Source organism: Podarcis muralis, chromosome 12, assembly GCF_964188315.1.
Source record: "Podarcis muralis chromosome 12, rPodMur119.hap1.1, whole genome shotgun sequence".
Taxonomy (NCBI): Eukaryota; Metazoa; Chordata; class Lepidosauria; order Squamata; family Lacertidae; genus Podarcis; species Podarcis muralis.
The window spans coordinates 60,098,826-60,243,004 of NC_135666.1; the positions used below are offsets into that span (position 1 = coordinate 60,098,826).

A 144,179-nucleotide genomic window follows, 5' to 3' on the forward strand; every position below is an offset into this window, starting at 1 on the left:
ATTCCTGGAATGAGGCGGCTATCTCCTCCCCCGCCTGTCCGTTGAGGCTCGCGCAGCGCCAAGCCAAGCCTGCAGGTGGCGCTGCCCAACCGCCCAGCCCGGAACCCTTCCTCGTTTGCCTCTGGGCCTTTCGACCTTTACCCTCCGATAAGGCGCGGTTGGCTGGGCGGGCGCAGCGGGGCGGGGTTTGGCGTGGAGGGCGGGGCTTGCTCCCGCCACTCTTAAGCCGTCGGCCCAAAGGGCGCCTGCGACGGCGGTGGAGACTCCTCCCCTCCGTCCCTCCCCCGCGCAGGCGCAGTCCGCCTCCTCGCCGCTGCTTCGAGCTACCTCAGGCAAGAGCGAGCGGCAGAAGCCGGGCAGCGCCGCCTGCCTTCGCATCCCGGCGAGGGGCTGAGGAGGAGGAGGACGCCGCCTGCCCGCCCGCTCGCCTTCTTCCCTCTTCGGACTTCTCTCTCTCTCTCGCCATGAGTCCCGAGGAGAAGCCTCCGCCGCGCCGCTCCCGGGGCAGCCGGGCGCCCCCTCAGCCGCGGCGCGGGGGCCTCTTGACGGAGATCCGGACGCGCCTCCTCACCGAGCCCTTCCAGGAGCGATACTGCCTCAGCCCCGGCCGCGAGCTCGGCAGGTGAGCCGGGGGGGGGGCGCGGGGAGCCGCTGCCAGCCCGTGTCGGCAGCGCCGCGCTCAGCCGCAGGTGGGGACGGCGCCCTGCTTCTTGCGAGCCAAGGCTCTCGGAGCCCGTGGTGGGAGAAGCGGGGAGGCGGCAGGGCGGAGGAGGTTCCCCCGTCGCAGCGCCCTTCCGGGGCAGCTATGAGAGAGAGGCAGTGGGGCGCAGTGGGGAGGGAAGTGGCGCGACCTCTTACTCCGCGTTTGCAAGACCTCGGTCGCCGAGTGCGGCGGCGGCGGCGCCTCCCCTTCGGAACTCGCTGCCCTTCGCTGCGCTCCTTTCGGCTGAAAACGCCCCTGCCTAGACGAGCCTGCCCAGGTGCTTAGAAAGCGGAGGTAGTTTTAACCTGCATTATTAGTATTTTAACTTTCGCGTGTTTTTAAAATTCGTATCTGGTCCCCCGTCCCCGACTTCTCGTTTTACCTTTTTGTAAACGTCTTGAGACTTCTTGCAATCAAGCGGCGTACAAGTTTCATGAGATGAACAATTCCCCTTCCCTTTGCCGTAAAGCTGTGACTGGGGGCGGGGGGGGGGGCGACCCTGCCTCTCCGCCCTAACCCGCCTCACAGGGTTGTGGGAGTTGAGGGGAGAGCCATGCTGCTCCACATTGAACTCTTCGGAGAAAAAGGTGGGGTATAAATGCAATAAACAAACAAACAAGATCTGGTGGCTCTCCTGCTACTCTCCTTCTCCTAATCCTTGCCTGAGTGATTTCAAGGTGTAAAAGAAAGACTTGGTTTTTCATTGTTTGTGGGGATGGTGGGGGAGAACTGTTCCCACAAATTCCCCTTTGGCCTGTGTCTCTCCCTCGCCTCACCCCCACCCATTTGTGACTTGGCAAAATATATTTGATCCTATATGTGTGGAATCAGGTATCTTGGCTTTGTATGCCCACGGAGACATTGTGCTCTTCCCCCATACACACCCCTCTGCCCTACAAAAGCAGGTTTTTGCCCTTTTGGGGCAGAGTTGTTTCCAGGTTTAATGGTGCACATAGGAGTTGTTGGCAGTCTACTTCTATGAGCAAAAGTGGGTATTTTGTGCACTATTGGAAGTGTACTTTATTTTGTAGGGATCAGAGGTGTGAGTTTGCCCAAACTTTTTTTAAAGAGGGCCAGATTTGATGAAGTGAACATAATATGCATAAGGGCCAGCCAAACTTTAGGCCCCCTGCAACCAAAGATTAGGCCCCCAAAATGGACTTTGGACATGCCTGCTTTAAGGATACACCACTGGTTGATGTATACTTAACCTTGAAAAATTCAAGGTAACTGATGAGTGAAGGCTATATACTTCACCCTTGTTTAAAGTAGGTGAATTGTGAGTCTATCCAGTATGAAGGTATACATTTTTCATACTACAGTACAGGCACAGTACTGATCTTGTAGTCTTTGGTGTGTGTTTTTTAAATCTAAAAATGCATGTATGTTGTATATGCAGTTTCCTTGTAGAAATGCTTGTCATGTTTGAGTAGAGATTTATTCAACCTGTTCACAGTGAATATCGTATAAATTTAGCAAAACCTGAAAATATTTCAAAAGCAATAAAGGAAATTCAATAATACAGTCAAACCTCTGTTCTGCTTCCAAAATGTTTGACAGCTGTGGTGCGGCTTCCAATTGGTTGCAAGAGCTTCCTGCACGCAAGCAGAGGCTGTGTTGGACATGCGGCTTCTGAAAAACATTCGAAAACTGGAACATTTACTTCTGGTTTTTCGACGTTCAGGAGACAAAACGTTCCAAAATGGAGACATTCGGGGGATGAGGTTTGACTGTATTGGTCAAAAAATAAAGTACTATATCTGCTTTTTTCTGGTGCATTGCTGCAATACAATTTTGTATTGCAGATTTCTGGGCAGTTGATTTATTGGTGATAGCCCATTTTAAATGGTCAGGTGCAAGCCAGGTGAAGTTTAAACTTCTATTAAAATGTTTCTAAAATGCTTAACTTTGATTGTATCGTAACAATGGCCTACTGAGTTAAAGCTTCCAGTCCCAATTGTGTGGTTCTCTCTACCCCCCCACCCCGCCCCAGAATACAATGGTACCTTGGTTCTTGAACGGTTTAGTTGTCGAACAAATCGGCTCCCGAACGCTGCAAACCTGAAAGTAAGTGTTTGCAAATGTTTTTCGGGAGCTGAACGTCCGATGCGCCTTCTGCTTGAGTGCAGGAAGGTCCTGCAGCTAATTGGAAGTCGTGCCTTGGTTTTCGAACAGTTTCGGGAGTCCAAACGGGAGTTAAGAATCTCATCCTCTACTGACTGAGCTATCCCAGATCTTTTGGTTAGCTGATCCTACCATCTAATCCATTGACTTCCTTCCAAGTTAAGCAATAAAATAAAATAGAAATCCTTAGATTGATAATAATAATAATAATAATAATAATAATAATAATAATAATAATAAATAATTATACCCCACCCATTTAGCTGGGTTTCCCCAGCCACTCTGTGCGGCTCCCAACAGATTAAAAACAGAACAAAACCTCAAATGCAGCCATTCTTTCATTTACAAATCAAGCGCACATCTTTGTAAACAAGTGTGGGCCTGCATATATAAAAATGTAACATGAGTATCTGCTCTGAGACTCAAAATGAGTTGTGCATCTTATTGGAACATAGTATGATCATCAAGGGTGTAGACGTCCTGTCCTTACCAAAATCTTCAGGTTGCAACTAAATACAAAACAAAAAAGTTCAGTCAATGAAAAGTAGATGCAGGCTGCACCAATTCTATGTGTGTTTCATTGACAAATAGCAGACTGTGGCTAAACGTTAGGCAGGAGATCAGAGACAACTTTGGGCATTAAGTGTATCTGCATAAGGCTTAAATTGGGCTTAATAATAGTAATAATAATAATAATATGGCTGGGACTGTATGTTTGCTGTTCTGAGTCTTCTCCCATGTTAACAGAATTCATATGTGGATCTCTTTAATTTCATATATGAAAATATCCATGGAAATTATTTTTGTTGAATTACTGCGGGATGCTATTCCCTAATCCATAGTGCAGCGATAGTTCTTAACAAGGGTACTACAGCAAGAATCTGCGTATTAGTCAGTGTTCTGCATAGTGAAATATTTGTTTGTGTTTTTATTTAAATTACTTATAGCCTCCTCTTCATAGTTCATACAATTCCAGAGTGTGGAATGTTAAAATACAGTAAATCAATATGTCATTTAAATACAATTTAAAGTGAAAGCTGCCAGTATACTAATAACCTACACTTATTTATTTAAAAATATTTGGTCTTAATGTGCAAAACAAACCTATATTGGGGATCATGATATAACTAGCAGAATGAGAAGGCTTCCTAGCCTGTTGTAATTAGGGTAGGATAACATATCTATGGGTAGATGGCTGTACTGAAATATTGGTTCATTTATTGGTATTTTGCTCTTCTTACAGAGATTTGCACAAAATGTTAACCAACCTACTATTATTATATAATCCATGATGTTCAGCTGACTGTTGTGACTTTTCTCCTTGCAGACAAAATAAGCTGGTGATAGCAAAGCCCACAAAAGTTCTAGTGGCTGCTATTGAAAAAAGGCCTGAGGATTATACTCGGGTATTTTTGTATTGAAGCACTGATAGAAATTTATGAAAACTTGCAGGTGGAAGATAAAGAAATAATTTCTGTGACTTTGTGTGGTAGCTGAGTCCCTGCTTAGTGGTCATCAAGTCTTTTATTGGCAATTGTCCACAATGAAGAGATCAGAAGTAAACACAGTCTGAACCTAAATAGCATAAAAGTGTATTTTTACATGAAATTCTGTTTCCATGAAATTACATTGTTCACTGTTCTCTGAGGTTTGCATTCTATTTTGCCAGCAGGATAACGGTATCAAACTAAAAAATTGTGATAGATTTCTATATACTGTATTTTTCGCTCTATAAGACGCACCAGACCATAAGACGCACCTAGTTTTTGGAAGAGGAAAACAAGAAAAAAAATATTCTGAATCTCAGAAGCCAGGACAGCAAAAGGGATCTGGATTATGGGATAGTGGGATTATGGGATTATGGGATGAAGGCTCCCCCTGCCTGGAAGAGGCTGCGCGCAGCTAAGCAAGAAGCCAGGACAGTCAGCGGGATCGCAGCGCAGCGATCCTGCTGGCTGTCCTGGCTTATGGGATAGCCGCACGCAGCCTCTCCCAGGCAAGGGGAGCCTTCATCCCACTGCCCAGGGAGAGCCTGCGCGCAACTAAGGCTCCACCAAGAGCTGCGCTCCCTTTAAAGAGCGAGCGGAGTGTGTGTGTGGCGTTCCAACACACGCTCCACGCGGCTCTTTAAAGGGAGCGCTGAGCAGAGCTTCCCGCCTGCATTCACTCCATAAGACGCACACACATTTCCCCTTACTTTTTAGGAGGGGAAAAGTGCGTCTTATAGAGCAAAAAAATATGGTAATTAATTGATTGAGAAATCACTTTGGACAATAATGGGGAAGGGGTGATGAAGGGCAGCCTTCCACAATCTGGAAGGGCTATAACTCAGTGATTGACCATCTGCTTTGCATGTAAAAGGACCTAGGTTCAATCCCTGGCATGTCCCTGATTGGTCTGGAAAAGACTCCTTGTCAACAACCTGGATAGCTGCTGCCAGTTTGTGTTGACAGTATCGAGCTATAGGAACCAACAGTCTGACTCAATAGAGGTTCTGTGTACTTTGCCACACATAAGGATGTGTGTGTGTTTTGGTTTGTGAAGGTTCAGTAAAGCATAACAACACCTTTTATAAATGAAATCTCACTTGAGGTTCATAAAAGATTGCACCCTTGCCATTTGGTGGAGAGTAGCATGCTCGTACATATGAGCCTTGGGCATAGCCGGGGGGGCAGCTGCCCCCCTTAAATCAAGTAAATAAATTAAAATACTTAACTAACTGACCAATTTTGCTACAGATAACTCGGTTCTGTCTCCACCCCCAACATAAAGCCTGCCCCGCCCTAAAAGAAATCCTGGGTATGCCCATGATTATGAGCTAAATTGGGCTGACTTGTAGAAGACACTTCCTATGTTCCTAACCTGGTACCTTCCAGATGTGGGAGTAGCCCAAAACATCTGGAGGGCACCAGACTGGGGAGACCTGATCTAGAGTAACTGGATTTGCTAGAGAACATCAGGCTTAGGTCTGGATGGCTTTAATTTCTTAGAAAACTAAATGCCACTGTCCATTTATGCAAGTGACTGAAAATGTACTTTGTATTAGATTGGGTACCCTTCTGACCCATCCTAATACTCATAGTTTTCCCTTCCCCATTCCTTCCTTAGAAGATGGACAAGGTATGGCTCTCATCACTTATTTTCTGGGTAGCATTTAATGCATTGGTTGACTATAGGGAAAGAGTGGGAAATATTGAGGGTTATTGTGTATTTTCATGTTTGCATACCTTGCCAAAATCTGCTTTTCCCTCAACCCATGTTATTTCCTTGTATAAATTCCTGTACTTATTCAAGGGAAAAGGGAAATAGTAGAAAAGCCAGTCTTAGGTGCTGTACAGACATATATGTAGATTCTCCCAGAGTGATCACAAATAGATAAACCTATAATTCAACCCAAAATACAATTACTTGGAGTCTCATTGCCTTCAGATATTAAGATAATTGTTTTAGTTTTCCAAATCTGTCATAAATTCCATTTGCATCTGCTTAAATCTATGTTGGTAGTAGCTGGCATCTACATTAGGGATACTAATGTAGTATCTTTTCCTAATTTACAATGTAATATAAAATAACAGTAGTTTAGTTGCTAGAGCAATAGAGATGACACACGCAAATAGTATGATGCTTAAATATTGAGCAAGGTGAACTTGGTGATTTTTTAAAAGTAGCATTGCAGCTTTGCACTGTAGACAGAACTGAGTTAGGTGGGTCGGTAGTCTGACTTGGTATACGATAGCTTCATATGCTCATTATTTACTAATTACATTAAGCCTGAAACTTAAACACATTTAAATTGTGTGTATTGCTTCATGCAATTGGCAAAACACTAACTTTTTTTAACAGGCAGAAAGGGCATGGGGTTCCAGGTAAAATGACTTTGGCAATTCCACCCATCATTGGCTATATGTTATTTTGGCTTTAGGTGTGATCCTTGGATCATAACCCCCATGTAAGTTGCGGGCTTACTGTATGGCTAAATTGCATGCAACTTACAATAAGCTTCACAGAATATCAAAAAGCTGTAATATTTAAAATACAATGCAGTATGATAACTTTAATAAATGTTATTAATTGACTATACGTTCAATATTTTCATATTAAAATGCAAAAATGTGGATTTTGTTTCATAAATACAATGTTTGAGATAGACAAGAGAATTAAGGGAATGTATTCTTTGTTATGCATATTGAACCTAACTAGAGAATTCACTTCTCTCCTACATCTCATTCATCTTATAATTGCAGCCTCTTAATTCTGTAGTCTTGCTTCCTAGGGAGTATGTTCCATTGAATTGTTTAGGACTTGCTTTTGAGTAAACATGCTTAGAATTGCCCAGTAAAACAACACAAGTAATGAAACCTTTCATTGAAAAAGGAACTGCTGGCAGTAGAGTATGACTTTTACAATGTGCCCCCCCCAATCCAGAATGTATGGGAAAACTGAGAATATCCCTATATAAATAGTGTGGAATTCTGTAAATCAAATGCAGTTCCGTTACTTGCAAATCCTTTCTCACTTTCAAAACAATTAGTTTCTTTCCTGAAGTTACTATTAATATGTATAGCACCCACAATAGTGACATGATATTGTAGTTTATTTTAAGAAACTATTATTTGATGTCACATTCTTAGATGTTCACTAGTGGATCCATGACAACCAGAGAGTGGGTAAACATATGACGTAAAAGCATTTTGCTTATTGAGCTTGACTTGTGATCAGTAGGGCCTTTGTTTCTTTTCTTCAAGCCAGGAGGCATGCCAACTTAAACCATGCCTTTGAGGTTGGTAGTCTCAAGAAATGACATTGAGCTCTTTTTAATTCAACTCTGAGTTCCAGTGAAACCATTCAGATTTTTAGCCAATGCCATACTGCAGACATCAGATTTAGCTAATGAAACCATTTAACTTTACCCAGAATTTTCTTTCCCAATTAAAGTACATGTTTCATAGCCCATACCCAACCAAGAAACCTTCCTTTTCCTGGGGGAAATACATTTGTATTCCTGTAGTGCTCCAACTTCCTGGTTCCCCTTAGTTTGCCTCTTAAAGTAAATTCTCACGCCCTGCACTTAGCCACATTTACTTGAAACTAATTACCATTAATTTTAGTGGAGCTTGTATGTCCAAGTCTGTGTGTGTGCAGGGGATTTTTTTTAAAGCAAGCAGTTTTGATGAATGATGCTTTTAAAGACTAATTAATAAAACATGAATCTTAAATTTAGTATACATATTAAAAGCATAAGGATTTTTAATGAAAGTTACAAATTTAAATGGATCAGTACTTGTTCTGCTTATCAGCTCATGCGGACAAATTTGGTATTTCAGACTACGGAGAGTTAATAGGTTGACATTTTTTCAGTTTTTGTGGACTATAAATCTGAGAAGTCTTAATAGTATCCATATCCACATACAAGGCTTTTTCTCAGTTGGAGCTGTACTCCAGTACCTCACAGGTGCCAGGCGCCACTTCAGGTTGGCTTCCGGACACTGACCCGCTCTTTTAGCCAGTTGCCAGAGTGGGAAAGGAGAAGTGAACGGGATGGGAGTTGGAGGGTGAGGAGAGGTCAGTGCAAGCCTGAGCCACCAGGACAAACCCTTAAGGCCAACCGTGGCTCCACCTCAGGGAGGCCATGTGATGGCCTGGCTGTGTGTATGTTGCCTTTAACCGGGAATGTGCCTCTGGTTTGGACTCAGGCAGTGGCAATGCACGCATTCTCTCCCCCCCCCCCCTTTCTTTTCCTCATGGAGGGAGATTTGGGTGCCCCATTCAGCTTTGCTGCTGGGCTCCCTCCATCTATCACTCGCTCCCCCTTTCTCTCCCCATCTCTCTCTGCTTTTCTTTTTTTAAAACCCAATGTTTTGGTTAAGTTTTCGTTGCCTTGTTTAATGTACTTTTAATGTATGATATGCTTTTAATTTCATATAAACTAGCAGGTTAGTTTACGACAGTTTTAAGTAGTGCACTTTAAGGTGTTATCTACCTCAGACTCTCAACAGTGGTGCTTAAACTCTAAACGAACTTTGGAGTGGGGGCATTCAGGGACACTGAAGTCTTGTGCAAACTAAACTGGATGCTCAAGATGTGTGTGTCTGCTGTCAGTTCGGTAGGCCTATAATACGTGTTAGTTGTTGTGCCAGAAAGATATCTGTAATATGAAGGAAAGGGGTGGGGGTTAGGGAGAGTCCGAAGTTTGTATGCAGAGTGGAAGGAAAGGAGGACCTTTATCTGCCTCCCCACTTCTACCCACTCTCTGAAGACTGGAGAAGGGACCCACATACTGTAGGAATACTAAGTGGGCAGGCAGGGGAAGCTTTATTTTTTTCAGTCTTCAGGTGAGGACTGGACTATATGTAAAGTGAACGTAAGATTGTAGCTGGAGTTCATTCATTTTCTGCTTTGTAATCTTGTTATACAAAAAAAAAGAGGGCTCCCAGACATTCTGTTATTGCGCCCAGAACCTAGTTTTCAGGCTTCATGTGGTGCCTGAGTTTCTAATACTCTGCAGATTCACTTATCTGAAAATCTGACTTCCTTATTTTTTATGTGTGCTTTGTTGATCAGCGATAGCCATTTTTGTGAGCAAGATCAAACAAATCAATTTATTGATTACTATAGGGTGTAATGGAAATCGTCAACTCATTATGTAAACCCTTGCCTAATGAACAATTTCCAGGGAACACATTGTGTGTGTAATGTGGGGCCTGTGTGTAGTTGAAATTTGCATCCAACTTAACTTTTATTTCTTCTAGGGGAAAATTTGCAGTAGTAAAAAAGTGTGTAAAGAAAGAAACTGAAAAAGAATTTGCAGCAAAATTCATGAGGAAAAGAAGAAAGGGCCAAGATTGCCGGATGGAGATAATTCATGAGATTGCAGTTCTGGAACTGGCACAACGAAATCGTTGGGTTATTAACTTGCATGAAGTATATGAAACACCAACAGAAATTATTTTGGTTTTGGAATAGTAAGTATTAATTTCATTATAATCATGTGGTGGGTTTATAAAATGACAGGATTTATCATTAACATATTTTATTCAAAAGCAATGCCAAATTTTTGCCCCATTTTTGGAGCTCTTGTTAGTTTTCCAAAATGGTGCATAACTAGGTGTGTGGGTGTATTGTCTTAACATTTCATCCATAGCAACTTAATGCTACCAATGACACTGACTTTGCCAGGATTTCAGCAAAATGGAGTGTATAGCTTTAAGGTTCTAAACACTGGAAACCAGTCCATAGCATGGAAAGGATTGGTTGATACTGGTTGATAGCCCATTGACTTCAGTGGGAGTTTACTCTCTGTAGGACTGCAACCTCAGAGCTGAAACCTTGAAGGAAGTTGAAAGGAGAAGTTAGTGGGTCCTCAGTCTGATGAGGCTCCTAACTAGTGTTTGAAGATAACTCACCAAGTAAAGTGTCCTTGGGGTTCTAGAGGTATGAGGTTTACAGCAGTACTATTATCAAATATGTCTTTAAGGATGTTTTATTCTAAGAGAATAATTATAGGCTTCAAAAAGATTCGTCACTAACCAGCAGATTCCTAATGTTCCTGGAACATATTGTCTCATTGAAGCATAACTACTATGAATTGTAGAAAGTTCCTATTTTCATGCTTAGATATATGACTGAACTAAGAAAGCAATGCTTGTCTCTGTTTGGTGCAGTTTTTTAGTACAGTAACCATAAGTCCCTGAGAATTTGGAGACTAATATCACAGTGCTCTGCATTGTTTTGTTTGTTCTTTAATTACATCCTGCCTGTCTATGAAATGGTGCTCAAGAATGTTAACAGCAGTAAAATACATAGCAGAATGCACAATAAGACAGGTGCACATGAATAAAAACATCCAATTTCTTTTTAATTATTTATTTTTAGTAATCGTAATTGCTGGATAAATAAATGACTGGCTGCAGTATTTGCACACCCCAACTAGGGCTGAGCAATACCTGGTTTTCGACATTGTGATATATCAACCAACGTTCAAAATTAGCTGTGTGCTGTGCTGTTGGGTGAATCGGGTATTTGGCAGGGTAGCACAGTAGCAAAATATGTGGGGGGTTTTCCTGCAGGGCTGCTTGGTCTGGTGGTGTTGTTTAGTCGTATCCGACTCTTCGTGACCCCCTGGACCAGAGCACGCCAGGCACTCCTGTCTTCCACTGCCTCCCGCAGTTTGGTCAAACTCATGTTTCTATCTTCGAGAACACTATCCAACCATCTCGTCCTCTGTCGTCCCCTTCTCCTTGTGCCCTCCATCTTTCCCAACATCAGGGTCTTTTCCAGGGAGTCTTCTCTTCTCATGAGGTGGCCAAAGTATTGGAGCCTCAGCTTCAGGATCTGTCCTTCCAGTGAGCACTCAGGGCTGATTTCCTTAAGAATGGATAGGTTTGTTCTTCTTGCAGTCCATGGGACTCTCAAGAGTCTCCTCCAGCACCATAATTCAAAACATCAATTCTTCGGCGATCAGCCTTCTTTATGGTCCAGCCAGGTCTGGTAGCGGGCAGCAAATAATAATAATAATAATAATAATAATAGTGCCTAGACATTTTCTTTTGGCGCTCACAGTTTTGGGACTGGATCAGTAAAAGAGAAGCTAGTCCTGATGCTGTGGAATTATTTTTTTGATTTTGTCTATATTCAGATGACTTCCCAAAATCATAACACTAACTGAGCCAAGCCATGGATTAACCTTGGGGTAGCACAGCGGCAGAAAGAGTAGGGAAGGAGCAAAGCACCCATTATTTTTCATCTTGAGTACCAGTACACTTGCTCTTTCATGCTTAGTCATGGTTTTGCTTAGCAATTCATTTGGACTAGGTCACTGAATGGCTAGGTAGGTTACCAGAATACTGAAAAGCTGTTTATTTACCAGTTAGACCTATTTAAGGCAAGCATACACATTTCGCATACTCTGTGAGCAATAAGGCTATTGGAGTGAATTGTTGGGTATTATTTCTCTTCTCTAGAAAAGTTAAAATATATCTGTTTTTCCTCAGTGCTGCTGGAGGAGAAATATTTGACCAGTGTGTAGCTGAAAGAGATGATGCCTTCAAGGAAAAAGAGGTTAAGCGTCTCATGAGGCAAATTTTAGAAGGTGTTTCATTTTTGCATCGAAATAATGTAGTTCACCTTGACTTGAAGGTAAGATGTGGTTTAGAAGTATGGAGGCAATATGAAGAACCAAATTTGTAGTTCAGAGTGGGGGACCATTTCCAGAACCCGCCCCACCCTATGGACCATTTTAGACAGTTAGGTGGTCACCCAGCTATCAGTTTACATCGTGTCAGCTGCTCAAATCTAAATTTGGGCAGAGAATTAAAAGGCAGCAAGCAGCAAAGCCTACTGCAGTTCAAAGAGCAGACACAGGCTTACCTATTATCTTGGTGTTGTAGCAAATTTTAAGCCATTAGGACTGCTGTGGATTTCTTAATAGATTCTGCTAATACTACCTTTATTCATTTATTTTCAGCCCCAGAATATTCTGCTAACCAGTGAATCACCACTGGGAGATGTTAGAATAGTTGACTTTGGCCTCTCCAGAGTAATGAAGAATAGTGAAGAACTAAGAGAAATTATGGGAACACCTGAGTATGTGGGTAAGTTCTTAGCAAGTCACTAATGTGATAATGGGCAAGCAGTAATGGGGTAATCCAAATATTTGGATTAAAGTATCAGTCATAGTTTCAAAAATGCATGTTCTCTTCAAAGACCTGGTAATTAAGTTGTGGCAGTGATTCAGAATATCCAAGAACACACTTTAAGAAACATATACAGAATTAGTGCAAGCTACCTTTATTAGTTCTCAAGCTTCTGATACCATCATTGGTAAAAGTTACAGAAGTAGGTTGATGATTCTATACTACTGGCATCTGTATCTTAAATTGTTCACCTTTTTAGTAGAATGCATATCAACCAGCTCTATTTTCCCCCCTACAATAGCTCCAGAAATTCTGAGTTATGATCCAATCAGCACTGCAACAGATATGTGGTAAGGAGAGCTCTTTATTGAATAGTTGTTTTGTAAACTGCAAGTTTTCCTCTTTTAAGAAGCTTTTGTGTGTTATTTTTATTTTATTTTAGGAGCATTGGAGTGCTAGCATATGTTATGCTCACAGGAGTATCACCTTTCTTGGGAAATGATAAACAGGAAACATTCTTAAATATATCTCAGATGAATGTTAATTACTCTGAGGATTTTGACCTTATATCTGAATTTGCTGTGGATTTCATCAAATCTCTTCTGGTTAAAAAGCCTGAGTAAGTTATATTTAAAAGTTTTTTGCTTCATTGCTTTAAACCATACAAGGCACAAATAAAATTCAGTTCAGTTGAAACACTGCTGGTTTATGAAACCATGATTATGGAAGCCAGGTGTGTGCATTAGTCCCGTGGGCTACTTCCATAACATGCTGGCTTGTGCATGGTGATCTTGGCTTATTTTTAAATCTTGAGTTCTGAAATGGGGAACTCTGGTTTAATGGCAGCTAGCTAACTAGGGTATTAAACCAGGATCCTAATATTAATAAACCATGGTCTATGAAGGTGGCAGCATTAACATTCAAGCCAGGCCATTGACGGTGATTAATTTTTTTGCAGATTACCCACAGTAGCATGGGCCACATTGTTCCTGATACAGCACAGATCTCTATCATTTGACAATTTCTCACTTTTTAATGTACTATAAGGTCTGAGTTCTTCATAAAAGTATGCTTCCATAAATTTATAGAGGTGTTCTATGAATTTTAAACATTGTCTTTGAATGTTTCAATATCAATGTCTTTGAATTAAAGAAGTTTTCCCGCCTTTTAAAATCCCCCCCCCCGAAATAAACAAAATTTAATTACACATTACTCCATAAGTTCTTCTAGTAATGTTGCAGTATTTCTTGTACTGCAGGAGCTAATGCAGCATAGCAAGTGAAAAACATCCATTTACCGCTGACCTGCTAGCTATTTGAATAGTTAGTAAACGCTTGAATTTACAAGCAAGTTGGAGGCCCCACCTCTTCACATGCTTGGCTTTGAAAAGCCACTCAGGCATCCACAGGCTACTGTTCTAAACATGTTCTATAGGTTGCTGGCTAATTGCAGTTACAATGTATTTCAGGAAATTGTCTCTGATTTTTGCATCAGAAGTGAATTTAGCTATTCTTCAGTAGTTTTGAAGCCTAAACTAGAAAACTTGCTCAAAGGATATAACTGCTATGATATTGGTAAAGTAGCTGAACTCTTTGGAGAGGAACGTTCAAAATATTTAGAATTCTTGAAGATTGTACATTTCTACAGATTCATATACAGTACTACTTGTGGCTTCATGTGACCATTCCAAAGTGAACACTACTGAAAATCCATTTCAGCTTTTAAAACCCACTTGTGGACTGTATCTTAACATTAGGAAAATCCAAAATCTTCACATTGAAGTAGAAATATTCTGAAATTTGTGAAGGGGCTCTCAAGGTCCACTTGCTCTCTAGTGATCTGAAATGTGAGCCACATAAAACAGTTGTCAGATGGAGGCAACAAAATTGTATCTAGATGCAGTTGTCTACCGTTGCTGACCACGTAGCTTGGTAAAAGATTTTGTAAAAGATTTATGTGGAAGACTTGCAACAATTTGGCCAGTCCAACTGACAAGTTGCTGCACAAATACCCTTCTCTGCCTGATAGATGCAATTTTGAGCAGCCAGCTGCCTAACTATTTTGTATGAGGTGGACCTGAGCCTGCCCTCTGTACAAAACATACTATAAGCAAGTAATTAATGCAACATCTTTTTCACTGCATGGAGACTATTATGAAAAGGGTTAAACATGGCTTTGACAAGATGGAACTGCCAGATTTGCATCTGAATGCATGTTAAGCACAGATCAGTTTAATGATGAATCTCTAGTGGGAGGAAACTGTTGACATAATGGATAATGTGTTCTGAACTGGATTTTTAGCATTTCATCCTTTTGGCCAGTCTTTTTGAGCAAGTGTTCCCTCTTTTCTGTCTAGGGAACGGGCAACAGCAGATGAATGTTTGGTACATTCTTGGCTAGCACAAATGGATGTTCCTGATACTATATACTGGATAAAGAACACAGAGGAAGCGAACACTGTTGTTGTAAATGAAGAAGCTTTTACTTCTGAAAATTCTACAGATGAAGAAAAAACAGAAGAGTCATTAGTGTCAGAAGAGCTGATTGTAGTAGCTTCATATACACTGGGCCAATGTAGGCAATCGGAAAAAGATAAAATTGTTGAACAGAAGACCATTTCCAAGCGCTTTAAATTTGAAGAACCATTGCTGCAAGAAATACCTGGAGAATTTATTTACTGAATTGCAACTTGTTTCTGCTCTTTTGAGACCTTGAAACATTAACTTGGGAGACCAATTTATGTATTGCCAAATGTACATTTATATGCAAATACATTCCTTGATAAAGTAGGATTCAAAAGTCACATGAGAAAACTGTGCCAAACATCTTAATTTTTGTGGAAGTGGTTTGTGTATGCTTACCTTAATTGGTCAGGCAGCATTGCAGGATGACACCCACCCACCCCACCATGATCTGGCAGCGGACTGTGTCTCGAGGGGTTTTCTCCAACTAGCACGATGAAAATTGAGTCGTTGCACTGGCAGGGGAAGCAGATCACAGCCTTCCCAAAATTGGTCAGTCGTTGCAGGCTGCTTGGCTAGCTGGTCCACCTCTGGGGTACTTCACTTGGGCCAGTTTTCCACCTCCTTGTATGGCACCAAAAATAATTTGGATATGCAACCACAGAGTTGGGCATGTGTGCTTGCTTTTTCATCTTCCTGGGCTGCCGACTTGGTTTAACATCCAGTGTCCAGATTACGTGGCTGGGCCACAGGAGTATGTGTTGGGAACAACTTACGCCTTTCCCGTCCTCTAGAATGAAAGCCTGTTGTCTAGATCTGTTAGTCATCCAGCTGGGCAAAAATGACCTGTACCCATGGAAAGGCACATAGACCTGATTTTGGCCATCGTGGATAACCTCAAGGCTCTAAATGAACTATACCCTAAAATGGCCAATGGCTAGAGGCACGTCAGTGGTGGCATATTCTGAAACTCGCTAAGATTACCAAGGCAAGGAAGGTGGTAAACTGCAGTGGTGCACAGAATTGAGGCAACTGGCAGAAGGGTGATTTGGCACCCAGACATCACTTTTGACAAAGATGTGCTTTTCAGGCATGATGGTGTGTACCTGTCAGGCATGGGTAATGATGTCTCAAATGCTCTCAAAATATCATTGAGGGCCTTAGGTCCTGGTTGCAGATGTAGGGGGTTTTGTAACCAGCCAAGTTTGGCTTGAGTGGTGGTTTAGGCATTGGGGTAAGCCTTTGTCTTTGGTGGAGAGGGGGGTGTAGCCTCTGCCTGCTCCTCCAGTATTCAGGGGTGACCCCTTAAAGGGATCTGGTAGGAGTCGCATCTCTCCAGAAGCCCAGGCTGGGGCTAGGGCCATAGCATCCTCAAGGCGGCAGCCCTGCAGGGGATTCCTACTTGATGTGTGTGCCTAGGGTTGACCCCTAACAGGTATACCCCAGCAGGCATGCTGGTAGTTCAGTGGTTATACCCCATGCATATGCTAAACCTCTACATCTGTAACCAGTAAGGTTGTGGCCCAATTTTACCCTAAGCAATGTCCTGTTTATTCGGGTGATGGGTGTGCGGGGAGGGGTGCCTGTGCCATGCAAGTTAAATGCCCTTACAGAAAAAAACAGAAAGCAGTAGTTCTTTTTTCTTCTCCTGTTGGTATGTGTAAAGCTTTTGTACTATATCCTGTGTTTTAACTATTCATGGTTGGGGTTGCTGTCCCAGTGCACGTGACCATTGATAAGTATCCCACTTGTTTGGACAAGCTGATAAACATTGATTTTCACCAAGTGCAGCAAAGTACCAAAATATGGTTATGCCCAAATTCTAAGTTGCTATTAGACGTAGCTATAGACTAATCCAAAGTCCTGAACCACTGTGCTGGGCAGGATTTGGATGTGGCAGACGTCCCTCTGCTGGGCTTTGCTGGGCCTACTGAAATGGTGGGTGGTACAACTGCAGGCTGTAGCCAGTAGTAGAACCTCCAAAATGAGCTGGCTCTTGGGTAGGGAGGGAGTGGAGCTGGTGAAAATAAGCACTCCTCCCATTACTTCTCCCCTGGCCAGCATGAGCCGCAGTGCTTTGGATGCGGTGGTAGCCCCACTATTCCACTTAGCCTGCTCCTCCTGGCTGAGAGTTAGGATTGCTCCATAAGCTGGTTTCTTTTCTTTATGCTGGTTTAAGTCTTCTATCGCAGAGCATAAACTTTTATCATTGTTTCCAGCACAAATTAAAAAGGCAAATTTTCAAGTGCTGTGTGTGTCTGTCCCATTACCTTTCAGTTTGCATTGTACAGTAGTAAACTTGGTAAAATATTTGAGTTTTTAAATGTACTTCTAACAAGGCCAGCTTGATCTTGGTTGGCTGCTTGGAGACTTTGCTGTACTCTGTTATATTAACTTGCTGTGCCTTAAGGTTGGCTTTGTGCAGTTCACAAATCGTTGCAAGTTTGTATAATGATGTGGAAGTCTAATGTAAGTTATAAGCAAAATTTAAGTAACTCTGTATTGGAAAAAGTAGCTAATACGTAGGGATGCCGATTAATTCCACAAGCGTAATACTGTCAATCTGAAATGCTACAGTACAAAAATTAACCTTATGAAAAATGTAAATAAGTGCCTGTATAAAGTAGGAAGGGGAAATTCTCCAAATGTAGAAAAAGGGATTCTGGGCTCTGGTTCCTGTAGCTGCAGTTCATAATGTTCTGAAATGAGTTGTCCTTTCTCATAAGCTATGGTGCTTTTCTTACAGGAACTACTGAGTTTCTGAGAAGCAGCACATGGGTTTAGCTGGATCAATTGCAAATTACCACCTCTAGGTATCAGATACCTGGGATGGCAGAGTTAAATTAGATTATGATCAACTCCTTCTAAGTACTCTATAGTTATCTAAGGGAAAGATGAAATGAGATCCAAAGCAAAATTAGTCAGACCAGTTTTAAGTTATAGTAACGTAAAGAAGTGCTGTGCCTTTAAATATTTCTGAAAACTCCTGGCAGATGTATGCTTACTGTGTGCCTTTAAACACACAAGATCGGTTGGCAAATGTGAAACCATTTGCTTTAATGTAATAAACTGGTTTTTCCTGTTCTTTGATTATGTTTTTTAGCACTTACCTACTGTAACATTACATTTAAAAAAAATGTAATAAACTCCACAAGTCTTAGGGAGCCCTTAATTCAAGTGGTTTTCTGTTCCTCATAAGTGCTAAAGCGAAGTAGCTGGAATCCCAAAGCTTTGCCATCAAGTATTGTAACTGGAGCATTTAATGGCTTCATTGCCTGTTCTTTGCCTTTCGAAAACCATTGCCACCTTCTGATAGCTGACTGTAGCATTTGTTTCAGCAGTGTCCAGTGTCTACTAAAAAGCAAATGTTACACTGTGCAGGTAGGAGACAGCCCTTTATTTTCCATGAAGTTCAGTTGAAGTCTGAGAGTAGTCCAGAACAACTGTGAAACAGGTTGAGGATTGCAACTGCTGCCACAAGTCAATAGAGAAAACTGTTTTCATTTAGTGTGGTGCTATATCAGAAGAGGGTTACTTTGTCGTAATTGCTTTTCTTCTGTCAACACACCAGTAGGAATTAAGATAAAAGCTGCATTTCTTTCCTTGAACTGGCTAGAATTCAACTTGTTTCCCTGACTTCAGCATGTTATTTTAAATTCTGTTAGCATATTGAATATTCAACAGCTGAATCAGTTTATTTGCTCTACACTAGCACTGCCTTCTCTTTGTAGCTAGAAATTATTCTGTGACCATTGGGCTTAATCAGCTCATGATGCAAGGAATAACGCAATTGAAAAGTGCTGCTAATGGAAGTAGATGAATGACAGTGAAATGTCCACTTGCCATCCATTCCTTAAACATCAGTCTAATTAACAATGAGAGCAATATCTAGTCATTTGGAAAATGTATGTGACATCTTTAATTGTTCACACTCTGTAATATATTCAAATATTAAGATGGTTAATAAATGAGTTCACCTTTGTGAAACTTTTAAACTCCCCCCCCCCCAAGGCAGCATCTTTTGTTGGCAGCTTTTTTTCTAACAGTAAAGGGATAGTGGCATGTACTTTACGAAATAGCATGTGCTTTGTGAATTAGTGTAGGATTAAGGTGGCATGCACTCTTGAAGTAGCAATATGTTGGCAACAAATCAGCTAGCTTATTTTTTTGAGTTAGGCTTTGCTTCCAGGGGCCATTTGTATGGGATGGTGCTATACTGTCCTTAATGTTACTTATAAAGCAAGTGTGGGGAGCTTTTGGTCTTCCAAACCCAGAAAGCATGGCCTAATGGCCAGGGGTGATGAGAATTGAATGTTCTGTAACACCTGGAGAGCCAAAGGTGTATAACTCATCTGTTAAATGCACAGCAGCCTCCAGAACAGATATGAGTCTTATTCTGTCCTGTGATCAAAAGGCTTTTATTATGTAACCAGAACCTAAAAGGCCAGAACTGGTTGTGCACAGGGAAACCCCCTACTATGCTACCTTGATAAAGTTGAAGAAACCTGTTGCTACAGGAAGCCACCCAATATTTTTTGCAGAGGATAGCTTTTTTTCAAAAGGATGTTGAAAGCTAAAAGCTTTGGGTATGCCCTATGTGGTAGAATATCCTTCTACATAAGAGCAGACCCTTGTGGATGTCCAGACCAAGCCTTTTGGCTCCCAACTAGCATTTAAAACTTTTACTTGTGACAACACAAATCATCCCCCCCCCCCGAAGTCTTGAACTTTTTGATTTTTACATCTCCTGCTGAGAAGCATCCTTCTGTGACGATAGGTAGACTGGAACACTTTGGCCATTACGGAGCTGCAGTGTGACTTCTTGCAGACGCCAGCTATCCAACCACAGAAAGATGGGGGAAGAAATCCAGTAATTAGTATTTAATTAGAATAAGTTTGCTAATGTAGTATTTTCTTAACATCACAATGACATCAAAAGGCTTGGGAAATGCTACCATTAAGGAACTAGGGCTGGGCGATAACAGCTTTTCAACATCGTGATGTATCACCAGTCAAACATTGCGATATAGTGATACGTTGCAATGTTGAAAAGCAGAGGGAGGAACAAGTTTCATTGGCCCCAGCCCTGTGAAGCACCAGGCTGAAACACTGTAACGTTACCATATTATCCAGCCAGAATTTGCTTCCAAACTGATAGAAGAAATGATCTTGGTGGAAGCACCTAATAGCAATTCAGCTGACACCTTGGCTTAATTTATGCATGTAGATTGCATGTAGATTGCATGTAGATTGCATGTAGATTGCATGTAGATTGTTTACTGGCAATGCAACTGCATCCATGGCAGAACTGCAACCTGTTTCACAAAGGTAACTTTTTGTAAATGGCACTTAGTCCATACTTGATGCACTTAATAATCTCCTAGCACACACCTGTTAAGGGTGAAGTCCTTCTCTGAACAGACATGAAGATAACCAGCTGACTTTGTTCCAGATACTGGTATCCTTAACTGTAAATGCAAAAGTCAAATTCTTATGATTTTTTGTTAAATACATCCCCCACCCACAGAGAAGTAAGTCAAACAAAGCAAAATTCATATTTAATAACTTATAACTCAGAAAAGGATTTAAATTATCCATTTTCTTGAAGTTCCAAATTATATCAGGATGACAACCATGCAGGCATTTAACTAAGCACAACAAGCCATTTATCCTTTGCACATTCATACAAATAATTCCTTATTAGGTCACACATAAGCTTAAGTCTTTACTGCAAAAGAATGGGCGAATCCAGTCTAGGTTTTTAGTAGCTGTTGAAAGCTCTGCTTGTTCCATTAAGACAGTTTGGGAGACCTGTGACCTTCCAGAAATTAAGACTCCCAACTCCCATCATCCCCAGCCAACATGAGCAACAACCACTGATGATGGGAGTTGTAGTCTGGAAATATCTGAAGGGCCACTGATCCTCCCCCCCTTGGTGTAGTACAATCTGCACTCAATTTGGTTATTATTTTGCTGGACTGCTAGTTGTGCTTTCTTGTGTGTGACTAGGGAGTCCCTCTAAGGGTACTCATTCCCATTTGCGGACACATCCAACAGAGACTATATTAGCATAATACAAACTGCTTTGCCGGACCATTGGCCTGTCTAACCCAATACCATGTAAGTCAAATGGCACAGCTCTCCAAGACCTGCAGAAGATATTCTAATAATAGAAAGCCTGCTTCAACAACAACAAGAAGAAGATTATGTTGGAGATTGAATCTGGGACATTTTGCATGAAAAGTATATATTCTGGTACTAGGCTACAAACCAGTCCCCAGCACTGAAGCACTACTTCATCATATGCACATTCAGCTCTCTGCTGCTGGGCAAATTCTTTGATAAATCCAGACTTTTAAGTAAAGCTGATGTATAAGATCTGCACCAAGTTGATGTGGTTACTGTTTATTAGACAAGGCTGATTTAAAGCAGATAGGTTATGAGAAAATGTGTAGATTGAAATAGTAGTGTCTTAATGGTATATGGAATCCTAGCCTATTAACATTGCAGCATAATAATTTTATGCTGAGATAGCTGATGTCACGACAGACAACATCTTCAAACATATTCTAAGAAATCCTGTGGTCAAGCTATAATGTAGAGCACTCCTCCCCATTGCTTCTCTTCTCTCACATCAGGTCTTAATTCAGCCGGTATTACCTGAGCTCTTGACATGTCAACACAGTTGGTCTTGTCAGTCAGCCTGATGTAATGTACTTCAAGAGGAGGAGCACCAAGTGCCTCCAGGGCGGCTGAGTCTTTATGAAGCTGCTCAAGAGCCTGCTGATAGTACTGTGTTCTGGCAAAATTCTCTGGAGCAAGGAGGAAAGACACAAACAAGTTATTGTATCAATATTAAACAGAAATGGAATAGTGGTAAATATTAGTCAAAGAATGGTGTCTAATTGCCTTGACAGGTACCAAAGCCACAGTGGCCATGGCACTGTGCCCTTTCTACTTTTATCTACAGATAACCTAAATTTGAAGGTTTCCTTGTTATTTCAAAATATATAATCAAAGGCGACAGATGACTGCAGTTATACTTACTCATTCCAAATGTGTAAGGCCTGTTTAAAACGTATGTACATGGCCTACACAAGTAACATTGATACTGGGAGCTATGCCTGGAACAGCCAGCGTTATCCAAAAACCACTGGGGAGTCAGAAAACCAGCCTCTTGTGCAGGTGAAGATAATTCTGCTGGTACAAATCATGACTATATTCCACCCACTGCCAATAGCAGACCCAGCCACAAAGTGCATTAGACTTTTCTAATAATTTTTACAGACAGGTCTGTGTAATGTCACATTTCTAAGATACTGAAGAAAAGGTGTAAAATGTGACACTTGGTGCAAAATTAAGCTTCTCAAAAGTGTTTGCTTTCTTTTCTTTTTTTAGTACAAGTTTCTGGTTATAGCTGTGAATGATTCCTTGAAAGTGTGTGGCCAATGACTGTTGAAATTTCAGAAGCACAAATGAAAGCCAGTAGTTGAATAATATTTCCAGAGGATAAGAGCAGCATTTTAACACTGCATAAGATTGTCTGCTGCTCCCAGTGATGGGAAAATTCAATGAATTATACAAAATAGTAAACATTGCAGAATATGCAAAATAAGAGCAATTACATAAAGTTGCTTAATTTTTACAAGTTGAACTCAACATTTGGGGCACAAAATTTAGGTCGCATGGTTGTAGACTTTTGTTTGTTTTTAGCACTGTTACTGTATACAGAGCATAAAATTGACTTGAAAGTTTAAGGGGTCAAGTCATATTATTTCCACTACCACCCCTGTCTCTAAACAGTAACATAGGAAACCATCTTATACCAAATTAGACCTTAGTCCAACAAACTTAGTGTTGTCTACACTGGTTTGCAGAAGCTCTCCCAAGATTTCAGAAAGGAGTTTTTCCTGTCATTCCTGCAAGCGACAGGGATTGCATCTGGGTTGCTTTGCACTCCCCCACTCGGCCACACCCCTTCCTATTAATGATTATATATAGCAGGGAACCTGCAGCCCTCCAGATATTGTTGGACCACAACTCCCACCCCATACACCCCTGCCCACTGGCCATGCTGGCTAGACCTGATGGGAGTTGGAGTCCAACAACATCTGAAGGCCACAGATCCCTTACCCCTGTTTTAGATGTACTGAAGATGACAGACAGGGATACTACTTCAGAAGACTACTTTATGTACAATTGCCTTGCAAGCAGAAAACTAGCACTGAAGGGAGGAACGTTCTTCTCTAGTAACTACTGGTTTTCTATTCACAGAATTTTTAGCATGCTGGAAATTCAAAGATGTGATTTGCAACTTGCATTCTACCAACCCAATGCTCTTCCATCTCATTCTGCTGAACTTGATTCTGCTGATCAGGGTTAACTTACTAACTGTGATGAAACTTACTTTGTATGTAGTAATACATAAGAGCACTTCCTCCACCAGACACAACCGCCAGATAAAGAGCCATTTGATGAAGTTTTCTCAAGGATGCTGGCATGTTTTGTTCCCTAAGGGGAAAGAAGGATCAGAAATAGATTTATTGTATATTAGCAAAACAAGGGAATGTTGCCAAAGCCCTTTCAATATTCCAGCAAAATAGGCCTGAATGAAAGCCCTACATGCATCATTCAGCATTTTTGAGGGCCCCATGGTTCACTCAGATGATATCTAGAGGAGAATTGAGCAGGGGCTGCTCACCTCAGCCGGAATATGTTCATCTGTTTCTTTTAGGGATGCTGCTGCTTCACTAATTGCCAAGCAGAAAATAACTCGTTTGGTGCGGCCAGCAGCCAGAAAAGCAGCATATTGTTCTGCAGGTTCCCATAAGTGCTAAATAAAACACAGGGGAGTATTATTCAGGTTTTAGGGAGGCTAGTGAAATGTCACCCTGAAGTAAAGAAAGTAAACCTTATGAGTGAATTTCGCTACGAAGGTATGGGGAGGGATAAATAAGCCACGTGTCCAGTAACCCCACAGTTGCCACATTTTAGCAGCTTTCACTTGCGTGTTCACAAAGCAGAAGTGAAAAACAGGAAGGTTTTGCAATGGTCTCTCCCCTCATCCTTTTAGTCTTCTGTCCTGCCCTTTTCATGTGGACCACATATTTGTCATTTTGTTCTGTCATGCAGACAGATGACAAATACACAGTGAAAGTAAAAGGGCATGAGTGACTAGCAGAGAATACCATTAAACAGCTGAGTACAGGAGGTTACAGCTGTTCCTTTGTTTAACAGCTTACTGTGTTAATTGTATGACAGGCTCTTATCCACCTCTGTGCAGTATGTAAACAAGCAGGACTTGGATAACTATGAAAGTTGTAAATATTTTCAGTGATTTATGTGTATAAATCACAGGAATCCAAGTAGCAGAGTGAACAAGGCACACTGTCCTTTATCTAGGTCTCCTTTAAGCAGAGACCTGTGGCCCACCAGCTGCTGCTAGGCTGCATCTCCCATCAACCCCAGCCAACGTGGCCAATGGTCAGAGATGGGAGTTGTGATCCAGCAACATCTGGAGGGCCACAGGTTCTGCCAACCCCGCCTTTCAGAGTAAATGCATGCTGTTTATAAGTAATCATTTACCAAAAAAACCCCACCATAAGCACAGCATAATTGAAACAGATTTATAAACTACCATCTCTAGATGAATCATAGTACCATTCTGCATCTGAGGCTATGTGGACAATCCCAATTAAATCAGAAAGAGTCACAGGATCAGCCACATCTATGAGACTGCAATATTCAGGACACTCCACAGCAGAAGCTTTGTCTGCATAAACCACACTGATATGGAATTAACTGCAACTCTCATTAGCTTGGATGGGGCTTGTCTAAAAATATTCTCAATAGATCATGTCCCATGTTCCAAATAACAGTGACAGAAATGCACTGGTCTGTTGAAGGGGGACAGCTGTTTACAGGAAAGAAGTCCCTCAAGTCAGGTGTTTCTTCATCTGGTGAGTTCTACCTTATGTGAGTGGAATAAGAGGAAACACTAGTATATAAACATAGCAATCCTTTCTCCTTCAGAATATCTTGGGGGGAATGAAGGATACAAAAGCACCCCTAACTAGAATTTAACTTTCTTTTGTGTGCAGCAAGAGGCAGGGTGTACAAAAGGACAGAAGACTATCATCATGATGATGCGCATACCTTTTTACATTCCTCCTTTAGTTTGCTTGATCTTCTTAGTCAAAAACAGCTAATCTGAAATAAAAAACAGGATTTTTCAGCTCCTCTGCAACAGTAATATTTCTGTTTCCTATAGAAGAAGAAGTAGGAGCAGATGACAAGACCTAACTACTACTTTGGGAGACAGAAAACATCTCATGTGTATATTCTCAAACATCTGTGCCTCATTTTTTATTCTGGCTTATTCCCTCTTCCAGTCTACCTTCTCTATCTTGTCATTTTTTGTCTTAGAAAGTTATATCTTATTCATTCATAATTGACTCATGCAGGATGGAGTCGGCAAAACATTTTCTTGAAGGGGAACAGCCACAGAAGATTGAAACAATTGGAGAGCACAGAGAAAAGTAATGGTAGCTTTGTGTGATAAGGAACCAAGGCCTTATCCTTCCCTCAGAAGGTTGTGGACTCTTTTTAAAGCAGAGGCTGTATGGCTAGCTGTCATGGATGCTGAGATTCCTGTAATGCAGGGGGTTGGACTAGATGACCCTTGGGTTCCTTCCAACTCTACAATTCTTTGATTCTAAGTAGCCTTCCTCACACCCAAGAAGATTCTGGCGAAGTTGGAAACAAGACATGAACTTAAGGAATCCTAATGTCATCGTAACAACTACATGCTAAAAATATATATATTTGAACTGCCCTCTCTGTAAGTATCCTTTCCCTTGATGGAAACGGGTGCTTCCCACAGATTTTCCTGCAGCCTTTGTGGTACATCTACCTGAGTCTTTAACCCTTCTCCTCCTCATGCCTCTCTTCTCTACAGAAAGGCATCTGAGAAAAGAGTTCTTGCAGAGAAGTGCTAGAAATCCCTTAGGAAAGCAATCTCTGGAAAACACTCATTCAAGGGCCCAACTCCTTTTTTACTTGGTTCCACAAAAAAACAGAGAAACACCCACATCCAAAATATCCTGTTTGTGTTTTGGCGTCCTGACTTCCTTCAAGGATGCTGACTAAATTCTTGCCTTTCCTCAGGCTACCTCACCTCTTCAAATCAGCCCCACCCAGATTATTTTGGCATCTTTGAAAGCAGTGTCTCTAAAGTGGATTTCAGCCCACGTTGGGCTACTGGAAACCTTAGTGATAGCTTTCTTAGAAAGTAAGGCTTCAGCAGAACTGCTGTCAAACATCTTATTAAATGTCACAATGGAAACTAATGGCCACTGATGTAGAAAATGCAAAACCATTTCCTTTCTTTAGTCTATATTGGTATCTTTCTCAGGTGACACTATTTGCATGACTAACTTTGCTTGCTCATAAGAGAGTCATAAGAGAGTGCCTGAGACATCCTCACCTCCTAGTATGACGCCACATACTTGGTATGTTGCTTTCAGAAACAAGGCCTAGAAGTGCCATACAGTGGTGCCTCGCAAGACGAAATTAATTCGTTCCGCAAGTCTCTTCGTCTTGCGGTTTTTTCGTCTTGGAATGCACGGTTTCCCATAGGAATGCATTGAAAATCAATTAATGCGTTCCTAGGGAAACCGCCTTCAGACCAGGTCCGGGGACAGACTGTCCCCGGACCTCTTCTGAAGGCTGGGGGGGGGGGACAAGGGCTTTTCTTCCCACCCCCAGCATTTTAAAAAACCCTGGGACAGCGGAGGACTTCTCCGCTGTCCGGGCGATCTTAAAATGCTGGCGGGCGGCATTTTAAAATCGCCCCGGGACAGCGGAGGACTTCTCCGCTGTCCGGGGCGATTTAAAAGCCCCTGGGAAGGCAGGCAGGGGGGACAAAGACTTTCGCCCCCCGCCCGCCTTCAGAAGGTGTTCCTGCCCCCCACCCGGCTTCGCAGCAGCGCTACGAAGCCCGGCGGCTGGGGCAGGTGTTCCCGCCCCCCCACCCCGCTTCGGAGCAGCGTTCCGAAGCGGGGTGGCTGGGGCAGGTGTTCCCGCCCCCCGCCCGGCTTCGCAGCAGCGCTACGAAGCCCGGCGGCTGGGGCAGGTGTTCCCGCCCCCCCACCCCGCTTCGGAGCAGCGTTCCGAAGCGGGGTGGCTGGGGCAGGTGTTCCTGCCCCCCACCCGGCTTCGCAGCAGCGCTACGAAGCCCGGCGGCTGGGGCAGGTGTTCCCGCCCCCCCACCCCGCTTCGGAGCAGCGTTCCGAAGCGGGGTGGCTGGGGCAGGTGTTCCCGCCCCCCGCCCGGCTTCGCAGCAGCGCTACGAAGCCCGGCGGCTGGGGCAGGTGTTCCCGCCCCCCCCACCCCGCTTCGGAGCACCGGGAGAAGCGATCTCCCCGCAGCCCCTTGCTTCAAAAGAGGTCCGGGGGCAGACCTCTTTTGAAGCAAGGGGCGGTGGGGAGAAGCGATCTCCCCGCCGCCCCTTGCTTCAAAAGATAAGACCCGCTGTCCCCGGGGCAAGCTTCGTTTTGCGAAGCAAGCCCATAGGGAAATTCGTCTTGCGAGGCAACTCGAAAACGGAAAAACCTTTCGTTTTGCGAGTTTTTCGTCTCGCGAGGCGTTCGTCTTGCGGGGTACCACTGTACAACATTTGTTTCTGAGTAAAATCAAAGGTTAGGAGTTGATAAACATTACTTGCTGGGGACTATTGACAACTTTGCGAAAAACAATGAAATCTATTTTTGCCCATCTTACATATTGTTGCATGTCATCCCAATCTCTGCTTGGTGTGAGATTCCAGGGGTTCCAGACACCCAGGGTTTGTGTTTCCTTTGGAAATGAGGCACAGCAGAGACTGTGGTAGTTTTATGATATATGGTTTATTTACACATATATATTTATTTATTTACACCAGAGTCTAGGACGCGGGTGGCGCTGTGGGTTAAACCACAGAGCCTAGGACTTGCTGATTAGAAGGTCGCCGGTTCAAATCCCCATGACAGGGTGAGCTCCCGTTGTTCGAACCCTGCTCCTGCAGCAGTTCGAAAGCACGTCAAAGTGCAAGTAGATAAATAGGTACCACTCTGACGGGAAGGTAAACGGCGTTTCCGTGCGCTGCTCTGGTTCGCCAGAAGCGGCTTAGTCATGCTGGCCACATGACCCGGAAGCTGTACGCCGGCTCCCTCCGCCAGTAAAGCGAGATGAGCGCGCAACCCCAGAGTCGGCCACGACTGGACCTAATGGTCAGGGGTCCCTTTACCTTTACCACCAGAGTCTACAATGGAGGGGTTCACAGCATTAACACCCCCAAGAGGGCCTTGCCTGTCCCATAGCCACAGCCTTGGATTCCAGCAGAAATCAGGCATGGCTCTCTCTCAGCGGCCTAACCTGCAGCCTTGCTTCAACCTTCAACTACACACAACTCAACTCTCCAACTCTGGCCTTTCTGGTTCCCATTCTTTCCCCATTTAAAAGGCAGCTGCAGGAGAAAAGGATTTGGATCAGCGCCTGGAGGGAATTCTTTAAAAATCCTTTCTCCCCGTGCTGATTACTGGATTTGTGTGGAGGGAAATGTGCAGGTATTAAAAAGCAGCAACCAGATGCTTGAAGGGCCCCTCAGTATTTACTGTGATTGGGCCAAAGTCATGGGGTGGGTGGGGGCTATGATGGCTGCCCCTGCTAAGCAATATGCCATGCTAAGCACTACAGGGGATTGGAGTAGATCAGAGAAACAAAGAAGGTGCAAGCAGGCAGTGGAGAACATTCACAGGCTCCTCCTTGCAAGAGAGACGGCTCTTAAACCCTAGTCCTAGATTTAATTATTGTCTCGCTGCTCCCAAGGATCCTTAGCAGGTTCAGTGAAGCAGAATGGCCAACAACCAGAAGTGATAGCACACATTTCCGTGTGCTTGTTCTCTCACCTTCCCACCTTTCATTTGCCATTTCATGGCACCCTGTTTTTCAATTCCACTCGTTCACACCATGTTGGTGGTACCTTTTAGCATTTGGTTAAGATTAGCACTTACCCTTTCCGCCACACACGCATATAATGCTGCCCAAACATACTTCCCCAAGTAGAAAAAGAAACTGAATATATAAAGCTGGTTATTAATATTCACTCAGTCTATTTAGGTTTGTGCTGAATGTCCATCAGTTTTGATACTTGCGTAAGAATTAACCATTCAAAGCAGCCAAGCAAATTATCAGGCATGGTGGGTGGGAGGAGACTCTCACTATGTAAAACATTCACCTAGTTTTGATGCCCTTTCTGCCCCGTCAGCTGATCCTTCTTGATGCCATTTTTCCTCTTTCTTCGCCACACCATGATTTGATCCAAACGGGTTTTCTGTTCACTGACGGACTTATTGCATCATGCTGGCATCAACAAAAATCATGTGCATTGCCCTGGTGCTGAGGAAAAGCGGGAAGAAAAAGGTGACACCCAGGAGGATGTGTTTGCAAGCCTGATAAGACAGGAGGCACTTTTCAACTCTCGTCAAAACTAAAACAAAATGAGGCTGCATTGAAACATTTAGTCTTGTTCATTTATCTAGTTTCAGCTTCTGACTACATTAAAGTCCCGCAGGAATAATTTTTTAAAAAATGCAATAGATGTAACATGATGCTATTCAATCATTTAATAACAAATTCTACCATCTTGTGGTATTATTTTTCAGAATGGCACCTATGTTAACACAGCTGACCCTATGATTGCTCTTTGAGAACAATATTTCATCTACATCCACCTGGATCTTAGTTGTCATTCTGGGGTCTGTTTTGGGGGGCTGTTGCAGTTTGGTGCTGCTTTGTCTTTTTAATAATCAGCTGTTCAGAACACTTGGAGATAAACACTGTTCTATATATACACATTAAAACTTTCTCATTTTAAATGAAATCCTCATGTAAAGCGCTGGGCCTCTCACTTCTTTATTTCTCATAAAAGAAGCAACATTTCTAATGGTTCAGGGCTTGGTCACAGATGATCTGCTTAAGCCCAAATCCAACATAAAAAGATAAATCGGTAATTTCCTCAACGTGGGTGACTGCAGTTCTTATGAAGTGTTTTAGGTTCCTCATAAAATAAAAGTACTTTAAGTGCAGATGAGAAGCAAGGATGAGCAAAGGAATGCAAATTCCTGTTACATAATACTACCCTGAATTTTATTGCTGCTTGAAGGGGGAGGAAAATGAAAAGGTTAGACACTATAATAGTGGGGTGTGTTATAAAGAACAACAGTGCAATTATATCACTGTTGCTGCTTTAGAGCATTGAAGTGAATCAATCACCATCTTCATGCTTCTTCAGACAGGCAAAGTGAAGCAAGCAAGTCCATCCCAGCACTCTGGAAGGCTAACAGGTTTCTTTTATGTCCCTTGTCCCTGGTTACTTCTATTTCATACATTATCTCATTACCGGACCAGTTTATAAGAACTGCTTTATCTACTTATCAGCCTAACCACAAAAACACATATGTGCTGGTATTGGAAGGCTATATGGATCATGTGGTCACAATGGGAATTAGCACAAAACCAAGGATCTACATAGTTATTGGGGGCAACACATTATGTCTGAGGCAGAGATATTCATGTGACTGAACTCTATGACATACACAGGGAATGGCCAATATATGCAGGGATACAATGAATAAAACACATTATAGAAACTGGCTTTCACTACTTATTATCAATTCCCCAAACCATGCACTGATTCATCCAGTCTTCCATTTGTTGGGTGGAAATTCACCCATGGGATGAATAATAAAATAATCAGCTGGGTGCCTAAATTCAAAACGGGGAGCTAAACACATTCTCCAGCAGGAGAGAGTTCCCAGTAGCAGAGTTTAAACTCACAGAAGTTAAGCAGCAGCACAGGGTTAGGAATATAGGTTGTTAAAACTATTTTCGTACGTCATTTACTTGCATACAGCACTCCCTGTTTTCTACCCCTCTTGAAATGAGCAGAAGTATGTTTAAAATATTTTATTTACAAAACATTCCAAAGGTAAGATTCATGCATTTATTCAGCAGCAACAAGGAGAACACAGGCAAAATACTCTTGGGCAGTGCTTTTTTTCCTGGGGAGACGCAGGGGTACACATACCCCTAAAATTTTTGTGAATCTAAGTTTGGCCTCATTGAGGGGCAGTATTTCAATATGAGTAGGAAAATGAGAGTACCCCTAAACATTTTTTAAGAAACAAAGCACTGCTCTTGGGTATAAAATACAGAAAGATAACTTCAAACACGTTCTAAGCTTGGAGCAGGCTTAAGATACGTCCTCCCTGGCAGGTTACATGGCATGGAGAAACAGGAAACAGGAAGAGAAAAGCTTCACTTCCTCATATCAGAAAAAGGGTGGCATGACCTAGCTGAGTCTAGGAATCAATCTCTATTACCTTAACCCCCTCATGAACTAACTAGTGCTCATGCATGGTTGATTTTGACTGAACTTTCCCACACCATTGCTGCCAGATGTTTTCCAATTGAATTATGACCAGCAGGAGGACTACTGAGTTGCCAAAGGTCATCTGCTTAAGAGGACTGGCAATTTACATGAGAAGCATATAATAAAAAGTAATTATGCAACACGAAGAGACAGAAGCATATTAAAATGTTGTAGTGTTATATATTATCAAATTAGTCACACTCAGACCACATTATGACCAACACAACCAAAACCAAACAAAAAAAATCACTTTGCTACCTAATTTCTGATCTCCTACATATTTTCCCCTCAACATGAACTCAGTTACTTAAACTGAGGCCATAGTTCCTTTCCCAGTAATGGAAAAATTAACCTACCTCCCATATTTCCTATGCTTAACATATTAACATACATAATCAATTATAATCTTCCACTATCTGATTAAATCTTTGCTCTTTTCTCAAACTGAACAACTAGAATTCTAGCAGCAATTTAACAAATAGTTCCCTAATTTGGCATCGTGAACCCAGCTCCTCTAAATACACCAACATTACAAGCACAACAGGTAATGGGATCTACCCAAAAGGAATTCACCAACATCACAAAGATAAAACTCTGCCGTACCAAATTCAGGTACCTAGTGATTCAAATAACCAGAAACCTCAACAAAATATACCTCCACAATTACAAATCAACAGAGACTTGAGGAAATGGAACAACACCAACTTCACCCTCTCAGACAAAATAGCTATGATCAAAATGACCACCCTCCCAAAACTAACCTATTTATTCCAAACCCTCCCAATCTGGATTCCCCAACACTCGTTTATTTTCTCACACAAAAAGCGAAGAATAAGCCCCAAATACCTGTACCTCCCTTCCTCAGAAGTCCAACCCTTCTGGACAGCAGTCCTATAAGAGATATGCAAAATAATCAGTGCTTTCCCCCCTTAAAAGATGTTTAGGGGTATTCTCATTTTCTTTCTCATATTGAAATACTGCCCCTCAATGAGGCCAAACTTAGATTCACAAAATGTTTAGGGGTATGTGTCCCCCCAGAACAAAAGCACTGAAAATAACTAAACAGGTATTAGAACTCACCCCACAACTGGCCCTACTGAACATCTTCTAAGATCATAGCGACCACTCACATTATACAGAGCTCATAACCCACCTTCTCTCAGCAGCCGGACACTGGAGAGACCTGTCAGGAGTAAACTTGAACCAATGGCATTTATTGGTATGGGAAACGGCCTTGCTAGAAAAGCTAACCAATAAACTGAAACTGAGACGGGGACAAGAGGACGCCTTCGCCTGGCTTCCCTTTATCACATACACAGCCCAGCGAGACAACAAGAGGAATCCACCGACAACATACAAACATGCCTCCTCCTCACAAATGCAAACAAGCCCCACTGCAGACAACCACAGACAACCAACCACACCCTGCCCCCCAAGAAGATGCAATAATCGAACAGTGGTATCTTGGTTCTCGAGCTTAATCTGTTCTGGGAGTCCTGTTTGACTTCCGAAACCATTCAAAAACCAAGGCACAGCTTCCAATTCAAGCAGAAGCCACGTCAGATGTTCAGCTTCCAAAAAACACTTACTTCTGGGTTTGTGGCTTTCGGGAGCCGATTTGTTCGGGAGCCAAGCCATTCTAGAACCAAGGTACCACTGTAAATGAATAGAAAAAGAGCCTACCCAGCTGACACTGACACAAAACCCCACAGGTACACTATACAAAAGGATGCCTCACCAACCCACCCCTCCTCTCCCCCCTCTTCTTCCCCAACCTTATACAGTGGTACCTCGGGTTACATATGCTTCAGGTTACAGACTCCGCTAACCCAGAAATAGTGCTTCAGGTTAAGCACTTTGCTTCAGGATGAGAACAGAAATCGGGCTCCGGCGGCGCAGCAGCAGCAGGAGGCCCCATTAGCTAAAGTGGTGCTTCAGGTTAAGAACAGTTTCAGGTTAAGAACAGACCTCCGGAACGAATAAAGTACTTAACCTGAGGTACCTCTGTACTGTACTCAACAGTTAAGTTCTCACAACAAATGTAACTTATCTGTAAGAAAGACTGTACAAGCTTAAAAAAAGAGACAAGGCATGTACTTTTGTAAACCAACAAAATCATTCATAAAATTATTATTATTATTATTATTAATAATAATTAATGGGATCACCCCCAACATTAATTTCATTACCAGATAAAATTTCACTCCATTTTTTAAAAAATTTAAGATTGCATCTAGTCTTGTATGCCCCTAGACCACCAGCAGTCAGGAGACACTTTGAGATATATTTGTTTTAGCCTCAATATCACAATAATCCGTTCCAAAATCCCCGGAACACTGATCAGTCTTGCTCATTCTGTATTACAGACTGGATGGGTCTTTCAGCTGATGTTGAAGGACAGCACCTCACCTTAGCCTCCCTATGAGTTCATTGCTGAGCATTGATTTGAACTTGCCCCTTCCAGCTCCAAATCAGCTCTTCATCACCCTGTAAGACCTACTTAGCACTAAAACTACCTACCTTTGGCTGCAGATTAAAAGGTGTTGAAACACAGGCACACATCTGTCCATCATCAGTATTTGACCACTTTATAGGATTTTTAACTTCTTCTTAAGAGAGAATATTATGAAAATGATATACAGGTGGTACATGACCCCAGTCAAGCTAGCAAAAATTTACCACTTGCCCGATAATAAATGTTGGAAATGTAAAGAAACTGAAGGTACATTCTTTCACCTTTGGTGGACGTGCCCAAGGATTAAGGCTCTCTGGGAGACGATATATAATGAATTGAAAAAGGTATTTAAATATACCTTCTTGAAGAAACCAGAGGCCTTTCTCCTGGGCATAGTTGACCAATCGGTGTTAAAGAAGGATAGAACTTTCTTTATGTACGCTACAACAGCAGCAAGAATACTTATCGCAAAGTATTGGAAGACACAGGATTTACCCACTCTGGAGGAATGGCAGATGAAGGTGATGGATTACATGGAATTGGCGGAAATGACTGGTAGGATCCGAGGCCAGGGAGAAGAGTCAGTGGAAGAGGACTGGAAGAAATTTAAAGACTATCTACTGAGACATTGTAAAATTAATGAATGTTAGAATGATGTTGGATTGAAATTAAGTGGTTTCTAGCTGTAATGGTATAAAAGAATATGAAAAAATGGTTTTTTATAAGTAAAAATTCAAGGTTATAATAATTTAAGATTAAAGATTTGGGTAGAAGAAAGAGGGAAAGAAACTACTGAGCTAATAAATTGAACTGGAATACAAAAAAGGGAGGTATGAGGAGGTCCGAGAAACAAGTAAATGGAAAATAATGTGATGAAAAGATTGATTGTTTTTAAATATTTTTATTTTGTATTTTTTCTTTTTTCTTTTTCTATTTGGTAATGTAAAAGTCTTAATAAAAATTTTATTTTATAAAAAAAAAGGATTTTTAACTTCTTGAATGTGGTCCATGGTTAGTTATGCCCCCCTTTCCATCAAGGGGCTCAGGATAGGGTCCCTGGTTCTCTACTCACCCCATTTTACCCTTGCAGCAAGCCTGCCAGGGAGGTTAGACTGAGAGACAGGGACCATCCCAAGGCCACTGAGTGAGCTTTGAGGGCCCCAAATAATGTACACGTTGCTTTGAATCCATCATGTGAAGCGTGAGGGTGGTGGGGAGGCGGCCTGGATCTAAAGACATGATATGTTGATCTGATTTTTCTGCTGTGGGCTTAATTCACTCCAAGAGATTTACATTTTGGTTGTGTGCCTGCATTTAGATAGCTAAAGGGGCAAAGCAAATCTAGCAGCTTATTTGCTTTAAAAAAATAAAGAAAAGAACCGCATACTCTTAATTGCCTTCAAGTCAAACAATACAGGGCATCAGGACATCTCTTGGATTTAGCTGAAGCATAGAAAAGTCCTCCTTGGCTCTGCTCTAATTATTCCCAATACTGTCAAGGTCCCTGAAGTGAACTACAACCTTGTAACCAGCTTGACAGCAAATACTGTTCTACATTTATTAATACTCCACATTATTTGCAGAATGACTTGTTCCAAAGCAGGGACCTCACCTGCCCCTGTGAAAGGGTGTCAGATAGTTGCCCCGGCTCCCTGATGATAACACACAAATGTGTGTTTCCAACAAGCTGCTGTCATATCATTTTAGAATTCAATCTTCAATGTGCCACAGCTCCTGCCAAGTGGCTTGAAAACCCAAGGCTCTTCCTTGCTTTTTAATTTCCTCTCAAAGCAAAGGAGCTGTGTGTGTATCTCTGTGTTATTCTCATAATGGAAACCCTACTCTTACAGAAACTTACATCAACAAAATAGGTTAATCAAATTCAGAAACTGTTCCCCCTTGCTCCCCTCTTGGAATTGAGATGCTTCCCCCACCCTCTTCTCACACCTCTTCTCCTTCCTTCTGCTTTGTGGTCCTTGGGTTATTTTTAGCTATTAATAATGGGTCAACTATGTACATTATTCAACCCAAACAACATTTCGTTAAGCAAATAGAGGGAGAAAAATCAATAAAGGGAAGCATTTGGCAGCTCAGTGTACAGGAAATTATTTGCATTCTCAGCTTCAGATCAATAATCTTCTTTCCTCCACTGGTCCAACAGGAAATTATAACCTTTCTGAACATTATCTGGAAAGTTATCTTCAGCAGTAGTTTAGCACTTTTTTAACCTTGGAAAACGTAACAGAGTATTCTGGTGTTGACTTAGTTTAAATACCTTTCATTTTCTGTTCTACTGAGTATCTATTTCTGCCTTGTTGGCAGCAGGTCTGCACTTGTCATGCTGGCGGGTTTGCATATATTTGTTCTAAACAGGGATACCTCAAGGCTGCCCATCACTCCCTCCCCATAAACAGCACCTGGTATCTCCTGACTATGAAAAGTGGATCTCTCTCCCCCTCTGTAGAAGCTTTATAGTAAAATTGGCATAAATTATTTTTTCTAAGTAATATTTATTTCTAAAAAATAAAAATGCACACAAACAGGCATACATTGCTCAAGATTTGAAGAATGATTTAAACCAAGAACCCAAATAATACACTGGGCTGTTTTTCCACTTAAGACCCAGTCCTGATTTTTATCTTACTATGAGATTGTTTGAAGCTCCTCACTCTCCAAAGTAATATGGCGTTTCAGGGCAGTCTTTGAAAGGGTCAAGGTCCTTGTCAATTTGGCAGACTTACACTATTGTTACAAGGATGCAAATTTAGCATGAAGGAACATAGTTTCATGTTTCCAAGTTGGGGTGGGAGGAGATACTCCGCAGTCTAAACTGCACCGGGGGGGGGGGGGCTAAACTAAGTGTTAAATGTGTGATTGTGTGTGTGTGTAAAGATAACGGTAAAGGTAAAGGGACCCTTGACCATTAGGTCCAGTTGTGGTCGACTCTGGGGTTGTGGTGCTCATCTCGCTTTACTGGCCGAGGGAGCCGGCATACAGCTTGCGGGTCATGTGGCCAGCAAGACTAAGCCGCTTCTGGCAAACCAGAGCAGCACACGGAAACGCGGTTTACCTTCCCGCCAGAGTGGTACCTATTTATCTACTTGCGCTTGATGTGCTTTCGAACTGCTAGGTTGGCAGGAGCTGGGACAGAGCAACGGGAACTCACCCCGTCGTGGGGGTTCGAACCGCCAACCTTCTGATCAGCAAGTCCTAGGCTCTGTGGTTTAACCCACAGCGCCACCCGTGTCCCTGTGTGTGTAGAAGTATTCAAATCTGAGATTCCCCACCCGCAGACTGAAGTAGTACAGCCCAAGAAGAAATTGAGCACCTTAATCTCTTTTCATCTCTCTCTGTTATCTAAAACTGCCTTCACCCCATTTTTGCTGACCCAAGCCTGGGAGTCCTCCTAGGCCAGTGTCTGAGGAGCATCCCTGCAACAGGAAGGAAATGCCTTCTCATACTTCCAGGGCTGGGCTACCCCCCGATTGCTCCCAAGTAGAGCTTCTGCCTCTGAAAAACATGTTTATCGTTTGGGAAGCCTTTCCACTGCACAAATACCCTGCCAGAAGATTAGATGAATTAATTGTTCAGCATATGTGCGCCGGTCTCCTGTGTGCTGGGTTGGCTCTCTTACCACTCCAGGTGCGCTCCCTGGGTGAACGGTGCCAACTCCGAGAGCAGCTTGGGAGGGGCTGGGAAGGCGTTGCTGCAGCTCCCCTGCCTGCTCACAGGACGCAAGAGTAGGAGCTGACTTGCTTTGCAGCCACTGGCCCCAATCTAGGTCACTTCCTGTTGCCAGAAGTGTTGTCAGGATTTTTATCAGTCCTGATCCTGATCTTGACCCTTGTGCAGCATTAGCAAGTGAAGAAACATCTCCATCCTATGAGGAGCCTATCATTGTCGCTCCAGCTGCTTGTTAATTAGGCACAGAAGCAGGCCCAAGTAGGCCTTTGCTGGTCAGCAGACAGCCCCAGCTTGGTGGCCCAGCCACAGCCTTTAAGTTCCTTCTTTCATTTGGGACTTTCAGCCTGTAAGGCTTTAAAACTTCCTCTGGCACATTCCAGGGACTGCCCTGCCACATGCTTCCCGTGACTGGAGTGGAACATTTTTCACAGCTCCCTGTCACATGAAAACAGGTCTCAGCTACTTTTTCTTCTGGCATATCTGTTGTGCCTTTGACAGCTGTACAGGAGGCAAAGAAAGCTTTTCCTGCAATGCAGGTCAAAGTCATAGCATACCACCCATCAAGTTTTTGCTGCCTAACATACAGCTATTACATGGGGGGTGAGTAGGAAGTGCCAGTTGTATCCTGAAACAATCTACTTCAGAAGAGTGCCACTGTTGTAAATAAAACTCCGGGAAATGTCATTTGAGGACCATAGGTAAAACTTTTCTGAAAGGAGAGACACAACACAACTTATTCCTTTGCAATTGCAATGCATAAATAAGAGATTTCAAAAGCCACAAAATGATTGATCTAATATTGTTATGCACAGGAAACTCTGCTCCTGTCCCACCTAAGGCTGAGTAAACCTTGACTGGAGTCTTGAGGTGGTGAAGGGTGTGTAGAATCACAGAGCTGGAAGGGACCCAAGGGTCATCGAGCCCAATCCCCTGTATGAAGGAATCTCATGGGACTAATTCTCATCAGCTGGGCAGGAGAAGAACATTCAACACAGGCTGCTTGTTAGATGGCAACGTTCAAACTGTTGCCAGGGGTTAAAATGTAATTGCCTTTTTAAAGGCTCCCCAAACCCCACCCCTGGCATGTGTGAACTAGTAAAAGAACTGATCTTTTTCTTTTTTCCAAGTGCTGATAAGCCTAAAAGTTGTCTGTAGCTTCAAAACACAAACTGTGCCCTTTAACTTTCTTCTGAAAACTCATCCAGGGGAGCCCAACATTGGTCATGTTTATAAACAGGAAATACAATTGTGCATGGAAAAAATACAAAGTTAAGTTTCATCCCCAAAAATGATGCACAGTGCCCGCCTGGTGGCTGGATCTACTTCCCCATCCCTGGATTAGCAACACCATTTGAGGTGACCGGATCCATGGGCACAGCCACTACACACAACAGCTCACCAGCAGAATTGCTCACCAGCCAAAACTCTGCCAGTCTGACCGGGGACACAGTCTTTTGCCAGATAACCAATTTGGGGTTCTAAAATACTCAGAAGTTTCACCTTGATTCTTGACCCTCCAGTTTTGTTGTTCTTTTGGATCCATCCTCAATTCGACTGCAAGGTGTTGTTTTTTAACCCGATGCAGCACAGGATGATAACTGCCACTTGAAGCAATGTGCAGCTGGGTCCTGAGCAATTCTATTTGGAAGGGCCACCAAGCACAAAGGGGCTTGCTTCCAAGTAACTGGGAATAATGGGAAGGAGAAGTCAGACCATTAGACCAGGACAGACGACTCGTCCACCCAGCTCAGAGCTGCCTGCACCAACTGGCAGGTGCTGCTGGGGTCTCAGACAGAGGGCTTTTCCAGCCCCATCTGGAGATGCCAGGGACACAACCTGGGACCTTATTGCACGGAAAGCATGTGCTCTACTACTCAGCTAGAGTTGTTCCCCTAGTAAATTACACACACTGTAGCAATTGTTACCTTTGATGTCTCTAAACCCTTTTATTGCAGCACCAAAATACCTTTAACAGATTCACTATATAATGCATCGTACCAGATGGGCCTATCCATCGAGCAAAAACTTTGAGGGAAATTGCACTTGGGACCAGTTCTGATGTCTGATGCTCAAGAAATTGTAGATTTTATGAAGCAATCCTGTGACCATAGAAACAGATGGTCTATGTACCTTTTCCAAGAACATTTCTCTGGGTAGAATTTGGCACCTCACAGGACAGCTCCCCAGCAGACACGTGCATATGCTAAAGAGATCGCTTCAAAAAAAAAGCCACACTGCAGGTGCACATTAGCCCACTGACAGAATAGGCAAGTGAGCCATGAAATAACAAAGGAGGGAAATGAACCAGGAGCCATAAGTCAAATAGATCTGGGAGATACTTTCCTAACCACAAATTCAGTAATAAGTTAAAGTGGGCTGCAAGCTTTTGGCAGAGGCAAATATTGATTGGTGATGCTACAGGTTTAGAGCACAGACGTTGCTTTTTTAAAAGGAACTTTGGTTCTGATACATTATTATATTAGGAGATGTGTCTTTCTTTCCTTCTAAGAGTGAGAAGTATTTGCTTAGAATGAGTTCTCTTTTGCTATTTTCTACAGCCCTGTTCTGCTGTTTCTACCGGCTTAGAGTGTGGAAGAGGGCTGCACACATAGCCACTTCAGCCTCCTCTTCCACTGAATATTTAGGAACCTTCTCCACGCCTTTAGGCAAAGGGGGGGGGCGTTAAGGTTGGGCTTGCATGCACCCTCCTTCGCCACTTTAAGGTGGAAAATAAGTTTCTGAAAATTCCTTTATAGTTTCTCCTACATACGATCCGATCCCCACATGAAAAGGGCCAATATCCCATAATGTCAAACCTGCATTGAAGTCTTGGTAATAATATGCACATTTATTGAAATCTGATTCAGAAGATCAATAAAGTAAAAATGCTTTAAACCAGCTGACAACTGTAAAATGTATGACATAAAAACTAACCTATTGGTTCTCAGTGAAACAGCAGTGTAGCGTGGTTTGCTGGTGCCTGAGGCAGGCTGGCATGGGCACACGCCACAGGGGGCAGGACGCAGAGGGTGAAAGGAGCCCACCAAGCCGGCCACCAGAGCACACACGCCCAACTGTAGCCAAGCGGGGCCACGCTGCGCCACCTGCCTGCCAGTGCAGGGGGGAGCCCAGCCAGCCACCACCACCCCTGGACCACCCCAGCTCACAAAGCAGCTTGCGGCTGGCAGGGCAGCGTGAGAAGGAGGCAACAGCCACGCACCCTTCTAACCCAGCCTCGCAAAGCAAGGGAGAGTCTGGGATCAAAGGGCGCATGGCTGTTGTGTTCTTCTCACACTACCCTGCCACCCTTGTGTCGCTGTGTGAGGCTGGGATCTGATCTGAACAATTTGCCTGGTGAATCCTCTGGCAGGGCAAGGAGGAGCCGGGTGCACAGCAACCCCCCCCCCCAAGAAAAATGCACCCAGGACTGTCAACCCGGCAGCCCCCACCCCCCTGCTGTGAAATAAAACAAACATTTGCCTCACTTACTTGAAATTGTGATCTTCCACTGTGTTGAAGAGAGGAATAAACTTGAAACCTAAAGTTCTGAAGGGGTGGGACAGAATCTCTCACTAACAGTGAACCCCAATCTAGCCCATCTTAAGATCTTGGCAAATGTGCTGAATGATATGCTGATGTGCTGAAACATCTGTTTCTTCATCAGACAAAATGTTTAAAAGCAGCTTGTTTCCTAAATGGGGAATTTGAATGCCATCCTTTACAACTTGCTAGGCCACTTGGCACAACCAAGTGCAAATATTTAAACAGCACTGCAACTCCAGCCTTTAATCAGTAAGAGATAGCAATAGAGAAAGTAATACAAAAGTAAAAGAAGCAGAGATAATTGCTCCCATTTTAATCAGTTTTGCACTCCTTTGCAAAGAGGTGTGAATTCTCACTAATGAAGGACAAAAATGTTTATGACTAGCACAAGCTCCTTCATTTTGATTCAAGGTTAAATAGTACTGCTTATATGCAGAAAACAAAAAGGTTCAGTAAGCAGCTATCATGGAGAAGTAAAATATCTCAAGCTAGATCACTCGTCGTTAAGGGGATCTCTCCAAGAACAAAGATTAAAAATTAAAAATGAGTATTCTTAATGTTAACTCTGAGACGCTCACTCTGTTCTCTGTCATCAGATCAAGAACCACTTGGATGTGGTTCCTAAACCAGGAGGAGGAACTTCAGGGCAAGGGGAAAACCAACCTGGACCCATCCATCAGCCAGACAAGGAACAGCTTGAGGAATCTCCACAACCAGAAAGAACACTCAGCTCCAATCTCCAGTTAGTTCCCCTGTGGCTGCAGAGCAGAAGAGAAGCTCTCTCTGGCCCACTCCACAATCCAGGGGACCAAGAGCCACTGAGAGGTAGCACCTGCCCCCTGCCTCCCAGGAAAAACTTCGTGGCAAGGGGAAGACTAACCTGGCCCCATCCACAGGTCAACGAAGGAGCAGCTGCAGGAAGCTGGCCTCCTCTCCTGTCTGCTAGAAAGATTAGTCTGTCCCAATGACCAGTCACGCTGGGAGCGCAGAAGCCACGTGGGGGAAGGACACTCTGGTCCCATCCATTTCCTTAAGGAAGAAGAGCCATTCAAGTAGCAAGAGCAGCAAGTGAAGGTCAACCTGGCCAAAACATAGGTATAAATGGGTATCTGGCCATTTATTGTTTGTAAAGGCTGACAGCAAGGCAGTCTTCCATTTTTTTTCCCCAATTGATGGGAGTTGCTTTTGGAAACAGGACTTGTCTGAAATGTGCAATAAATATATACTAAATAAATTCTAAAATTACATATATACCAAGTCATTGTGTCCTGCTAATTATGAGTTTGCACTTAATACGTTTGTCCTGAGTAGGACTTAGGGTGCACTCAGATGTGGGGAGTATGGACCTCGTTTGCCTTATTATAATGCTGGAGTATCTGCTTTACTCCAAAGGAGATGTTAACATTTTGACTTGGTAGAGCTGCAATTTTGAACCTTGCTGTTTTCAAAACACTAGGACTTGTACAGCACTTAAAAAAGTATTCCATGCAAGCTTGGGTCAGCCCTCAAAATGTGATGGAAAGACTTCTGCTCATGTGCAGTTATGTTTGAGATTAGGCAGAATATTTTTCATGTTTCTGGAAGGAACTTGCCTAAACTTTTCATTACAGAAATTCACTGAGAAACTCACAAAAAAGCTATCTAGAAATAATAGTGGCAGCATTTCCCCCCATTCCTCTACATTTAAGACAATGCCAAGGAAGATAAAGTAGAGGGTGCCATATGTAGGAATTTTCAGAAACTTGTTGTTGTTGTTTAGTCGTTTAGTCGTGTCCGACTCTTCGTGACCCCATGGACCAGAGCACACCAGGCACTCCTGTCTTCAGAAACTTATTTCCCCCCTAACTTATTTAAGGTGTGTATCAATACAGAAGAATTGGAACTCATATAAATATCAAACTAACTTATTTTTTCTCCATTTAATCTACATGGAAAAATTTATAAGTACAATTGATTTAAAATATGCTTCCAAGATGGGGAAATAATGATCATACAATGCGATGCTAATTTATTTGTTGCACACAGCCTCACCTCTTCCAGACTGAATATGAGCTACATATTCACTCAAAAAAACCCCAAAATTTCAGCAGCTTCTTAGTGAATTCTGAACCAGATTTTTCTATACAGCTGGAGCTGTTTCATAAAGATGGTTTACAGGCATTAAGCAACTGAACCTGAAAATGGCTTGGGAATAATTACTATCAGCCAGAGGCACTTTCCATCAGCACTCCTGGAAACAGCTTATTTTAGCTCTGCGGCTTTGCTTCTCAAAACACCCATTGCAGGAGGGGTCTTCCAGCAGTTTACAGCTTTGAGGATCACGTGACATAAAGCAAGTACCTGCATCAATGGAACATTTCACAGCACATGGCAGTACATCAACAACTTGACAGACTTGCCTGAACGGTTCCCTTTCTTTGCCTCTGTGTTTTCACCTTTGTTGACTGCACTTTAGAAAAAAGGCTTTGAGCAGTTCTGGCACAGAAGAAACTCCACTGATCTGGACTGAAGTTGTCCCTACCCTTTGCCTGCGGTATGCAACTCTCCCCAGATTCTGAAGCTAAAAGGTTTGAAATTGTGGTTGCAAACCATGGTTAATATTATTAGCCATAATTAGCATGGTGCAGACCTAATATTTCCCTGTGATTAATGCTGACGAGAAACAAGGAGGGAATTTGCACAGGAAAGAAGAAGAGAGGAGGAAGCCCACCTCTGATTTGGTCATAAAATCAGCAGCCCTGTGATATCTGCACCAGGCAAGAGTTGGTGCTTCTTGCTGCTGTTCTCAGAGGATAAACGGCAGATAGAAAGGCAAAGAACAAAAATTAAAAAGTTATTCAGGCAGCTTAAAACTTCATCAAATATATAACTGGAATTTTAAAAACAGCAGCACTAAAAGATACTTCTGGTGGTTCCCTCGCTGCAAGGGCCTTCTCAGCCGTGGGGCCCACCCTGTGGAACGCCCTCCCACCAGATGTCAAGGAGATAAAGAAAAACACAGCCTTTAGAAGACTTTGAAGGCATCCCTGTATTGAGAAGTGTTTAATGTGCTGGAAGCTGCCCAGAGTGGCTGGGGCAACCCAGCCAGATGAGTGGGATATTATATTATTATTATTATTATTATTATTATTATTATTATTATTATTTCAACTAGTTCCTAGGAGCTTTCCATTTTACAACTATTTGGATTCATATGACTAGGAGATTGGACTCGAGGGCAAATAAACAGGGAAAGATGAAGAGGTGTTGGGCTCACACAGGGACACATATGACTCCCTTTATAGGGCCAGTTGTTCAGCCATCAGCTTTGGATGCAGCTTCAACATCCCCACTGTTAACGCTGTTCCCTTTCTCAGGCAGCTATTGAGTGCTTCTCAGAATAGGCTTCTCTGGGCTTTTGTTTCTGGAAGATCATAGAATCATAGAATCATAGAGTTGGAAGAGACCACAAGGGCCATCGAGTCCAACCCCCTGCCAAGCAGGAAACACCATCAGAGCACTCCTGACATATGGTTGTCAAGCCTCTGCTTAGACCTCCAAAGAAGGAGACTCCACCACACTCCTTGGCAGCAAATTCCACTGTCGAATAGCTCTTACTGTCAGGAAGTTCTTCCTAATGTTTAGGTGGAATCTTCTTTCTTGTATCCTGCTAGTCTCCCATTATGTATTGACCTGTCATTTTACCTGGACTTTATGCTAGCTGAGATCATTCTGCAAGTCAAGATGATCCCAATAAGCTTTCACCTGGAACACCCCTATTCTCCTCACAGAGCTAAAAGCTCTTTGCTGCTGAGGCCACTTGTCCCTCCAGTGAGGGTGCTGCATCTAGGAGCACCCCCAGACTTTCAAAGTCTGTACTTGCTCTTTCAAAGCAAGTGCAAGTGCAGTACAAGTACAACAGGCCAGCTACCTAATTCCCAGACAATGGGACCCAGCAACACACAGGATCTCTGTCTTGTTGGGATTTACTATTAGTTTATCAGCCCTAGTCCAGCTTGAATCACTGGATTCAAGCACAGCTCCAGGACCTGCTGTCAACAAGAAACAGAGCATTGTGTCACCTGCATATTAATGGTACCTTGCTCCAGATCACCTGATCGTCATTCCCAGAGGCTTCATATAGACGTTAAACAGTATAGAGGACAAGGCATAACCTTGTGGGACCTCTCAACACAAATGCCATAGGACCAACCAGTGGTCTCCCAATTCTGCCTTCCAGAACCAGTCTACCATGCACTATACCATACCAGTCTCCAACACCCAATTGACAGGTCCAGTCTAAGCACTGAAAGATCAAGGAGAACAAGATCGCACTCTCCCTATCCCTCTCTTGATAAAGGTCATCCCTCAGAGCGACCAAGGCCATTTGAGCCATGGCATGCTAAAGCCACACTGTGTTTTGAACTGGGTATGTAAATGAAGCAACTAAACAAAATAAATCCCATACGCTGAAAATTGACAAGATTCATCCAGTCCAAAACTTGCCGATTGGATCAGACAGAACAGTTTTGCATTGAAGCACCTTGGTGACAGCAGTAACAGCAGGTGACTTTAGTTTCACGGTTGACTGGTCAGGTGATATGAGGCCTGACTATGCTCCACTTGCTACACATTTAATTAAAGAAACTAAGTTACATCACAACTGAAACATCCTGGACAGAGAACATAAACATCCTCAATTAAATATAATCCTTTTCAAGTAAATGGCTGTGGCAGACGGCTAAAGAGATGCAATACCGGATACAGAAATGCAGCATTAGTACATTCAGTAAGTGCCTAGCTATACAGCTGACATGGTATAAACAATCATATTCAAGGAAGAGGAAATTATTCACTGCAGAAGAACACCGTGCTGACTGTTCAGCCAAGACCAGCGACTAGAAAGTAGCTGGTCCAGTTTTATAACACACACAACACTTGTGCAAGCAGGAACATGTTAGATATACGTTGGGTGAATTTTTGAGATGTGTTTATGCGAGACAATAATATCTTAGCACTTTGAGTTTACAAGGGGTTCCCTTGAGCAATTTTTTTTCAAAGTCGAAGCCAAAATAAATCTTTTTTAAAGCTTCAGAAATATATGCTTTGAGCTCCTTAGCTCACCATGTACCAACTTAACAGTGCAAGACAGGAAGACCAGTAAAAGACGGCATCAAAATTTATTCTAATGGATCAACACTTGATGGCTTCGCATCTCCTTTCGATTCAAGTAGATGAAAGGCTGCTCAGCTAGACCAATCCAGAATGTAGGAGAAACATCTGTACATTACTCCCAAAATGTGGGAGCTGGTTCTCTGTTGCAATAATATTTAGAAACTTGGACTACAAAGTTTACCATTCATAAATGCTCATGGTCTAAATTTACTAGATGGAACATACAGGCATGAAAGTGGGCTGCATCACTCCAGAGGCCATGGCAGAACGAACAGGTCTAGGCTTACCAAAGTGGCCTCCTGCAGACACACACGTGCCCATAGAGGCCTTTGAGATTAGGTTCGTAAGAAGCATTCTGTTGAAGAGGTTGTGGTATGTCTGGATGGGCGTTCCCAGAGGGTGCTGCTTGGGGAGTGTTTTTCAGCCCCATGGAGCCTTCAATGTGGGGTTCCACAGGGCTCAATTTCCCCCCCTATATTGTCTAACATCTACATGAAACTGCTGAGTGGGGTTATCCGGAGGTTTGGAGTACGTTGTCAGCAATATGCTGATGATACACAGCTCTACTTCTCATTTACATCTGCAGGTGAGGCAGTGGATGTGCTGAACCAACAAACTGAAGTTCAATCCAGATAAGACTGAGGCAGTGTCAGTGGGCGGTTCCCTAAACCAGACAGCTGGGAGATCACCTGCTCTTGATGGGGGTTCATTCCCTCTGAAGGAGCAGGTATGTAGCTTGAGGAAACTCCTGGATCCTTTGCTGTCACTTGACGCTTAGGTGGCCTCAGTGGCCCAGAGTGCCTTCCATCAGCTTCGGCTAGTGGCCCAGCTACGCCCTTATCTGGACAGGGACAGCCTAACTACTGCTATCTATGCTCTGGTAACCTCTAGGGACGCGGGTGGCGCTGTGGGTAAAAGCCTCAGCGCCTAGGGCTTGCAGATCGAAAGGTCGGCGGTTTGAATCCCCGCGGCGGGGTGCGCTCCTGTTGCTCGGTCCCAGCGCCTGCCAACCTAGCAGTTCGAAAGCACCCCCGGGTGCAAGTAGATAAATAGGGACCGCTTACTAGCGGGAAGGTAAACGGCGTTTCCGTGTGCTGCGCTGGCTCGCCAGAGCAGCTTGGTCACGCTGGCCACGTGACCCGGAAGTGTCTGCGGACAGCGCTGGCTCCCAGCCTCTTGAGTGAGATGAGCGCACAACCCTAGAGTCTGGCAAGACTGGCCCGTACGGGCAGGGGTACCTTTACCTTTACCTTTAACCTCTAGGTTAAATTACTGCAACATGTTGTATGTGGGGCTGCCTCTGAAGATGGTTTTGAAACTTCAGCCAGTGCAGAATTCAGCAGCCAGGTTGCTGACCGGGGCAAGACGGCTTCAGCATATTACACTGATCCTGGTCCAACTGCATTGGCTACCAATTAGTTCCCGGGCCCAATTCAAAATGCTGGCTTTGGCCTATAAAGCCTTAAACAGCTCAGGACAACATTACTTCAAGGATCGCCTCTCTCCATATGAACCTACCCGGACCCCAAGATCATAATTGATGCCTTTCTGCATGTGCCTCCTCCATGAGAAGTCTGGAAGGCAGCAATATGAGAAGGGGCCTTTTCTGCAGTAACTCCCCATTTGTAGAATGCTCTCCCCAGGGAGGTTCAGCTGGCGCCTTCATTCCACACTTTTTATAGACACCAGGCGAAAATCTTCCTCTTTAACGAGGCGTTTGGCTAATTGACATCTGAAGCACTTTTAATTTGTTGTGGAAGGAAGGGGGGATTCTTGGGTTGCCTTTGTTTTTATTATGTATTGTGTGCTCTTTATTTTAGTAATTTTATGTTGTGAACTGCCCTGGGATCTGTGGGTATAGGGCAGTATACAAATTTAATAAACTGGCAGTTTTCTATTATATTTCATCTTACCACCATTTTAGGTTGTGTTTTTACTTGTTTGTAAGTTGCCTTTAAAGAGTTTTGTTCACAAAGGTGGCCTTCAATTTTCTAAAAATAAAAATAAATCATTCTAGAACAAAGCAAATGCACACCACACTTAAATACCTGTTTTCATACCATTCTTTTTTCCACCTCACTTCCCTTTCTCCTTGTTTGACTATATCAAAACAAAGCATTTCCCCATATGCTGACAATTCAGCAGCCATAAATACCTAGAACACTGATAACCTTTGGCTGATTCATATTATACAGCCTTTTAATATATGCTGTGGGAAGTCAGGGTTATTGTATTGCCATTTTGTTTTAATTATTTAGTTGTGTTTTTATCTTGTATTTTAATCTGTGAACTGCCCTGAGATCCTATGATGAAGGGTGGTTATGTGTGTGTGTGTGTGTGTGTGTGTGCACGCGCGCGCACACACACACACACACACACAGAGGAAATGACTTCTATGGGGCTATATTGAAAGACTGATGAGCTCTAATACCTTCCTACTCAAGTCCTGATTCTGTGATACAGTGCAATATTATGAAAATAGATTTACTTCTTCTCAACTGCAGCATATTCGTGTTTGAGTGGAGCCTCTTAACATCATTTCTTCTTCAATGATACCTGTTGTTAAGGGCTCTGCCACTCCACAGCGTAAATTTTTGTAATTAATTAGGATCGGAGTACAAGTTACTGCAGGGGCATGCATGCATGTTTACTCATTAGTAATTCCCAATGAGCATTGGGATTCCCCGCGACGGGGTGAGCTCCCGTTGCTTGGTCCCAGCTCCTCCCAACCAACCGTTCGAAAGCACGTCAAAGTGCAAGTAGATAAATAGGTACCGCTCCGGCAGGAAGGTAAATGGCGTTTCTGTGCGCTGCTCTGGTTCGCCAGAAGCAGCTTAGTCATGCTGGCTACATGACCCGGAAGCTCTGGACCTAATGGTCAGGGGTACCTTTACCTTTACCTAATATCTCTTTCTAAGCAATCAGTCTGCACAGAGGGCTTAACAGTTTGGGCAATAAAGGAAGGAAGGAAGGAAGGAAGGAAGGAAGGAAGGAAGGAAGGAAGGAAGGCGACGACACGCCAGTTTTTGTTTTGTTTTTTTCAAATTTATTAGAACACTATGAACATTTTTAGAAAGAAAGATAAAAATCAAATGTTATCATGGAATTTAAGCATGCAAAGTTAATTTCTCTTATCTCCCACATCCAAATGTTTGATTCCAAGTATCATACAATTCAAGATCTTTGGAGGACACACTGGGGCGCACAGTTTTTAAAGCACTGTCAAAATCTTGAAAAACTATAGATCGTACTTGCTCAGGTGCAATGGTTGTAATATCAATAGACTGAAGGCTGCGGATAGGGCCTAGAGAAGCCTCTCTACAAAGCTGAGTCATATCAGCTCCAGAAAACCCATCTGATTTTTTAACAATGAGATCAATTTCCTCCTCCGTTAGGGAGCAATTTTCCTTTGACATCAGACAAGTCACTATCTGCTTTCTAGCCGAAGTGTCAGGAAGTGGGATGTACAATCTCTTCACCAGTCTCCTTCGGGCAGCCTCATCAATTTCTTGTGGCCGGTTGGTTGCTCCCACAACTAATATGCGGTCTTCAGAAGAGGTTGTTGCTCCATCTAACTGGACCAAGAATTCAGTTTTTATTCTTCTAGAAGACTCGTGTTCCCCATCTGCGCGCTGGGACAGGAGAGAATCAATTTCATCAATGAAGATTACTGCTGGCTGCTGGAATCGTGCAACAGCAAACAATGCACGGACCATCTTTTCTCCCTCACCTACCCACTTGGAGGTCAATGAAGAGGCACTGATGCTAAAAAATGTAGCCCCAGACTGACATGCAATACATTTGCCAATGAGCGTCTTCCCTGTCCCAGGAGGACCAAACAGAAGAATTCCTTTCGGAGGACTCCTTAAACCAGTGAAAATGTCAGGTCTCAACATAGGCCACACTATTATCTCCTTGATAGTTGCTTTTGCAAATTCGACCCCAGCAATGTCATCCCAATTCACTGGAGGCCCATGATCCATGATCTCTTGCATAATAAGTTCAATCATTTTTGGCTCTATATTCTTTAGTCGTTCATCCGTTGGACAAGTCACCTCTGTAGACCCGTAAGATTTGCACTGCGTCTCTGTGTTTTCATTCCCGTCTTGTTTTGGCGTTGGAGGGACAAACTTTCCGAATACACCCCGAGATCTTGAAAGACCCAAAGTCTTTTTTGTGCTGCTGCTAGATGGGAATGGTGTACGCTCTGATTGGTGCTGGTGCTTCTTCTGCTGGTCCACCCAGAGCTGTTCTTTCGCAGTTTTGAAACCAGATGCTTTGTTCTCATTGTTTTTGCTTCCACTCCGTGCAAAGGTCTTCCCTTCTGTATTAACTGGCTTATTAAGAATGAAACCAGAAGGTGTAGTGCTACTTTCTTCATTCGACACAAGAAATGCTTTCCTTTTCCCCAGGTTGCCCATCTCTGAAGGGAAAGCAGACTGAGTGGAAGATGAAGAATTCTGCTTCAAACCAGAGTTACTCATGAGTGTCAGAGAACTACTAAACACGGATTCTCCATCTCTAAACAATGGAGTCACACAAGAGGTAATGTCGGACACTTCATTTATAGGCACCGGCAAAAAAGAATGTGCAGCTCTGGCCTTGGCTGAGGAAAGCATACCAAACTGATGAGGTTTCAAAGCTGGGGCTCGGCCAAGGATATGTAGTTCCTGACTTGTACAGTCTGATGAGCCATCCCTATGTACAGATTTGCCATCACCACTGCAGTGAGTGAGTTTAGGAAGACCTGAAGCAACAGAGGCGGTGGCTTCCTTGTCACTCCGAAACATTTCACTATTCTGCATCATCTCTTGCACACACTTCAGTTCCATCACATTAGCTGTCGTCAAAGCAGATTGCCACTTGTCATTTTCATTTTGATGACTTCTTGCCAGTGTCAAAATGTTTTCCGCACAGTTATTCAAGCCAATCTCTGGATTGTCAGAGTCAAGAATTGCAGAGTATTTGTCTGCATATTTTTTGAACAGGTTTGCAGCGCAAACTTGGGAGATCTCAGAGTTTGCCCATGCATACTGAATGCGTAAAATCTGTGCACGATATGCATCTGCCTTCTGTCCTGGTGTAGAGGTGTCAGAGGTATAAGCAAAGTGATTCATCTGCCATTCACTCAGGTGTATATCATCACTGCTGGGGCTACTGGGCTGCATGCTCTACAGAGAAATAGGACAAAAAATATGGTGATGAGAAAGAGAAAGTTACCTTTTAACATAAGCTCTAGCTAAAGAAGGCAGTCAAACGACTGTACTTTATTAACTCATTACCCTTTATTTGAGCATTGTGAGGTATCTGACAAATATTTTACACAGCCAGGAAAACAATCTCACAGCTCTTGATTTTAAATGTTATCCTATGGTTTGAACACTTAGCAAGGGCACAAATCCATGTGACAATCAAATCTCCTATTGCTCACTGCATCCGTTTCTGTACATACAGAAATATCTTTCCTACAGGTAACCCTGATGCCCCCTGCCTGTTCTGGTGCTTAAATGATCTCTTAGGACAAACGAAGCTGCAAAAACTATGTTTAGACCACACAGTCACCTGGCACTGCCAATTTATTCACAAAAACGCACATCTGGAGCCATTTATAGCTACTGGACATAGCCAAGCCCAGAAAGTGACCTGGTAAGTACTTTCCCAATAATACCAATACCAATACCAATACAGTGGTACCTTGGTTTACAACCATAATCCGTTTCGGAGGTCCGTCTGTAAACCAAAACAGATCGTAACCCAAGGCGCGCTTTTGCCAATCGGGCCTCCCAAAAAAATGCATTGTAATCCAAAAAAAATTCGCAAACTGGGACGCGCATTTCTGGGTTTGAATTGGTCGTAATGGTTGTAAACTAGGCTGTTTGCAAACTGAGGTACCACTGTATGGTGAACATGGGAACTCTGTGCGAGTCCCTGCCAGCTTCACAAACCGGCAGGGACTGAAGCATCTTACGCATCAGGATTGTACAGGAAGCAGTAGCACAGGAATATTACTTGAAATCTGCATCTTGAAACTGGCAGGGCAAACCTTGAGAGACATATTGTTTCTAGCTGCCTGTTAAGAGATAATTGAATCACTATTCTTAAACTGTGCAAGAACCAATTCCTTAGTTATTCTTTAATTTCTTGTTCTGAGTACATTATAACCTCGTATTAGAAACTATTGTTTCTATTAACCACTGTGCTGCACTATCATTACTCATGTTTTGATGCTCAGTCATATTTTTTTAAGGTCAGTATGTCAGTGATGATGTAGCCCATATCTTCTTCTTAGCTACGGATCACCAAGGGGCAGCCCCTGGATCCTTCAGAGCCAAACCTCAAGTCACTAAAATGGGGCAAAGCAACAACAAAGAAAGCTTTGAGTCTGCAGTGTATGCATTTGGATCAGGGGATGTCCACCTGGTCCCTACCGGCCACTAGTGGGCATTTCAGGATTCTAGGTGGGCAGTAGGGGGTTCTATGGCACAAGCTGAATCCTCCTTCCATCGAGCGCTGGGGGGCGGTAAGGATGCATTAGTGGGTGGTAGGTATTAAAAGGTTGACCACCCCGATTTAGACACAGTAGTAACTTCTCCAGCAAAGCAGCCAATGCAGAAACCTGAACAGAAAGGGGATGTTTTGTTATGCCATCACTGTTTCAACTGCATTGTTTGGGATGGCACTGGCAAGCCTGAAGACCAGCCAAGTGACTTACGGGTGCTGAATGAGCTAATGCAGCATCCTGACACTTGCAAACAGTTCCGAGTGGTTATATGAATGCCACTGCTATTCAGAACATGCAGATGCAGACATTTTCCTGGCTGCACCCAAAATACACACTAAGGACAAACAGCACTCATTAAAATTTTAATTCATAAAATGAAAGCTATAGGATTAATTATAGCTATTTAAAGGGAGTGGATGGGATTTTGGAGAGCTAGCCTTGTGGAGTTTGCACAAAGTGACTTTAAGCACCAATTAGTCAGCTTTTCTGATAGCCAAATTCTCTAGGATTGCTTAGTTCCTTCCTTTTATGTGCTCAATAGCAGTTCCTTTACACAGTTACCACTAGACAAGAGGTATCTTTGCAGTTTTGCTTTATGGACAATTGATCAATGATTATTATACAATGCATATGTACCGGAATACTTCCTTTCCTGTCTTTCCAGAGATGGAAATATACTTGTATTATTCTCAATAATATATGTGTAATTCTGCAGATCAGGCCAGAAAGCAAAGCTATACGTTTTGTTTTCCTTTATTTTCACAACTGTTACTGTCATTTCAAACTTAATGAATAATGATTTTGAAAAGGAGCCAGATGATGATATCCAATAAAAAGTGATTATTTCATTCAAGAAAAATAAATAACTTTCCAGAGATTATTAGTCTCTCTAGTGCAACATATGTGTAACTTTATGCTATGTATTCTTGTGGTTTTATGCTGTAAACCACCCTGTGGTTCTTGGATGAAGGGCGGTATATAAATTTAATAAATAAAGATAATACAAATAATCATCATTTGCTCTGGGCATTCCATCTCTACCTTCAATTAAGATTCTGCTTTGAGGGCAGCCAAGGGTCTAACAGGGTTTTCTAAACCCCCTACATCCTCCCGGCTCCCTGCAATCTATTGGCAGGAATGGCTGCTTAGGTACATATGTTAGCCTAGCCTACCTCACAGGGCTGTTGTTATTGCTATTAATTTGGCATGCCTGGATGAAATAATGGGGACACAGAGAAAAGCACATACCCCAGTATCTTCCTCTGTCCAGCCAGGCTAGCAGCAACCAGGAGGGACATATCCTGTTTTCTGCTGCTCTGAGAGGGCCCCCCCCCTCAGTCTCAGGTGCAGCAGGCAACCTTTGCTCCTTAGCAACAGTGATTAAGTGACCTTACACCTGCTGAGTGCTAAAGGCTTAGCTAGCTCCGTGCTCTTTCTTCGGAAATGTCCAAATGACAAAGAGAAAGAAAGAAAGAAAGAGAGAGAGAGAGAGAGAGAGAGAGAGAGAGAGAGAGAGAGAGAGAGAGGAGCATCTGGGGCCCCTGCTGGCTTGGGGCCCGGCATCTGTGTACCCCCACTGGCAGCAATACCACGTTTTCCAAGCACAACATGCACCTGGGGGGCAGAGCGCGGATTCTTCTTTTATACAGCTTGGTTAAGTTATGAAATGGGTGGGTGCAAATGATACAGGTCTTCACTAGTTAAGAGATTGGGGACCTGCAGCTCACCAGATGCATTGAATACAACTCCCACCATGGGCCATGTTGGCTGGGCTGATGGAGTGTGGATTCAACGCAACCTGAGGAGCCACACACTCCCCAGCCCCACTCTAGACATAATGGTAATAAATAACACGGCTGTACCTGTACAACTGAGAGAGTTGTCACGCTGTACAAAACTTTGCTTTACATTTTCAGGATAACAAAGAGCACCTATTTGATGCAGATTAATTCCCCCTGAACACAATCCATAGGGTTAAAAAGTGTTTCCCCTCACCTTTTGTGAGTTTTTAAGCTGCTGCAAATATAGTGAATGCAAATATACAGTCAGTTGGTAGTGTTTACGTTTGCTTGCTCCCTCCTTCCATTCTTGGGGCACTGCAATTGTTTATGCAACCCCTAATCTCAAAATGAAAGAAGAGGTGAACCAAGAGCTGTGCACATTAGTCAAAGGTGCACTTAGATTAACCCCACACTCAAAGTTAACTAACCAAGAACTGAAAGCAAGATGAATGGCTCCAAAAGAGCTCAAGAAAACAGGCACTTTTCAGACACTTAGCAATTTTGCGGAACTCTCTCGCCCTCGTAGGTGCTTGCCTCTTGCTTTTCAGCAGTGCCAGGTTGAGAAAGTACTGTTCTCCCAGGCTTTTTTTAAACATTAGCACCACTGAATGCTGTTATTAATTTGTTTGTCTCCATTTTATTTGAGATAGCTTCGCCTTCTGATAACTGACAATGGTTGCTATTGTATTTTATTCCCTGTGCTGGTTATGGATTTTGTTCCGGTATTTTAGCCTTTTAAAACTTCAACATTTCCTGTATATCACCAAGAGAGCAGAGTTATGGGGCAAGAAATAAATGCAATAGTTCATTTAGTTAAGCATCAGAAGTTTTACTTAAACACTAGCAAACAAAAAGGTTTATTTAACTAACTTTGCACACAATAAAATACAATTAAATGGAAGGTAGCGTCTCCTAGAAGGAAAAATATAAGAACTCCTAATCCCTTTGACATTAGACAACTGCAATGTGGCACTGCGATAAAGAAGGAAAACATGCTTTTCAACTATTATCTGATAAAATCAGGAAGACTAAACAGTAATGAATTGCCATGAATTGCTTTTAATAAGATGCTCCCTGATAAGCGAATTAAAACACCTTTGAGAAGTCAAAAGTATCTTGCATTTTTTTTATTTCTTCATCACCACAATCTGCAACTGAAGAAAGAAGCCAAATATTTCAGCTCAACATGTTAGCTTTTAAAGACCAAGTGAATAATCATAACACAAAACAGTACGTTTAATATAACCAGAGACTGACTGTTGCAGTTTGGAGCTACAATAGTGCCACCTGCTGGACAAATGCGAGGTGGAAGTTCCTTCCAAACCCCACATTTTGATTTAGGGTCTGTTTCTTCACACATGCTTCCCAACCTCACTCCAAGGACCTCAGGGTTAGACTGGAGCAACTATTGACCAGTCACAAACACCCCGTCGGGGGGGAACATGGACAGCTTGCTTAGGCTACATAAATAAATAAATAAGCCAGCAAGCATGTATGGCTTGAAGATTTCCTATTTACTGAGTACTTCAGATGAACCAAACTGACTGCTGTACTGACACCGGAGGGAAGCTGTGCAAGTGTACTTTGTCTAAGGTTGAGAGAACACCAGCAAAAATACTTTGAATCTGGATATGAGCCCCTTCCTCATAATTTTATGATAACCAACAGCTCTGTATCATGAACATTAGCCATTTCCTTAAACTAAGTAATAGTTTATGATAATGATAATATATATTATAATAATGATATAAAGCGCTTTGTTGTAAAGATTGCACTGTATAGCCAAGCATAGACTAGGGCAAGTTTCCAACTCCAGTACGCAGAGGCTTACACTTTGTTTCAGAATAAACAATCGTGTTAAATTAATATGACAAACTCAAGCTGTAGGGGTTTTTTTGCATGTTGCATTCACAAACTAATTCCCCAGCCCAATCCATTATGTCTCATGATGACCTACATCACCCCCCACCCAAAAAACCCACTGAGGTTGCATGCATGGATTTCTTGGATAACTAACTAGGCTGAACAGATGTACTATTACAATAACAACACATTTTCAAACCTAGAAACAGAAACCTGCCTACATAACATTTTAATAAACTACTCTATGGCGAACTGGCAAACCACTACTGGATTCTGCGCATCCAGTCCAGGAGCAGCCTGCCTTTTATTGTCCATTTTATTTACAAACATGTTTGCATCACACTGTTTGCAATCTCAGCAGGTTAACGCATGCTTTTGTTTTATTCCTTAGAACAAAAGGAATAGTCTCTCTCACCCACATCCAAACACAGGTTGTCTACCCACATTCTGATTGTCTTAGTCTTGATGGTGTGTGAGAGAGAGAAAGAGAGAAGAGAAAGCTCCCCCCACCAAGTACCCACCTTCAGTCTCCCCCAGCCCCCAAATCAAGTCGAGGAGCAAATAAGGACACCTGGGACAGGAAGCCAGGGCTGCCACCACCACACAGTTCTCCAAAGCTGGTTTGATGTCAGTTAAGTCATCCGTGTTTGTGCTATTTGCATGTGGTACACAACAGGTTACTATATGGAGAGGGTGGATACATGTTAGGCTGGTTGGATGGTTCGACTGGCCCCCAGGCACTTCCGATGTGCCCCCCAGTGCAGCCTCTGGTCCCATCTCACCTCCACTCTGCACTCGAGCACATTCTGCAGTCCAAAGGAAATAAGCCACCGGTCTCCCTACTCCCCAGTACGTATGAGGACCAAGACTAATTTTGCCAGAGGTTGTCGCTCATGTGCTTCAGCTACTCAATTTCAAGCATCAAGCAAAGAAACAAAGGGGATTGAGCAGCTCAGGTGCAGAAAAAGAGGACTCTGCCAAAGCATCTGTTGCTGTTCACACTCAAAGGGAAGCAGGGAGCAAGGGGAAAAAGCCTTTCGACTGCGGCTTGGCTCATCTCCTTTCAACCATTTACCCATTTTAAACTCTGACCACTGTTAAATATGATACCACACAGCACTTTGCTTGCACAGCACTTTAAGCAATGACTTCAAAGGCATGTCCCAGGAAGCTTGTCCACCAGGGTACTGTACTATGGTTCAGAGTGTCCCTGCACCAATATAATTCCAAGAAATGAATGTAACTACTGGATTGCAAAATGATTAACTAACATGCATTATGGGATTCAATAATTGGGACTAAACAAAAAACCAAAAAAAACTTTAAGCCCACAATGTTTAAAGATGTCACAGCCAGAATTCCAAGCCCCCAATAAGAAGAATTAAAAGTTAATGCCATACTCTCGTATCAGTATTATCAGCTATCTCCCCCATCAATCATTTAAAAGCCAAGCCAGCAACACACCATCTAGGCTATCAGGTGAGGAAAGCTATCCAGTGACCCTCCCTACCCCGCCCCCCCCAATCTTTCTCCTGCGTAACAACAGATTGTATTCGTAAGTCCCTTTGGTCCACAGGCAGATGTTCAGTGCAGTTCAATCAGTATGCTTGCATTAGTATTCCCACAAGCATGTTTGCCCTTTCGTGTCTAGGCATTAAAGTGCTATTTAAAAGCTGCCCATGTTCCTTTTAATGAATATTCAAGGGTAGTCTTCAGCCTCTGGCAAAGTGGGTGTGCCATACATAAATCCAGCCGCTTTCTCTCACCCCCCCAAAGAAAACCTTTAAAAAGGGGGGGGGGGCTACAAAGCATGGCATTTCCACAACAAAGACAGAAGTGAGGACAAGGAATTGTCTCCAGGGAATACACTACAATTGGATCTGCAAAAACTCACAAGAAATCCAGCTGCACTATTTAAGCATGCAGACCCATAGCAACAGCGGCTAGCTAGCCGCTCGGACACCCAGGGTGGCGCAAGTGCCCTGAGCTCGGGGGCAAGGGGCAAGCTGCATGGAGTCTCCCTGCCGCCTCCCCCTCAGCTATAGGGCGGCCGAGCCTGGGGGAGACGGCGGGTGCTCCTCCCCCAGGCTCGGCCGCCCTACTGCTGAGGGGGAGGCAGTGGGCAGACGCAAGCCCCACACTGTCATTTCAGGCAGCGTGGAGCCTGCAGGCGCCTGAGCCACTGCGTCACTTCCAGGAGAAACGCGTGGCTCAGAGGCGCTGCTGGCCCAGCGGTAAGTGCCGCCCCCTGTGGTGTGGCACCCAGTGTCCCCCCCACGCCACTGCATCACAACCATAATACTATATGCCCTCTGATCCCTCACATCAGCTCTATGGAGCCACGGGACAAAAGTCCATTGACATACAGTTTGCTTTAATTGAAAAATTTGTACTAGATTAGATTCCAGAGCACAGGATGGTCTGAGTCCCTGCTTCCTTCGGCACACTCCTCTGGCAGGATGTAAGCAATTGCTGATATAATAATCCAAGAAATGCCAAAAGAAAAAAAAGGATGCTGGCTTAGGATATTTTGGCTATTGCACTACTTTTAACCAGCTTTCATAATTACTGGAGAATGAAATTTTAAAAAAATACTTGGCAATTCAAACTGCATAAACAATACACTGAAACGCTGGTCTTAAGCTGTTGGGCTGGGATGTAGTACTGGGTCATAGCCAGTGTTAGAAACTCAGATACAGAAGCTAATCACCAAATGGCACGCTAAACCTAGGTTACAATCACCCCAACAGAAAGCCTAGGCACCTTTTTTGCAATGGGATTGATTGATTATATTTCTATACTGCTTTTTTAAAAAAATCTCAAAGCAGTTTACAACACATGAAAACATCAAATGAAACAAAGTCAAGCTTCAATGAAAATATTTCAGATTCTTCTCTAAGTGACATTTTGCTTTCCCCATATTTATTTACCTACTTAATTTATACAGCTGCCCTATAACAGAAGAACTCTAGGAAGCCAGTGTGGTGTTGTGGTTGGAGTGCTGGACTAGGACCCAGGTGATCAGGGTTCAGATCCCCACTCAGTCGTAAAGCTCACTGGGTGACTTGGAGCCAGTCACAGTCTCTTAACCTACCTCACAGGGTCATTTGGGGGGTGGGGTGAACCATGTACTCCTTGGAGGAAAAGGTGGGATATAAATGCAATCAATAAGCTCTTTTGCTTCCCTGCTTAAGGCAGCTGGAGGGGCTGGCCAGAGGGAGGGAGATGTCCCGTGGCCAGCCTGTCATCCAGAGATCTCCATGGGGCTGCAAAACACGCCTGGGGAATTTCTAACACTTCCTGATCTAAAATGGTTCAAAACCGCAGCCAGGCCACCATAGAAAAAATCTATCTCCACCTTTCAGCAATGCCAGTTGCAGAAACCGGAAGGTATTTTGAGCTTGGGAATAAGGGTGTTCAACCTCCTTAGAAATGAAACTGTTCTGAAATGTCCTTTAAGTGCTTTCAAAGTCTCCCAATGGAACGTGGCATTTTCATCAGCTAGCAGTGCACATTTTCCATTTGTAGCTCAAAACAATATTGGTTTTGTTTCTTCTTGCAATGGCACATCTGTACATTGCTAGTAGGAAGTTGCCTCATGTTTATGATTATTCCACGTGGCCCTTTCATCAGAGGAGGCTACTGTTCCAAATACAACCATTAAATCACCACTTTGAGAGTCCCAAGGGCGATAACTCCCAAGGGCTATAACTATAATTTACTAGGTGAACTGCTTTCTCCCGCTCCCTGGTCATCCTTCGGCCAGAAGGATCCCCTTCTGACAGATGAATGACCAACTAGAACTGCTTTTTTAATGTGTGCGTGATTTTATACTATTTTATTTTGTTCTGAGCTTTTAAATTTTGTAACTGGTGTTTTTATCTTGTTACTAGTCACTGACTGCAATAAAACGACTATACTCTACTCTCACTCCCTCTCTTTTAAAGCTACAAATCAAAACACAGTCCTTTTCAATGCTTCACCCACTTTACGAACTATAAGCCCTGCAGGTTGTTGCTACAAGATTTTTCAGAAATAAAGCTCCCCTTGTCAACTACAGCAACCTACTCCTGCTGGTTAATCACAAACCAAAATTGGAACAATTATAGAATTATACACACATAGCTTCTTTTAACTCTCTCTCTCTCTCTATATATATATATATATATCTACACTATTATCTTTGGGATGAAAAATGAAACAATTTGCACATGTTTTTAGTACTAGGAACTACTTATTTAGAAAGCATGCCTTAAGGGTGTTTTACAGGACTAACAGCTAATCAGTAGATGGATAGACTAAAACTCCGGATGCTTCATTGCTAGGGAACAACTTTTATTGTGAGGATAAAATTAGTAGGTGTGAAAGAAACCTACAAAGTAATGCTGAAAATCTGTTTAATTGCTCAATAGACAAATAATGTTAAAAAAAAGTTGATTTATCTGTTGACAGTGCTAGTATACAACTTTCTGTAGATTATTAATAGTAGTTATTAAATTTGTATACTGCCCTTCATCCAAAAGATTGCAGGGTGGTTCACAACATAAAGACAAAATGAGAACACAAAATATATAATAAAACAGAAACAAACCAATATTCCCCCTCCCAGAAATACATTTAAAAGGCCATAGAATGTTCAATCTATAACCTGGTTATAGAAAAACATTTTTGCCTGGCACCTAAAGATATGTAATGAAAGGACCAGACGAGCCTAGAGAGGGAAGAGGAATCCGCAAACAGTGAGTCACTCCAGAAAAGGTGCGTTCTCATGTTTTCAACCTGGAAGTGGCACACAAAGAAGGGCCATAGATGGTGATCACAGGGTCATGGGCACAGCTGGGGGGGGCAGCTGGCCCCCTAAATCCATTAAATAAATAAGAATACTTAACTGAAGTAGAAACAATAAGAATATTTGAAACTGAAATGCTCGCTGACCTCACTTGGATGATGCTGTTGGGCATTCTAGTGATGCAACTGGCAACCCGACTGAGCGTGGCTTTTGGCTCTACACCCCTTATGTTAGAGAAGACCAGGCTTCCTCAACCTTGGCCCTCCAGATGTTTTGAGACTACAGTTCCCATCATCCCTGACCACTGGTCCTGCTAGCTAGGGATCATGGGAGTTGTAGGCCAAAAACATCTGGAGGGCCGAGGTTGAGGAAGCCTGGAGAAGAACATTCAAGACTTCAAGATGAAAGACAAGAAGTTCTCAATTTTTTATAAGTTGCAAAACTCTGAAGCTGAACTATGGTATACCACGTGGGAGGAGAAGAAACTCAGCAAAGAGCAGTTAAAAGAGCTGAACGTAGCAGATCTAGTAAAAGAGGCGCAAATCTTTTACCAGGCCACAAAAAAAGCTCTGCTCATCTCTCTTGCTCAGCCAGGCACCACTTGTACCATAGAGTGGTCAATCAGCGCCTTGTGGAGAGTAAAGACCTGGTTAAGGTTGACGGTGACAGGGGAGCATCTCAATGGGCTTTGCTTACTGAGTGAGCACAGAAAAACTGCATTGGAAAAAAGGAGGGATTTGAGAAGGAAGTGCTGAAAAGGTTTTCAGCAAGTCCAAGAAAACTTGCTTTAGTTTTTATTTTTTTAAAATATGAAAAGGGCATGTTCTTTGTAATTTTGCAAAATATACTTGTTAATTGCATGAAATGTACTTCCTGATGTTATTTTTTATTTAACTTCCTAATTCTCAAATGACTGAAGATTCTGACAGATTTTTCTGAATACTTGGGGTCAAAAGAAAGTAATTTATAACAACTGTTGTTGAGCCATTTCATTCTGAATCTGCTAGACAGAGCCAGACAGAGGATGGTGACAGGTGGGTGTCCCGCCTGCCCCCAACATAAATCCTGACTATGCCCAAGTACAGGGTCCTGATCGGTTCATGTGGAGGTATTGCAGTCTTGAGCCATTTCAGGTTTTATAGGTCAAAACCAGAACTTTGAATTGGGTCTGGAAACTGACCAGCAGCCAGAGCAGTAGGGCCAGGATCGGTGATATATGCTTAAACCGCCTTGCTCCACTGACCAACCTGGCCACCGAATTCTGCACCAGCTCAAGTTTCTGAACCGTCTTCAGAGGAAGCCCCACAAATAACACACAGCATATATTTCTCCGGGTCTAGCAAAGGTGATCCTTGTGTGGAAAAAGATTTCCACATATGGATCTTGACTGACTTTCACATAACCTTCAAGGGGTAGCGATCAATTTCATTCAGCACCCAAGAGTGCAAATGCAGGAATATGAACATTTCACACTGCTTTATAGCATCACATCATTAGTCTACCGAGCCTTTATTTGGAATAGCAATGGCTCTTCAAGTCTTCCCTAGCCCTCCTATCTGTGACAACAGGTTATTGAACCTGACACATTATGCGTGTGAAGTCTGCACTCTAGCACTGTGCACACCCAGATAAAGCCCACCACAAACACAAAAGCCAAAATTATATAAATAGCAGGGTGGATAAAAATAAATGATTTTTTAAAATAATAATTTTTAAAAATGGATTTTTTTAATTTAAATTGGATTTTTAAAATAAAATGCTTTTGGAGGAAAAATCTTTTTAAAGATAGTTTTCTATTTAAGTTACATTATAGTCCAAAGACTATTCATCAGGAAAGAAGAATATGATTTAAATTTTTCATGTGTGCTAAAACTCAGTCTAAGTTGTTTTTTTAAAAAACCATTTAACCACATCAGTTAACAAACATGGATACATATGCTATAATGTTATTGTTTTAGTTAAATAACTTGTTTAAATTGTTATTAAGAAAATGATTATTTTTCTCCTTCCAATAAAGTACAGCAGAAAAGTTGTCCAAATATAGACAGTTAACTTATTAAACCTCACAATAATTTCATAATTATCTATCTATGTATTTCTAATAGCATAACCAAATCAGGCATTTTTGATATAACTGTAAAAACTACTCTGAAAAATTATTATTCCAAAAATGAAACCTTCATCTGGTTGCAAATATTAAGATTAAGAGTCTTTCTGTAAAAAAAATTGATTTAAATCAAGTCTTACTGACTAGTGATTTAAATCAAACCCACCCTGGCCACAGTCCACAGAACATAATGGAAATCCCTTATGGCAGCCACCGGCTTCCAAGGCCCATCCGTCCTTTATATTTTGTACCTGGCAAGCCTGATCTCAAGCTCTCCACTTCTAAGCTGCAAGTGGTTCAAGGTGGACCTACAGTTTCAGCTCATCATCCTTCACTTGTGTGCAAAACTGAGTGAACAAGCAAACTGTAAGCTGGACACTGCTGAAATCAAGACACCTGCATCTACAGGAATTTGGTCCGAGATCTGCCTAGTGTGGCACAGTGGCAGCGTTCTTCTCCGCCCTCCCCCCACCTCACTGCCATGGGCCTATTACAGATGAAGGGAAATATATTTTCCATAACCACAGAGGAAATGTAAACATTCTGTTTGGTTGCAATGAAGTAGGGAAAAAGGGAGTACTGTACAAGAGAGGAAAATTCAAGTCTGTTGTAGTCTATTCCATGACTTCCCTACCGCTACAAAATTTACAGATCCCTTTCCCCCCCCAAAATCTAATACACATACATATATACTATGTATTTTATAGTTTTGTCTATTTTTTTGCTCTCTATGCATATTTATGCATGGCTTTCAAATATCAATTATTGTAATAGAAGCATCTTGCATAAAAGAATTTGACAATGCACAACATTGCCTTCACTAACCAAGGATTGATGGCCTTTGTAGTGACTGGAATTTGGCATTTTACAGAACTAGTGGGTCAGATATTCTAGAAAGTGCTTGTACCAGAACCTCTTTTGAACACTTCTGGCTTTGGCAAATAAACTGAGAACTTCAACAGCCTTTAGCATAGCTCCTCTTAAAAGAAGATACGCACAAATGACTGTGACTAACCCAAGAATCCAATATTGCCATTTTGGGAGTCAGCTCGTAGAGAGCAAATCAGCATGTTGCAATTGGGGTGGGGGAAGGAAGCCAAACTCATTGTTGGGAAGGAATGAACAAGGCAACCCCACCAGCAATCCCTTGTTCAGTGGGTTCTCACTGTATGGAATAAATCGGAGAGAAATGAGAAAAACCAGGGCCTAATACAGTATAGGGATGCGGGTGGCGCTGTGGGTAAAAGCCTCAGCGCCTAGGGCTTGCCGATCGAAAGGTCGGCGGTTCGAATCCCTGCTCCGGGGTGCGCTCCCGTCGCTCGGTCCCAGCGCCTGCCAACCTAGCAGTTCGAAAGCACCCTCGGGTGCAAGTAGATAAATAGGTAGCGCTCCGGCGGGAAGGTAAACGGCGTTCTGTGTGCTGCGCTGGCTCGCCAGATGCAGCTTTGTCATGCTGGCCACGTGACCCGGAAGTGTCTCCGGACAGCGCTGGCCCTCGGTCTCTTAAGTGAGATGGGCGCACAACCCTAGAGTCTGTCAAGACTGGCCCGTACGGGCAGGGGTACCTTTACCTTTTTTAATACAGTATATGTGTAGTGCCTCCACCTACCAGCCTCATAATCCATGAAAACAGGGGTGGGGCTTTTTTCTGTTGAGGGCCACGTGCCCTCAGGGGTAATCTGTTAGGGGCCACATGCTGTGCTGTGAGACAGAGAAAACCATACTGGATTAACTAATCTGAAATAAAGACCACCTTACTTTGTGTTTCACCATAGTCACCTCCGATCAGAATACTCAAACCTATGCAGGGCTACTCAGAAGCCCAACTGTGGCTCCTAGAAGCTGTCAGTACGCGACACCAGTCACACTCAGGAATGGCTTAGACTGGTTGGCTAAACCAAGTGAGGGTTCCTGATGGGTCTCAAACCCTCAGTGAGTTACGGATGAAAGCATGCAAAGACCGGCTCCAGAAGACTGAGTGGGTAAGACCAATAGTGGATCCAATGGTCAAGAAGGCGGTTTCTATGCGCGCTGTAGAAGGAAGTGAGGGACAGAGGCGGCTTGTCCACCTGGGAAGGTAGCCAACTGGGGAGAAGCAAAACTCTGATCCCTAGAAAAGGCGAAGGAATAAACCCTGTACGAATTTGGAGTGGAGTCCCTAAGACAGTTGGATGGTGCTTTGTATTCTCCTTCCGGCATCTCCTGCAGCCAAGCTGGTGCCAAACATATTGCTCCGCTTTCATTTGGACCACATCAGCGAGACCAAGAGAGGGGTTTTGTTATTTGAGCGGCCTAGGACCTCCATTCCCACTGCTCAGGCTTGCACTCTGAGGAGGTCACTTTGGTGCTGTTAAAGCAGCAAAAATAACGTGGGAGGCAGCAGTTACAAGCTGTGATTCTCCAGTGGTTTGGCTTCACCCCCAGAGGCACACCCCATTGTCTCTTGAGACAGACTGATTCCAGCCAAGTATGCATCACCCTCCTGTCTACCAATTCTCCCTTGTAAACGTCCTCACTCACCACCCACCCCAACTGCTTAAGTATTATAAATCAAATATGGTGTCAAAAACCCCATGTTAGTTTCTTAACATGTTTACGTATTTTATTTAATTTGTATACTGCCCTTCATCTGAAGATCACAGGGCAATACACGACACAGTATCACAGAATTTTACAGTTGGAAGAGACCTGAAGGGTCATTCAGTCCAACCCACTGCAATTCTGGAATAAAATATGTACAGCTGCAATAGAAATTATTCAAGCCCATTGCAAATAAGGTTTATTATCCAAATTTAGACTTTCAGCTGTTTGCAATGAGCAAATCAAACAAAAGCAATTGAAATAGCTCAACACAACAGGTGCTTAAATTGGTTCCCCCAAATTCAGCTGACAATGCAACTTATACTGGCTTCTCCAGTCTCACTATTATCCAACCCCCTCAACAGAATCCCTCACAACAGCACAAATACAAGTGTTCTCTAAAGCACACCTGATGCAAGTAATCAAGGGCTTCATTAGTTGCACCAGGTGTGCTTGAGCTGGAACACATGAAATAGCTGAACTGACTAGGGGTTTGCTGAGTGTCAAATTTGGCTGCATGTTAGAAATATGGCTACGTCAAGAGAATGGTCCAAGGTAAGAGAAGAGATCATCGCCCTTCACAAACAAGGAGCAGGATGCAAGAAGATAGTGAAGGCACTGGATGTTCCTAGAGACACCTTGGAAGTTCAAAGTTCCAACTTGAATGTCACAAATTCACAGTTAATGGAACAGTGGTTACACTACCTGGACGGGGCAGAAAAAGGAAGCCATCTGTGGCAGCAACATGATTTCTGATAAGGCAGGCTGGGAATAGCCCTCAAGTGGCTCCAAAAGAGCTGCAGCAAGACTTGGTGGAAGCAGACACCAAGGTTTTAGTGAGCACAGCAAGGCGCATACTAAACGCAGAAGGTTTCTATGCTAGAACTCCAAAACACACACCACTACTGACCCAGGGGACATTTGGGAATAAAAAAAACCAAGGAAGAGTAATTGCCAGAGGCGGAGCTAGCTGCTCCAGCACCCTAAGGGGCACACATGCTGTGTACCCAGGGGCGGGGCTAGCCACCCAAGTGGGGGGGGGGGGAGGTCGAGAGTCCCGGGGATGCCACTCACGGCGAGGGTCCCAGGGGGACAGCACAGCGATGTCAACCCCCCCTCAGGGATGACACCTGGGGCGGACCACACCTTCCGCCCCCCTTCCTCCACCAGTGCTAATTGCTACCCTGAATTATCCATTAAACTCATGCCTCACAAGTGTGGACTTCTTGCAGTGTGCTCCTTTACAGGATTTAGTCAAATTAAATCCTACCAATCCCTAGTAAGCTTTGTTTAGTTTTGCAATTTGAGGCTGGAAGGCAATTTCTGCTTACCTGGGAGCAAGCCCCATCCTCAGTTACTTCTGAGTAAACCTGTATACGATTCTGCCTAGACTAAAAATGCCCTTCAATATATACAACTGGGAATGACATATATACACAGAAGGGCGTGTGTGTGTGTGTGTGTGTGTGTACTGTATAATGTATCTGGATTCAGGTAGGTAGCCATGTTGGTCTGAAGCAGTCTATATATATATATATATATATACACACACACACACACACACACACACACACACACACTGTCCAGCAGCACCTTAAGAGACCAACTAAGTTTCTTGGTAAAAGTTTTTGTGTGCAAGCACACTTCTTCAGATACACATACACACACATTGAATGACATTTTTAGTTTATGAAGAACTCTATGCAGGTTTACTCAGAAGTAAGTGAAGCTGGGGCTTGCTCCCGGGTAAGCAGAAATTGACTTCCTGCCTCAGACCACAATACTAAGTAAGCATATTTAGCAGGGAGGATTATCCATGTATGTATGTATATGAGTCGTGTGTGAGAGATTAACAGCGTTTAGTTCCAAGTGACGGCCCAGCAGAACGGAAGCCTATCCGAGTTTACCAATATCCTGCGAAGCGCCGCGGGACACGAAGGGCGGAATACTAATTAAATATAAATAATACACGTCCAATTTTCGCCTTTTAAAACCGTCTCTTCTAAAAACAGAGGAAGGCACAAACCTGGGGCTGGAGAGACGCGGCTCCCCTGAGGGCCGAAGCCGCGCGGGAACCGAGGGAGTCACGCTGCCCTCCGGGGCGCCGCCATCTTGAGGCTCCTCCCCGCCAAGGAGGAGCAGAGGCGGGCCGGCGGCGGCTTCCGTGGCCCCCGGGGCGCGAAGAGGGCCGGGGCGGGGCGAGGCCGGGGAAGCCGCCTGCGCGAGTGAGCGAGGCCTCGGCCGCCCCCGGAGCCGGGCACCGCCGTGGGGCTTCGGAGGGAACCTGCCCCGCTCGGCCCATGGGGTAACTTTGTCCAAGAATGAATTTGCTGTTTTCGTTTTTATTTCGAGAAAAACAAGCAGAGGCAGATCACTCTGGGGCCGCTTTCAAGGAGAGGCTGGGGCCGCTGTCATTGTCAGGACGTTGGAATAGCTCACGCAATTTTTATGCCAGCAGCAGCCTGGCTTCAGCAGGAGTTGTGTACGGAAAAGTGGAAGGCGTGCTTTGCATAATCCACTAGACCACAGCGACTCTCATATCTATCTGTGTATCTCTTATATATATAGATAGATAGATAGATATATTTGCATTGTGCATGCCTTGCCTTTGCATTGTCCGGGAGAAGATGCGCCCCAAAGGTGAACTTGCGTTGCAAGGAATTGCACCTTGCATTGCCGGCTTCACTTTCAGGCTGCCTTCGCCGGCGGTTCCCACGGAAGGCGGCGTGTTTGAGACCGGGCACCAATCAGCGCCTGCAGGCCCTTCTCATCCCCTCCCCGCCGCTTCCTTCTCACTTTCCGCCCTGCCTTTTTCTTGCTCTGCCCGCCTCTGGCCCCAACCGGCCCCCCAATTTCCAATTCGGGAGGCGGCGCCTCGTGGCAGCAGCAGGAGGGACCTTCCCCGGAGTTGTGCAAGCGGCTGTGAGCAGCGCCAGGAAGCCAAGCAGGTTTTGTGAGTGCACCCCACACAGTGGAGCTGGCAGTTTAGTTGTGTAAGCAGTATCTGCAGAAAGACAGAAGAGAGAAGGGTAAGCTAAACCACCCCTTCTTTCTCATGTGGAATGAATTTTAAAAAGTGGGGAAGGAGGAGGTAATGTTGCTTTGGGTCCATTGTTGATGGGACTCTGTGATGCCCCACCCGCTTGGATGGTGCTAGGTGGGCGGTAATCCCTGCTAGCAAGTACCATATCCCTGTCGTTTTGGATTTACAGCTGCTGTTGGTAACTCCGGTTATTCTGAATGCTGGAAGGTTCAGGAAAGATAAAAGACAGTGCTTCCCCAAAGAGCACAAAGGCAAACTGCAGAACTCCCTCCTGCAAGAAGCAGGGATGGCACCAACTTGGAAGGCTTTAAAAAAGGATGAGACAAATCCATGGAGAGAGGAGGGCTGTCAGCAGTTACTAGTGAGGTGGCTCTGCTCTGACTCCACAGTCAGAGGCAGCAAGGCTTCCAAAAAGCAGTTGCTGGAAGCCACAGGAGGGGAGAGATGTGCTGGTGCTCATGTTCTGCTCACTGGTCTCCTGCAGGGCAACAAGCCCTTAAAGTGGGAGGGGAGAGAGGGGAAGCAATGTGCAATGTTTAAAAGAAGCACCAAGTAAATTCCTTGCACATTTGAAGGGTGCACCTTGAGTAAATAAGGGGGGGGGGAGAGAAGTAAGGTAAATAAAGGACACAGAAATGGTGCAAGGTGTGTCACTTTAGATATTAAGGTGAGTAAACTTTGTAACTTTGACGGGCTATCTACAACTTGGTTTTAAGAGGAGTTGAGCTCTCAAAAATTCAGTTGCAGAGGCTGAATTATATCCTGTAGGTCAGGCATCCCCAACCGTCGGCCCTTCAGATGTTTTGGACTACAATTCCCATCATCCCTGACCACTGGTCCTGTTAGCTAGGGATCATGGGAGTTGTAGGCCAAAACATCTGGAAGGCCGCAAGTTGGGGGTGCCTGCTGTAGGTCATTTCAACCAAGTGTAAAATGGGGGTGACTTAAACTCCAATTGTGGAGTTTAATTCAAAATTCTGAGGTCTGATGAGAAGTATTCTGCAGGTATGAAAGGTTAGCTGCTGTTAAAGCAGTTCCAAAAGTGTGGAGCACAGTTTGAAGTAGATGCAGGTGTTTTTAATACAACAGATTTCCATGCTGAAAAGCCTTCCAGTGAAGAAATACAGGAATTAATAAAGGTGAGCTATATCTTGCCCTCTGCTTCCAAGCTGTGAATGCCATTGCTTCTATAGATAAACCAGCACACACATATCACACACGAAAGGGAGGTGTAAGCTGGCTTGGGGGAACCTGTGGGTTTGCAAGAGAAGAGTTAATTGTTAGGGGCAGACAAAAACCGAAAGAACTGAACTAAGAACTGAACAAGCAGAGGTACCCTGCCATGGAATGCTGTGATTGACAGTGTGGAACCAAGTGTAGGAATGGCATGGAGTGACTAGGATCCTCAGAAGCAGCACTGCATGCCAAAGCACCCAAGGCACAAAGTTCCCAGGAGAACAACAGGTTTAAATAGGCCACAACTTTATTGGTTACAGATGTGAGCGCTTTGGCTTAGGCATTGGGGTGAAGCCAGGCTATATCTTGACTCCTGCCCGTCTGCAGGGAGTCCACTGAAGGGTAAACCACCAATAAGGGGTTCCCTATGACTTACATTAGATAGGGGGTCCCCATAGGGGCTGTGACATGGCCCTGGCCTGCGTCCAGACTTCGGATAGCATTCACACCCTGGATCCCTTTAACAGGATACCCTTACTGAGGAGGGGCAGGCGAAGGCAACAACGTCTCCTCCAACCAAACAAAGGGTTTACCCAATGCCTAAACTCACCAAAGTTGTGACGATTGCTACTAGGTAGTCAAAAACCAAATGGCTGATGCCAATTTGCCAAGTGCAAAAAATTCATACCCAGCCTCAACAACATGGCGACCGACAATTGTCCATAGCAAGGTCATATGAGCAAAGCATGAAAAGAGGGTGGGTGGGTTGGGTGATTCGACGAAGGGGTGAGAAAGAGGGCCGGCCAGCCGTGCCGCGATTAAATTGCCCGTGGCCACACCCACCCGGCCAGCTGAATGGCTGGGGCTGTCCCCCACCAATGACGGCACGCGGCCAGCGTGATGTGGGGGGGAGACGGCGTCTCTCCGCCCGTTTGGCTGGGGAACTGTTGAGACCCAGCTGTCTGGCCACAATGCCTCCCACTGCGTAAAAGGTGAACCGACTTCCATACTGGAACACTTTGCTGCAGGTCTCACTTACCTTTGTATAAAAATCAGTCTGCAAGACTGTAGTAGGATCCAGAAACAGACTCCAGGATGGGTATGACTTGATTGCGAGATCTTTGCCTTCTCTCAGTCATGAGAATGATTGTCATTTGTTTGTTTGAGGGAAAATAAAACAGCTGCACTTGGTTGAAATTGTGATGTTGTGATCAAAACCTGCCCTCTCTTCGTTACTCTGGGTGGTCCAGCTCCCATTTACAGGGTCCTGTGGGAATTGCTGTATGTTCATGTCAACGTGAAGGGTGTAAAAAGATGCACTGATCCCCCGCCAGGGGTTCCTGCAATACGCAAGCTTTCCTACCCTGTGTGCATGGACAGATATATAAGCGAGGTGCCAAATGGCTCCTTAAACCAGGGTTACAGCTGCCAAAACAGAATGTCTAGTTGCCATTTGGGGGCAAGACAGCTCTTAAGTCTTATTTTGCCAATGATTGGCAGACTGTGATTGAGTCTCAGTTATTATCATTTGGCTAGTTCAGATGACAACTTTGAGCTAGGTTAACAGCTTTGAGTACTTAAAGAAGACAAGTCACTTGATCCAGGGATAATCTATACACAGTATATATTGGCCTATTCCAACCTCTTTTTCTTAATGGTGACTGCTCCTGCTCAGGCTGCACAGAAAAAACATTTTTTGTTCCTGAAATTCATTTTGATTATGCAGATGAAATATAACTGATAGAATTTTACAGGATGTTGTATGAGTGTGTGAAAAGCATCCTGATCCAATGATCCCCAGGCATGAAGCTCCAGGTGGTGCCATCCTGGCGCCCGGGCAAGTTCACTTGGACACAAGTGGTTGATAGCCGGGTGCAAAATGCTCCTGGTGCCTGGCTAATTTCAAACACTGCTTGGATTGCCATGTTTTTGTTTATAAGGAGAAGGGCTGGAAAAGATCTTTGGACTTCAGTCAGCCCAGCTAATATTGGGCTATCGAAGGCATGACTTGCTATAAAGCAGATTCATCTATTTCTTTCCCTTTCCCTACATGTGTCAGGAATCCCAGTGTGTTTGTCAGCAAGGAAACGAGGCACTCTTGTGGCCCTCCTGGCATTATGTTTGCACACCTGTTTTCTGACACTGGTCTTGGTATTTCTATTAGTAAAAGTAATGTGAGAACCAACACTCAGTCAGACTGCAGTTGCAGCAGCAGGGGTCAGAGTGACTCATGCTGCAACCTAACACCAAATAGTTTTTGGCCATCCTTTCCAAACAGCTCCCATGAACACATCCTTCAATTCATGGCGATGGTTGCTATGTTTTCCAGCTCTGACACAAATTGCAGGACAGACAAATTTTACCGGTGTTCCAGTGTACAAGTTTGTGGCTTAAGCCTGGCATTTTTGGTTGTGGGGTTGAATTCTGAAGTCCCTCAGATGGCAGAAGGTGAGGCTGGGAATATATAACTTAAAGAAAATGTCATTTGAGGGTCCATAGCTGAGGTATGCTTTGCAGGAGTGGAGTAGAACTCTGCCTGAGAGCCTCTAAATATGGACAATACTTCTATAGAAGGACAGTCAGATTGATTCAGGACAAGTTGTGTCTGTTCATATAAAAACATGCCCAGGGTTCCTTTCATACTGTCTCTGCTAGGATCTGTGGCTCATAGTGGCATTGCATATAAATTGTATTTTGTGTGTGCAAGGGCTTTTTCCAGCCGGAACACTCCTGAATGCAGTTCTGGAGCAGCAACATTTTTTTCAGTGCTTTTAAAGGTAGTCGATGCGGCACACTCCCTAAAAAAAGCTCAACACTAGTGTGTGGCCTGCCAAGCATTTAAAAACAAACTCACTCTTGATCTTTAATCCCAAGCATCTAGCCTTCATGGATGTTTATAAAGAAACTGTTGCATTACTGTGATCTGTCCCTTGAAGGCAAATCATTCTTATACTGCAGAAAGGGATTTAAACATTCGGTGTATTGTAACTACTTCACAGTTGTTATCTGAACAATTGGAGTTGGCAACGTGAAGGCTTTCAATCATATCGGCTTCAAGTACAGCCCGTCCTGGAATCTTTTTAAATGACTCACAAGGCATAGCAGACAAGAACTCACCTTTTGTTGCACTGAAGATCATGTTCCAAAGATGCACCAGACTTGTCACCTATGAGGTCATAGTCACATTGTGGTCACACAGTCCATAGTTGAGGGGGAAAGGCTTTTTGTGACCAATGTAATAAGACGCCTAAACTACCAAAATTAAGTGCATCTGATTTGTTCCTAGGATTATTATTTTTTTGTCAGATCACTAAATGAGAAAGCAAAACTCTCAGTACCATAAAGGGTAAGTAGCCTATTCCCTATTGGGGGGGGTGGGGTCCCTTCAACTGAACTTTAGAAGAAGAAAAATAGAAAAGTTTTGTGTCATCTTGCATGTCATGCTTCTGCTTTCCCCCCTCACATGTAAAATGCCATTTAAAAGTTGCTAGAGAATGAAACTGTGGGAAGTTAAATTTAAAACAATTTAGAACAGATTAACTATTTATGGAAATGGGTCTGTAGATTAACATTTTCATAGAATTACCTAGCAACCATGCTGGACCAAAATGGACAAGCAATGAAAAATTCAGACGGGTACAGAATTCCGCATCCTGGGGGGTCAGTTTAGGCATTCAGCTGAATGAGGTGGTAAAGCTTTGCTAAACCCTGGCACTTTAGGGGGCAGGTGGTGAAAATAGAAAGCAAGCATGTCAGGGAGAAGGGTTCCCTGTAACCACCCTAATCCCACGGGAGCATGGATCCTAGGGAGCTCTTTGTCCCTTCCTGTTAAAAACAGTAGACTTAAGGAAGTTCAACAGTGTGTAATTTTACTTTATATGGAACTAGGAACAGATGGAAAATGAGGGGACTTAGGGTTAACTGTAAAATGGATTTGGGGCAGGCAGGATCTGGGTTGGTAATGAATTAAAGGGTGACCTAGATAGGATTTTTATTTGAAGAAATGAATTAATGTAAGATAATTTATTTAGAGGTGATTGGTCATAATTAAAGGAAGGAGGAGTTATTCTGAGCTTGGGGATAGTTTAGTGTGTTTTCGGTATAATCATCCTGCCCCCCACATTTCCCCTGCCCCAGGGGTGGTGGAAAATCTTCCTCTATCTTCCTACTCAGTTGCAGCTTCAAGTTTTCAGACTGAAAAAAGACTGAAGTTGCTTCTTGAACATTCAGCTTGCTGCAGCAGACTGCAACCGATCTCCAGTTTAAACCTGTGTTATCTTTGTTGGCAACTCTGTGGTGGAAACTCCCATAAAACTCCCATAGATCACTCTCGCAAAATTGTCTTTTGGTAGAATGAATGGCTACCAGATCCAGAGAACTACCATAAAACTATAGACTACACCACACCGTCATTCCCTAGTTTGAGAGAGGCTGGGCTTTTCCAAAACTATTCTGCGGAGAGAACTAATTATTAAAAACAACACAAACAAATGTGTGCATCTCAGCAGATGTGTACGATAAATGTTCATTGCATTTTTCAAAAAGGCTACGGTTTTCTGCTGTAGCACAAAGTAAAGTTGGAGGAACCCCGGAAGCTATTTTCTTCAGCATTAATTTAGTTCAGGCCTGAACTTGTATTTGAAACAAATATTTGTGAATTAAAGTTGGGGGATATGAAATAGTTAACAGAGTAGCAGTCTATAAAATATATAAATTTGCGCTGGATTCAACTGCTGCTCCTGTTGGCTTCTACACTTTGGAATTGGGGGGGGGGGGGGAGCCATTTTGTCAAACAGCTTCTTGGGCTGGCCTGCATAGGAGGGAGGGCTAGACTTTGAGTCCATTTCCAACTCGGAGATAGTTTTGAGGAAGTTTATTTATCTATACAGAACCTGGATGAATAGGCCTGTGGTTGGAGGTATTGGAGTGGGGGAGAGAAGGGAAAGGAAAACCGACAGCAGTCTTCATGTTGTGTGAGAGACCCTGATCCTTCATATACATCAAAAGCAAGTCCCATTGCTTTCAGTGGGGCTTAATTAGGGGTTGTTTCCAACAGCATTTCTTCCTTGATGCATTAATGAATTTTCACAGCATCTCCTCACCACCAGGACCTCAGGATGAAAAGTAACTGCTCCACCCAGTATCCTGTCTCCAAAATGACCTGTGTAATATAAACACAGCTAAGTGGCATTGAGAAATATGAGTGTTTGTTCCCTCATCAGCCTGGGGCCTAGATATTAAAAAAACATGGTTTCTTTGTTTTGTTTTGTTTTTCATTACAGGGAAGGACAGTAACAGTGTTATAATGTCCTTTCTTGTGTTTTATATAAGCCAAGGAGTGAGGTAAAGGTAAAGGTACCCCTGCCCGTACGGGCCAGTCTTGACAGACTCTGGGGTTGTGCGCCCATCTCACTCAAGAGGCCGGGGGCCAGCGCTGTCCGGAGACACTTCCGGGTCACGTGGCCAGCATGACAAAGCTGCATCTGGCGAGCCAGCGCAGCACACGGAAACGCCATTTACCTTCCCGCTGGTAAGCGGTCCCTATTTATCTACTTGCACCTGGGGGTGCTTTCGAACTGCTAGGTTGGCAGGCGCTGGGACCGAGCAGCGGGAGCGCACCCCGCCGCGGGGATTCGAACCGCCGACCTTTCGATCGGCAAGCCCTAGGTGCTGAGGCTTTTACCCACAGCGCCACCCGCGTCCCTAAGGAGTGAGGAGCTTTTGCCTAAATAGCTATTTAAGATTGCAAGGGTTCCCTCTGGTGGCATTTTGGATTAAGATGTGGAACATTAGCTATCATAGCCTCCAGGAATCCAGGCAAGGATTGCTCATCTAATTTTTATTTTGGAAAGGGGAAGGGTTGTTCTGGGAAGACATCCTCAATGTTCCACTTGAATAGGGGAGAACTCTTCTTGCTTCCTCTGACCTTGGGGTGCTCAGTGCAAAAAATGATGCTGGCTACCACCCCAAGAACACTGTTGTTGTTGTTTAGTCATGTCCGACTCTTTGTGACCCCATGGACCAGAGCATGCCAGGCACCCCTGTCTTCCACTGCCTCCTGCAGTTTGGTCAAACTCATGCTGGTAGCTTTGAGAACACTATCCAATCATCTCGTCCTCTGTCATCCACTTCTCTTTCCCAACATCAGGGTCTTTTCCAGGGAGTCTTCTCTTCTCATGAGGTGGCCAAAGTATTGGAGCCTGTGCTGGTCCCGGGTGGAGGTTACCGTGAGGCATGGTCAGAGTCCGGTCCTGGGTCGAGGGTCTGGGGACTGTCCACCAAGGGCGAAGCGGGGTCCAAAGCGAGGAGCCGGGCATGGTCGGGAACTCTGGAAGAACAGGTCTTGGTGCTGGCAGAAACAGGTTTCCAACGACGTTGCTCCTGCAACCTGGGACCGGGCTGGCTGGCCTTTATCTTCTCTGAGGCCAGGGGCGGTCCCGGCCCACAGGTGACTTGCCTCTCCTGGCCTTAAGGCGAGCACTCCTCCTGAGAGAACCCAGTTCCCTCCGCCTCTCTGCCCTGAGCCTCTGCAGCTCAGGAGGGGCTGGAGGGTTACTGGACCCAGGGGGAGGCTCACCTTCCCCTGACAGGGCTGGGCGAGGCGCACCTGTAGGCAATGGGTCCTCAATCACCTCTGGAGCCAGAGTGGATTCCCCTGGTACCTGCTCCTGAGGATCCGGCACAGGTGCAGGCGCTTCAGCTTCAAGGCCCTGCCCTGGCTCAGCCAGCCCTGGAGGCAGGGACTCCTGTGCAGGCTGGGATTCCTCCGGTTCAGCCTCTGAATCAGATTCCCAGGCCATCACAGAGCCTCAGCTTCAGGCTCTGTCCTTCCAGTGAGTACTCAGGGCTGATTTCCTTAAGAATGGATGCGTTTGATCTTCTTGCAGTCCATGGGACTCTCAAGAGTCTCCTCCAGCACCAGAATTCAAAAGCATCCATTCTTTGGTGATCACTGCCTGCCCCCAAAGGCACTGTCTTCTGTGCACTGTTGAAATGCCCAATCTGATTCGTGCAATAGTAGCCTAGACTCTCTCCAAATTGTTGTGTTATTGGTTGGAATAAAAACAAATAGCAATTTACCAGAGAACCAGAATTCAAGAGTTTAAAAGAAAAAGTGGGATAGGGTTTTTTGTTGGCGTGAGAAAGCTATTTTTTAAAAAGGGGAGAGGAAATTGGGCATCCCCCCTGGAAGAGGGCAACATACCTAGTTTCAATTTGATCCAGGAATGCTCCTTCGCTACTCCTCTTTGACCCCCGTTCCTGTTTTTGATAGATAACTTGTGGTTGGTCTCACCCTCATGCTTATCTTGAGCAGTCAAAAGTGCATATGCCTTATCTCTGTTATACAGAAAAGGCAGAAAGAAGTAGTGAATTCTTTGTAAAGCTGAGGCATCGTCCTAAATGCTGCTACCTGCATCCTCTCGTGTGTTTTTTTGCACAGACCCAAGTGAAGGACTTTACTCCCCCTCCCCAGGTATGTACCCAGTTCCATCCCTGGCTTCTGACGGCTTGCCCTCCTGGCTGCCCTCTCTCCTCCTGCCATTTGCTGCTGGGTTGGCTGAACAGCTGGAATGTTACAGAGGGCAAGTGCAGGCAATGATTACGGGAACTGAAACTCTTCATATTGTGTGAGCAGCTGCCCATCTCACAGCCTTTTTCATTCCACATTTGCACCTGATGTTGTACCCAAAGCACTCTTCTGTCTTGGCAGAACGATCCAGGCAACAGGAAGACCAACTGAGGAAGTGAAGAGCACAGAGAGCCATTGATACATGTCTGCTTGAGGAGGCAACTGGCAAATTAAACTGAAAAGAAGTTGTCTTATTGGTTGACGTTACAAGTAAGTTGTTGGAAAGGGAAGGCTTCCTAAATTATAAGGGGAAATGTACTTTGTAGGCCTTGCTAATGGAACAGGATTGAGAGTCTCTGAGAGCAGGGCTGGCCCATCCATGAGGCAAGGTGAGGCAACTGTCTCGGGTGGCAGGATCCACAGGGGAAGCAGATCCGCCCTCCAAGGAATGCATTGCCCACCACTGCAGTAGTAACAGCAGCTGCAGAGCATTCCTCGGAGGCTGGATCTGCCACCTCCTCAGCCCCCACCCCAGGCCTCCGCCACAGAGGCCTCTTAGCACGTAGACAGTGCTGCTCGTCTCTTCCCACCCCTAGGGAAGAAATGGTGGGGGAAGCCCCATGGGTCTGCATCTGCCCAGCATGATCCAGAGTGGACCTCTTCCTTCCCCCACAACAATCCCAGCTCAGCCATTGAGTAAGTTTGATTCGATTCCCCCCCTTGTTCCTGATGCAGATCTTCACTCACCCCTTCTTACCTGGTGGGGGGCACCATTTTGTGGTTTGCCTTAGGTGTCAAATGTCTTGGGCCAGCCTTTAATCTAAGAGAACATATTGGGCACAATCCTGCTATGATCAAAACATTTAACTGAGGAAACAGTGCTAAAGACCCTTACTAGAAGGGAAGCCTCTGGCCAGTGACAGGTCTTTTTGCCCCTTGACGCTGGCATCCCAGGGCAGCTGTCAGTTGGAGCAGAAGGATCGTCCTGGCAGCGAGAGGCAAAGCAGAAATCTCTGCAGCTTCCCCTTCTCTGGCCAACATTTATGTATATCTGATGTTTAAAGATTATTATTATTATTATTATTATTTATTAATGCATCACTTACACAAGAGCCTCTTGGCAATTTGCCATTAAACACAAAACATGCTGGTATCACAATGCTGTTTTTTTTTAAATGCATAAATTAAACATCACAATCTAACGTCCAGCTCTTGTAGCCATAGATTTGTTGTCCCTCTGTGCACTATTATGATGTAATCTTTAAAGGTGTTAAGAAGTATCCTGTGCAATTAACTTTGCTAGGGTTGAAAGAATGCAGCTCTTTAAACAATTAGACCATCTGTATAGGAAATGTTAGCAGCAATTCTGTGATAGCGTAGAGGATAATGGGGAGAGAAACAAGCTTCTAGTAACCTTTCTTCTTCTTCCCCCACCCCTCCCTCTTTCACGAAGGTTTTACCATGTTTGGGACTGTGGTCGTTGGGATTGGGATTGCAGGATCCGTGCGGATCAGGGACTTGCTGAATCCTTTGCCTTCCAGTCCTGCTGAGCATCTCAGACTGTTGGGCTTTGTGTCTAGGTGAGAGGCTTCATTATGTGGCTTAAGAAAAAAAGTCTAATGAGACTAATTTATACCTTGTAAAAACAATTATGCTTGATGGCACCTTGAAGCTAACTTTTGATAAGCCTTTTTTATTTTTTCGAAAAATGGGCATGATGTCTCATAGGTAATAATCTACTTCTTCAGATGCTGAGTAGGAACTTAATATTCTAATGAGCTTGGATCCCAAGATTTAGAGCGCTGTACATCTCAAGTTGTCCCCCACTGAGGCTCTTTTCATTATTCCCTTTTTGTCAGAGGTAAAATGAGTGATAACTGGAGACAATGCCTTTTTGGTTGTGGTGCCCCATTTACTTATCTGGCTCCAACACTGTTTTCTTTCAGGCACCAGATGAAAACATCTTAATTCTATCATCTTTTTAAGTTTCTGGCATTTTAAAATATTCCCCATGGAATTGGATTATCTATCATCTGTTTTTATTATGCTTTTTTTATTATTCTTGTGACATTTTAATTGAGTAAAAAGCTCCAAAAGCAATTTTGTTGCTTCCTCCTGCACTTTTGTGCCACATAAGTGCTGTTCATGGTAGGTATGTTCTCATTCATTTTTGTTTCTGCTAAAACTAGGAGACCTCTAGGTGATGTTCAGAAAGTCAAGCAGATAAGTCTACAAGAAGCTGTGGACAGCAAGGAGGTCGCTGCTGCCATCGTCTGTACAGATAACCAGAACCACAGTGAGACTGTCAGGTATTGCCTTCCCAATTCTCTAGTATAAAAACGATGTTAGAATGTCGGTTCCCCTTTATTCAAGAGAGTATGTTGACCAGAATGACTTTCAGCAAAACTCTCACTTTACAGTTGCTATTTAGGCATTATCCTTCTCATCAGTTGACGATGGTTTATGCGAGTTTAAACGGTACATTTTCTTACCTTCCAAAAACGTGGGTGGGATAGGAACATAGGAAACAGCCTTACACCAGGTTAGACCATTGGTCTGTCAAGCTCAGCTTTGTCCACACTGTGGCTCTTCAGAATTTCAGACAGAAAGCATCAAGAAGAACTTTATGGCAATAAGAGCCATTTGACAGTGGAACGGATTCCCTCCCTCACTGGAGGTTTTTAAGTAGAGGTTGGATGGCCATCTACCAGGGATGCTTTAGCTAAGGTTCCTTCATTGCAGGGAGTTGCTCTCGGTGACTCTTGGGAACCCTTCCAACTCTACAATACGACGATTCTCTTCCCAGCTCTTCCTGGAGACGTCAGGGATTGAACTTGGGAACTTCTGCAGGCAAAGCAGCTGCTCTGGCACTGCTCTCTGGCTCCCCCTGAGCCTCGGCTCTTTCCTGGTCGCCACTTAATGTGTGTGTGTTTCATCTAGAAAGGCAGCAATATAAATGCGCAGTTTATGCGAAGTGCTTGTATGGATGCTAGAATGTAAAAAGGTATGGAGAAAAGTGTCCTTAGCGCCTAGAAATGCTTCTGATATCCATGAAAGGTTGAGTCAAACTGTAAACTAGTTTGACTTTGGCTGCAACTGTAATTGCTGCACCAAAAGAACAATGAGAATTGTAGTTTGCACGGCTGCTGGGCTGGGTGGATTTGATTTAAATCACCAATCAGTAAGACTTGATTTAAATCATATTTTTTTACAGCAAGACTCATTCTTGCTAGTATAATCTTAATATTTACAACCAGATGAAGGTTTCATTTTTGGAATAATAAATTTTCAGAGTAGTTTTTACAGTTATATCAAAAATGCCTGATTTGGTTATACTATTAGAAATACATAGACAGATAATTATGAAATTATTGTGAGGTTTAATAAGTTAACTGTTTATATTTGGAAACTTTTCTGCTGTACTTTATTGGAAGGAGAAAAATAATCATTTTCTTAATAACAATTTAAACAATTTATTTAACTAAAACAATAACATTATAGCATATGTATCCATGTTTGTTAACTGATGTGGTTAAACATTTTTTTTAAAAAACACCACAGACTGAGTTTTAGCACACATGAAAAAGTTACAACAAATCCTTATTTCCTGATGAATAGCCTTTGGACTATAATGTAACTTAAATAGAAAACTATCCTTAGAAAGATTTTTCCTCCAAAAGCATTTTATTTTAAAATTTTGATTTTTTGGGTTATTTTTTAAATCATTTATTTTTATCCACCCTGCTGCTGGGAATAATTTGGAAAGGTGCTCTGAGCTTCTGAAAGTGCAAGATGCATAAGTGTAACGCATTTCATTTTCTCCTTTGTAAGGATGTTCCTGGAGGCTGGGAAACATGTCCTTGTCGAGTACCCTTTGGCGCTGTCTGCAAAAGAAGCACATGAGCTGTGGGAGTTGGCAGAGCAGAAAGGTATTATGCAAAACCAAGGCTGTGCTTGTTTAAAACAGTGTGTGGCACCATGGCTCTGCTCCTTTGTAATTTAAAGTGTGTGTCGCAGGGCAGCACAGTTGCAAAGGTATCCTGTCCTGTATGGATAGTTATGCAGAAAGAAGAATTTGACAAGTACTGCTGCTGCTTCTTCTACTACTGCAGCATCACAATGGGAGAAATTATATATGTCAAAGTTCTCCTTTCTTCTAAACTATTAGAGACAAAGGAACTCTGCCCTGGTCCCTCCAAATTAACAGAATGGGGGTGGGGGGACATCTCAGATGAGGAACAGGTGTGGTACAAAATGGAAAACTATGGAACGCTGTGCTGTGCTGCAAGAAGTTTGTGCTCTTGGACAGAGACAACCACTTTACTGCTTCAGTTTCTAAGAAAGGTATAAAGTATGTGTCACCTGGGGTCCAACCCTACCATTAGGCAAAATGAGGCAACTGCCTCAGGCAACAGACGTTGAGAGGCAATGGCAGCACCTCTCTCAATGTTTCTTCAGTGTTCCCTTCTGTTGGAGAATATACTACTACTACTACTACCACTACTACTGTACTACTACTAATAACAACAACAATAATAATAATAGTACCCCGCGCATCTGACTGGGTTTCCCCAGTCATTCTGGGAGGCTTCCAACATATATAAAAACATAACAAAACATTACACACCAAAAGGCTTCCCTATGCAGGACTGCCTTCAGATGTCTTCTAAAAGTTGTGTAGTTCTTTATCTCCTTGACATCTGATGTGAGGTCATTCCACAGGGTGGGTGCCACTACCACGAAGGCCCTCTGCCTGCTTCCCTGTAGCTTCACTTCTCACAATGAGGGAACCGCCAGAAGGGCCTCTGTGCTGGATCTCAGTTTCTGGGCTGAACAATGGAGGTGGAGACGCTCCTTCAGGTATATAGGGATGAGGCCATTTAGGGCTTTAAAGGTCAGCACCAACAATTTGAATTGTGCTCAGAAACATACTGGGAGCCAATCTAGGTCTTTCAGAACGGTGGTATATGGTCCCAGTGGCCACTCCCAGTCACCAGTCTGGCAGCTGCATTCTGGATTAGTTGTACTTTCTGAGTCACTTTCAAAGGTAGTTCAAGCAGTAGTCCAAGCATGAGATAACCAGCACATGTACCACTCTGGTGAGACACTGTGCAGGCAGGTAGGGTCTCAGCCGATGTACCAGATGGAGCTGGTAGACAGCCGCCCTGGACCTGTGCCTCCATAGACAGCTGTGAGTCCAAAATGGCTCCCAGGCTGTGTGCACCTCGTCCTTCAGGGGCACAGTTACTGCATTCAGGACGACGAAGTACCTCACACCTGCCCACCCCACCCCACCCCCCTGTTGCCCAGAAACAGTATTTCTGTCTTGTTGGGATTCAACCTAAATCTGTTAGCTGCCATCCATCCTTCAACGGCCTTCAAGATGTTCACTGCCTTCACTGGTTCCGATTTAAATGAGAAGTAGAGCTGAGTATCATCCACATACCAGTGAACACCCAGCCCAAATCCCCTGATGACCACACCTACTGGCTTCACATAAGATAATTAAGATAATTTCTTATTTATACCCTGCCCATCTGGCTGGGTTTCCCCAGCCACTCTGGGTGGCTCCCAATCAAATATTAAAAACACAATATAGATGCTGACAAGTTTTGTGCACCACATGGCCTGTCCTGACCCGCCCCCCCCCCCTCAAAAAGACTAGACTGCAACAGAGGATGCTGTCCCATTGCAGTAAGGTACTGCATGTGGAATTTGGAGGAGTGGGTGTAGCACCACCTTGTACTTCATATAAGGCTGCAAAATCTCTTGGGTTGCCCCTGATTTCACCTTTCCTAGGAAAAAAAGCAGGGGGAAATTCCTTAGTTCATTCTCTTTTGTTACTGATTTTTATTATTTATTAAATTTGTATACTACCCTTCATCTGAAGTTGCTTAATTGTTTTTTTCTGTTTTTAGCCATTTTTATCCGTAGGATGCCTTAAGTCCTACTAGGGAAAAAGGCAGGATATGTATGTATGTATGTATGTATGTATGTACGTACAAACAAACAAACAAACAAATAGTGCAGCCAAGAAATGGAATGCATAGCTACTTCCTTGGGTTCCCAGCTAAATTACTCAAGGGGAGATTTTATGACTTTACTAGCTATGTGGTAAGAAGGTGCTCAAGGTGCATAGCTTCTCTCACACTCTTGTAGAAGATTGGGCACTGACAACCATGCATTTGAACCTGATGCCATTCCCAACTGTTGATCATTAAATCTCATTTGTCTCCATGTCAGGCAAAATCCTCCACGTGGAACATATTGAACTCCTGACTGAGGAGTACAAGCAGCTGAAGAAAGAGGTGGCAGGGAAGGAGCTTGTGAAGGGAACCTTGCACTTCACAGGTCAGTTGTGGGAGACTGTCTAATTTAATGCAGTCTGACCTGCTTTGCAGCAGCCGGTGCTTCAGACGTCATCAACCCACCCATTTCTGGAAGGAATAAACGTGGACCAGTTTAACCAAAGATTCTAGGCCTACCTCTTTGCTGACTGCACTGGTTTTTCTATTTAAAAGTATTATTTATTGTAAGAGAGCTTTAAAAATGTGGTTCTGTCCAGCCCCCAGCTGCAGTTTGGACTGGCGCAGTCCATTCTACTGTCTGTTGTACAAACAGACCTGGTCTTTGAAATTATTCTGTCTATTTGATAGTATAGCGAGTCCATCCATAGGTAGAATAGTTCTTTTTCCAGCCATGTGTTCAAAGTCCTCTTTCTCATTTCTAAAGGTGGTGCATTGGACGAAGAACGCTCAGGGTTCCCAGCTTTTAGTGGGATTGCTCGCCTGACTTGGCTAGTTGATCTATTTGGGGACCTCACTGTTGTCTCTGCCACAAGGGAAGAGCAGAAAGAGAGAAATTACTCCAGAATGACTGCACAGTTTCAGACTGCAAAAAATAGGTTGGTATAATTGAATTCTAGAAAATGTTGATTAACCACAATAATATTTCTCCTGCTGGCTTACTTGGGTGACATGTGGCACTGTGGGTGCCAACATCCCTCAACCAAAATAATCTCTGCTCAGGCAATCTAAATTTTGCACCAAGAAAGGACGAGGCAGGAGCAAATTAGCTGTGAGCATCTCTCTAGGAGCTCATATGCTTGGGTATATGCTACGGCATAATTTGGCTTTGTGCAATGTGCAAACCAGACCAATAACTGTTTAATTTACAAACCACTGTCGCATATGCTCAAGGTAGTGTACAACAAAACAAAACCATAATATTGAAATGAACACCATAAACAGTTTACACTTTCAATCTATAATACTGCCCTAGTCTCAGTAAATTATTTCCTCTGCATCTGTGACATAGGGCAAGACCACAATTGGACAGGCATTTGCAGGGAATCATGAAATGGTTTTGCTTTGATATCCTGGGTGATATTTTCAGAACTGGAACCAGTTGTAATTGCTCCTACAAGTCGAATTTGCCATTGTCTTCCTACTTTTCTAGGTAGCATGTGGCCTGGTTTGTTACCTGCGCTGTCAGCCACCTTTGTTCTACTAGGCTTATCACATGTTGTGTGCACCTCTGCCATGTGTATCCCAGTAGCTTTTGTCTTTGGTGTAGTCATTCGTCTAAGATTAATCTGCTGGGAATGGTAGCATTGCATAACAGTCTAACTATGTTGGCTAGCATCATATCCTAGCTCCACTGGCAAAAATCTCTCATGGAGCTGGAGCCAAGGTCTCTCTCCAAAAAGGTCACTTAAACTGCCCGTGGCTCAGAAGCAGCATGGCTCCCAAAAAAGTAAGCCCTTTATCAAATAGCATAGATGGGAGTTTGTAACTCTGAGCAGACAGTGTTTAACTTCTGAAAAAGAGCACGACTGATTCCTGTCCACTTGAAGATAATGCTATATCCTCTGCCACCTCACAAATGTATATTAGCTGGCTGTGCTGAGGATGACTCTGAATAGTGCTAGACTTGGAGTCCTTTTTCTATCTGTATGTCCTGGGCCAGGGCTGTAAGCAGCCCACCGCCACCACCCCCATTCTGTCCAAAAGAAAAACAAAGGGGAAGCGACGAAAGGCATTCTCCCTCAGAAGATGTAACAAGGAGTGCCTGCACACGTGTTTTCTGCAAATGACCAAACAGATGATGCAAGGAGAGTCCAGGTCTTCCATCAATATTTGTGGCAGCAAAACAGAGTTAGCAACTATGCTGACTGGTTGAAAAGCTGCCACTGCTGAGGGTTTGGTTTCACTGAGTATTTGGACAGCTGTTTACACAGAGCCGTCAGTATTAAATCTTGTTACTTGTTCTGTCATCTATTATAGAAGAGTGGAACCTGCAACAAAACGTTGCAGTTTATCCTCACCTCCTTGTAGGAGTGCTCTTGTTCAGGATTCCTGCCAGCCATTTCATTTCATACAAAACATTTCAGGTCCACACATTTCCTTGTTTTTCTTTTCCAGCTGACAGTCAATATTGTTTGGCTCTTGAGCACATTCATTTTTCAGTGGACATGTTTGTGTGTGTTTAATGTTTGTTCTCTTTTAGTTTTGCAAGACATGAGATTTCCCTAAGCATGCTAATACCTTCCTCTTAGTGGCCTCATTTGGCCTACAATCCTGTTGCCACTTGCTACCTGAGATCACTATTAGGAGTGGCAACTAGCCTGTGTAGCCCGGCCTCATGTGTCCAGGATTTAACCAACATAACGTCTGGGGGGAATTCTGGAAAAATGTCCGGGATTTTTAGGTTGATTACCTAAAAAAAGTTCAACAACTTTGAATTTCGTTAAAAATGCTCAACAACTTTTGTGTCCTGAATTTTACTTCTAGAAATATGACAGCCCTAGGTATAGCAGCGCAGAATCAAGCTTCTCTCATTTGGGGAATGAAACTTCTCAGGTTGGGGATTGGGAAGGCTGCTGGGTAAAATCAGACATATGGCAAGAGACAGGAGGCAGCTGTGAACTGCTGGCAAGTGATAAAGCAAGAAGACTGGGGAACATTGACTAGAGAGCCAAGGCTTGTTAGATCTGGGCTTGAGAATCTGGCAGGCCAATTATGCCAGGTGTGTCTTCTGTTGATGTTGCAACATTGTGATCCTGCAACCCAAAGGGGACAAGAAGGGTCAGAAAAGCAGAGGGGAGAGGTAGGGGTTAATTTCACGGATTGAATTGGAAAGCTGCAGCCTTCAGTAAAATGCAGTAATTTGGTAACTTTTCACAAAAGATAAAGAACACCAGCAGGTGGTGCTAGAAGTGGCAGCAAGTGTTCAAATAATTTTAAAAAATTGTCCAGTAGCACCTTATAGACCAAGTAAGTTTGTTCTGGTATAAGCTTTCGTGTGCATGCATACTTCTCCAGTTCAGTTTGCCATTTCCTCTATATGCTTTAATAAGCTGCAAGTTATTTTTCAATGTATGTCTTCATAATTTGCTGCATGTACAGAACCACCTGCAGCCAGCTTGCTTAGGATGGGGAAATTCCCTGTGTTGTCTTTTCAAAGCCAAAGACATCTGTGCAAGCCGCTTCTGGGTGTCATGCAACCCTTTTAGCATTTGGCTGCTCTGCACAGTGTTCCAGGTCTGTTCCCTTCCTGGGCCAGGTTTCCCAGTGATGCAGTTCCATTGACATGGGTGGATTTGCACGAGCTGAATGTTTGGCCCACTCTCATTTATGTCCGAGTTGGTTTTAAGTGTGGGCTGGATGTGGACAGACTCAGTAAGTCTTTGCTGGAATAGAGAAATAGAGCATTTCTGACACATCCCTGGATTGGCTGTAAGTTAGGCAGAACTACTCTTGATGTCCTTCTGGGTACCTTGAGTGGGAAAAATGGGGTCAGAAATGCAGCCTGAATCTTAACACAAGCTTTTTGTGAATTTGTTCTTAGCTTTTGTTATCTCTGAAATGTTATTAATGAGGAAGATGAGAGTGGCTTATTAAAAACCTGCTTGAACTTTATGTAGCCATTTTACTGCATTTTTAGTATATAAAAACAATTAAAACAACAACTCCTCCCTATATGAGCACTTTGTGGCCTTTGCCACCGGAGAGCGTTCCCCAAGTGTTAAACTAAGATTTGAGCATTTCTGATGTTTTATTACAAGTGTCGACATAGCATTATAATATGCCAGCAAAGCAAAATGTATTTCTCATACCATTACAAGCAATAATTATTTTGGGTTTACTTACAGAAAACCTGTGACCCACTTGCAGAGCCTTCAGGGCCCACTTGCAGGTGGTGACCCACAGCCTGGGAAGCGCTGTGCTAGAGAATAGCACTTAATATTGGAGGGGACTTTCTGACCTCCGCGACACACTTTTGGCTTATTATGAGGTCTTCATTTGCAGCCAGCCTCTGAGATGGTTGACTGGGTTTCCCTTCCTTTTCCGTCTCCTTTAACCAGGCCCCTGACTTGGATTGAAGAAAGGGCACCCGGGATGAAGCGGGACAAGGCCATCAACTTCTGCTTCACAAGCGGGTGCTTGGAGAGTCTTCCCGAGGCCCCCCGCTCACAAGTTGGCATCTTCATGCAAGACCTGATCCTCTTTGCCAAAAAGCTTTTGGGCCAGGCCTCCCAAGAGGAAGTGCTGGCTGAGAAGAGGCGGATTCTGCTGTGTCTCGACCTTGCCGAAGAGATTCAAAGGCTCTGTGAGCGGCCAGCAAAGATCTACTCTTGAAACTGCTTGGGAGTCGGGGGCTGGGCTGCTTAGAACTGCTGCTGCTGCTGCTCCTCCTCCTCCTCCTCCTCCGGAAATGGTTCTTTCTTCCATTCCCTTCTAACTTGCCAGACACTCCATTGTGACCAGTAAGACTTTTCTAACAATTTTGGGCCAGTCCAGGTTTCCCATGTCCTTTACAGGTTTGGTTTAACCTGGCAAAAGTGAATAGTGTACCACTTTTGGCTTGCCTTAGTGAAGGAGTTGGCAAAATGTAGCCTTCCAGCCCTTCCGACCTTCTTTTCTTTCCCCAGGACACACCTTCTCCCTGGCCATATTCCTTCACCCCTGACTGGCCTGGCTTTGTGCCCTCCATGAGTGCTTTTGCCTGGGTAGAATGTGCTCTTGAAGTCTGGTAATACTTCTTGCTTTGCTTGGGTGGAAGACAAGAGGTGTAGGCACATCTGTTGCCTGCTGTTCAGAGGTAAAATACATTTATTCGCTTCCTCTACTTTACCTTTGGCCCTGCCCACCACTGGCATGGGTCTCTTCTCTGAAAGCACCTTCTGACAACAGAACTACAGGCACAGAAAATGACAGCCCTATGTTGCGTTTCCCTGCCCCAATCTACAGAATGTTTAGTTGGACTTAATCTGTGTTGTCTCTTCAGCCCACCTGTCTCTTTGGCTGTTGCTGGGAGGGCTGAGGAAAAGATCCTTAAAAATCTTGCTCTGCGTTACTGGAAGCAAGAGAGCTTTCTATGTGGCTGCTATTTCCTGTATCGTGTTGAGTTCTCACCCATATTAACTAGCTGACAGGCAGGTATAGGAGCTGCAGAACTACTTCCATGAACTTATGGCTCAGTTTTAACATGGCTGGAGTTAAAAATCTGCCCTCCAACTGGGTTTTACACTTAATTGCCTTATGCTGAATTGGAACTTGAGATTTCAGACCTCATGCTTTGATCCAGCTCCTTTCTGAGACTGATTCCGTCTTAACCTGCCATAAAGCAAGTGGGTCTACTCTATTTTTGTGAGGAGAGTGCCTCCACATGGTGGTAGTGATCATAGCAGGTGACCTGCTTCTTCTCAAGCTGTTCTTCTAATATAAATACAGTGGTACCTCGCAAGACGAATGCCTCGCAAGACAAAAAACTCGCTAGACGAAAGGTTTTTCCGTTTTCGAGTTGCCTCGCAAGACGAATTTCCCTATGGGCTTGCTTCGCAAGACGAAAACGTCTCGCGACTTTGTTTCCTTTGTCTAAATAATAATTCGCAAGACGAAAAATTCGCTAGATGACAAAACTTGCGGAACGAATTAATTTTGTCTTGCGGGGCACCACTGTACCAGTTGTCACCATGTAGAGGCATATTTGTGAGAATCACCACACAAAGTGGGTCAAGTTAGCCTTGCGATGCTTCTGCTACATCTTGTATTTGGAGTGGCTCTTGGTCATTTTCCTGTCCCTAGAAACGCACAATAAACTCTGCTAATATTCAGTTTTAATTTGAATATATGCGGGGGGGGGGGGCGGAGTCTGAGAAGGACATACAAAACCCATTTGAAGTGTTAGAAATGATAGATTGACAGTGGCTGCATAGCAAGCAATCTCGCCTGGATCTAAAAATTGATTTGCATAACGTAGACCTGAAATTATTTTTGGTTATATACAGTAGCTATAGAAAGTACAAGAAAGAGGTTCATTCTCAAAAGTATACTGAAAGAAGATTGTATACTGAAACTTCTGAGGATTATGCCTTTCATTTAGCACAGTGCTGTGTTATTTCTGCCCATTATAGTCTTGCATCTATTTTGAAACGGCAAAACATCTCAAGCGCTATCGTCAAAGTAAGATTTTTGGAAAGTCAATTGTTCTATTTCACTTGGGACTCTCTAAATAAGATGGCATTTCAGGATCCTTTCCGTAGTTCCAATCAATTCAGCCATTTATAATTACTGCTATGTTCTTGTAAACACTGACTCGCAAATAGGAGCCTAAATTTATATTCATTTTAAAAATGGAAGAAAACTTCCCAATATTGGGCTTGAAATGCTTGTGGTCACAAGATGGAAATTTGTGCAAACAAGATACTGTTCTGTGTCTCAATAGAATCATAGAATTGCAGAATTGAGAGTCATCAAGTCCAAACCCCTGCAATCCATGAATCCAAACATAGGGTCCCCCATCCAAAATGAAACCATACTATACCCTGCTTAGCTTTTGCAAATGTGCCGGGGGGAGGGGGTTGCTGCATGTGGGTGTTCTGTGGCATTTATTGACTTATCAATAAAACAGCACCGCATCTTTGTGAAGGGAGCAAGGTTGGTTGTTTTGCTTCTGTCAAGTCCCTGTGGCTGATTGTGAGACTGGCATGCAAAGAGACTGGCATGTGCAGAACAAAACTATTTGCACTTGGGAGTACTACACCAAAACTGCCTCTCAGCTGCTTTGCTGAATGGTTTTGGTGCTAGTTTGTCGCTGTCCCTGCCATATTGCTTTGCTTCTGATGAGGGCCAATCCAATGTTATATTGCCTGAAGCAAAACCAACCAACCCAATGGCATCCACTCTCCATTGATTATTATGGGGTACAGTTGCTGGGAAACTCTACTGTGCAATAGCCTTACTGTACCCTGCAGGTTTGATCTGTCTGTCGCCCAAGTCTGCTGCCTTGTGGTCAGGACACTGCTGTTTCTAACTTAAGGGAAAGCCTACCTAAACTGTAGTACATGTGACCCTTAAAAGTACTTTTACTGCAAATTCTGTTGCTGGACTATCACTGGCTCCTCTCTTTACTCATAGAAATGGTCTAGAGGTGTACAGTGAGTGACATGAAAAATTGAGGAGGACCATAGATCTGGGCTGCAACATATTCTGTAATCTTGAAGCTCTCTTTTGGAGATAACAGAATTTCCTCTATATGCTGCTGTGCTTACAGTGTTTTGTTCATGCTGGCAGACAATTCTTTTTTTAATGGCCAAAATTCTATAAACTGCCACTTAGTGTAAACTTTATAGGGCCAAAATTATTGTTGTTATTTATTTAATTAATTTCTATACCGCCCTGTACCTGAAGGTCTCAGGGTGGTTCACATAAAATGAAAGCCATTGGCCCGAATCAAAGGGAGCTTGGGAATTTTCACGATATAGAAATATTTTCCCATTCCCCTGCCCCTCCCAGGGAAGTGAAAAAAGTCAGTTGTTGCCTTGGAGATTTGGTATTACTTACATGGGAAAGTGTAGTGCATTTGAGTTGGATCCAGAGTAAGGCTGAAAATCCTATACCCAGTTACCAGGGAGTAAACTCTATTGAATTTAGTAGGATTCAAAGAAAACATGTATAGGATTACACTGTTTGTTAGTTCAACATGAGTGCCATTTAAACAATCAGGACAAGTTCATAATGACTTAACTCTTACTGATTTCTCTTGGAAGAAAGTTCTGTTAACTCACTCTGGATCCAGCCCCTTGTTTTTTGAAAAAATACTGCAGTTTTTACAAACAAAGGGCCTTTTTATTTTAATTTTTAAGGCACAGTATATATAACTGATTTTTTTAAAGAGAGAGAGAAATCACTCACATTCTGTGATCTTCAAAGATGGCACCTAAATGATATCATATGCATGTTCACTCAGAAGTAAGTCACATTTATCTGGGAGTAAAACCCATTGATTTATGGAGGGCTTATTTCTGTAGACATACATAGGATTGCATTGGAAGCAATGCTAGACAAGAGTTAAGTGGAATGTTGTTGCTGCAGCTATCTTTGTCCAGTTTAACTATATTTTATTGCTGATATGAATGGAACTGAAGGAGGCAAATTGTTGGTCATTGTATGCCTTTAGTGGCCGCCTCAGTTTTTTGTTTTCAGAAACGCCTCTGTTTCCTTGGAACCCTTTATGTGATGCACTGAAATGCCTTGATGCATGCCTCAGAAACATGATGTTGTTGATACATTGTGCTATAAAGTATGCTGGTGATTATTGTATGTGCTGCCTTGACTTTAATAAAGACATCTGAGCTCAATTTACTCTTTCATCATTTTGTTTTCCTTCCTTCATTTCTCCTCCCCGCAATCTGGTCATCTGGTGAGTCTTGCTTTAAAAGTGCTAATGCTCTAAATTGCGGGACAATTTTCCTAATATGCTTAACGGAGAACCCCACTGACTTAAATCACAGTCCTATGTACCGTGCAATACTAAACATGGTGTATGTACTGTACCTTTCCCAAGTACCTGTGTCTGACTCTGAAAATACAGGTGTTAATCCTGTTTAAAGAGAATGTGCATGTTTCATAAGGGTCCTGAGATTTACCGTATTTTTCGCTCTATAAGACGTACCTGACCATAAGACGCACCCAGTTTTAGAGGAGGAGAACAAGAAAGAAAATACTCTCTCCCTCTCTGCGCTGCGCCTCTCCAGCAAAGCAGGAGGAGAAAGGGCAGGGGCTCCGTTTCTCCTACCGCTTCGCTGAAGGGGCGCTGCGCAGCTTTCCCTCTCTGCGTAGTGCCTCTCCAGCAAAGCGAAGTCAGAAGAGCAAGAGGGATCGCTGCGCAGCAAAAGCAGTGATCCCTCTTGCTCTCCTGGCTTCAGCGATAGCTGCCCAGCCTGCATTCGCTACATAAGATGCAAACACATTTCCCCTTACTTTTTAGGAGGGAAAGGGTGAGTCTTATAGAGTGAAAAATACGCTATGCTGTTTTATAGGCCAAAACCAGCATCTTGAATTGGGCTTGGAAACAAACTCTGATGCCTCTTGCTTGTCAGGACAGATGAGTATGTATAAAAGGTACGTTACCTACAAGCGTAAAATTTTTGTCTTTTGTCCTGTTTGCCACTGGCTTGTCTCCCCTAGAAGGGAATGTTCCTCAGTCCATCCCATTCTCTATGCCTTAATTAATATATAGGATTCTTCCTGTTCCTCCACTTGTCTCTTCAGTTAGACTTAAAACAGTAGGAAAATAATACACACGGGTGGTAGTCAACTAAATTTTACTCAGAGTAGGCCTGATGAAATTAATGGACCTAATTCAGTCATGTTCGTTAATTTTAATGAGCCTGTTCTGAATAAACTTTCTTGAATACCATCCAATAAGTGTGGGATGTAATCCATTGGTGCAGTCAAAGGCAACATGTCTCATTTCCCTCACGTGAGCACAGGCAGGGGGACATCCAGTCAGTGTAACTTCCTCTTCCACTGGTCTGGAGCATCCTCCCCCTGCATGTGACCGGGGAGATGGGCATGGCCCTGCCTGACTCCATAAAACAGCCAAGTCACGCAGCCATCTTCTCAGCTGTGGTTTTTCTCTTGTCTTGCTTGCTGCCATGCTGCTCTCCTGAAGCCCTTTTGTTCAGTCTTAATGTAATTTTGTTGTCTGCTGGCTCTCAGCCAGCAGCACATGAGTCCAGTCTCCATATGAGATGAACTCACGGTTTGTTTATGTAACTACCAAGTAAAGCCTGCCTTTCAGGGATCAAATTGTGAACTAAAATGTGAGTAAACTTTTTGTTGCTTTACTCAGAAAGACTCTTGTGTCTTTCTTTTAAGAGGGATTAAAGGGGACACCCTTTAATCCTTTAATTAGGGACCGCTTACCAGCGGGAAGGTAAACGGCGTTTCCGTGTGTGGCTCTGGCTCGCCAGGTGCAGCTTGTCACACTGGCCACATGACCCGGAAGTGTCTGCGGACAGTGCTGGCCCCCGGCCTCTTGAGTGAGATGGGCGCACAACCCTAGAGTCTGTCAAGACTGGCCCGTATGGGCAGGGGTACCTTTACCTTTAAAGGGGACACCAGGAAATAAACTTAACTAAGAGATTCAAACCAATCTGTAAACTAGCTTCCAGCTATATTGAGGGGAATCTCCTCTGCTACGTCACTTACTAACATGAGTGAAGGAAGGATAGTATTCATTCAGCATATGCTTTCCTACTATCCTTAACATTCCTACTTTAAGTCTAATTGAAGAGACAATTCCCCCGTCTTCACTTTCGTCAACAATTCATTCTTCCTATGTGCTTTAACTTACATTTGTATATCTAATGTTGTCCTGTGTACTTTGATACGAACTGAAATAAGCTGCAGCTTTAAAAAACGGTAATCCTCTCAAGATGGCCTCCCACCCGCAGAACTGGTCCAATTAGATTCATCATCTGATCTAATTGGTCTCTGTCAGGCCGTCCCGTCCCCCTTGTCCCTGAATTATTTATCACAGAGAAAATGGCATTGCCCTTTCCTTTTGGTGTCTTTCTAGAGTCCATCAGCTTTGACCTGAAGGATTACCCATTAGGGAATATTGGGTCAGTGAATTTCCATACAAATTGGATTTTTGCGTCCCTGCTGGGACCATGTGTTGTCAGCTGTGGTGATTTATGTTTTTCCATGTAAAAACAGCTCTCAACAACTGGGCAGACTTCAAACCTCAGATTGTAATTATTTTGGATCACGTCAGACTTGGTTGGATTAGGAGTTTCAGGGCTGGATATCAAGCACGGATCAGTATTCCATTTCCTTTGTCTCCAACCAGGGATGTCCTTTTTGCAAGGAAAGGGGTGACAACAACAACAACAACAACAACAATATTTATACCCCGCCCATCTGGGCAGCTCCCAACAGAAAAATAAATAAATAAATAAGTGATAAAACATCAAACATTAAAAACTTCCCTAACTTAGATAAAGTCAGATAATTGTTATTTCCTTGACATCTGATGGGAGGGCTTTCCACAGGGTGGGTACCACTACCAAGAAGGCCCTCTGCCTGGTTCCCTGTAGCTTCTCTTTTCGCAGTGGTGACAAAGAGACCATTTGTTCTTGTTGGCTTTCTATATCTTGGAGGCGGAAGGGGTGGTTTTGTTACTGATTCTTGCTCCCATCTAGTACTTCAACAAAGCTGTCTAGTGTGTTTATGATGATGATCATCTATCTAGAACATGGGTAGGCAAACTAAGGCCCGGGGGCCGGATCCGGCCCAATCGCCTTCTAAATCTGGCCCACGGACAATCCGGGAATCAGCGTGTTTTTACATGAGTAGAATGTGTCCTTTTATTTAAAATGCATCTCTGGGTTATTTGTGGGCATAGGAATTCGTTCATTCCCCCCCCTTCAAAATATAGTCCGGTCCCCCACAAGGTCTGAGGGACAGTGGGCTGGCCCCCTGCTGAAAAATTTTGCTGACCCCTGATCTAGAACAGGGTAGCCAACCTGGTCCCCTTGAGCTGCTACTGGCTTCCAGCTCCCACCATCCTGGGAGTTGGGGTACCAGCAACATCTAGATGGCAGCAACTTGGCTAACCTTGGGTCTCCAGATGTTGTTGGACTACAACTCCTATCATCCCTGACCAATGGTCCTGCTAGCTAGGGATGGTGGGAGTTGTAGGACAACAACATGTGGGACTCCAAAGCTGAGAGAAAGGCTGATCTAGCGTTCACACATCAAGTTATTTCCTGTAAGAGAGCTTGTGCTTTCCATAACAGGAGTTTTCATCTTAATGTAATTTATACACTCAGCACAGCTTTTCTGGCTATCATCCAAACAGTCATTCCATTACCAACAGTCAGGAAACAGGATTTTTAAAAATGAATGCTTTTAAATATGAAACACAGAAAATAGAACATGAGCTCTAATGGAACTCAGCTGATGAACGCTTATAGGAATGTGGCCAAAAGGCGGCTGCTGTGGAACAGAAGGGAACTGTTGGCATGCTGAAGGAGAACCCCCCCACCTCCAAGGATTACAGAAGTACAGAAAATATTTGGGGGGGGGACGGACGACTAACAGTCCAAAGAGAACTGAGCATGCTCAGTGGTCATTAAATCCTGGGTGTCTGTTGCAAGGAAAACCAGAACGGTAACGAGGAGGAGGAACAGAATCGGAAATTCCAGGAAGATGCTGGCTGTTTGAACAGAAACACTGCCATGTTGTGTCACAGTTGTGTCACAATTTGTATAATAATCAAACCAGATTGTCAGTGCAGGCATAGATGGAAAGACTTCAGTGCACCATAATAAATTAAGAGAAATATTTCAGACTGCATTAGGGAAAGCCTTCAAAACAGCTGCGTTCTCTACTTCAACTATTCTCTTCTTCCTAACAAACTTCCTTCATTTTAAGAAGTGGGTTTTTTTAATACAATCTCCTAGTGTGTGGGTGTGTTCTGATTTAGAAACAGATACAGTGGTACCTCGGGTTAAGTACTTAATTCATTCCGGAGGTCCATTCTTAACCTGAAACTGTTCTTAACCTGAAGCACCACTTTAGCTAATGGGGCCTCCTGCTGTCACTGTGCCACTGGCATGCGATTTCTGTTCTCATCCTGAAGCAAAGTTCTTAACCCGAGGTAGTATTTCTGGGTTAGCGGAGTCTGTAACCTGAAGCATATGTAACCTGAAGCGTATGTAACCTGAGGTACCACTGTATATATAAAATTATGCCACCAGCATGGGCTATCTTTGAGGGTGGTACTGAGGCAGAACCCATTGGATCTTGCAGATCCAAAACCAGTGTGCAGTGGCTTTTGGCAATTCTGGGACTTGAGTCCACAATCAAAACAGTACAAAACACCTTTAGGCTTAAAACTGTGGTTGCTGCTTTTTACAAAAGCAGAATTGAGAAGGGAAAAACCAACTTTGTCATTTGCTTTTTTAGCCACAGGCCTTAGGCAAAGAAAGAGAGAAAGATGCTTACCAAACAGCCAGGGAACAGCCTGCTAGGAAGATGCTGACTCTCACTATCGTTGAATGGATAATAGTCATACCTGTTCTACTGTTACACATCTCTGTAAGCCACAACTTGTACATTTGACCATTCCACCAAACCCAGATGCACAGGAGGACAATTTAGACTTTCTAGTGTCTGTGCTTCAGTTACACTGAGCATGTTCAGCTTTCTGGCCCTAGAGTTATTTCTAGCTGTTCTCCACAGTTCTTCATGAATCCAATGTAGCTATAGATTTTTCATATACCATATTTACTCAAATGTAATGCACACCTTTTTTTGGCCAAAGTACGTCACAAAATTTAGGGAGCGCATTAGATTTGATGGTGCCAGCAAATACCTTTTTGGTTTCAAGGTTTTGAAAACTGAGGTGCGCATTAGATTCGCTGGCACATTAGATTTGCATAAATACGGTAGCTTGCAGGATTTAGGACCTGGTGATAACCAGAAAGACAACATAAAGCAAAAGCCAAGGGCAAACCAAGCTTCTCTGAACAGGAAAAACAGCAGCAAGCTCCAAGGAGAACTGCTGAGATGCAAGTATACAGGGCATTATTCAGACTGCTTTACACAGCAATCTGCACCTACCGAGAGCCGGCCTCACTGAACTCCGTGGGACTTAATTCTGGAGAGGCCTGGGCTGGGCTCTTAGTCTGAGTATGATCTCCTCTGACTAGCAGTGGTGCTCTGGGATCTGCTGCAGGAGTCCTTCCCAGTCTTCCTATCCGAGGCTCTTTTAAAAAATGGAGATATCGAGGAATGAATCTGAACTCTTTTATATGCAAAGCTCTCCTCAAACTAGCAGGATTATTGCACATTTGTGTTTTTTCTAATTAATTATATGCCCAAAAGACAGACTAGCTGTTACAAAGTCTTATCTATTCTACAGAGCAGAACACGAGGAAGGGTTGCAAACATCCTTTTCATAATGCTTCAGACATAACAACTTTAGACGTATACCTAATGGCATGGAAAGTATCCACACTGGCAGCTCACCCATATTTCATCTTCAAACGTTACTGGTAGGATTGTCATCCTGCAGCTAGCATAGCACTGGACTTTGACAAATGAATATGTTGCAAAAGTCATGTTCTGTAGGCTCTCCAAATATTTCCCAAGTTCCCTTTTCTCCTTTTTTCACTGCTGTTCCTAGCTGAAATTGACCACTATGTGGTCCCTGCCAATCAGGGATCACAAAGTGATTTGGATGGTGTCACACTATCACATGATGTTGCATAATCAACTCAGAGTGGGGAGAGGAAGCATTGCCCTCACTCTGAATGAGTGGACTCTTTAATTATCATTCACAGAAATTCCCTGAAAAGCATCTTAAATATCTTCATGAAAAGTGTTCCCCATTTTGACTCATTCCTAGTTGCAGTATCTTCCAAGCTGCTTCTGGTAACATTACTTGATCACTCAGTAATCTTTACAACAGCCATGACTACTATTTAAATTCCTCTGTTCCAGATGTAATGGCCCCAATACCAACCCTACTGTGTAGGATAGTAAATATTTGTGTTGGTCTACATTCTCTCTACAGCAAAAGAAAGGGTGAGCCATTCTAGGAAAATATGAGTTGATGCAGTTTGTTTCTGAAGGCCTGAAATGCAAGGGGATCATTTCTCCAAAGGCCAAAAATGGTTCTTTGCAATATAGCACTGGGTCAGCAGAAGTCACTCAGAATTATGAGAGATGAATGCCTTCCTTTCCCATGGGCAGAACCGGCAAAATTCATATTCCATTCCATTAAATGCTAGGGAGATGAGGATGATAGTGCATTAGCTTTTAGAGTATTACTTATTCATTCATACTCATCATCTTTTAAACTAGTTAATGAGCTTCTCAGAATTCATGCAACAAATAGGTCACATACTTTTCAAAAACTGCCTAAGTGTGTCTTAAAAGTTGTTTTCTGAATGTTCTGTGCCACCAACATTTAAAATAGGTCCATATTAGAATCATTTGGGAGGGCTTAGAGATAACCTCAAGGGTTGCTTCTCAGTCTTCCTTTCATTATGAGCATCTCCCTAACTGGCTTAATTCCTAAACTCTATGATATCTGGGGAGATCAACTAAGCTTAGGGAACCAGCACACATGATTCCCAACAACGCAAAGAGGTGCATGCAAACCCTTAAAAACCCCAAATACTTTCCTCCCTGCAGTGTCCTTAGTCCATCCAAGGCCATTTACTGGTGGGCCATTGCAGAGCCCTGGCAAAAGGAAGCTCCATGCTGGAAGCCATGAGAAACATTTTATACATACCAGCAGGACCTTGCCATGTACCTGCTTAGCCAGTGTCTCCAGGCTCCTGTATGTGCGAGCATGCCCCCCCCCCCCCATTACCTCCATAAAGGCGGCAAAACTGAACAAGCCTGCAGAGCAATACACACGTCTGAGCAGGAAGCGGCTGCTTGAAGCACAACTGCAGCCCCTTCGCCTTCATTTTTTAAGGAAGAGCAGTCAGATAGCCTGAAGTGCCTGTGGGGTGGGGGGTGGGGTGGAAGACAAGATCCCTACAACCGTAATATCTCACTAGCGCTCTCTCTCTCTCTCTCTCTCTCTCTCTCTCTCTCTCTCTCTCTCGTGTGTGTGTGTGTGTGTGTGTTTTGAAAGCATGGTGTTTTAATAAAATAAACCCCCAGCCCCAATCTGCCAGAACCTGAAGGATCAGCAGCAACATGCAACAACCAACAACAACACAATCATAGAAAGGGAGATGGAAGAAAGGGTGTGTGTTAATAATGGGTTTTTAATGGGGGGGGGGGATCCACGCTTCTGCCTGGGGTTGTCTCTTTCAAAAAACAAAGCAAAGCCAAACTTTTTTTTCTTTTTGCAAGCTCCTAGGAACTGGCAGATTGACCGGCCAGGGAATGGACTTCCTTGGGAGGCTGTGGACTCTCCTTCATTGAAGGTTTTTAGGCATCTGCCAGGGATGTTTGAGTGGAGATTTGTGCCTTGCAGACGGTTGGACTAGATGACTCTTGGGACCCCCTAACTATTCCCCTATGAAAAATTTCACCACACATCTCTGATAGGTACTTATCCATTAGCACCTACAGTGGTACCTCTGGTTACGTACTTAATTCGTTCCAGAGGTCTGTTCTTAACCTGAAACTGTTCTTAACCTGAAGCACCACTTAGGCTAATGGGGCCTCCTGCTGCTGCCGCGCCGCCAGAACACGATTTCTGTTCTTATCCTGAAGCAAAGTTCTTAACCCAAGATAATATTTCTGGGTTAGCGGAGTCTGTAACCTGAAGCGTATGTAACCTGAAGCGTATGTAACCCGAGGTACCACTGTATTAGTATCCATCAGGGTGCACATTAACCCTCATTTGCATCCCACATTTGTCACTCAGCAGCCGTGAGCAAAAACACTTCAATCCTTCTAGGGACTTATGGTAGGTGCTGCTTCTCCCTATGCTCTAGGAAAAAACCTTCATTGGATTGTCATTGTCATCTGTCTGTCTCCTGTCTCAGGAGACAATGGAAGACTTTGGAGGTGAAAGTCAAACTGCTGGAGAGTTATACAAAGCCTTTAAGAGGCGATCCAACCATGAAAATGTTAGTCAGTGTTATTTAGCTCATCCACCTTCCTTCCGCAGTTTTCTCCCCTGCCTCTCTCTTCAGGCCTTTTTTCCAACCAGAACTCAGTTCCAGCACCTCTCAGGTGGGAGCCATTCTAAGAGAAGAAGGGAGGAATTCATAGTGAGTTCTGGCACCTCTTTTCCAAGGCAACAGACAGCCTTGTATTCTCCCTCCAAGTCTCTATTCCTAAAGCCTTCTAATGCACAATGCCACAGGCAATATCCTGGTGGCAAGGACGACTTTGAGTTCCGGAAAAAGAACCCCACCCACATACACTCCTTCTGCTTGGAACAGGTGAACTCTACACACAACCGGGATCCGTGGAGAGGAGTGTGCTCAGCTCCACTCTCCTGAAGGGTGACTCACACAGGCTCCTCATGCAATTTAGGACTTTGCAGAATCGAGGTTCTTAGTCATGTGAGGCACCTTCACAAGTAGAGGAGGCTACCCGCTTCACACAGAAACACCCTGTGATCTGGAGGGGGGTGGCAATGCAGGGGAACAGAATTTGTCCCTTCTTGCCCTTATCAACCTGGCAGCAGACTCAAACAGAGTCACTTTCTCTCAGCAAAGCATTCTCTTGCATATTTCCCTTCCTTTATTTGGAATTAACATTTTTTGCCTTCTACTACAGCACAAGCATGAATGTTTCTTCTTCCTCTTTCTGCCCTGATCCTGTTTCTCCTCTATAGATTTAGTTCAGCTGTCACTAGCCAGTCTAAATGCGGCCACTATTAATAATATTTTATGTGTGCAATCAACTGCTCATTTGATACTCTTGGTCTTGTTACTGATTTCCCCATACTAGAAAGGCCCACTTCTCCCCACAGTGCATTGTGACCATTGGCTCAAGCTTGTTTCTCTTGGCAGGTGGGAACACAGCACAGCCCTTTGAGGACAACTTTGGAGGGGGATTCTGAATATCCAATACAGGGCTCTATTGTTTCTAATGAAGGCAGCAGGAATAAAACTGCAGGAGACCCAGGGCAGATCTACACTCATGGTTTTTAATGTTAAGGAAGGGTTAAGGAATGGTTTTGATAACTATATGGACACATGGCATCCTACTTTTAATATTCATAATGCATTACAGTCATAGAATCATAGAATCATAGAGTTGGAATAGACCACAAGGGCCATCGAGTCCAACCCCCTGCCAAGCAGTCGTACCTCAGGTTACAAACACTTCAGGTTACAAACGCTTTGGGTTACAAACTCCACTAACCCGGAAGTAGTTGCTCCGGGTTGCGAACTTTGCCCCAGGATGAGAACGGAAATCATGCAGTGGCGGCACAGCGGCAGGAGGCCCCATTAGCGAAAGCACGCCTCAGGTTAAGAATGGTCTTGGGTTAAGAATGGACCTCCGGAACAAATTAAGTTCATAACCCAAGGTACCACTGTATTAAAATGTGACACCAGAGGGTGCTGCAGACAATGTTTTGATGGGGGGAAGGTAAAAAACACTTTGATTTACAAGTATGCCCTCTAAAATACCTTTAGAGCTGAAATGCAGAATACAATATACTACATGGCACTCCTCCGTGATGGTGAACGGCAGCATTTAGAATGCAGTTGGGGGAGGAAATATTTGGATGCCCTCTATATTAAAAACAACACTCTGCATATAGAAAACTAGCACTTCCAGGGGAAGGCTCTCATTTAGTCTTCCTTCTGTTATGCTAGTCATGAACACTCACGGAGTTCTTTATCTGAAGGAAATTCAAACATTCAACTACACACCATCTGCCATGGTACAACCTGCCGCCGCCCTAGTCTCTGAACTGACAAAGAGAGACGCCTCCTCACACTGGGATGCCCCCAGCCTTAGTGGCCCAACAGAGTCTGGCCAAAGGCCAGCAGTGACAGCAGCGGGCACTGCCAGGTCAGCACCAGACACTCAGCTCCCAGGCAGGCAGCACATGAAAGGCCAGCACAGCGACTCCCTGCCTGCCTGCCCTCCCATTTGTCTATCCATTCCCAACAACAAGGTTTGGTGGACTGGCCGGCTGGGCTTCCTCACCTGCTTGCTTGCTCTGAGGCTGCCTCAGCTCCTGGCAACCAGATCCCCTGGCCAGCCCCAGAGGCACCATTCACCTGCGGAGCTTGTAGCCAGGGCTGCTGCAACAGCTGTGCAAGCCTTTGGGAGGCAGAGATGTGAGAGGACATCAGAGGAGGGAAGAAAAGAGGGACAGAGGCCAGTGTTGCCCGTGGCACCCCTGACCATCCTTCAAGGCACCCCAGGATGCCACAGCACACTGGTTGAAAACCACTGCAGTAACAGATACTGGCTCTGCCAGTCAAAAGAGAAGGCCTGGATGCTGAATGTGATTGGGAAAGAGGGCATCCCCAGTTGTCACCTGATTTCTTAGGCCAGAGATATCAATGTTTCTGTTGCCCAGGCCAGTGAAAGGGAATGAGGGAAGAGAGTAATGGCTTTAGATTAAGTTACAGTGCAATCCTATGTCTACTCAGAGGCAAGTCCCATGAAATTCAATGGGGTTACTGGACTGCAGCCTAAATTGCTTAGATAAAACAGAAGTAAAGTCATTATCAAGGAAACTACCCTGGGAGCAGAATCAAATGAAATTGTTCCAGTGGAAAAGAGACAGAAAATACAAATGGAATCTCCACTTAAATTGCAGTCCAATCAGCTCTTGTTTTTCATCCTCTGTCCCTGGTGGATGAAAAGCAGAGATGGTTCTGAGCCAGTTTCAAAATGGCAGCTCATATTTTGGGAGCAAACATTAGATCAGATTATATATAAACGTCTTTCTATTACAGAGAGAGGAGATGGGATGATTAATGTCACTCAGGTGGCTAATTGAAATGATCTGAAAAGCATGAAGGGGGGTCATTCTTGATCCTGGCTGAGTCAGAAACACAGCTGCTCTTCACACATTAGTTGCCTGGCAATTGATGTGAAACCTCCTTCTCCTGCGTGTGCTGACAGAATCCTCCGTTCTAAGGGAGCTGACAAGAATTAGCACTCATGTAGAACTAAGTGTCTTTCCAAGGAAGGACAATGCCCTTTTCTTTGCTTCTTTTGTGCCTCTGCAATGAGTGTCCCAGATCTTACTTGAAAAACTGGACACCTTCCACATTCTGAAGGCAATGAGTCTCTCTAGTGGAGCCACTTCCGCCTCCTCCCTGCTTGCCTGCCTGCCTTTCAGATCTGAAAAGTGACAGTTTTGGGTCTGGCAGGGTGTGCGAGGTCCTGCATATTGTGCTGGTGCTACTGCAGTCATTGCCTCCAGGGCCAGCACAACCCCATGGAAAAGCTCTCTAAGTGCCTGCCTGCAGTGTTAGAATTCATAAGGCTGAATGAGAAAGCCTACTGGAGAGAGTCTGGGGAGAAAGATCCTTACTCTTTCATAGCAGCAAAATGGTGATTGCTCCAAGCACATTAATACTTGGTTAGAATTTGCATCTGCCCTCATCTACCTTTAAATAAATGTTCCCTGTGAAAATACTTAGGCTAGAATAAATCACAGACACTTAGCTTTGCAAATAAGTGAATGGTTTTACCAACAGAGTTCCCAAAAGTTACAGGAAACAAGTCTCCATCTGCTGGCAGTACAATAAAGATAAAAACGATTTCAAAGACTCCCGCGGGCTCCCAAGGCTTGCGGATAGCTTCCTGAAGCCTGCATTTGCCCCATAGGATGCACACACATTTCCCCTTCATTTTTGGAGGGGAAAAAGTGCGCCCTATAGGGTGAAAAATACAGTAATCTTCTGCCTTAAAATAACTATAATGGTGTACCCAGGCCATCCTAATTCTTTGTGTAGAAACAGTGCATCCTGTGACCTGTATAAATTAAGCAAACTGAACAACTCTGTATACGGTAATTCCCTTATTTTGCATAATTTACTTTGTGATTGATTGATTGATTTATGTATTATATTGCATAATGATGGGGGGCAGGACACTGAATCCCAAGGACAACATGATTCTCCAAGCATTAGAAATATTATTCACCCACTCTTATCCAGCCACTTTGGCACAGGTTTTCCATACATTTTCAATTTCAAGCATATAAGGATTTTTCAGTACTCCTGCTTAACACACAGTCCTGATTATTGTTAAATTTATCTTTCCTACAGATCTGTGTCAATACTTTTCATCCTGTCCCAACCTGCCATGAGTCTTGTGGTAAGGATTTCATTGATCTGCTACCTTAAAAATGATGAGTTAAAAATCTGTGGGACTTCATGATAGAAAGGTCACAAGACACTGAGCTTTTCAGTCCTCCAAAATGCTTTCATTTCTTTTTTATGCCGTTTTCCATTTTAATCAAAGCTTAGAGGGGTTTTTCCAGAGTTCACATGATTTCTTCCCTCCCTTCTAGGTAGAAACACAACCATCTGCTGAGGGGGAGATAAAGAGCTTAACTGGAATTTGTCAGAAATGTATTCCCAATTTGATTGTTGCCATGAATTATTTAGAACAAACAGAGGGGTGGCTTCATTTCTTCCTTTAATTTGATAATTATGTCAATATGTCCAGGCCAATGTCATTGTGCAAAACCACTCCAATTTGGTTGATGTACTAAAATCAATGGCACCAAGTGACTTCAATAAGGTCTCAATTTAAATAAATTATTGCGGCTAGAGGCAGACAGTAATTTTGTTCAAGGAAGAAGAAGAAGAAGAAGAAGAAGAAGAAGAAGAAGAAGAAGAGGAGGAGGAGGAGTTTGGATTTGATATCCCGCTTTATCACTACCCTAAGGAGTCTCAAAGCGGCTAACATTCTCCTTTCCCTTCCTCCCCCACAACAAACACTCTGTGAGGTGAGTGGGGCTGAGAGACTTCAGAGAAGTGTGACTGGCCCAAGGTCACCCAGCAGCTGCATGTGGAGGAGCGGAGACGCGAACCCGGTTCCCCAGATTACATGACCACCGCTCTTAACCACTACACCACACTGGCTCTCGGAGGAGCAAAAGATAAGGGAAAACACCACTGCTTGTGTGCGCACAGTGAAGTTGATGGCAGCTGCAGGAGGGCCAAGCATTTACTGGGATCCAGAGATGGTTGAGAGACCCACCACCAGACCCTGCTACCACGTTCCTGCCATTATCTTTCTGGCTAGTGTTGCCACTTGGACAGGGATTTCCCAAGCACACTAGGGCAAATTAGGTAGGCACCAAAAGAAACTGCGAGTGGTGGAAACAAGACATTAAGTTAAAGTACAGAAGAACAACTACATCCACACAATGCAGTTAAAACACCTGGCTTACCCTAAGTATATTTGGAGCCTGGCTAGTATTATAAGGCAAGGCTAGATAGTCCAAGCTATCACATTGGTTAAGCAAACAGTTTCCAAAGCTTCACTGTCTCAAGCACAATACTGTAAGAGCCAGTGTGGTGCAATGGTTAGAGCACTGGACTATGACCTGGGAGACCAGGGTTCGAATCCCCATTCAACCACGAAGCTCACTGAGTGACCCTAGGCGAGTATCCATCTCTTAGCATAATCTACCTCACAGGGTTGTTGTGAAAATCAACTGGGGAGGAGGAGAACCATGTACACCAACTTGAGTTCCTTTGAAGAAAAAGTGGTTAATTAATTAATTAAGCAAGCAAGCAAGCACTGAGTGGCTAAAGGGAATAATAGAAGGTAGGTGCAAGGATTGTGAACAAGGTCACCCCCTCCTGCTCTCAAGACAGAGTAACTTTCTGTTTTGTGCTCAAGACAGGTGCTCATTAGTCAAAGATTGAATTCAGAATCAATATTTTTCTCTTGTTTTCTCTCACATGTGTAGAATAATAATAATAATAATAATAATAATAATCAAAAAACTTTTATTTATACCCCGTCCTCCCTGGCCGAAGTTGGGCTCAGGGCGGCTAACATCAGATCTATAACATTAGTATAAAATCAAACAATTATTAAATTACCTCCTAAAAACAGGTCAAAATCAAATTAAAGTCTAATTACATGGCTTTCCACAGGGTTAGGGTTGGGAACAGTAAGTAAGAACCGTTAAGCCACTTAACCACTTAAGCTGGTTCTACAAAGATATAAAGAACGCTATCCTTGCCCATCCTGGCTTATAAAAGCTAGCCGGGAAGGACTGGGCGATGGGCTTCGTGGGGTGGTGAATGCTTCCCTCCGTGAGGGAGCCTTCCCAGACCCGCTGAAAGAGGCGGTTATTAAACCGCTTCTTAAAAAACCATCTTTAGATGCGGCCACGATGGCCAACTATCGCCCAGTCTCAAATCTTCCATTCTTGGGCAAGGTGATTGAGCGAGCGGTTGCCGAACAACTCCAGGCACGCCTGGAAGAAGCGGACCATTTGGATCCCTTCCAGTCGGGATTCAGGCCTCATCATGGGACTGAAACTGCCTTGGTCGCACTGGTTGATGATCTCCGGCGGGCTAGGGACAAAGGTGAGAGCTGTTTCCTAGTTCTGCTGGATCTCTCAGCGGCGTTTGATACCATCAACCATAACATCCTTCTGGATCGTCTTCAGGGGCTGGGAGCTGGAGGCACTGTCATACAGTGGTTCCGCTCCTTCCTCCTGGGTCGTGTTCAGAAAGTGGTGGTGGGGGATGAGTGTTCAGACCCCGGGCTCTCACTTGTGGGGTGCCTCAGGGTTCTGTCCTCTCCCCCATGCTTTTCAACATTTACATGCAGCCGCTGGGAGAGATCATCAGGAGGTTTGGGCTGGGTGTTCATCAGTATGCGGATGATACCCAGCTCTACCTCTCTTTTATATCAGAACCAGTGAGGGCGGTGAAGGTCCTGTGTGAGTGTCTGGAGGCGGTTGGAGGATGGATGGTGGCTAACAGATTGAGGTTGAATCCTGACAAGACAGAAGTACTGTTTTTGGGGGACAGGAGGCGGGCAGGTGTGGAGGATTCCCTGGTCCTGAATGGGGTAACTGTGCCCCTGAAGGACCAGGTGCGTAGCCTGGGAGTCATTTTGGACTCACAGCTGTCCATGGAGGCACAGGTCAAATCTGTGTCCAGGGCAGCTGTTTACCAGCTCCATCTGGTACGTAGGCTGAGACCCTATCTGCCTGCGGACTGTCTCGCCAGAGTGGTGCATGCTCTAGTTATCTCTCGCTTGGACTACTGCAATGCACTCTACGTGGGGCTAGCTTTGAAGGTGACTCGGAAACTACAACTAATCCAGAATGCGGCAGCTAGACTGGTGACTGGGGGCGGCCGCCGAGACCATATAACACCGGTCTTGAAAGACCTACATTGGCTCCCAGTACGTTTCCGAGCACAATTCAAAGTGTTGGTGCTGACCTTTAAAGCCCTAAACGGCCTTGGTCCAGTATATCTGAAGGAGCGTCTCCAGCCCCATCATTCTGCCCGGACACTGAGGTCCAGCGCCGAGGGCCTTCTGGCGGTTCCCTCGTTGCGAGAAGCAAAGCTACAGGGAACCAGGCAGAGGGCCTTCTCGGTAGTGGCGCCCGCCCTGGGGAACGCCCTTCCAGCAGATGTCAAAGCGATAAACAACTACCTGACATTCAGAAGACATCTTAAGGCAGCCCTGTTCAGGGAAGTTTTTAACGTGTGATATTTTACTGTATTTTTGGTTTCTATGGAAGCCGCCCAGAGTGGCTGGGGAGGCCCAGCCAGATGGGCGGGGTATAAATAATAAATTATTATTATTATTATTATTATTATTATTAGATGCTATTCAAAATGCTATAAAATATACAGTCATACTTTGGATTACAGACGCTTTGGGTTGCGCGATTTCGGGTTGCGCACCACGCCGAACCTGGAAGTACCGGAACAGGTTACTTCTGAGTTTCAGCACTTGTGCATGCGCAGAAGCGCTAAATCGTGCTTTGCGCATGCGCAGAAGTGCCAAATCACAACCCGCACACAGCGCTGTGGGTTGCAGACACTGCGGGTTGCGAACATGCTTCCTGCACGGATCACGTTTGCAACCCGAGCGTCCACTGTATTTGCAATTTGCCATTAAGCTCTACAGCGCCATCTAGTGTCACATTTTTATAACACACTTATAATGTTATAATTGCAGCTGTGCAGATGAGTCCTCAGGCAATCTTTTGCTGCTAGAATAATTAGCTAAATAAGAGGGGGAACCCAAAGCGGGTTTAAGTGCAACAGCTGAATACACTCCAGTATGTTTCACAAAACAACAAGCAAATGTTGGAGAAAGCACAGGAGCACAGTGCACAGAAGGAGAAGCTGACGTCAGAGCCAAAGGTGTGTTCTGCCCTGGTTCTGGCAGCAGGAGCTTCACATGTTATGTAATTGAATTATAAGTTGTCTAGCTCTGTTATCGTTTACATTTCTGCACAAAAGCCAGGAGCGAAAATTCTTGTCAGGATTCATCATGGTAATGGCACTGAACTAGACAGTGGCATGCTGAATGACACAGCTCATTCAATTCAGGAAAAACAGTTTAATAAAAAGCACTGGAAGCTAAATGCAATGCATTCTCATTTTTGCTTTAGGATTCATGGAAATCCATTGGACATAAACACAGTTGAAACCCCACATCTCAATCAAAAAACAGCGGGAGCTTGATAGATCATGAAATAAACCCTACCCAATGAACTAAACTGTGATCTAAACCATCCTTAAAATCATCTCAGCCAAAAAAGGGGAATTCACTTTGGAAGCTAATCTATAGGTGGTACCACATGTGGTGGGAACTGCCCAAAAATTCAACCCTTTTGGACATAAATCCTACAAGAAATATTCAAAATAACAAAACAGGTACCAGAAGCCACTCCAGAACTGTCCTTACTAAATATCTTCCAAGACAATAACACACACACACAGAGCAAATAACTCATAAACCACTTACTCTCAGTAATCAGCATCATAACTAGACACTTGAGGGACCTGTCAGGAGTAAACATTGACCACTGGTACCAAACTGTATGGGAAACAGCCCTCCTAGAAAAAGCTAATCAACAAACTGAAATTAGCAGAGGGACAAACCAAATAGGACACGTTCACCCCGCTGTGGCTCCCCTTTATTCCACACACAGCCCAGCAAGACCACAACAGGAACCCACCGACAGCCTAAGCTGACCCAACACACACATACAAAACTCACTGCAGTCAACTATAGGCAACCAACCATGCCCTAGGCCCCCCCCCCAGTCTCCCTCACTGCCAATGAAAAGTAATAAATGAATAGAAAAAGAACCCACCCATGTGGCACTGACACAAAACCTTACAACCTATGTAGAAGAATGAAAGTTTACTATCCCCTCTTCTCTCAACTCTCTCCTTACTTCTCTTTCCCCACAACTTTATACTGTCTATAACATTATTGTCTCACATCAGATATGAACAATTTGTAGAAAGAATTCTATTAACCAAAAGCAGAGACACTGTATGTACTTTTATAAACCCAAAATATTTAATACATTTTAAAAGTTGAATAAAATGAATAATACATTCAATAGATGAACCACCTATTTTTACTACTACTATTACTATTTATTAAATTTATATACTGCCCTTCATCATAAGATCTCAGGGTGGTTCACAGAATAAAAAGCCTTGTTTCTCTACCCTGCCACACGGAAAGTTAGTCCCACTCATAACTCCACTGCCTAACGAGATCTGCGACCAATTTTCTGCAGTTCTATTTTTTATCTGGAAAAGTCCCACTTGGACAGGCAGAACTAAAGAAAGTGTGAAGGTTATGTAATTAAAACATTACTTAAGTAATTAAAACACAATGAACTTCTACAATGAACTTCGACAATGCTTAACTTTTTCTTTCTTTCTTTGCTTCCATTTCTAAGTGCCCCCTCCCTCCCCATGTTTTCCCCCAAAAGACAATAGTGTCACACCCCATGCCAGGACAGAAAGTTCCCAAGGCCCACCAGCTTCAGACAAAACAAGCGACGGCTGACAGCCTCTGCGTCAGTTAGAGAACTGGGGTCACTCAGGGGCTGTAAGACAGGATGAAACTGCTGTAAAAGCAAGTGAGGGCACCTTCTACCTACTACCGGTATTAAAAAAACTAGCAAGTTTGTCTCTTTCTGCCACATCCTTGAATTCAAAGCAAATCTTTGATATTTGCTTTGAAATTCATATTAAATTACCATCCTACTCATCAGCACACTAATTTCTGAATTCAAGCTTTGAATATATAATTTAAAGGTAAAGCTAAAGGTACCCCTGACTGTTAGGTCCAGTCGTGAACAACTCTGGGGTTGCGGCACTCATCTCGCTTTATTGGCCGAGGGAGCCGGCGTACAGCTTCCGGGGCATGTGGGCAGCATGACTAAGCCGCTTCTGGAGAACCAGAGCAGCGCACAGAAATGCCGTTAACTTTCCTGTTTATCTACTTGCACTTGATGTGCTTTTGAACTGCTAGGTGGGCAGGAGCTGGGACTGAACAATGGGAGCTCACCCTGTCGCGGGGATTCGAACTGCCGACCTTCCAATTGGCAAGCCCTAGGCTCTGTGGTTTAGGCCACAGCACCACCCACATCCCTTAATATATAATTTAATATATTGTTAATTATGTCAATTATCTGTTACATATGTATATATTCTTATGTTAATTGCTTTATAACAGCCCAGTCCAACACGCAAGTGTAAATTAATACACTTAACGAGGACACAATAATAATTAGCATAAATCTTTAGGGTACAAATACGTTTATTACAGAGCGGGTGGCAAAATGTCAGAATGTTGTCATGTCCCTTAGATCACCAATGACTTTTAGCTCTTAGCTTGGAATTTGTTTGGGGGCAACTGGCTTCATAGAGAATGTGCCTTTTGTATTTTATACATTGGTCAGCTTGCTGTAATAACCATCTGACTGACAGAGTGAGTGTTCAAAGCCCCTCACATAGGAGCCCACAGTGGTCTTTACAGAAAAACACGTAAGGTCAGTATGGCTGTGTTGGGCTCTGAGGATGAAAGACAGTGACTTGGCCAAAACCAGCACTCCAGACAAAGTACCCAGGAGTCCGGCTGGACCAGGCCAATGGCCCACCTATCCCAGCATCCAGCAGGAAGCCTGCAAGCAGCTCCCTGAGTGCAACAGCATCTCCCGGCTTACAATTCTTAGTAAATGTCATTCAGAGACATGCTGTTCAGAACTATGAGGGGGACAAGAAAGTTCTGCTCCTCTTTTGGGTCAGCCTTCTAAATTACTGTTGTTACAGCAACAGCCATGGTTTAGCTAAAATTGGAAGAGCGTTGGGGCTTGTAGATTTTATTAAGCCTCCCCAAAGTTCCCCCATAATTAATGTAATCTAGTGTGGTGAGATTTGAACCAGGCATTGTACAGGCTCAGTCTATTAGCAGCTGCACCAAATCATACCTCTTCCTCTGAATTCAATGGCACGGAACTCCCATCCTATTGTAAAGAGGGACTCGGGTATTACTTTTCTGTTCATTCACAGGATAGGCACCAGGTATGAGAGGCCCTCAGCAAAGCATTATGTGGTCCATTCATCCCTGGCTCCAGTAGCCTTCCTTTGGGCAGCATTACCAGGTTATGCATGTTGAGCCACCCACCATCCCCATTACTAACAAGGCCTGGACATCGTGTTACTCCAGGAAATCTTGAATGAGGAGTGGCTTCCCAGATGCTGCTTCTAGATGGGCTCAAGCCCAGAGGAATGGACAAATAAAGGACCAGACACCTGTGCTGGTGAGCCATTCAAGGCTTCCAGGTACTGACATGGGCTTTGTTCACTCACCAGCAGCCTGAATCCTGGCATTCAAAACAACTCCCAGGGTGAAGGCTTGGTTAAAATTAAGTTCTGCTACTATTCCTGTTTAGATTGGGCTGTCAGATCCAGACCTTGAGATGTCTTCCATACTTTCAAGATGGGCATCACAGACAAAAACAGGAGGGAGATTTACTGGTGGGTTTAAAGGTACAATGCACATCCCTGGGTTTCAACCTGACAGCCCAACTCCTAGCCTACAAGCCCGTGAAACACTTCTGCATTCTTCAAACATAGAGCCAGGATGTTTTGCCGCTTGAGGCAAAGCAGAAAATGGCAGACCTCTCATGTCTGCCATGCCACCCACTGCTGCTGCACGAGACAACTGGAGGTAGCCTGGGGGAGCCTTGGCACACTGAGGGAGGCCAGAGAGGAGTAGGCGGCACTGGGGAGTGGCAGTGGCAGAGTGGGCAGTCAGTGGCATGCTCCTTGGGGTGCAGATCTGCCGCCCCTCACAGTTGTGCCCAGTCTGCTGCCTGAGGTGACTGCCTCACCACACCTCGTAGGTGGGCCAGCCCTGTGTGGAGTGCTATGAAAAGGGTTTCTGCCCTGAATACCTCACTGGTGACTGGCTGAGAACTAAGATGAAAAGTATGCTTCCCCAAATCAGATCACTCCCTCTAAAAGTGGACTCAGGTGGCGAGGAGAGACAGGCACCCTTGCAAAAAGCACTTAGAACCAATGCTTTTTTTTAGAAAGATAGGTGCCAGTACTCACCACGAAGTTGTTACAGTAAGCGTCACACTTTTTAACACCAAAAAAGAGGTGCAGGTACTGTGTCTCCTTGAGTACTCCCTGAAAAAAGCACTGCTTAGAACCAAGACAGAAGTACCATCATGGTTGGAAGAACCCAAGTGTTTCATAAATAAATACAACAAAAAAACAACAAAAAAACTTTAGAGAAAAATCAAAGCTGGATGGAGGACATGCATTATGTACATATTTTTTTCCTAGTCAGGTAGAAAATAATAATAATAATGTGTAAAATACTTGCATTTAAGATACTTGTCAGCAAAGCTGCACTCTGTTGTCTCTGTCCATCACCAGTGACTGCATTTAGACTGTACATTTCTCATGCAGGGACCTATATTTTACTTACGTTATTCTGCAATTGTCTGTGTATGCTGATTACACAATACAGTAACAGCAGCAAGCACTCTGATTGATTACTGCAGATTTTGTTGGCATTTTCCTAAAACCTGCCCTGTCTGCTTTAATAATGCTAGCATATTATGTTATCTTGACTTGGCAGAGTGATTTTTGGCCATGATTTCATAGCTGTGCTGACCTGATTAAAAGTAAAGGTCATCAGCCCAGAGCAGATTAATTTGGTCTGGTTATCTGATGATGATTCATTTTGCATGCTGTGCTTTGTGTATGTCTGTATGTATTGAACATCCATTTGTAACAATGGCTAAGAGAACATGCTAAGATTTATAAATATAGGGTTTAAGGTATATAATTATACCCCCCTTTGTTTATTAAAGTGGAAGGGAGACTGGTTATTTCTGTTAGAGCAGTTATAAAGAGCAGTTTCAAAATATCACATATCAGGCTTTCGAATTCGTTCCAGTAGAAGAATATTAAGACATTCAGTTTGGAGCCAATAACCTATCTTATTTACACTTCAAAAAGTTATCCCCACCACCACTTGCCCCAGACTCTTGTAGTTTTGAGATGACCATATCAGGCCAAATTTCAAGCAGGCAAAAGCCTTTTTTCTCCCCTCCTGCTCAATCCCAAGAAAAAGTTCCACTGCTGAAGTTACTGCCTGTCATGCAGCTGTTTAATACTGTGGCCTGGTTCACATGACACGGGTCATGGCCTGATCCAAGGTGGGTTGCAACAGGCACACTTACCACCATGCAATTATATGGTAAAAGATGAAGAAGTGGGTCCCCAAGTGTATGTTTGGGTAAGAAAAGATTGGAGACTACCTGTTTAGTGAGACTGTGGAAACCTGCCGTTGCCTAGAGAGGAGCTTGCAACCACTTCACACCTTGCTGGTCCTTTTTTTACCGCCACACCACATTGAGCCATGCCAAGGTTGGCTACAAGGCTGGGTAATTTGCCTATCCTGGGGTTGTGGCTCTCCATGAAGAAGCAGGTGGGTAGTTTGGAGATGGTCCTGGATTAGGTTTGAGACCATGCAGAGATGGAGGCAAGTATAACCTTGCCCCTCACTGTGCTAGGATCTCAATGAAAAACACCTGTTATTTGCTGCTTCCTTTCGGGGGGGGGGGGGCATTTTCTCCAGGACAGGAGTGGCAAAAAGAGTTAACTCTCTCCCTGTGAGCCACAATCCCGAACCTGATCAAGCCTGACCTCCCCACATCTCAACCACTTAAAAAAAGCCAACACATTTAATGTGATTGTGCATGTAACATGTCTGTGTAAACACTGCACTTTTAAAGTGCATTCAAAGCACATACTTCCCCTCAAAGAATTCTGGACACTGTAGCCCTAGTCTGGTCCTCAGGAATAAGTCCCACAGTGTTTTGTGGAGCTGATTCACAGAGGACTGTAGCCTAAAGTCCTTTTTTCATCGCCAGAATTGATGTCTGAGATTACATGTAATTTGCCACGTTAGGGGCATTCTTGAAGCAAAAAATAAGAAGGGAGAATGATACATAATTCATATTATCAGAGAGCACATTCCACAACAGCCTCTATAAAACGCTTTACAGTAGTGGCCAGAAGAGAAAAATCTACAATCCTGACAAGTCTGTATATTGATATTCACCCAGCAGCTGCAAAGGGATTCAACACACTTTCATTTGCCACGTCACACATTATTTTGAAAAGAGTTTCAAAATAATATATTGCTACCATGCAGTCAGTTACAATGAACCAAGTAACTGTTCACTGTAAAAAGTAGACAGCAACTTTAATTCTAGGGAAATTGCAACTGTGATCAAGGGGTATGCTAACCAAGTTAAAGTAGCCCCTGATCATAGTTGCAACTTCCCACGAACTGAAGTTGTCTTATTTTTGTTTTACAAATCCAAAGCTTTTCAACAATTTCATGTGCTGGTTTCTGTGTTGCCAGCTTTAACTCTTCAGATGTTGAGGCACTGTGAATTCATTTCTTTATGAAATAAGTTCACCTCTATCTTCTGGCTCAATAAATTTTAAAAAGTTGCAGTTTCCTGGGGGACATGAGCTAAGGTATTGGCTTCTAACTTCCAGAAAATCATATTTTGGTGCAATCCTAAACTTGCTTACCTGAGAGTACTACTAAACTCAGTGGGACACGCTTTTCAGGTGTCATGTATTGGATTGCACTATACAATAGCTAAAGGACCTAGAGGAGATTTTGTGGAGGACACCTGGATGGCAAGAGACAATGAGACTCATGATAAATGGGAGGAAATTAGCCCTATTTTAAATGAGGAACTGTCTAATTAGAAAGTTCACTTTAAAAGAAAGAGGCTGGGATTGAGATCTTGATGTTCCTCTCATGCCTTTTTTATTCCTCTTGCAGCTTCATTGATTCCATTTGGGTTAATGGTGATTTACTGCAGTGTGAAAAGAAACAAGCCCTGAATCTAATTGCACTGCTCCATAATTGAGAGTCTGGTAGGCTGGTGCATTTTACAATTGTACATAGGCTTACAAAACCGATGTAACGTGAAAACCAGGAGAAATGTGGTAGAATAATGAGATTTCTCTGTCTCTTCCTATACATGCTCCCTGTAAGACTAGCTCTGCTGCTACATAGTGCAAATCTATAATCTCTTTTCTAGCAGAATTATGTTTCAAGGGATTTCCAATTTCATTCTGTTGTGTGTCAAGGGGTCTGGCTGGTTAACCCCACCCCACGTTCACCATGTTTTGCAGTTATGTCTTCCATCAACCACATATTTAGCAGGTATGTGAAATGCCCCTCTGCATGTCCTGAGGCAGCTGTGCAGGATTCTTTCACATGAGGGGGAATTCTGAGCCACTTAAGATTCCCCATCACACGGGGCAGCCCTACACCTGTGGCAACTGCGTGAAGAATAGTGTTGGAGATTCACACTGATCAAATTGTATTTCAGGCTTAGTTGAGTGATGTACCTCTTTTTCTAGAAAAATAGTACTATAGTATTTAGGAAGGCTACATCTATACTTGAAGCATAACATTGCAACAGAGATGAAGGTCACCGGTTTTGAATGCACACCTATATAAACAAACAACACTTCCTGAAAGTAGAAAATAAAGATACTAAGATGGGCTTGGTGTTTTTCCCCTGCTTTTCTTTTTAAAGAACAGTTTATTAGGACTAACAACAATTTATACTACACCCATCTGACTGGGTTGCCCCAGCCACTCTGGGCAGCTTCCAGCATATAGAAGAACATCATCATCATCATTATTATTATTATTCAACATTAAAAACTTCCCTATACCGGGCTGCCTTTGTATGTCTTCTAAGGTTGTATACAGTAGTTACTTATCTCAAAGAAAAGCTGGCAAAGAAAAAATAAAAACTTGAAGCACACACATAGACATGTGATTATAGCAGACATAAGAACAAAACAAGTAGACAAGAGAAAATCTCCCACAAATATAGAGCCCAGTCATGCTCTTTGACCCAAACATATTTAGAAAACCATTTCACTCGAAATATATTTCTCTCTCTCCTTGGAATCTTTCTTTCCTTCAATTGACAGCCATAAGGGCCATGAACCAAAGTTTTTCCATAAGGGCCATGAACCAAATCTGAGAATACAATTCCTCCATCAAATGAGGGATGACTAATTTCCCGCTTCAGGCTACCATCTAAAATGTCCCTCGCCTTCCAGAGCCCCTCCAATAATTTGGGCTAGTGCTATGAGCTAGCTTTCACTTTGCCAGATGTCTTCTTCTCAGTGGAAGACCCTTCCACCATAACCAGAAGCCCTTGCTTTCCAGCCCAGGCTGCAGCCTCATTCTTGCTGCAGAATGAAGATACTCGGCTGCTTCTCAACACATCGAGCAGGAAGAAAGAGTAGCCTCTTCCTCACACTTTCTGTCGCCTGTGTGTTGTTGAATAGGCAGCTCAGGCCCATTTGCAATTAAAGACCTCCTGGAAGGCTTGAATTGTATTTTTTAACCCACCTTTTCTAGCGAGTTAGGACGTGGCTGCTTCCCTTCTTACTAGAATTGAACCGTGTTAGGGATCCTGCAGCAGCCCCGTCCTCACTCGAGACACCTGACTCCCCGCTAGGGCAACAAGGGCTCCCGACCTGCAAGGCCGCCTCCTCGCTTCTTCCCGGCTGGCGGGGCGGAGGCGGGCAGGCGCTGCTAGGCGGAGTCGGCGGGGCGGGCCGGGGCGGGCCTTCGCAGCCTGGCCCTTCTGCCGCCGCTGGGCCTCCTCCTCCTCCTGCTGCCGCCGCTGCTCTTTGTGCGCCCTGCCTGGCGCTCGCGGCCGGAGACCCTCCTGTCGCCGCCCCGGGACAGCGGCCCAGCCGGAGGGGGCGCGACCCAGCAGCCGCTTGCCAGGGCGGGCGGACCTGCCCGGATCCCCGTCGTCGCTTCGGAAATAAGCGGTCTGGCATCCGAGCAGAGGCGGGCGGGGAGAAGCCGAGGATCCCGCTCCCTCCGCGCTCCTTTCCCGGAGGCGCTTCTGCCCTTTTCCTCCCGCCGGAGCGAGATGCCGCTGCCGTTTGCTGCTTCCGAGCGCCTGTGAGGAAAAGGGAGAGATGAGCCATTTCCAGCAGGGGATCCTACTGCTGCTCTTCCTGCTCCTGGAGGTAAGGCGGATCAGTATTATTACTACTGTTCTCATTATAGATGCTCGGGGTTTGAGTGTTTTCTGCCATCCACAATGTACATTTGGAGCCCTGTTGAGATTTAATGGAGACCCGGACGATTATAGGCCATATAACATAGGCAGGGAATAGCAGCCTCATTCCTATTGAGATCATGGTAAGCGATATTATTGTCCCAGCTGTGCTTCTTCGGAGTAGCAGCATTCAGTGGTGTGCATAATCCTGGCTTCCAGTCTTCCAGCCTGCAGACGGGCTTACCACCTCCAGCTGGGTCTCACAGGTAAGTGTTATGAATTTCCCACAGACAGACTCTTTCTATGCAAAGCTGGAACTTGAGCAAAGTGAAGGTGGGGCAGGGCTGCTTACTTAACCCTTTTCCTTCGGGGCTTTTACCTGGAAGGAATGCCCCCTCCCAAATTGCTCCCCTTCCCCTGCAGGGAATAAGACCCATGACCACTTTTCCTTTTAACTGTGGAGATAAAAATATATTGGGAGAGGGATTTGGAGTAGAAAAATGATTTGGGGAAAACAGTTAAGCCTTACACTCTGCCCATGGAGAGTTCAAGGTTCTAGCCTCCCGTGACAGCTTTTTATTTTATTTTAATTCGTTTTATTTTAATGTTGCATGCATTGGACCTGGAGAAATAGGCCTAACTGGTTTGTAGATTTGAAGGCATATGGTCAGAGATAGGATTGAGGACTCTTACCTTTATTACTAACTGCTGATGTTAACTCCGCAGGGAACTAAATGTGAAGTCGACACACAGATTTGATACATCTTAGCTGCATTTTCATTTTTAATCAGCTGTGAAGGTTTTACCCAGTTTTGATGGCACGGGCCTTGTTTCTTCCTCATCCTCACCATTATGAGTTTTTATTTATAGAGAAATATCTGAAATCACTAGCTTCCTGCGCATTGCAAATAAATATAATACAAATTTTATTAATCACCAGGAATCATTTGTATTGCAAAATAATTACTGTTCTTTTTCATTAAAGTACTTTCTTATTATTGCTTCGGGTCCTCCTCCCAAATGTGATCCTGTTATGTAGATTAAATTCAGTAGTTATTTTATTTAAGTAGAGAGGCCTAGGGCTTTCTGCCTGCTAGGGAAGTCCCACCCCCACCCCCTGGCTAAGTAAGGGCAGGCTGTGGCTACTCAAATAGTGATCAAAATATACTCTACACATACTCCAAGACAGTTCTTATCCACATTTTTCAGAATCAAGAATGGATGGGCTCTGTTGGTACAATCCAAGACTGAGCGGCTACTCAGTTAGCTTGGTGACAGGGCCTAACTGGACATTGTGTTCCAATATTTGTATTATAATCCAGATACTAGAGTGTTGTTGAAAGAGGATCACCAGGAATGGAGAAGTAATGTAAGAGGAGCATAGGCGCCGACTCCATGGGGCTTGAGGGGGCCCGAGCCCCCTCAAAAATTCGTTTGGGGGGGCTCCGCCCCCCCAATAATCTCCGGCGCCCCTCCAGCAGAGCGCCATCGCCGCCCCTCCCCCAGCCCAAAATGCACAGGGAGGGGCGGGCTGCATGCCTCCTGCCCTCCCTCCCGATCAAAAGCTCCACCCAATTTCCTTTGGAGCTGATTAATAGGCGCAGCACGCTCTCCCCTATTCGCTCACGAGGAGGCGGCGCCACTTTATTTGCATATTCATGAGCTTATTTATTATTCATGAGCTTTCCCGGGCCCCCCCAATATTTTTTATAAGTCCGCGTCCCTGAAGAGGAGCCACTGCTGTCTGACTTTCCTCACTCCAGGTGGCCTCACAGTCTCCTCTCCATATTGGGGGGTGGGGCGGGAACCCGTCTAGCTGTCTGGGAGAGATTCTTATTTGTCACAAGTTACAAGTCAAGTTACAGGTGCTTAAAAAACCCAGGGAGTGGCGATTTTAGGGGGAGCAAGGGGGCAAAGGACTCAGTGAATGCGCCACTGGGTGATGGTGGATTGGCGCAGTAAAAGCCTAGCGCCAGCATTCAAGCAGGTGACCTGTCTGAATCCTGGCTCAGTGAAGCTGGAGGCAGCGCTTCCTTGTTTCATGAGCAGCGAGCTGATCCAAAGAAAAAATAGGAAAAGAAGTTTTCACTGCAAGGCCTGCCTGTTCAGGTGCCTTTATTTAGCCATGCCAGGAAAGATTCACTGTGTTTGAGAGAGTAATTTTAATGAATCTTCTTTGGCTACATCATCATTCTGTTTTGCTTTGTTTTAATCAAAGAGGGTTTAAATTGTTTGTAACTGGGTCTCTTCTCTTTGGCCTATTTGCCTTTGTAAAGCACTTAAGGCATTTTCCTAGATTCAGCACTGCTTAATTTTGCGTAATAGAAGCAGTGATTAGGTAGTATGACCCCCCCCCCCACCTATTCAAGCCATAGGGTAGCTTAGGAGAATTCTTCCAGCTTCGCAAATGGGTTCTGTCTGTTTTAGGACTCTATCTTTGATTGATCTGTAAAGACGAATAGCCATAAGGACTGTATTGCTGGAAGGATTTTTAAAATTTAAGCCTGGTATTTCACCCACGCCCCTTGATTTTGACAGAATCTGAATTGTGTTGTAATATATGAAACCACCTCTAGGAAGTTCTTTGTAGGCTGTGATTTGACACAATGGCTCCTAGGTAGAGGTCAACTACCCTAGCATTGAACTGCATTGATTCATGAGGAGGTGAATCTCCCCAGTAATTTTGCAAACACTGTGTTTACACTCCTCCTTTGCCCTGTCGTAGGAGGTCTCCAGGAACATAAATGTATTCTTTCTGTTAGTTATGGGATTTCAGATTGTATGTTCATTGAATGATCAAAACATATGGATCACTCCATATTAAGGAGTCATCATGAACACACTTGTCAGTGCAGATTTCTAGATTGATCGACTGCACACATTTTTTTGAACTCTGAGCTGGGGGTATTGCCAGCTTGATGCGTGTATTGTGTATATGGGGGTGGAGGAAGAAGCAATTTGCAGCTCTTTCATCATTATCATGGGAAACTGGATTTGCACATATGACCTGAGTGGCTTTTCACATGCAAGGTGCGTGAAAAGTCACGGAAAAAATGGTAGCTTTCCCCCACTTCCTCCCATTGCAGAAGCTGTCCATATGGGTGGGTGGTGTAAGATATCAGAGGTGGTTTATGGTGATCCCTTTTCTGAAATGCACAAGGGTATTTCTAGTCCTAATCTTTCTGATCTCAAGTTCCCTGTGTAATAGAACAGAGAAACTGATAAATATTCTGTCCATGGAAGCATTTACTTTAGCTTGGCTCCGAAGGCTCCTCAAAGTCCACTAGGAACTTAATAACTGTCAATCATCCCCTGCTTCCCCCACCCCAAGGAACGTAATCAGAATGTACAACAGTGATTGCCCAGCAAACCACACGACAGCACAATAGAAGATTAAGCTTTCAATGTTCAATCCATTAGGAGAAGCCCTGCAGTATTCCTTGTAAGCTTTAATTGATTTATAAACAGGGTGTTTCAGCATAAGTTGTTAATGCTTCATGTACATGTTTTGCTTTTTTTGGCTGCTATATCAGAATTTCCTTTGATCTAAGCATTCAGGGCATCAACACACCTGGAGTTTTCAGGGAATGTGCTTAGCTTCTAGGAAGACTCAGACCTTCTTTTATAATGGATTTTTGGAATTTAGTTCCCTCCCCCTTTTAAAGAAACAAACACTCATTTATCATTGACTGGGTTGTGTTGTATATATGTTCATTATATTCTTCCCATATGAGCCTTTCTGGGTCTTAAGGTCATCTGCTGAGGCCCTGCTCAGAGTGCTACCTCCAGTGGAAGGCTTTGCTGTATTTGCAGCACCAAAGAGACCTCTCTGTAGCTGGAGCCTGGGCAGTGTGTATGGAGCTCCTGGGCTGCCCCGACGAAAATACCTCCCTCTCAGCCTTGCTGATGTACTTCAAAGGAAAGGAAAGCAATATATTTGGCACCAACTTGACTGCAAAAGTTGCCAGAAAGAGGCATACAAGCAGTGTTCAAAATTAGCCAGGCACGAGGTGCATTTTTGCACCTGGCTTTTGGCCACTTGTGACCAAGTGAAGATGCCTGGATGCCAGGATGGCGTGTGATACCTCCACCACCTGGAGGTGTATGCCTAGGGATCATTGGATCTGGACTGTTTTTGGACATTAATACCCCATCCTGTAGAATTCTATCAGTTATGTGATATATGCACAATCAGAATGAATTTTAGGAATGAAAATGCTTTTTCTGTGTAGCCTGAGCAGGCACCATTAAGAAAAAGAGGTGGGAACAGGCCAATATATATGTGGACTGTCCCTGGATCTTTTAAGTTCTTCTTTAAGTTCTCAGAGCTGTTAACCTAGCTCAAGGTTGTCACCTGAATTTGCCAGATGTTTAACTGACCATCAATCACAGTCAGTCCATCATTTGAAAAATAAGACTTTAGAACTGTCTTACCCCAAAATGGCAACCACTTTGATGACTGCAACTTTGGTTTAAGGAACCATTTGGTGCCTAACTCAGTGTTTCCCAACCTTTTTTGGGCAAAGGCACACTTGTTTCATGAAAAAAATCTCGAGGCACACCACCATGCCAGATGGGGAAAGGTCACTTTTTACCTATGTAAAAAAAAAAAAAAAAAAATAGTAACAGCATAGAAGGTAATGGTAAGCTATAGCTTGTTTAGCTTATACCTAAATCCGACACTGATTGGTCTCCCTTCCAAGGCACTCGAGGTCCCACATGAAAGCGAGCCCCCAGCAAGGCCTCGACGGCCTGCAAGGCGCTTCCCCTTGCGAGTGGGAAACGGACGGACGGCGGCCCGAGCACGACCTGGCGCCCTCTCAGCTCAGCGAGCACGACCTGAAAGCTCTGGCCGCCTCCCTGCATGCCCTCCCGGACCTGGAGTACGGCGGCAGCAGCGCGCCTCCTTCGACGGGCCCCGACGGCAACCGCGAGCGGCCCCGTCGGCGGGCCTCGGCGGCGGACCTCCTGCAGGACAGTTCCGGCTTCGCGCCGGACTACGAGGGCTTCGAGTACCGGGGCGACCCTTACGAGGAGGTGGAGCCGCTGCGGAACCTGCCCGCCTTCGAAGCGTGCTCGCCGGCCTCGTCCGAGTCCACCATCGACATCTGCTTCCTGAGGCCCGTCCACTTCACCAACGAGCCCGGCAGGACGGAGCGCACGCTGCAGCCGCTGCCCAAGAGCGCGGCGCCGACGCCGCAAGCCAGCGGCACCTACAAGCGCGAGGTTTTCCGCAGCAAAGGCAAGCAGCTGAGCCGCTCGCTCAAGGAGTTCCCGCGCAGCAGCGGAGGCGGAGGCAGCTCCGAAGGCATCGCCAGCACCAGGCTGTACAGCACCCGTAGCAGCAGCGGCAGCCGCTTGCCGACCCCGACGGAGAGGGGCTTCCCGGCCCACGGCGCCCCCTCCGCTGCCTCCCAGAGCTCCCAGCGGCACCACTTCCCGCCGCCGAGAGGAGCGGGCGACCAGCCCAGCTTTCTGGAAGTAAGGAGAGCAAAAGGCAAGGGCAAAGGCGCTTCCTAGCCAGGGTCTAAGCGTGCCTATGTGGGGCACGTTACAGCCCCGTGACGTCAGCGCCACGCAGGCAGCCAGGCAGGCAGACGGCGAGAGCCCCGCGCTGGGCGGCCTCTCCTCGCCGTCGCCACCCCGCCTCTCGCCGCCCGCCTCCCTCCCACGGCACACCAGGCAACGTGTCGCGGCACACTAGTGTGCCGCGGAACGCCGGTTGGGAAACACTGGCCTAACTTATATATCTGAGTTTCTAACACTGCATACAAGACATCATCCAACTGCCCTTGGGACTCCAACTCTGCATTTAAGTAGGGTTTACTCCATAGCTTTTTCTTCTCCCAAAGATGTCCTTCAAGGCAGCAGGGATGGATTTTTTCCTTGGGGTTTACTCCCAAAGCCTTCATCATAAATGAGTATAGCTACAAGGTAGCGGAGGTTTAGGATGAGTTTTCCTTCTCCTAGATGGGCTACCTTCCCAGGCTGACAAGCCCCATCTGCCCCTCACTTCCCTCTACAGCACATGCAGAAGCCGCCTTCTTGACTGTTGGACCCCCTCTTGGTCTCATCCACTCAGTCTGCTGGAGCCTGTCTTCTCCTGTAGAAGTCTGCTAGGCAGAATAAGCCTTTGGCTTGCCAAGTTTTATCTGGAGGTTTTGTGCTGCGTGGTGGAGTAGTGGTTGGTATACCAGGGGTATTAGTGGGAATGGGGTTGTGGACAGTTTACCTGCTTCTTCCTTCCATGATTTAAGCATGGTCTGTGTGAACCTGTTTAGTGTTGTGGGGTTTTCCCTTAGGCTGTTTGGGAGGAATGGGTATGCTGTGGTAGAGGTATTTCCGATTATGTCTCTCTCCAAGTGTACCCATTGTTTTGTCTCATCTTCTAGAATGTACGGGATTATGTGGCTCATTTGGTTGGTGGATTTGGGGTTTATTCTTGATTTTTTGTGGAGTTGGGCTGGGGGAATCCAGATTGTGAGGGTTTGGAATATGTAGGTTAATTTTGGGAGGGTGGTCATTTTGATCATGGCTATTTTGTCCGAGAGTGAAGTTGATATTGTACAATCTCCTCAAATCTTTATTGCTTTGTCATCACAGGGGGTTGTAATTGTGGAGGTATAGTTTGTTGAGGTTTGTGGTTATTTGTACCCCTAGGTATCTGAATTTGGGGCAGCAAAGTTTTATCTTGGTGATGTTGGCGAATTCTTTTTGGATATGAGGGAGCAGGGTACTGAAACACATAGCCTCAGATTTTGCAAAATTTACTTGTAGGCCCGACACCATTGCAAATGTGTTGAGTTCTCTGATTAGGAAGGTTGCTGTGATTTTGGAGTCTGGTGTTGTGACCATCAGGTCGTCCTCAAAGTCCCCTAATTTATAGGTTCTGCCTTTTATTTCCACTCCCTTGATGTCTGTGGCTGCTCAGATTCAGATTGCTAGAGGTTCCAGAGCCAGGGTGAATAGGAAGGGAGACAGTGGGCATCCTTGTTTCGTGCCTCTTTGGATTGCTATGGTATTTAAGCTGTTAGTCCTGCATTTTGCTGAGGCTCAGGAGTAGATTTGTTTGAGGGTTTGTAAGAAGTTGGGACCAAATTTTATGTTAGTTAGTACTGCTAGTAGGTATTATTTCCATTCTAGGCAATCAAAAGCTTTGAGGATGTCTAGGGACATAATTGTCAGTGGGAGTTTAGTTGCCTTGCTGTGTTTGATCAGATTTGGTAGTTGGTAGTTGCCTTGCTGTGTTTGATCAGATTTGGTAGTTTCCTGATAAGGTCTGTTATATAACGACCAGAGATGAAGCCCATCTGGTCCAGGGCTATTTAATTTGTGTAGGAATTTTTTTAGGCGGTTAGCCAAGATTGATGTGAATATCTTGTAGTCTTGGTTTATTAATGAGATTGGGCAGTATGATTCTACTGAGGCTGTCTTTGGGTGGTTTTGGGATAGAGACTATCTTGGAGGAGGTCTAGGTTTTAGGAATGGCCTCCTTTTATGATGTTGTTGAATAGGTGGGTCATGTAGAGCATCAGGGGTTCTTTGAATCATAGTTTTTAGCCAGCATGCAATGAGGTCTGCTGGGTTTTGTCCTTTTTCGGGGAAGTTGCGGAAGCGGGTGTTGCAATGTCTACTGCGATCTTCGAGGTCTGCTTGCTTAGTTCTCATTTATGTGCTTTGTTTCCAGGTGGCTTACCAGTTCAGCCAATTCATTTTTCACATGTGTGTTTAGAGCCTCTCAGTACCACTCTATTAGTCTTTCTTGCATTTGGTTTTTATTTTCTAGAGTGGAGATTCTCCTAGTGAGGGTTTCCACTTCGGAGGTCAGGTTGCTGAGTCACTGTGTTCTCCAGTAGTTCTGCTAGTCTTTGTTCTATTTTCCTCAGGTCCCGTTTTGTTGTTGGGTTGTTGTCATCCTGGGGGGATGTCGTGGTCTCAGTGCTGTTCACCATCTCCCTGGTTGGTGCTATCTCAGTCTCTCTGGTGGCCTTGGTTTGAGATGTGTGTGGTGTCCTTTTGGAGCGGAGTGTGTTGTAGTTAGGAGTTTTGGTGGTGATGATTCCTGGATGTTGTTGAGTTGCTGAGTTGAACAGATGCAGTAGACTGGTGGCTTTTGCAGAGTGTCAGGATTAGGCTGCGATTTTGTCACGTCTGGGCTGTGTTTTAAGGGTCACTGTAGTCGCCTCAGCTGTGTTGGTGAAGCGGGGATCAGACAAGCAGACAGACAAGCAGACCAACAGACCAACAGTTGACATAAAGGGATTAACAAGCAGAGATGCAAGAGACCCATGGGGTGGGGCCAGAGGGAGGATGTGTGTTGAGGGGGTTGTTTGTGGATACACACACACCTACACACTCATACCACAAATGAGGGAGTAGGATGGGGGTTAGGGCTTCGTAGTAAAAAGTTAAAAATTAAAGGCTGGCAAGGTTGTATTCAAAAAAACAAAAAGGGGAAAGAAGGGGGGGAGGAAAGGGAAAGTAGAGGGAAATAAAAAAGAAAAATAAAGGGGGCGATTAGTAATAGTAATGATTAAAAAATGCAGTGGTGATTCAAGTTATAGTATGAGGTAAAAGACCACAAAAGGGGGGTACTATTGAAAGTAGATGGGGAGATATATGTATGTAGGTATGTGATATTATTATTATTATTATTATTATTATTATTATTATTATTATTATTATTTGGGGGGAAGGAGAGAAAAGAAAAGAGAGAAGAAGGAGGGGGATGGAAAGAGTAGAGAGTTTAGGAGTTAAGAAAGAAGAAAAAGAAGAAGAAAACTGAAGATGTTGAGGTGGTGGTATCTGAAAGTTTTTTTATATCTATATCTATATATTTATTTATCTATATATAAAATAAAATATCTATATATAAAATAAAATGTATATAGAAAACTCTTTTGAGGGGGGATTATTATTTACTTATTATAGATAGATAGATAGATAGATAGATAGATAGATAGATAGAGATATATACACTTTAAAGAGAAAAAGGAAAGAGAAAGAAGGAAAAATAATAGCAATAACAATAAAGTTGGGGGGAAAGAGGTGATGATAATAATGGAAGGGCAGGGAGGGAGGGAGAAAAAGACTGTCCGATTTCTCCCCCATTTAATTTAAATAAAATAAAAATAAACAAATAAAAAGTAGAGGGATCAGGGCTGAAGCTATGGTCCCAGGAAGTGGCCTGTGTTGGTTTAGGGTCTCTTTATGGGCACTGTCATTTTAATTCTTGAGAGTTAGAATGAATGAATGAATAATGTACTTAAAATATATTTTTTAATTAAGAAAAGAATTTTTTTGGATCCTGTGTCCGTTTCCATCTGCCAGCAGGGGAGGGCCCGCCCAGCGCCTGTCTTCTCCCAGGCGGCTCCCTTTGCGCGGCTCCCCAATGGGCCCCTTCCCGCTTCCCTTTCGCTGGTCACCAGAGATGTCGGGTTGGGGCCAGGTTTGGACTGGGCTGCACACTTTTATGCAGCCTCCCTGGCTCTCCTGGTCCCCTCCTACCTCTCTCTCAATGGCTGCAGCAGCGGCTGTGGTGGTGGAGGCTGGTGAGTCTTCAGCTGGGGGGGGGGGGGCTCCGCCGAGTTGTCTGCTCAGCTCCGGAAGCCTCCAGACCTCCGAGCTCTGCTGGATCACTTATGGGGCGATCCCAGTCCTGGTGGAGCTGAGGTCATTGGGGGTTGGGGGCTCCACACAGCCCTCTCAACCTTCACGTTGGCCCCCCCTGGCTCCCCCCTGCTTGTGGCAGCATTGGTGTTGGCGGTGTGGGGACCAGCCAGAGCACCCTGTTGGTCTTGGCGGTCCCTGTGAGCTCAGCACGGCTGTTGCACTCGCCATCTTGCTTAACCCATGCCTCTGTTATGGCTTTGAAGGCCAAATGGGAGAGGGAGCAAGTTCTTAAGGCCCAATGCTTTCCACCTAGAATCACAGAGTTGGAAGGGACCCTGAGTATCATCTAGTCAACCCCCCTGCAATGCAGGAATAGGCAGCTGTCTCCTACAGGGATCGATCCTGCTACCTTGGTATTATCAGCACTATGCTCTAACCCAGGCTTCCTCAACCTCAGCCCTTCAGATGTTTTTGCCTACAACTCCTATGATCCCTAGCTAGCAGGACCAGTGGTCAGGGATGAAGGGAACTGTAGTCTCAAAACATCTGGAGGGCCGAGATTGAGGAAGCCTGCTCTAATCAATGGAGTTATCCAGGCTGATAATTGTTCCATTATAACCTGTTCCATTGTTCATTCTAATTAAAACGAATGCTTACAGGAAGAGGTAATTGTTACAGGAAGAGGTAATGGCCAGAAATTAGTAATGGTTAAGAATGCTCAAACAGGAAGGGACAGCCACTATATTGGCAATACAGAGAGCAGGAGACCAAGTGTTTGGTTGCCTAGGTGATGTAGAAGGAAATACACACCCCGACCAAAGCAGCTGGGCTCTGCTGATTTCTGAAATGGAGTCTTGCTCTTTTGGAAATGGCGATAGCTACAGTATGTCAAACAGGCCGGACTCTTTGCTGGTGGGGGGATGAAAATGCACTAGGTTAATTTTACTTTCAAACATTGCCATCACCAAGATTTTGGAAATGCATATCTGCATATATTTTCAGAACTGTAGATACCAATGAAAAGAGGGCAACACTGAATCAGTCTCTGTGCTTGTGAAGAAAAAAATTGTGAAGGCAGAAAAGATTAAATTGAATGTTCACTTGATTTACTTCATCTAAAGAGGTGGTTTATCAATATTTTCTGAAGAGTTTTCCCCAGAAGGCACAGAAGGCCTTTTGCATGCCTGGTCAGCCTCCTACCTAGTGGTAATAAGTGGAAGAAAGCAACACACAAGCATCACCTAACATTTTCAGTCAACAGCATGTCAAACATTTTTAATTATCAAAGATAAGATGAAGGTGGCTTAGGGTGAAATTTGGTGTATATAAACTGAAAAATGAAAAAAAAAAGTTGTGGATTTGGAAAAGATTCTGCAAAATAACTGATCAAAACATTTCAGTAACAATGGATTTCTTTTTTGGTGGGAGGGTTGCCATGTTTCCGGAATTTCCCAGACATACATATGGCAACCCATTGTCATTTTTACTGATTTCCCTCAATAACTTTGGGCAAAACTAAAAAAAAAATGCAACAACTTTGCCAAAAAAAGCTCAGGCAATCCTAAGTTAGTGGCGATGGTAAGTCTGCTAAGTATTCTAGTTTTCTTGTAGCTCTTACTTTACCCTGGATTCAATCTTCTTAATTCCGTTTTTGTGGCTGTAGCTTTATTGAAGCGCATCAATGAGTTAATGGGTCAGTTTATTCTTCTATCACAGCTGATAGATTATTATGGGTACACTAAACGTTTAAGCTAGAAATAACGTACATTTGTAATATATTTCATGCAGAAATCTTAGTGCACTGTAGAAATGTTGATTAAACCTGATTACATGGAAATTGCATGCATGAGTAGCTTTAGAGTGGAGGCACAGAGCAAAGTAGGATTATAAACAAAAGCAATTTACTTGAGAGAAAGTGTGTGGAGGGGAAGGAAGACACGCAGAGGCTACCTGCGCAATTAGATTTGGGCAGTCATTCTACTGTTTCCATAGTCATTATTTTTGTAGCATTGCCAATGCCTTGTCTTTATTGATTACATTTCTTTTAATGTCTTATGAAATTCCATCCAGTCATAGAGCCATCTTTCTGGGCTAGTTCTTGAGGTCAGTATGGCTATGTTTTTGCCAGTGCTCAGCAGTCAGAAAGGGACTTTGCTCAAGTAAAATGGAGGCAGTGCAAGACTGTGTGGTGCTTCTTCTAACTACCAAGCACTCAGTTTAAGATGAGGGAGTGTCCTCCTCTAGTGAAGTATTTCATGTGCAGACAGCTTGCGGGATGTGTTCAAAGCAGAGGGACATTATATGGACCAGATACGGTGAGTCTCATGCAAGGGTATATCTCAGAGGGGAGTCTGAGCCACTCTCTCAGTTTATGGGCCTTGCCTTGGGAGGGGCCTCAAAACCTTTGAGCCAGCTCTAGGTTCATCTGGTTTCTACTTTGATGATGATGACTTACTAATATTTATTAAATTTGTATACTGTCCTTCATCCTCAGATCTCAGGGTGATTCACAAGATAAGAACACAAAATACATAAGAAAAACAAGAACAAAAACCAATAACCCCCCACCCCTCAAGAACACATTTAAAAGGCCATAGATTGTTTAATCAGCTGAAGGCTCTGGTTATAGAGAAATGTTTTTGGCTGGTGCCTAAAGATATGCAATGAAGGTGCCAGACGAGCCTCTCTGGGGAGAACATTCCACAAGCAGGGAGCCACTGCAGAAAAGGCCCATTCTCATGGTTGCCACCCTCCAGGCCTCTCATGGAGGAGGCACACAAAGAAGGGACTCAGATGGTCAGGTGATCCTTGACTCCAGGGCGTATTCTGGCCACAGCGAAAATTCTGAAGTGCATGTGTATTGCCTTTAGTTAATCAAGTTCCTAGTCCAGTATCTACCGGTAATTGCTAGAATGCAGTTCCAACTTTTAGTGGTGTCAAGATTTATTAATGCATATTACTTTTAGCACCCTGTTATACTCATCAGCAGACTGGCTAAATAAAAGAATTCATTACACTCCATGCCCAAATGTGAAGCTTGTTCTTCCTGAAATTCTAGACCCTTTCCCCCAGTTTCTTTCTCACTTCATTTGCCCTTGGTTATCTGTATAGGCCATGGGATGTTGTCTGACTGTTGGGACTATTGGGAGGCAGGCAGACAGAAAACCAAGAGGGGAGGGAAGCAGAATCATGTGTCCTGGAAGAGGGCATGGCTGGCTGGCTGGCTGCCTGGAAGAGAGGAAAGGGGCACTCCACACTGGCATTTTGTTGCAAGTCTCATTTGTGTTTTTGTTGCTCAAGTCTCCTTGGTCTTAGTTTCATTTAGTAGTTCATAGAAGATACTATTTGGCCCCAGAGCTCCTTTGTATTGTAGAAGGATGTGTATCTCATTTGCATGACTGGCAAGGAAAAGAATTGTGCATTAAAAACCTGTTCCTGTACCTGAGATGCCCATGCTTATTTGGTTGTTGAACTGCAGAAATGAAAATGCTCTCTATCTAAATGTCATCTATCTAAATAAGCATCACAGATGCATGGCAGAACACAGCAGCATTGATAAAGGCAAAATATTGTAGTCACAGTGGTGCAGTTTTATTATCTGGCTCTTGCTAATTGTTTCTCATTGTGAAGCTCAGTTTCAACATTTTGCAGAAAATGTAATAATAGATCCAATAAAACTTTCCCTCTTTACCTTTTGGATTACATGTTGGGACTGGTAGGGAAAACACTAATGAGAGTACTCTCTGATTTAGGGGAGACTGAAGTATAAAACTGCCATTGTTTTATACATTGTTTTATACATTGTTTATACAGAGCGATGTAACCAACTCCTGGCTCAATAAGCTCTCAGTGTAAACACTGACAGAGACAACAGAGAAAGGAAGATGGAAGAATATATGCAAATACAGTTACAAATCTTTAGACCAGATTCTGTAGGGAAGAGAGCTAAGGCCTTATGGCAAAGGATTTGCAGAAAAGGTGGGTTTTGAGGAGGGATTCAAAGACAGAGAATGAGGTGATTCCATGCTTCATAGGTGTTCTGTGGAAGCAGGAAGTTAAAGCCGAATTCCCCCCTCTTCAAGCTGGCGTAGTTTTCAGCATAGTGCCAAGCTGCATTTCTGCCACTGTGGAACTGAGACAAGTAATATACAAGTCTGAGGTGACACAAATCATGGCTTTCCATCAGTATTTTTCCAGATCAAAAGCCACATCCTTTATTGAAGACTTGGACTGTACATTTAGTAGAGTGGCACAGTTATTTTAAACAACCGTCCCTCCCTCGTTGTATTTAATGTTGTGTAAGGAGATTTGCACGGTACAGATTATGTAAAACAGAGATTATGTAACAAAAGTGCTTCTGTAAATCTGTTCCCTGCAGAGGCTTGCAGTGGGTGAGAATGTTTCCTTGAGCGCAGTGTGACAAACCCAGTATGTATACAGTTGGGAGGTCAGATTAATGAGCAATATAAACTGTGTCCAAATAAGGAAAATTTAACTTCAGTGCTTTGCTAAAGTGCCAAACATTCCAGGATGTGGAAGATGCCAGTTTGGTTTGGCGTAGCTATCTGCAAGACTGTGTTTAGCTGGTATAGCTGAAAAATGGCCGTACCCATTGGATACTGCTTGTTTTCTTAATTAGATTGAGTGCCAGCATTTACTTGACAGGTGTTAGCCACGTGGCCATTTGCAGGTGTAGCATTCCCAGTCTCCTAGCCAACAGGAGATCGGTAGCACACTGTAACTTTCTCATTTTCCTCTTCCTCTCTCATAAGCAAATTTCCTCTGTCTCTTCCATGTTTTGCTTTAGCCTTAGTGCATAGTGTATTATTAGGGATGTGGTGTTGTGGTCTAAATCACTGAGCCTCTTGGGCTTGCCAATCAGAAGGTCGGCGGTACAAATCCCCGTGATGGGTTGAACTTCTGTTGCTCTGTCCAGCTCCTGCCAACCTAGCAGTTCAAAAGCATACCAGTGCAAGTAGTTAAATAGGTACTGCTGCAGCACTCTGGCTTCCATTGCGCCAGAAGCAGTTTAGTCATGCTGTCCACATGACCCGGAAAGCTGTCTGTGGACAAACGCCAGCTCCCTTGGCCTGAATTGAGGTGAGCGCTGCATCCCATAGTCACCTTTAGCTGGACTTAACCGTCCAGGGGGTTGTATAGTGTATTATTATTATTATTATTATTATTATTATTATTATTATTATTTATTATTTATGCTAAGTCTCTCTCAGGGCCACGTTTATATGTTATTTCATGGCAGGACCACATTGCTGCACTCACCCCATAGAAACATTTGTGTTACAATTTTATCTCTTGCCAGTATTAATCAGTGTTTTCTCTTAAGCTGATTTGTGGTTGTGCTCATGTTACCGCACCATACGTCTCTATTTCTTAGCCCCACCCCCCACCCCCAAACTTTTTTTCCTCTGTCTGTACCACAATGGGTTTTGAGTGTACTCCTGGATGCTGCCCTGAACCTGGGTTCCCAGGTTTTGGTGGTGGCCAGGAGTGTGTTTGTACCATTATGTCTCGTGCACCAACAGCACCCTTGAGGTGGTGGATCTGGCCACAGAGATGCATGCCTTTGTTACATCCTGATTGGACTACTGATACAAGCTCCACATGGGGGGGGGGTCTTTGAAAAATGTTCAGAAGCTTCAGAGGTTCCAAAATGCTGCAGTCATACCCTTGACTGGTAGGGCTTGGCAATGTATCAATACATCATCCAACACCAGTTTGTAGACCACATCATGAGAACCGTTTCAAAATAATTGAGCTGGCAATGTATTGCGAAGCACAGCCTTTAAAAAATCCAGGGGGCAGTGTAATTGTGCAGGAATCGTAGCTGGCTGCTTCTTCCTTCTCTCTGTCTAGGGAGGAGTGGAAGGAGTTTGCTCTTTGAACGCAAGGGCTCGCCTTCCTTTGAGAGGAGGAATCCACTGCCCAGATAGCACATACCTATTAAGCTCCTTGACTGCTCCTTCGCCCAATCTCCCCCTCCCACCAGCATGAACGCCAAACACAGCTCCTTTGCCCGATCTCTACCCCCCCCACTACATAGTTCCATGTTTCAGACATCATGATATATCACTAAATTGTGGTGTTTAGCTGGTGATATATCATGTTGTTGAAAACAGATACCACCCAACCCTGATTATGTCCTATAACACCCTATATGGCTTGGGCTCGCATATCCTGGGTGTTAAAATCCTTGGATGAGCACCTTCTTGGATGAGGTCCATCAAAATGGGAGGCAGAGTTGGTGGAGACATGAGAGAGAGCCTTTTCTGTGGAATTTCCTCCCATGAGAGGCTAGACTGGCTCACTCTTTGCTGTCCTTCTACCGGCAGGCTAAGGCTTTCCTGTTCAAGTTACAGGTAGGTAGCCGTGTTGGTCTGCCGTAGTCAAAACAAAATAATAAAATTCCTTCCAGTAGCACCTTAGAGACCAACTAAGTTTGTTATTGGTATGAGCTTTCATGTACATGCACACTTCTACTGGAAGGAATTTTTTTATTTTGCTTTCCTATTCAGATAGGCCCTTGAAAACTAAGGTGCAAACAATGCTGGCCACTGGGCTGCTGCCAGGGCAAACTACACTTTAATGCTAGTTTTAAATGCATTTCGGTTTATTTTAACTACTCCTTTTAGCTAGTTTGTTTTTATTACTTTGTATTTTATAATTATGTGTTTGAATGTTGAATCCCAGTGTGGTAAGAATTTACCTCTACATCACCTGTTCTTGCCGAAGTGAGGGAACTTTGTTAAATTAAAACATGGAACCAGGAGAAAAATAGCAAGCTTAGTGGTCCAGGGACCAAGTTAATTAACACTACTGTGTAGTAGGACAGCCCAGCTTAATGTGGTTGCCTGAACAAACCTCCAATTAGGAAGGACTGTCCAGAAGAGATAGGTAAAACGTAAAGGCAAAGGACCCCTGGACGGTTAACTCCAGTTGAAATCGACTATGGGGTGTGGCGTTCATCTCCGCTTTCAGGTTGAGGGAGCCAGCATTTGTCTGTACATCTTTCCGGTTCTTGTGGCCAGCATGACTAAACTGCTTCTGGTGCAACAGGACACCATGGCAGAAGCCAGAGCGTATGGAAATGCTGTTTACCTTCCCACTGCTCACACTGGTATGCTTTCACTGGTATTGATCTGCTCACACTGGTATGCTTTCAGAATTCGACTGGAGCTAACCGTCCAGGGGTCCTTTACTTTTTTTTTTAACCTTTATATATAACACTGTACATAAAGAGCCATAAAATATCTTAAACATCCTTCTACATACATCAATAAAGGTTACAAATCATGGGATGTATACATGCATGGCTCCATACTGATATCAGCTTCCCACATTTACATTGGGGTGCCCCAAGCCATTTGGTTTTAACTATCACACTAGTTGCCTTGGCAACCAGACCTTCATTGAGAATGGAAGAGGGTCTCCCACCTCCTCTTTCTAGGCCTCAGATAGCTTCAAGGAGAAATGCTGGTTGTCACCCAGATGCTAATCCAACAAATAACTTTTAGCAAAGCATCATTTGCCCCTCCAGGGTCAGATAAGGCAAGAAGGCTGGTATGCAATGTTTACACAGAAATACACAGTATAGGAGGAAGGCATGAAGGTTACAAAATGCAGGCACACAGGAATCATTCATTGATGCATTCTATCTAAAAGGTTAAATGCAATAAATACTGAAACCATTAAGCAATATCAAAATCTAGATCTAAGGCCGGATCAACTATATCATCACCAGTTTGGGAGAAAGGCAAGTTTATATAAATGCATAATAACAAATGTGTTAAATGACTCGGGACTGCAATACCTCAAGGACCTTCTGTCGCCATATGAACCAACTCAGATCCTGCAATCAACGTCTAAGGTCCTTCTTCGTATGCCAGCTCAAGGAGAGGTCTGGCAGGTGGAAACACGAGAACAGGCCTTTTCTGTAGTGGCTCCCGGTTTGTGGAATGGTCTTCCTAGGGAGGGAATTTTTCATTGATCATTTCAACTAATTCATTGACATCAAGGAGGTGAGATTTAATCCTTACCTCTTAGTTACAATTCTGCTAAACTAGCCCCTCCCCGTGTCATAGTTAGCACCGATGGGAACATTTTTTAAAAATAGAAATTGCAGCAAAGGGCAATTTTCAGTACAATTGTGACTGGGACAGTAAAGTTAAATCTCCCCTCCACATCTGCCGTGGTCCTAATAAAAATAATGCCCTCTGTACCAAAATGTAAACCATGTAAGAGGGGGACAGATGGAAACTCCAAAGTTTTGAAAAACTAAAAGGGAAAGTGAGAGATTGGCTTCATTATCATCAAATAATGGAAGTGTTTAAAACAGATAGAAAAATTGGCTTCCAGGTGGAAAAATCAAAATTAGAGACTGAACTGTTAGAACCCAGTACTAAGAATTTGTCAAGAATGTATAGCTTGCTGTTGGAATGGAATACACAAGATGAAGTGGTTAAGTCTGCAATGATTAAGTGGGCACAGGACATTGGTCATAACATTTTGTTTGCTGACTGGGAAAGGTTGTGGACCACAGGTATGAAATTTACGGCGTGTAATGCCTTAAGAGAGAATATTATGAAAATGATATACAGGTGGTACATGACCCCAGTCAAGCTCGCAAAAATTTATCACTTGCCCGATAATAAATGTTGGAAATGTAAAGAAATTGAAGGAACATTCTTTCACCTTTGGTGGACGTGCCCAAAGATTAAGGTCTTCTGGGAAATGATCTATAATGAACTGAAAAAAGTACTCAGGTACACTTTCCCTAAGAAACCAGAGGCCTTCCTCCTGGGCATTGTCGGCCAATCGGTGTTAAAGAAAGACAGAACATTTTTTATGTATGCTACAACAGCAGCAAGAATACTCATCGCAAAGTACTGGAAGATGCAAGAACTACCCACCGTGGAAGAATGGCAACTGAAGGTGATAGACTATATGGGATTGGCAGAAATGACGAGCAGAATCCGTGACCAGGGAAGCGATACGGCGCAGGAAGATTGGAAGAAGTTTAAAGAGTATCTAAAAAAAAATGTAAAATGAATGAAGGTTAGAAAAATGTTGGATTGGTTATTAAGGGGTTAAAAGCAGTAAGGGATAATTGGAAGAAAATATCTGTTACTAAAAGTATTTTAAAAGTAGGGAAAGGATTTGCTGAAAATTGAATCTGAAATTAGAATACAGAAAGGGAAGGTATGAGGAAGTCGTGAAAGTAAGCTTAAAGAAAGTAAAAATTGAGGTTATACGTGTTTTATCTTTTGTATTTGTATGTCATGCCTTTTTTCTTTTTTTCTTTTTTCTTTTTTTGTTATGGTGTTTGTTAAAACTTCAATAAAAATTTAATTTAAAAAAAACACAAAATGTAAACCATGTAGATATTTATGTTTTATTAAAGTAATAAATAAGCAGTATTAAAAATAAAAAAAATAAAAACATGAACATGTTCAGATTCATCAGGTATTTACGCTGGACCATTTCACTCCTCCTGACCTTTGATATGTTCTGTCTATAGAAAATAGTTCTATTTAAGCACATAAAGCTTATTAAGATAAGATAAACCAATCATAAAGATGTTTGTGTGTTAATGAAGAGATAACTAAGCAGTGTTGCACCTGCTAGCTAAACCTGCTTCTAGCCAAGGTGACAAACTCTGGTTTGGAGCTAACCAAGACCATTGTCAGAACCAAAATTCACATAATGGGAATTAATAGAGCATGAACATGTAGGGTGCTCCTGATTTCTTGTCTATACCTGGTTTTACATCTGCATTGAGTCCACAGGCTTTCCCTAGCACTAAAATTTATTAAAACTGGTTCTTGATGCCATGCAAATAAAAATAAAATAGATGGTGAGTCTTATCCTCTTGCCTGTGAATCTTTGTAAATGCAGTGCATAGTAATTAGAGTGATAGCTGTAATTATGTTGTCAAGTATGCATTTTTCCCATAGCAGCAATGAAATTGATATAATAGAAGCTGTATTGTACAACATGAGGTGGGCACAGATTCTGTTCTGAGACGCACCCAAGTGCATAGGGGTCATTCTGTTGCTCATGTTGGGAAGCCTTCCCCATTGAAATGAGGGTCAGACCGTCCATATTTCCCCACCCAACCCCCACTCCTGATTTTAGTTGAATGGAAATCTCACTATTTTTTCATTTTGTAATGTTTTTATGCATTACAGAGCCTTTAAGAAAAACTGTTACAATTGCTCCTGAGTCCCCCCACAATTCATGCTTCTATATATTTTGGAATGTGATTTTTCTTTCTGTCCTTTTTTGTTCTCTATACGTTTGGATGCCTCTCAAGGTATTGGCACCAAACTTGGCATAAATTTCGGGGGGGGGGGGCGGCGTTCTTCGTTGATGTTTGGATATCAGTCACCATTTTGAATCTTGCCTGTTAAGATATTGTCATGAAACTTGACATAAGGATTCCCAAGGTGGGCAACAATCTCCATTGCTTATTGAACACTTGGCGCCATTTTGAATCAAGATGATAGACCAAAGCATAACTTTGTTGCTTGTGATTTTTTTGCACGGTTTGGCCACTTCATGAGATATTGTTGCCAAATTTCCTTCCTAATTTCACCATCTGCAAGTAGGGTGGAGAATATTTGGGTGGGCCTTTTTGCTCAAATCCTATAGAAAATTGTCTATTTGGGTTAAGACAGTGATAAAATGTTTGGTTAGAGATCTACCCCATCCTCTATCCCAAAATATAGTTAATATAGTGCAATGATGGAATGAATATTAAAACATGTTTATGTCTGTAATATAGATGTTCTCTTTGGTTTTAGTCTAGTCCTAGGCAACAAGATTGGTTCCCAACAAGCATGAGATCTCTAGATGTGGAAATATGGTTTGGAGTAATGTTCATAGTGTGTATGCATTTCTTAGTTAGTAATTTTAGTTTGTATTGTATGTAAACATAGAACAGTGCTTAATGCTGGGTCCCAAAATAAAGTCCAGCTAGTTCAGTATTGTATTCGCTGATTGACAGTAGCTCTCCAGCACTTCCTAGTACTACCTGTGAATTCCAGGGATTGAGGCCAGGAACTTTTTGCATGCAAAGTGTGTGCTCTACCACATCTTTGCAAACTGGGAGCTCTGCTGAAAGGCAGTATATCCATCATTTAAATTAACAAATAAGATGCCACTGGGCTACAGTGCCCTTGAAAGTAGTTTGTAAACTAAAGTCAGTACAAAATATAGCAGCTAGATTACTAACTGGGCCAGGACATATAGAATGCACCTCACCAATTTTAAAACTACACTGTCTCCTCATTTGTTTCTTAGTCCAAGTTTTGGTCTTAACCTTAAAATTCCTAAATGTCTTGGGAACAGACTACCTTAAGAGTAGAACCCATGAGTAGCTCTACAATTTCTAGACTAATTCCTGGAAGCCTGGAAGTCATGCCCTCTGACCTGGAAGTATTGTCCTCTGTTCAAAGTGTGTATGGATGCCAAGCTATTGTACTCAAAGCAGGTTTTAGCTCCAAACTCTGTTCGAATTGTGGCTCCCATTACATTCTGAACTTTCTGTAGTGTGTTTTAAGGAGTGAAGATTGAGACCTAATTCCAGAATCTGGCTGCATTAACTAGTTTAGAAATGTGGATTACTACAATGCTTTAAAAAAGGGGGTGGGTGGATTTGCGATGTGGAATGATAAAGGCTGGACACACACAAGACTCTTTCACTGTCATATGAACATGGGATGCAGACTGTATTCAAGTCTTTAATGGAAAATGCATGACAGACTCATCAGCTGTGCTGGTAAGAAGCATGCTTTGTTCACAAGATGCTGAATGTGGTCTAATCCCTGTCTCTCTCTTTCCTTTCTTTGCTCATTGCCCTGCATTTACAGTAACCTATTGAGAGCCTTGGAACTAGTTTAAAGGTCTCATGGGCAGCGCAGTGCTCCATGCTGTGGATGCTGCTGTGTTAGAACAAATGTTCCTTGGTCTTAGCTTTGTGGGTGGAATAATAAGCACATTAAACAACTGCAAGTGGAGGAACAGAGAGCATTTAGCCTAATGGCAAGAACACTGAAAGGGATAGGCTGAGAACTAGGAAGATGTATTGTTTGTGTTTTGCCTTCAGGACTTGACTGTTGCAATATGCACTCTTGCAGAACGAAACTTCCTGCCTCTTGATCAGGGGAACACAGAGCATCAGTGCTCCAGCATCTGTGTTGGCTCTCTGCAGCATTCAAGGCAGCATCATTCAAAACTCTGGTTTTAATCTCTGAAGCTCTAAGTAGTTGGCAGAACCACAAGCAACTGGGTTTGTGCCCTGGAAAGGCCCCAACTAGGGTGCCCAAGATATTTTAAACTTTAAATCCCTTCTTTTGAATTGATGCAAGGGATCCTACCATAAAAAATTATGTGGTTTATATTTTGTCCCCCTGGGTGAGAGCCCATGCTAGCTAGCCCTAGAACAATTATTCTGTACAGCTTCCTTGCATGATAATCTGGATCACTAAAGCAGAGCTGGAGAGCATGGGCTATAGTGCAGGGAATTTGGTTTGGAATCCTCTTCTTCCAGCTTCCAGTTTAAGTAAAAAATAGCTAATTCAATTAGAAATGTTTCCCCAAAAACATGTTCTTTGAGCAAATACTCACTTTTTCTAAGCATTGTAGCTTAGATAGGAAGACGGTGTTGAGTGTCTTGGGAGATTATTCAGACAGGAGTGAACTGGAGGGCTTAGAAATCACAAGTGATCAGTGCTGAAGGATGCAGTTTTATTGCCCTGTATATATGCTTATGCTTCTCTATGACTAAGCAAAAACAAAACACATTATATGCAAGAAGCGCATAATTGCATGATTTTTATAGGTACAGGATTGCCATCAGTTTGGATTGTCTTAGTGGAGAAATTTTATTTATTATTATTATTCATAGTAGTAGTAGTAGTAGTACAGCATAATGCACATGGCCTTGCCTTAAATATATAGTTGCAGGTAGGTAGCCATGTTGGTCTGCTGTAGTCGAAACAAAATAAAATAAATAAAATAAAATAATAAAAAATTCTTTCCAGTAACACCTTAGAGACCAGCTAAGTTAGTTATTGTTATGAGCACACAAGCTCATACCAATAACTAAGTCTCTAAGGTGCTACTGCAAGGAATTTTTTAATTTAATTTAATTTATTTTATTTTGTTTCAACTTCAATATATAGTTGCGCAGCACCCCAGTCTCCAAGCTGTGTGGGATTCCAAGGGTTCCATGTACTTGCCCAGGGTCTGAGTTTGCTTTTGGAAATAAGGCACAGCAGAGACTGTGGTGTCTTTATGATATATGTTTTATTCACACATATATACAACCTGAGCGTACAATGGGGGGGCTCACATTGCTGCAGCCTTGGATTCAAATAGTCGGCCCACATTGTGCTTGTCTGGCACCCAGGAGTTAGAAAGGGTGTCCAGGAATTAGAAGCAAGGTCCCCACAGACTTGTAACAATCTCATATGTCCTTTGCCCTTCTACCCGTTATTTGTCAAGCTTTCTGTGATTTTTATCTTTTTCTTGCAAGGGCAAAAGCATTGCCTGTCAGAACTTTGAAGCTGCAAAGGGGCTTGTGATTTCATAACTGGCGTTCTGGAATAAACACTCTAGAAAAACCTCCTGAGATAAACATTTTCTCTTTGGCCCTGAAAGAAGTATTGAGCAAGTATGGCTAATGCTGGGGATAATATACAATGCTAAGAGCAAGAGGGGGGAAAGATACTATAGAACACACAATCACATCAGGGTTTCCCCCCTTTCTCCCATGGAAGGGGGCGGGAGAGGAAACACAAATAGAACATGAATGGGACAAAGTCTTTGAAGTCCTCTACTCAGGCTTTTCTGATTCCTTAAGAAACATCAAATAAATCTTTCCACTGCCACCCCACTTAACCTTTTGGGGATTGTGACCCCACAGCTAGCACTCAGTGTCTTGTGGCTTTTCAGCTGATGCTTTCAGCTCCGTTGTTCTACTGCAAAAGGTCAGAGAATCAGAGAGAATATCAAGAGACATATCAGTGTATTTGAGGGCAGTTTTCTTTTTTCTTTTGGTTTCTCCTTTGTGTACTATAAAGGGTAATCCTTGAGGACTTAGATGAAATGCTGAAGGACAGTCCATGCTTGTTCTTGTGGTATTGTAGGGGAAAAATATCTGTGATATTTAGGCAAGCATATAAGCTAAATTGTGTGCATGTTTACATGAACTGAATTCTGACATTGTAAATTTAGTTACTTTACAAGTACAGGCAGTGACCATATTAGGCATGTCCAGTTGATCTCTGGTCACTGATGTGTGGGTCCTTTTGGATCTGGAAGAGGGTGGAATGGGGTTGGGCACACTTATACGCGGGGACTGGGAATGGAACCCGTCTATATTGTTTTTCTTTCGAAAAGGAACCCCCCAAGTCTACTTCAGAAATGATCCATAGTTATCAGATTAATTTGTTCTACATCTGCTGAATATCTGAAAATTGGTCTGAGCTGTAGGTTGGGCCTTGGTGTGTGTTGGTAACTGAATTGCCAGATGCCAGAACCCAGTGAGCTGTGTGGTGTTCCTCAAAGTTACATGCCAGTTTTAGTTGATAATCTATTAATTGTGTTTGCAAACCTTAATTGGTTTAATTAAAACTAGTTGAGCTTTTTGAATGTCTGTGGTAGCCTTGGGAAAGGAGCAGGGGAGAGAATATGTCAGTCCTGACTCCATATAAGGTAATAGGTACCCCTGCCCGTACGGGCCAGTCATGTCTGACTCTGGGGTTGCGCGCCCATCTCGCTTAAGAGGCTGGGGGCCAGTGCTGTCCGGAGACACTTCCGGGTCACGTGGCCAGCATGACGAAGCTGCTCCGGCGAACCGGCACCAGCGCAGCACACGAAAACGCCGTTTACCTTCCCGCCATAAAGCGGTACCTATTTATCTACTTGCACTTAAGAGTGCTTTCGAACTGCTAGGTGGGCAGGAGCTGGGACCGAACGACGGGAGCTCACCCCGCCGCGGGGATTCGAACCGCCGACCATACGGTCGGCAAGTCCTAGGTGCTGAGGTTTTACCCACAGCGCCACCCGCGTCCCTTGGCTCCATATAAACTCATCCCTAAATTCTCATATTTTTCAGTAGTGGTTCTTTTGTGCCAGATTCAAAACTTGGAAGCTTTGATGGTTCTGCTATGGGTATGGAATGTATCACAACAGTGGTATGAATATGTAGTCCCTGCTCTCTGTGATCTTTTGTAGCTATCTGGTGTACCTGAACTATTCAGTTAAAGTATATTATTGGTAGTTCTTAAATATATATTTTTAGCTTTATTTTAGTAAATAAAGTGGAGGAATTTTCTGCACCATTGTCTATACTAGTGTTAGAAGCTCAGATATATAAGCTACATGCCAGATGACTCCTTCAACCAGGTTGCAGTCACCTAAATGGAATGTCTAGTACTCTTTGCAATACCAAGTTCACATTTTATTAGAGCTATTTGATGTGATCAGAATTTGGGCTTATCTCATTTAATATTATTACTCTTCTTCTGTCTTTATTTAATATTCACATGGTAGATAGATTGCATGAGTTGACTGCCATAAGCACACCTCAGCAGCATTGTTGCAATGAACCAAGTGAGGGCCAAATATCTGGACAGCTGGTTCACATGGTTAGTTCACCACAAGCATGAACAGGTGAAATGAATCTTCATAAATTGATCATGAAGCTTTATTTATGCATAAGTGAATTAGGCCTAATCCCTAACAAGTCACATAGTCAATGAGTATCAGATCTAGTGGTAGCCACTAGTGGTTGCAAAGCTAAGCAATTTGAACATCACCAGGATTGTCTATTTTAATATGTAAATAATAATACACAGCATTTATATGTGCTTTTGGTGCTTAACATATGCTAGATTAGTAATCCTAACAACATACTGTGAGATGTCAGAATTCTTATCCCCTGTTGGAGATGGACAGTGCGACTGAGAGAATACTGATTTCTTGTAGGTTGGGGGTGGGAATCCTGTATATTTCCAGATGTTGTTGGACTACAACTCCCATCTCTCAGACCTTTCAAAACAAGCAATCAGCCAAGGCTGGCAATATTTCTTTGTGCTCTGTGCTGCTGTCCAGGGTCCTGATTGCTTCGCTATCTCATCATTTCAAAGTCCCTGTGCTGACCCAGAAGAAATAGACTTAATTGGGTGGGAAGCAGCCATTGACACAATGTTTGTGTGTGCAAGTCAGCTGTTGCATCAGTTGTGTGTGAAGGCACAGCATGGTGGTCCATTCTAGGAGAAACAACAATGGGAATGCAACGGTCCCTTATAGGCCCTCTAGCCACTTAAAAGTGAATTGTGAGTTGTCTTTGTTTACAGCAGACATGTTTCCCTTAAACTGAAGCTGAAGCAAACTGTGTTTCTTCCCACTTTTATTCATTTTTGCATATCTGCTGATTGCCTTAGATATTACCTATTCACAATGTAATTTTTTTTAGCTTAGCTTGGTAAATATGAATACCTTTTCTTTCTGGAAGAGTGAGAAATGCAT

At 43.7% G+C, this 144,179-nt stretch overlaps 4 protein-coding genes across 12 annotated transcripts in view; 3 read left to right on the plus strand and 1 right to left on the minus strand.

The window, feature by feature from the left end:
- The first annotated feature begins 211 nt into the window (after positions 1-211).
- On the plus strand, positions 212-42,325 carry STK17A (serine/threonine kinase 17a). Of its 2 annotated transcripts, none has more exons than XM_028751033.2 (7): positions 212-622; positions 9,577-9,789; positions 11,818-11,962; positions 12,291-12,417; positions 12,761-12,809; positions 12,902-13,078; positions 41,671-42,325. In XM_028751033.2, the coding sequence occupies exons 1-7, from the start codon at positions 465-467 to the stop codon at positions 41,819-41,821; spliced, it is 1,020 nt and encodes a 339-aa protein (XP_028606866.2). In that variant the 5' UTR covers positions 212-464; the 3' UTR covers positions 41,822-42,325. The 2 variants fall into 2 exon arrangements, with proteins under 2 accessions (XP_028606866.2, XP_028606864.2); XM_028751031.2 differs by lacking the exon at positions 41,671-42,325 and adding an exon at positions 14,816-18,005 and having other exon boundaries at positions 325-622.
- Positions 18,304-68,009, minus strand: FIGNL1 (fidgetin like 1). Of its 7 annotated transcripts, none has more exons than XM_077916543.1 (8): positions 67,877-67,994; positions 25,077-25,130; positions 23,623-23,754; positions 23,329-23,432; positions 21,582-21,733; positions 20,313-20,389; positions 19,656-19,756; positions 18,304-19,586 (listed from the first exon to the last, which is right to left on the minus strand). In XM_077916543.1, exons 3-7 carry the CDS (start codon positions 23,640-23,642, stop codon positions 19,660-19,662), a joined length of 450 nt encoding a protein of 149 aa, XP_077772669.1. In that variant the 5' UTR covers positions 23,643-23,754; positions 25,077-25,130; positions 67,877-67,994; the 3' UTR covers positions 18,304-19,586; positions 19,656-19,659. The 7 variants fall into 7 exon arrangements, with proteins under 7 accessions (XP_077772669.1, XP_028606875.1, XP_028606874.1 ...); XM_028751042.2 differs by adding an exon at positions 29,197-29,357 and having other exon boundaries at positions 18,304-19,756; positions 67,877-67,978; XM_028751041.2 differs by having other exon boundaries at positions 18,304-19,756.
- An 11,089-nt stretch (positions 68,010-79,098) lies between these two features.
- On the plus strand, positions 79,099-104,791 carry BLVRA (biliverdin reductase A). Of its 2 annotated transcripts, none has more exons than XM_028751034.2 (6): positions 79,099-79,219; positions 79,829-79,948; positions 81,471-81,568; positions 83,883-83,990; positions 84,372-84,543; positions 104,665-104,791. In XM_028751034.2, exons 1-6 carry the CDS (start codon positions 79,101-79,103, stop codon positions 104,774-104,776), a joined length of 729 nt encoding a protein of 242 aa, XP_028606867.2. In that variant the 5' UTR covers positions 79,099-79,100; the 3' UTR covers positions 104,777-104,791. The 2 variants fall into 2 exon arrangements, with proteins under 2 accessions (XP_028606867.2, XP_028606873.2); XM_028751040.2 differs by lacking the exon at positions 104,665-104,791 and adding an exon at positions 88,006-92,283.
- A 13,001-nt stretch (positions 104,792-117,792) lies between these two features.
- VOPP1 (VOPP1 WW domain binding protein) overlaps positions 117,793-144,179 on the plus strand; it is a 37,860-nt gene continuing 11,473 nt past the window's right edge. Inside the window, exon 1 of the mRNA XM_077916544.1 lies at positions 117,793-117,981. Within this exon, the coding sequence (XP_077772670.1) occupies positions 117,931-117,981 (51 nt within the window). The 5' untranslated portion in view covers positions 117,793-117,930. The remainder of the gene's footprint in view (positions 117,982-144,179) is intronic.

What these genes read in the sequence shown, in the direction of transcription:
- STK17A (XM_028751031.2), top strand. Translation starts at nt 465, where the DNA reads ATGAGTCCCGAGGAGAAGCCTCCGCCGCGCCGCTCCCGGGGCAGCCGG. An exon ending in ATTATTTTGGTTTTGGAATA is followed by an intron (nt 9,790 to 11,817) that starts GTAAGTATTAAT and finishes GTTTTTCCTCAG; the next exon opens with TGCTGCTGGAGGAGAAATAT. An exon ending in CTTCTGGTTAAAAAGCCTGA is followed by an intron (nt 13,079 to 14,815) that starts GTAAGTTATATT and finishes TTTTCTGTCTAG; the next exon opens with GGAACGGGCAACAGCAGATG.
- FIGNL1 (XM_077916541.1), bottom strand. Translation starts at nt 51,396, where the DNA reads ATGCAGCCCAGTAGCCCCAGCAGTGATGATATACACCTGAGTGAATGG.
- BLVRA (XM_028751040.2), top strand. Translation starts at nt 79,101, where the DNA reads ATGTTTGGGACTGTGGTCGTTGGGATTGGGATTGCAGGATCCGTGCGG. An exon ending in GGGAACCTTGCACTTCACAG is followed by an intron (nt 83,991 to 84,371) that starts GTCAGTTGTGGG and finishes TCATTTCTAAAG; the next exon opens with GTGGTGCATTGGACGAAGAA. An exon ending in TTTCAGACTGCAAAAAATAG is followed by an intron (nt 84,544 to 88,005) that starts GTTGGTATAATT and finishes TCCTTTAACCAG; the next exon opens with GCCCCTGACTTGGATTGAAG.